This window comes from Macaca mulatta, chromosome 6 (assembly GCF_049350105.2).
Source record: "Macaca mulatta isolate MMU2019108-1 chromosome 6, T2T-MMU8v2.0, whole genome shotgun sequence".
Classification (NCBI taxonomy): Eukaryota; Metazoa; Chordata; class Mammalia; order Primates; family Cercopithecidae; genus Macaca; species Macaca mulatta.
Window position 1 is genome coordinate 189,964,227 of NC_133411.1, and position 126,245 is coordinate 190,090,471.

Below are 126,245 nucleotides of genomic sequence, written 5' to 3' on the forward strand. Positions count from 1 at the left end.
GATGCGCAGGAATGCCTGCTGTCCGGGTTTAGAGTGCTCCATGGGTTCAGATTTACTGTACATCTGGGTCCAGCTAATGCTCTGATGCTGCAGACTTCTGGGTGGATATGAGAGGATGCTCATGGGACCCCAGGGATGTGGAGATGCAGGGGCTATTAAGCCATGGTGCAGAATGTTGTCTTGTATCGGGTCTGTTCTCAAAATGATGTCATGCTGCAGTTGATTGGGTCCTGGGGATGTAACACTGCATGAACTCCTTCTGTGGAACAGTGCAGTAACATGGACCCAGCAAATCCCTATACTACTCAGGGCCTTTGAGGGCTGAGGGACTTTCCTGTAGCATGTACTACAGGACTCTGGCATGTGGACTGCTGAGGATCTCTTACTTGCCTTTTCCTCCAATGGGAGTCCCTCCTGGCTCTGAGCTAATCGGACTGGATGCCTCACTTCCCTCTCTGTGCTGCCATCTCAAGCTTTCATGCCTCAGAATGGTCCAGTTGCTTCCCTTCTGGATTCCAGCATTTTTTCTCTACATGCTATATTCAATGTGTGATTACCTGCTTGCTGTTTTGGTTCTTCCTTGTGGAGGAGGTGAGTGCTGGGTGCCTGTAGTCAGCCATCTTTGTCTTTCCTCAGCTTTTACTTGTTGCAATTTCTCCTTCATTTCTAAAAGATAATTTTCCTTGTACATTATTCTTGATAGGTAGTTTTTGTTGTTGTTTGCTTGTTTGCTTCAGCGCTTTGACTATATCATCCCACATTCTCTGTTGAGAAATCTGCTGATGGATCCAAGCCTCATTCAAACTACCATATATGCTATTTACTTATTTTATCTTAGTTTCAGGATTCTCTCTTTGTTCTTCACTTATTACAGTTGTGTTATAATGTCTTGCTATATTTCTGGTCTGGATTGAAACTTATTGAAGACCTTTGATATTCTTGTATCTGGATAGCTATAGCTTTTATCATATTTGGAAAGTTTTCTGCTGTTATTTCTTTACTCTTTCTATCCCTTTATCTTTCTCTGCTCCTCACAAACTCTTATAATTCGAATATTTGTTCTTTTGATACCATTCCATAGGTCTTATAAACTTTCTCCATTCTTTTTATACTGTTTTCCTCCTCTGATTGTATATTTTCAAATAACCTGTCTTAGAGTTCACATATTCTTTCTTCTGTTTGATCAATTCTGCTAGTGATCCCCTTTATTGCATTTTAAAATTTCATTAATTGTATTTTTCAGCTCCAGAACATCTGTTTGATTTTTTAAATAATTTAAATATCTGTTAAATTTCTAATTTTGGTCATTTATTATTTTTATGATTTCATTGAATTGTTTCTATTTTCTTGAAGTTTATTGAGCTTCCTTAAAACTATTATTTTAAGTATTTTGTCAGGCAGTTTGTATATCCTCATTTTTTTGACATTTGGCACTGGGAGTTTATTGTGTTCCTTTAGTGGTATTATACCTCTTTAGTTTTCCCTGTTTCTTTTTGCTTTATGTTGATGTCTGCACATTTGACAAAGTAAGGATTATTCCAGTCTTTGCAGACTGGATTTGTCTGGGAAGCATTTTCACCAGTCATCTCATCTAGAGATTCTAGCAAGGCTCTCTGTCTGAGGTCAGTGTTGCTACAAGAGTCCTTTGGCAGGCCAGCCTGCGTCAGCAGATGGGAAGAACTGACTTCTAGGTCTGTGGGTTTGGCCTGAAGCCTGGATCCCCTTGGGTAGACCTATTGATTGAGTCTATGGGGATGGGCCTAGAGGCTGTGTCTATGAGGGTGACCCTGTATCTGCTGAGGCTGCCTAAGTTCTAGATCCACAGGGATGACCTGGTGCTGGGGTGGGCCTTGAGCCTGAGTCTGCAGGGGCTAGATAGGCACAAGGATGGCTCTGGCACCTGGATCCACTGGAATGGGCCTGGAACCTGAGCCCAAAAGAACTGGCTTTGTTCTGGGGCTTACCTGGCAACTGAGACCAGTAAAATGTCCTTGGAGTTGGAATCCATGGTGGCTGGCCCAAAGCCTTTGTTTTCAGGGGTGGTCTTAGAACTTCAATTCACAGAATCCTTCCTGTCACTGGAGTCTAATGTTCCTGCACCTTGAGTCTGCTGGAGCAGGTTCTAGGTCATGGAGCAGCTGAGACTGGTCTAGAGCCTGAGAACATCTTAGTACTTAGGATGGCATGGAGCCTGACTCTGCAGGAATTGGACTGGGGCCTAGGATTGTCAGTGCTGGCCTTGTCACTGAAGCCACAGTGGCTGTCCTGGAGCCTGTATCCACTGGTGTTGGTCTTCAGGCTAAATGTATCCGTGCTAAGCTACTGGCTAGGTTTGAGATGGCTGGCTTGGGTCCTGGGGCTTCAGTGGTTAACCTGGGACTGGATACACAGGGTCAGGCCACTATTCCTGAAGAACAAATACGCAAAACTCCACAACAAAATACCAGCAACCTGAAATTAACAAAACTAAAAAGATCATTCACTGTAATCAAGTGAGATTTATCCTAGGCATGCAAGAAAGATTCAACATATGTAAATCAATAAATGTGACACATCACATTAACAAAACAAAGGACAAACACCATATGATCATCTCAATGGATGCAGAAAATGCACTTTACAAAATTCAACACTTTTTTCCACCATAAAAACTTTCAACAAATTAGGTATGGAAGAAATGTATCTTAACACAATAAAGGTCATACATAACAAGTCCACATCTAACAACATACTCAATGGGGAAAAGTTGAAAGCTTTTCCTCAATAATCAAGGACAAAACAAGAATACCCACTCTTCCCACTTTTTTTCAACATAGTACTAGATGTTCTAGCCAGAGGAATTAGGCAAGAATAAGAAATAAAGGACATCTTAATTGGAAAGGAAGGAATGCAATTGTCTGTTTGCTGACAACATGATATTTTATATAGAAATACCTAAACACTCCACCAAAACCTGTTATAACTGATAAACTAATTCAGTGAAGTTGTAGGAAACCAAATCGTATTGTAAAGATCAGTAGTGTTCCTGTACACTAACAAATTATCCAAAAAGGAAATTAATAAAGAATCCCATTTACAATAGCTACAAAAAATACTACTTAGGAGTAAATTTATTTAAGAAGATGAAAGATCTATATGCAGAAAACTACAAAACATTGATAAAGAAATTGGTAAAAACACAAACAGAAAGTTATTCCATGTTCATGAATCGGAAGATGTAATATTAAAATGTCCATACTATCCTTAAACAATCTACAGATTCAATAGAATCCCTATCAAAATTTTAATAATATTTTTCACATAATTAGAAAAAAAAATCTTAAAATTTACATGGAACCACAAAACACCCTAAACAGCCAAAGCAATCTTGACCAAAACCAACAAAGCTAGAGACATCACATTACCTGACTTAAATATATATTACAAAGCTATAGTAATCAAAACATCATGTTTCTGGCCTAAAAACAGACATGTCAACCAAAGAAGCAGGATACAGAGTCCAGTAAACATCCATGAATTTATAAATAATTGACGATTAGTCAAGATATATAGAACACACAATGGGGAGAGAACAGTCTCCTCAGTGAATGGTCTTGGAAAAACTGGATACCTGCATGCAGAAGAAAGAATTTAAAAACTTATCTCACACCATGTACAAAATTAAACTCAAAATAGACCAAAAACTTAAATATAAGACCTGAAACTGTAAAAGTACTAGAAAAAAAGAAGGTAAAAGCTCCACGACATAGACCTGAGTAATTATTTTTTGAGTATCACCCGCAAAGCACAGGCAATGAATGCAAAAATACAGATGGAATAGCATTAAACTAAAATGCTTTTCACAGTGAAGTAAACAATTAACAAAGTGAAGAGACAACCTGTAGAGTAAGAGTAATATTTGCAAACCATATATCTGATAAGAGGATAATATCCAAAATTTATAAGGAACTTAAAAACTCAATAGTTAGAAAAATAACACGGTTGTAAAATGGGCAAAGAACCTGAGGAGACATTTCTCAAAAAACACATAAATGCCCAATAGTTTCATTTAAAAATATTCAACATCACTAATCATCAGGGAAATAAGAAATAAAACCACAAGAAGATATTACCTCATAGCTAATAGAATGGCTATCATCAAAAAGACAAAAGTAACAAGTGTTGACAAAACTATGAATACTGCACACTAATGGTGGGAATGTAAATTAGTATAGCCATTATCTAAAACAGTATGGAAGTTCCTCAAAGACTAAAAATAGAAATGCCGTATTATCTAGTAATCCCCCTACTGGGTAAACATCAAAAGATTGAAATCAATGTGCTAAAGAGATATGTGCTGTCCCATGTTCACTGCAGAATTATTCACAAGAACTAAGAGATGGAGTCAACCTATGCATCCATCAGTGGATGAATGGAGGAAGAAAATGTGGTATATATACACAATGGAATACTGTTCAATTTTTTTCAAATACAAAGTTGTATTAATTTTCAATAAATAGCAAAAAACAGAGTCAGGCTGGGCGTGGTGGCTCACGCCTGTAATCCCAGCACTTTGGGAGGCCGAGGCGGGTGGATTACCTGAGGTCAGTAGGTTGAGACCAGCCTGGCCAACATGGTGAAACCCTGTCTGTACTAAAAATACAAAAATTACCTAGGCATGGCGGTGTGCACCTGTAATCCCAGGTAGTTGGGAAGGTGAGGCAGGAGGATCACTTGAAACTGGGAGGCGGAGGTTGCAGTGAACTGAGATCATGCCACTGCACTCCAGCCTGGGCGACAAGAGCAAAACTCCATCTCAAAAACGAAAAAACAAACAAACAAACAAAAAACGAAGTGGAGTCAATGCACTAATTTTTAAATCTAACACAATGCTTAGCACAAACTATGCTCAATAAATAAAAACACATTATTAATGGAGTAAGATTATTCTTGAGATTCTCTAGGGTTGTGTGTGTGTTTTAAACAAAACTGAGTGGTAGGTAAAGAAAGACACCCTACAAACGTGACTGAGAAGGGCTCAAAGAAAAGAACAGGCAAGGAGGAGTGTCCCCAAATACCAAGTTAGCAAAATGAATATGGGATTTTTCAAAGCAGTCTAGAAATCAGAGCTCACTGGGTTTGGAGATAATCCATGTTCAAGGCCTCATAATGAAATCTTCCCACATTTCCAGATTCTTGATATGGAATCTGTCACAATTTCAAGGAGCTTCTGCCAAAGAAAAGGAGATCACTTCTGTTGCCTAAAATGGCCTATGTCTCCTAAATTTCCTTTGACTCTGTCACTAATATAGCAAGGGTTCATTCCAGCAAAGGATTACTACTGAGGACCAACTCCTCTCTGGTTTAGATTTTCCTTTCATAAACACATTGACCCTTGCCAAGGAGAGCTCTAAGTTTATCCAATTTCCTTTCTTTTTATCCCCCCTATACAACTCTGCTTGGCTACAAAATCTAGGACTCTCACAGCAATGGCAGCATTGGTCAAAAGGTAAGTGCCAGTTCTAATGCAAGAACTCTCTAAAGTTCAATGGTCACAATTTCTTTTTTAAATCACTTCATCTGCTACGACTTTTTTTTTCTCTTTATCTTGCCAATTATTTCTTTTAAAACACAATCCTCCGAGCTACATTCTAAGCACCAAGTTTTTTGACCAATGTATCTCTGGTATCCTCATCTTTTTGCAGATCTATGTCATCTTGTCGGGACCAAATGGGGTATCTATCAGCTCTCTGAACAGATGCTAAGAAGGAAGAAGTAGCCTCCAACTCACCAATAGTTTTTAAGAAGGCCTGTGTAACTGTTGGTAGATCCAAGTTAAATTTTTCAATTAACTGCCGAATGATTGTAATGGCAGCTCCCACCCCCGGAAGTCCCCCGCCTTCTCTGTCTCTCCCCGCTCCTCCTCTTTCCCATTCTCACCTTTCTGCTCCTGCTGTGTTTCTGTCTTCCTCAGACATGGGCGAATTATCATCACACATTGTTGTATGTATTTCAAAATCAGGGCTCTTGACTCACTTGTTGGAAGTGCCTTTCCGGGAGTCCTGGACTGTTCTTTCAGCTCAGTTTTCCATCTCTCTGCGAGATGCTGACAAAAACATGCTTCTGATTCAATGCCTCCACTTAGTTGTAACAATACGTTTATCAGAACTGCCTGGCATCCTCCTGAAAAAGACTTTCAATAGGGCCCAGTATGTTTCACTTCATCCTGAAGTTTTCTCAAGCATCTTCTAAGATGTTTAAGTATTCTTTCGCAGTGGCACTAGGAGCCAGCAGAGGAACAGATACACATTCTCTCAAGATGTCTCTCCAGCAGTACTTTTCCCTCTTTGTTTCCAAGGCCTTGGCTTTTCTCATCATTTCCAGTGTATATGAGCAAGACACAATGCTATCACACATCCCCCTGCAGCTTTAAAAAGAAGCAGAAGCAAGCAGTATTTCCAGCCAGGCCACCAAGCACCATCATGTACCTGCCTGACAGTCCAAAGCCAGCATTATAGGTAACTCTGGCAGGACTAATCCCCTTCATTGCTCCACCACTGGTCCTGCTAATAACAAAGGCTTATATTCCCATATTAGCTTTTACTCAGATGGAGTCAGTTTCGTATCCTTCTTGTGGTGGTCAGATGGGGTTTTGCTCTACCAGAAGGCAGTCCAGCCAAACCCGACTTCCTTAATTTAGCTAATAGTACAGTTCCTGTTGTGTTTTCATGGTATGCCTTATTTCTGAAACACTCAGTGAAGCCACAGTCACAGTAATAGGTAACGGGGAGAGCATCACACATTGAACTTTTTCTCTTACCACATTATCCCAACTGGTTTAAAGCCCTGAGGAGAGTAGTCACTTTATTGGCCACTCTTTCATTTGTAATCGCTTTAGTGTTAAAAATATTTACTCAGACAGGACCTAAGAGACCTGGTCAAGTAGAAAAGGTATAAATCTACACCTTAGATAACACTGGTATACTGGCTACAACTTTTTCTACTTCTGTTTCTCTCTTCCCCCCACCCCGCTCCCCCCGCCTAACCCCCCCCCACCCCCGCCACCAATGGTAATTTATTCTTCGCACATTATTCTTCATTTCCAGAAGTTGTTATTTCATAATGAGAGGTGACAACATGCTAGCAGCCCTCGCTCTCGGTGCCTCCTCAGCCTTGGCGTCCACTCTGGCGGCGCTTGAGGAGCCCTTCAGCCCGCCACGGCACTGTGGGAGCCCCTCTCTGGGCTGGCTGAGGTCGGAGCCGGTTCCCTCTGCTTGCTGGGAGGTGAGGAGGGAGAGGCGCGGGCGGGAACCGGGGTTGCGCGCCGTGCTCGCGGGCCAGCGCGAGTTCCGGGTGGGCATGGGCGTGGGCTCGGCTGGCGCCGCCGGCCCCGGTCAATGAGTTCCGGGTGGGCGTGAGCGAGTTCCGGGCGGGGTGGGCGTGAGCTCGACTGGCGCCGCCGGCCCCGGGCAATGAGTTCCGGGTGGGCGTGAGCGAGTTCCGGGCGGGGTGGGCGTGGGCTCGCCTGGCGCCGCCGGCCCCGGTCAATGAGTTCCGGGTGGGCGTGAGCGAGTTCCGGGCGGGGTGGGCGTGAGCTCGACTGGCGCCGCCGGCCCCGGGCAATGAGGGGCTTAGGACCGAGGCCCGCAGCCGCAGGGGATGCACCGGGTCCCCCAGCACTGCCGGCCGCCAGCACCGTGCTCGAATTCTCGCCGGGCCTCAGCTGCCTCCCCGCGGGGCAGGGCTCGGGACCTGCAGCCCGCGACCGAACGGGGCGAGCGGGCATTTTCCTTCACGTAGGCCCGAAAGGCCACGTCGCCCGCGTCCGTGAAGGCAGCCCCGCGAGCGACTATGGCTCGGGCTCCGCGGCGCGCTCGGCCAGGGTCCTGCCCTGCGTCTGTGCCCGGGTGGGCCGCCTAGGCGGGGCTCAGCGATAGGCCGCCGGCCCCGGCCGCTGCAGCCTTCCACGCCGCCAGGACGCACTGCGCAGGCAAAGCCGCCCGAGGGCTCCCGCACCCCGCCCTCGGTGCAGCCGCCGCTTGGCGGGCCTGGGCCACACGTAGAAGGACGTGGAGCTGCCCTCCTCCCTCGCGAACAGAGTTGAGGAATGGTTGGGCCCGTTGGGGTTTTTGCCCAAATCCATCGCTTCCACCGTGTCTTACGCCGGGCACCAGAGGAGCCGCCCCCTCCCGAGCGCCTAGCACGCAGAGAGCGACTGATTGAGCCACTACTAATTTTTAGAAAGAAAATAACCCTCTTATTTGTGACAACATGGATGAATCTGGAGAATATTATGCTAAATGAAAGAAGCCAGGTACGGAAGGACAAATACTGCATGCTCTTAATTATATGTGGAATGCAAAAAAGCTTAACTCATAGAGGCAGAGTAGAATGGTGATTACCAGAGGCTGGGGGCAGGGGAGGCAATAGGGAGATGTTTGCCAAGGAGCACAAAAGTTCAGTTAGGAGGAATATGTTACCACGCAAATGGTAATCAAAAGGAAATGGGAGTGGCTATACATATATCAGACAAAGTAAACTTAAGTCAAAAGTTGTCGCTAGAGACAAAGAAGGTTATTACATAATGATAAAAGGGTGAATTTAACAGAAAGATAGAATAATTGTAAACGTATATGCATCCAAAAACTTTACAGCACCTAAAGTTAATATTGAGAGAGAAAAAAGGAGAAATTGACAGCAGTAGAACAATGATAAGAAACGTTAACACTCCACTTTGAATACTAAATTGAACATCCAGGCAGAAAATCAAGAAATAGTGAACTTGAACAACACTGTTAGCCAAATGGGCTTAACAGACTTGTACAGAACTTTTCACCCAACAGCAGAAGAATACACATTCATTTTAAGTGTACAAGGAACATTCTCCAAAATACATCATATGTTAAGCCACAAAACAAGTTTTAACCAGTTTAAGGAGATCAAAATTATATGAAGTATCTTTTCTGACCACAACGAAGTGGACCTAGAAATCAGTAACAAGAAAGGGGGACAATTCACAAATACATGGAAACTAACATACTCTTAAAAACTACTGGATCAAAAAGTGATTTTTAAATACATCTTGAACTGAAGAAACATACTAAAAGTTATGGGATGCAATAAAAGCAGTAATGCGAAGAAAGTTTGTAGTGATAAATGCCTAAATTTAAGAAGTGGAAAGATATCAAACAACTTAACTGTACACATCAAGGAATTACAAAAAGAAGCAGCAGCTAAGCCAAAGCTGGCAAAAGGAAAAAATAATAGGGATTAGAATAGAAACAAATCAAATGGAAAGTAGAAAAACTATAGAAAAATACCAAAAATAAACATTGTTTTTTAGAAAAGAATAAAATTGGCAAACTCTTAGCTATACTAAGAAAAAAAGAGTAAAGAAACAAAAGCAGAATTAGGAGTCATTACAACAGATCACTCAGAAATAAAAAGGATCATAAGAGACTATTATGAACAATTATATACCAACAAATTGGATAACACAGGAAATGGGTAAATTCCTAGAAACATACAACCTACTAAGGCTGAACCAAGAAGAAATGGAAAGCCTGAACATACCAATTACAAAGAGATTAAAGTAGTAATAAAATGCCTCCCAGCAAAGAAAAATCTAGGACCAATTGGCTTCACAACTGAATTCTACCAAACATTCAAAGAAGAAATAACACCAATCCTTCCTAAACCTTTCCAAAAAATAAAAATAGAGGAAATGCTTCCAACTTCTTTATGAGTCCAGCAGCACTCTAATACCAAAACCAAAGACACCACAAGAAAAGAAAACTATAGGCTAATATCTCTGATTAACATACATGCAAAATATCTTTGATAAATTGCTAGCAAACCAAATTCAACAACACATCAAAAAGTTTATACACCATGACCAAGTGAGATTTGTCATTGGGATACAAGATTGGTTTAATACATGCAAAACAATCAATATAATAAACCACATTAAGAGAATGAAAGATTAAAACCACATGATCATCTCTATAGATGCAATAAGCACATTTAATGAAGTTTAATATCCTTTCATGGTTAAAAAAATCCAAGGAAAATAGATATAGAAAATGCTGTGGTATGAATGTTTGTGTCTCTAAAGTTGAAACCTAAACCCCAATGCAATAGTATTAAGAGATGTGGGCTTTAGGAGATGATTAAGTCAGGAGGGTTTCTCCCTCAAAAATGGAATTAGTGCCTTTGTAAAAGAGGCCTAAAACAGCTTGTTCATCCTTCTACCATGTAAGAATAAGAAGATGCCATCTTGAAACAGAGAACAAGCTCTCACCAGACAATCAGCTAGTGCCTTGATCTTGGACTTGTCAGCCTCCAGAACTGCGAGCAATACATTTTTCGTGTTTATAACTTCTTATTGTAAGGTATTTTGTTATTGCAGCCCAAACAAATAAAGATGGCAGGAAATTTCCTCAACATAATAAAGGCTGTTTATGACAAGTCCACAATGAATACCATTATCAATGAGGGAAACTGAAATCTGCTAAGGTCTGGTAAAAGAAAAGGATGTTCCCTCTTGCCACTTCTATTTAACACAGTACTGAAAGTACTAGCAAGAGTAATCAGAGAAGAAAGAAAAGCCATACAAATCAGAAAGGAAGAAGTAAAAGTGTCTCTGTTTGCATATAATATGATCCTTTTCTTAGAAAACTGTAAATACTCCACCAAAAAAACTTTTTAGCAATAATAAATTCAGTAAAGTTACAAGATATGAAATCAACATAAAAATCAGCTGGTTCCATTCACTAACAAAGAAATATCTAAAAAGGAAGTCAAGAAAACAATACCATTTACAAGAGCTACAAAACAGAACATACTTAAGAATAAATCTAACAAGGGAAATAAAAGATCTGTACCACCTTTTCACAAAAAAATTTTTTTTAGAGATGGGGTCTTGCTATGTTGCCCAGACTGGTCTCAAGCTCCTGGCCCCAAGTGGCCTCCCAAATTGTTGGGATTACAGGTGTGAATCACCATGCCTGGTTCAGGTAAATGATCTGTATACTGAAAACTATAAAAATTGATGAAAGAAATTAAAGAGGGCATTAATATATGGAAAGAAGACCCCATCTCTACAAAAAAAATCCTAAAATATTAGTCAGGCATTGTGGCACAGGCCTGTAGTTCCAGCTACTGGGGAGGCTGAGGAGGGAGGATCACTTGAGCCCAGGAATTTGAGGGTTCCATGAACTATGATCACACCACTGCACTCCAGCGTGGGTGACAGAGTGAGACCTCTCAATAAATAAGTAAATAAATAGATATCCTGTGTTTTGTGTGGAAGAATTAATATTGTTAAAATTTCTATCTATCCTAAATGATCAATAGATTTAACACTATATAGAAATTTTAATGGCATTTTCCACAGAAAAAAAAATACTAAAATTTGTATAAACCCACAAAAAGTTTTAAATATCACAATAGTATTAAGAAAGAAAAATAAGGTTGGAGCATCATACTTCCTGACTTCAAAATTTATGGCAAAGCTATAGAAATCAAACAGAATGGTCCTGGCATAAAAGTCAACACATAGACGAATGGAACAAAATAAGGAGCTCATAAATAAACCATCTCCTGGAGTCTCAGATACGCCAGTCTCACCAGTGTTCCTTTCTGTGGATTGTCTCCTTTTTTATTGTGTTTTGTTGTTATTACTGTTTTTGCTCCACTGTGTTGCCTCACATTCTTTAATGTGCCTTTGAGTCCTCTTAGAGATATTTTCATTTGTGGATAGCTATTTATTTTCTTTGGTGGGGGATAAAGGCTAGTATCTCCAATTTTACCATCTTGATGACACTCCCCACCACAATTTGTTTCCATATCTTGACTATTGTAAACAATGCTTCAATGAATATGGAAGCACCTATATGTTTACAAGGTGGTGAGTATATACCCAGAAGAGGGATTGCTGGGTCATATATTAGTTCTATTTTTAAAAAATTTCTAGAGGAAACTCCACACTGTTTTCCAATATGACTGCACCAATCTACATTTCCATCAACAAATGGGTTTTCTTTACTATACACCCTCACCAACACCTGTTATATCTTGTCTCTTTGATAATGGCTATCCTAGCAGTTGTGAGATGGTATCTCATGGTTTTGATTGTCATTTCCCTGATGACTAATGATGTTGGACATTTTTATATTTCTGTTGGCCATTTGTATGTCTTCTTTTTAGATGTGTAACTGGTGACCACATTCCTACTCCACAGGATCTTCCTCAACGGAAACCATCTCCTGTTGCTAGCAAGCTGGCCAGCTGATTAAAAGAGCTGAACTGCATGAATCTGCTAATTCCCATGATTTCTCCTTAATATGTTACTTACCTACTTTTTATTTTCTTTCATTCACTAAGTCATTTGAGACTGACAGCTTTGCAGGTAGCAGTAGTGTGTGCTTCTATTGTGGAATATACTTGTGTAGAGTTTTTGATTCGTTTAACAGTGCACTGGTGAAGAGGATGTGTTAGAACAACATTAGTAAACTACTTGAAAATAAGTGTTTGATTATCTAACTCCAAGTGTAGTACTGGTTCAAACAAGTAACCAGCAAGTTTTAAAATTTTAATGTTTTGGCTTTCATTACTTCATCTTAATTACAGCTTTGTATGTTACTCTTATTTAATATAATCTCTATTGTATTGATTTCTTCTGTATTTACCTTAAACAGAAGTTTAAGACTACAAGTTAGAAGAAAGGTCACATATTTCAAATACAATTAGATAGGTCTCCACAAGATTTGTGTCTCTGCTTGAACTTGAATGGCCTTAAACCTGTTTCAGCTTTAACAGTAGAATTTTACTTGGGCAATATTTCCCCGTTCTGGTGTAACTTATGTGTCTCTAGTGCTTAGCAGCTGCCGTTGAAGCTAATATTCTTATTCAGTTCTGTAGAGTCAGAATACCTTTTGTTGTTGAAGATGTAAATGAAGTATGCATGTGCGTTGACTGTTGAATTCACTTTTGTGCCATTTTTGTAAATACAATAGTTTTGCACAGCCTCTCACAAATGTCTGTATTTATTTCACATATTTAAAAAGTAGATAATGTGCCAACCAGAAGCTCAAGAGTTCCTAAACAAAAGTCTGTAAGTCATTATAGCTTTTGTATCATAAGAGTAGTTTATAATCTCGGGCTTATAGAATACCAAACTGAAATCTTAGTTCAATCTGTCATAGACTTAAGCTTTTCATTTGTTACTAATATCCACGACATTCAGTGGCCTTGTGCAAATACGATGTGTTGCTTAGGAATAGCTTTTGTCCTATGCAGAACCTTTCATTTTGATTTTTATGAAAGTTACAATTCATATAATTTATATAAACTTTTTAAATGTAGAAACTTTTTACTTCCACACTCAACTTTGGAGACACTAGAGTAAAAGGCTTCAATACTCTGCATTCCATGCCCCCTGCCACCCGCTTGTTTTCCCCTTTGTTCTTCGACTCAAATGGTATTGGGTTGTTTGTTCTATACAGAAACATATCCTTACTCTTTTATATAACACAGTAATGATGTTTTCCTTCTAATTTCTCAGTTGTTAAACTCTCTCTCTTTTTTTTTTTTTTTTTTTTTTGAGATTAGGGTCTTGCTCTGTCACCTGAGCTCTAGTACAGTAGTGCAATCATGGCTTACTGCAACCTTACTCCTAGGCTCAAGTTAACTATTCTTAATCCTTTATTATTACTAATATTATACAATTGTTTAAATAAAAGGAACTTTATGATGAAACAGTACAGAATGCTGGCTCAAGAACCTATGTCAAGATGAGCTGAATTTTGGTAAATTATTTTAGGAATTATGACAAGCTAATAGAATTGGTCTTGTGACAATGAGAGGAATTTACATGACGGGTAAAACTTAGTCATATTAAAAATGTTTAGATATTTGCTTCTATAGGTGTCCACTTTAGTGAAATACCAATTTAGTTTTACTTGTGGCTTATCTAGTTAGTAAGAACTCTAACAGACTTTATTGGGACAAGTGTACTGCTCTTGTAGGAGGTCCTCTCACAAGCAGTTGTAATGCCATGCCATGATACTCAGGATCAGAAGCTTGAGATGTTACTATTTTTCTCTTCACCTTTGACTTGCAGAGAGCCTCTGCTTTTTGGATCCAGGCATCTTTTCTGAATCCTGTTCCCATTAGTATACCTGCTCTCCTATGATCCCAAATCATAGTCAATGGTGCCTCGAACACAGCACCTTCAGGTAAAGGCTGCCTAGTGCTCCAGGGAAAGCTGGCTGATTATCTCCCTGCTCTACTCACCCTAAAAGGCAGAAAAGCAACATAGTCACTCCTGTGCTCATTTGTAATTGTAAAGATCAGTTATATATAGATTTGTAATGAGAGCAAGTATATACTCATTATAGGATCAATTTAAGAAGTTTAAAATATCCCGAAGTAGAATTTCTATATCTAGTCTTCTGTTTTTGTTTTTGTTTTTTTTTTCATGAATATTTGCAAGTGATTACCCTTAACTTCACACATGACAGATTAATCTGGAAGATCAGAGAGACCACGTTATTCCTGATCGTGACAGAATTGCTCCTGTGGTTTGGGACAAGTAACAAAACATCTGCGTGAGTTTTGTTTGTAAAATATGCTATTAATATTTGACCTACCTCAAAACGTGTTGAGGATCTGTGAAATACTAAGTGCCCAAAATAAAATATTGCTGATTGGTTTTTTTACTAAAAGTAAATTTCCTCATTAAGCCAACCTGCCTTCTGTAAGTCACAGTGCTTAAATCTCAGGATTTTTCATTAGGAGAGACCTGTTGTTAAGGATTTGCAGGTACAATTGCTTAGCCTCCATTATTGGTGATTGGGATAGAGAGGTTTTACATTTTTCTGTTTTCCGTCCTGCCTCAAAGCTCAGTTTATTGGAGACATTTGTAAGCTATTGGATCATCACTTGAATCAAGATTTCAAGTAGTGAAATTAATTGTCCATTTCTTATTATTTCAAAGCTATAGTCTGAGAAACGGCTAATTTTAATAACTGTCCTATCATAAATTAATGTTGGGATAAACTGAAGTTGGAGATAAATACTTCATGAAAACTAACTAAAGTCTGACACAAATTACCTGTTTTATGTCCAATAGCTACTACATTTGATAGAACAGTTTTGAGAAACATTTCATTCTTGAAGGCAACATCTGACATGGTTCTCAGCAAGTTGGAATAGTAAGGATTGTTGGGTTGTTTTGATGAGTGGAAGCAACATGTTTGTAGCATACAAGTTATTTAATAATCTTGTGCTGTTGACCTAAAAATATGTCTTAACTCTTCATCAAGGCAAGCCTGGTGAAGCCTTTACTTGTTACTACTTCAACAGTTGGAATTAGTTGCTCTTTTTACTTGATGAAACAAAATTATACCTCTGAATATTTATGGATACTTTTTACAAAATCAGGCTTGTGTTCTTAATCCAAATTAGTAAAGTTTTATGGAAGCTGAAATATAATACAGTAGTCTCCCCTTATCTGCAAGAGATACATTCCAACACCCCTAGTGGATGCCTGAAACCTCAGATAGTACTCAACCCTTTATAGACGATGTTTTTTCAATCTGACAACCAAGGCGGCTACTAAGCGACTAAGGGGCAGGTTGTACACAACCTGTGTGGACAAGCAGGACAAAGGGATGATGCACACCCCGGGCAGGACAGAGCAGGAGGATCATGAGATTTCATCACTCCATGGCTTGTAATTTATTTTATTATTATTATTATTATTATTTTTTTTTTTTTTTTTGAGATGTAGTCTCACTCTATCACCCAGGCTGGAGTACAGTGGTGTGACCTTGGCTCACTGCAGCCTCCGCCCTCTGGGTTCAAGCAATTCTCCTGCCTTGGTCTCCGAGGTAGCTGGGAATGCAGGTGCCCACCACCATGCCCAGCTAATTTTTGTATTTTTAGTAGAGACAGGGTTTCACCATGTTGGCCAGGCTGATCTTGAGCTCGTGACCTCAGGTGATCCATCTTCCTTGGCCTCCCAAAGTGCTGAGATTACAGGCATGAGCCACCGTGCCCAGCCGGCTTGTGATTTAAAACATGAATTGTTTATTTCTGGAATTTTCCACATAATACGTTTGGACCAAGGTTGCCTCGGGTAACAAACTATGGAAAGTGAAATTGCAGATAAAGGGGGTTACTGCTCCTGTGCTCTAAAATTGGCGTTTGGGTGATTGGGAGCAGGTAGCCAATGGGAAGAGCACTTCTGAGTGATAACGAAAGCAGTTTCTTTGGTGGACTTTTTACATTCTCCAATGTTCAAGCATATTTTCCACTTTCCATTTTCTCTTTCACCTCATGTTGCCTCATCATCCCTCATCCCTGCTTATTTCTTAAGCCCATTGATGGCACTCATTAAATTGTGTTTAGGGCTAATGAATCATTGTTCCTTAATATCCTTTTCAACATGCCACAATTTAGAACCCATTTAAAATTTTCTAAAACAATATCCTAATCTGAGTATTAACTAATTTGAGCCACATTCCCAACACTATCTCAGCACACACTGCCAGTCTTCCCCAATATCTCCTCTCAATTCCCCACCACACTATAAAATTGGAATCAGAAATCTCACTCTCATTGTTCATCTAAGAATAAAAACATGCATTTTAACACTGTTTTACTAGTTTCAGCCTTCTAAGTATGTAGTCCTCTAGGTATTCTGCAGATCACCGGTGGTCTTGATAGTTATTAATATACTTTCATATTATGTTATTTTTCAACCAAATCGCAGTTGGAAAAAAACCTCTTTAATATTATGCCCTTGGATCTGTTACTTCATCGCTAATACTTGTGATGCAATAGGACACTTCACCTGTACTAAAAGGGCCAAGAACAAATGCCTTGTTTTGTTGTCGTTGTTGTTAAACATGTCTATAGAGTTGGCAGTTAATGCTGAATTTGTCAAATAGCCCTTCCAAAATTATACTTGTATTTAAAAAATAAATGGATCTACCTAATTTCTATTGATTTAATTTGCAGTTTTGTCTTATTATTATTATTCAAGTGGCATGTTTTTCAGTGTATTTTTTCTAACGTTGCTCTCTTTAAATTTCAGCTCTTACTGTATGCAGAAAGAAATTGACTTGTAATCTTTGATTTTTTTTGCATTTGTAAAGGCTTTGTACTTAAGGCAGGATTACATGTTTACAGATTGTGGGGAAAAAAAGAAAAAAAAGAAGAGTGAAGGGAGAGAAAAGATGGGGCGAGTGGCCCAAGAACTTCAGGATCCAAGAGTTAACTCAGATTAACTCAGATACTTTGTTCAGCCAATATTCAGACTTCTTTTTTCCTAATATAAGCACTTAAGGATAAGCCTTTCTGTAAGAACTGCCTTACATGCATCATACAGTGTTTTAAATGTAGTGTTTTCATTCTTCTTCTAGTCTAATTACCTTCAACTTCTATTATTAGTTCTCTTAGACCTATTAGTTATTTAAAATTGTGTTATTAGCAATTTCTGAGTTCACGGGGTTTCCTCTTTTTAAATTCCTCTTTACCTTCGTTGCCCTTCGTAGTGCTCTCCGTGGAAACTGCTTTCTGATCTAGTAAGTGCTTATTCTTCGTGCATTCTTCTTCCCCAGACTTGAAATCGCTGCGTAATCTCTAACCGTGTTTGTCCTGGCTTAGTACATCTAACGAATGACTGAATGAATGCATCTTTGCCTTACCCCCAGGCCTGAAGCCTCGTCTTGGTCTCTTTCTCAATACCTTGGATCCTTGGAGATCAAGGTCCTGGTTGTTCTGGCAAGTTCAACCCCATCTGGCCTCATGATCAGAGTCCTGTCCCTGAACTCAAGACAAGGGAGGGATGGGCAGAATTTCCTCATGCTGTGCCAGGAAATATGAGTCTCATGGAGCATTGCCTGTGTGCCTGGACAAATTCACTGCCTCACTGCCCTGTGCTGAGATGATTTCTATCTTTTTTTTTTTCTTTTTTGAGATAGAGTGTCACTCTGTCACCAGGCTGGAGGGAGTGATGTGATCTGGGCTCACTGCAAACTCCCCCTCCCCAGTTCAAGCGATTCTCCTGCCTCAGCCGCCCAAGTATGTGGGACTACAGGTGCGTGCCACCATGCTTGGCTAATTTTTGTATTTTTAGTAGAGACGGGGTTTCATCATGTTGGCCAGGATGGTCTTGAGCTCTTGACCTCATGATTCACCTGCCTTGGCTTCCCAAAGTGCTGGGATTACAGGCATGAGCCACCGCACCCGTCCAATCTCTCTTTCAGGGATAGATGCTCACTCTGTCTTGCAGCTCTGCCTGCCAGCCTAAGCCTGAAAATACCTCTGCGTCTGGCATTCCTATGCCACCTATGTGGGGCACTGTCTTGACTCAGAACAAAGTCCCTCCAAGTGTACCCTACTCTCTTTCCATGACCGTTTCTCTGGTCTGAGATAGATGTTTATGACCTGCCAATAAATGCAGTGATTCAAAGTCCAGGGCCCACACTCCTCATTCATACAGCCATGTTTAGGGAGGTTCCAGGAGAAAAGCACAGCTTGACATCAGTTCATGAAGAGCCTCTCCATGGCTCCTGCATCTGAGACAGCTGGCCTGCCCTCCAAATCATCCATCTACCCCTGCCGTCATCTGTTTTCACGGCGTGAGATCAACCCACAGGAATATCCATGGCTTTCGTGCTCATTTTGGTTCTCAGTTTCTACAAGCTGGTGTCAGGTAAGCCTTTCCGTTTAGATGTTGTTTGTCTCCTTGTTGAATAATATTTTGAGTTCATTCGTGACAATGAACTCAGCACAGCGAGATGCAGAAATCTTTGGTGCTTGCATTCTCCAGCTTCCCCTGGCCTCAGGCTGGCAACTACCAATGCCAGGAGCTGTGGGAAGCACAGGGCAGCAGGAATTCAGGAGCAGACCCTGTGGGCTGTTTCTCAAGGACATGGGCACTGTGTGCACTATTATAGCAGCCCAGAATAATGGGAGCAGCCCTGGGAGTGGGGAGGGAACACACCGAGAATGCTAAGGTAAATACATTGTTTTCCCCAGTGGGCTGTGGGGCTTAGGCAGGGGAGGTCTCTAATAAAATCCCCAGGTTTTTGACTTGGGTGTCTGGGTGGAAGGTGACACTGTTTAGGATGTTTGGAGAAAAAGACAATGTGTCCAGTTATGTACATGCTGAGTTAGAAACACCTGTGGATATGGGGTAAAGCACCAGACCTTTAAGTGAGGAATAAGTTGGAACCTGGCATATTCTAGGCAGAAATCCACTCTTCTTTCTCCTTCTAGTAACCATCAACATAAAGCCTGGTGTATAGGATTTTCAGTAATCCAATAAATTTTGCAGGGAGAGATGGGGACTGGAGTAGAACACTGGGCAGGGAGAGATAGGGACTGGAGTAGAACACTGGATTCTGGGTGGTCAGTGTCAAGCCATGAAAAGTTCATTTGACTGTGTTCACTCTCTGTCTGAAACAGTTCCATCCTGCTATTTGTCTACCTATGACTGTTTTGCTAAACAAAGCCAAGAAAACAGAAATAAGGGCATCAAAATCCATGTGTGTTGGCCGGGCACAGTGGCTCACACCTGTAATCCCAGCACTTTGGGAGGCTGAGGTGGGTGGATCGCCTGAGGTCAGGAGTTTGAGACTAGCCTGGCCAACATGGTGAAAATCTGTCTCTACTGAAAATACAAAAATTAGCTGGGCGCGGTGGTGGGCACCTGTAATCCTAGCTACTCGGGAGGCTAAGGCAGGAGAATTGCTTAAACCTGGGAGGTGGAGGCTGCAGTGAGCCGAGATCGTGCCGCTGCACTCTAGCCTGGGTGACAGAGTGAGACTTTGTCTCAAAGAAACAAAAACAAAAAACCACAATCCATGTGTGTTACTCACAAGAGAGCCTCCATTTAAGTACATTCTCACCCATTTTCTGATGAGCTTTTCTGTCTGCTTTCTGTTTCTGCATGAGGCAGCAGGGCATCCTGGAAATGACCTTGGAGGAAGTAAGACTATTTTTAAAACTTTCCTTTTCTCTGCCTATGAGCTTGTGGCTAATAACTTCTATTAGTGTCAGTTTTTGTTTGTGATGACATAGAGGTAATAATATCACATCCGTGACATCCTGTGGCTGAAGGGCTACTGTGTGGACTGCATGGACTTCTGCATGTAGAGCATGCAGCACAGAGCTCCACTGGTGCACAGTGTGTTGCAACCACAGACAGTGTTATTCCTTGCTTCTCCCCAGGGGAAGGAGTAAAGGGAGATGCTGTCAGCAAGAAAAATGACAGCAGCAAGGCCGGCCGGAGAAACAGACATGTACTAAAAACTGTTTGCCCAGCTTGAGAGTCTCACGCAGCCTTCAGGGCAGCACTCACAGCAGCCCAGCTGACAGGTTGGTTCCCAAAAACTGATCTAGAGCAAGGGCCTTTCTGCAGATGGTTTGTTTAACAGATCGTTCTCAGAAACAAAAGCGACAAGGTGCAAAGAGTGAAGCCAGTGGGAGGAAAGCCATAGAAGGTGCACGAATGAACAGCTTGCGGTGGTGGCAACTGGGACCCAGTCCCACTGTGTCCTTTGGAGGAACCATATAGATGATGGCTCAGGACCTTCCCAACATCCACCGCTTCCTGTTCCCCACTGGGTGAGATGTGTCCCCCGGGACTATTAAAATCGCAAACCTTCTTGGCTGCCCTGTGCCTGGGCTGAGTAAGTTCCAAAGGTTGCAAGAAGCCATCAGCAGAGAGGCAGAGGCCAGGCTCCAGGGGCGGAGCTGTCAGCAGGCAGGGAAATGCCCATCCCACTGCAGGGGGACTCAGGGTTGGGCGGTGAGGAGCAGGGCCTCAACATCTGCTACAATACGTCAGCAGCTAGTCAGACATCAGGTGGCAAAATCACACCTCATTTAATAATACTCTTAAAGATGCACAAGTGAAATACATTTCAGCAAGATTTATAAAATGTACTTCAACTTAGACATAATTAGTGCTAAAATTAAAAACATCCACTTATCTGGAAATTAACACATGGGATCCACTTTGCCTCTGATGCACATGCAGACAGCACACACAGGTATACCAATATACCATAAATGGATACATGTGAATGAATCAAGAGACACTGGCCAGTCAAAGCGTTGGGTACTTGGAAGGTGAAGGGAGTGGGCCTCCATCATTTGTGATCTCTCTAAGAAGAACTCTAATCATACAGAGTTGTAAGTGTGATTTACACCAGGAAAATTACTTAGTTGACCACAAAACCGAGAAGCAAATGCACAAAGAAAGTAGCACTCACCATTCACGAGCATAATCCCTGTCTGCGGAGCCCATTCTCTGTGCTGGGCATGGGGAATCCTGTGCTGAGGAAAACACACACACGCTGTCCTCATGAAGCTGAGAGTTGTGCAGGGAAGACTTGCAGAAAACAAACAATTATGTCACTTGCAGCAAGATGAAGACAGTTTCAAGTGAGGATCAAGACAAAGCTGTACCAAGAAAATACAAACAAACAAACAAACAAAAAAACAGGTAAGCCATGTTGATAAAGCACTAGAGTCGGGGTGTCCAATCTTTTGGCTTCCCTGGGCCATGTTGAAAGAACTAACACTAACAAAAACTAATGAATGAAAAAATATCACAAAAAGTCTTATAATGTTTTAAGAAAGTTTATGAATTTGTATTGGACCCTATTCAAAGCCGTCCTGAGCCTCATGCAGCCCACAGGCTGTGGCTTGGACAAGCTTTTGCTAGATGAAGTACTATTCAAGTACGAAATAATAAAGTGGAAAAACATAAAATTATTACCTGGAGTAAAAGGTAGGTGTCATGGAAAAGATATGTCACAACGTGAGTGCACTAAAGAGCAAATCTCTGAAACAAAAACTATAAAATCTCCTCACTGTGTCATACCATGTCCTTCAGAATGTGGCAGAAGTCTACTTAAAAAAAGAAGCACAAATAAATGTGCTTCAGCAGAGAATATGTATTTCTCTCTTGTATCCATAAAACATTTACAAGACGTAATCATCTATTCGAAGGAAATAAATTTCCCCAAATTGGATATTTTATGGCCACTTACTCCCCTCCTGAGTCATTTAAAAAGGTTTTTAGCATAGAAGATGCAAAGGCGGTGGTGTGAGTGTTCATTAAGCAGCTGGGTAGAGAGCACGAGGAGGTAGATTCTCCTCTACTCAGGGAGTCTGCATTTGGAAGGTGCCTCTCAGGCCTCTGAACAACTCAGCCCCAGAGACAGGGTTTCCTCATGTTGAATGTGGGAAATATTGATAGCACAGACCTCACCTCATCTCACATGAGATGTGTATGAGAACCGAGTGAAGTAACTGACACGGAAGGGTTCTCACAAGTGTAAGAAGATGCGCAAATCCAAGTCATCAGGTTTAGAAAGAAGACTGATGGATCCCCCACCCGACACCCCACACCCCACACATCTCTGCCCACCAGAGCCCTGAGAAGGACTCAAGTAGATTTTGCTCAGTTATCTGTTATGTTTCCTCCTATAGGACAGTGGCAAGTGACTGGACCGGGCAAGTTTGTCCAGGCCTCGGTGGGGGAGGACGCAGTGTTCTCCTGCTCCCTCTTTCCTGAGACCAGTGCAGAGGCCATGGAAGTGCGTTTCTTCAGGAATCAGCTCCATGCTGTGGTCCACCTCTACAGAGATGGGGAAGACTGGGAATTTATGCAGATGCCACAGTATCAAGGGAGAACTGAGCTTCTGAAGGTCTCCATTGCAAGGGGGCATGTCTCTCTAAGACTAAAAAACATCACTCCCTTGGACATGGGCCTGTATGGGTGCTGGTTCAGTTCCCAGATTTACGACAAGGAGGCCACCTGGGAGCTGCAGGTGTCAGGTCAGTTGTTTATTTATGACTGAGTTGTCTTGCAAAGTCATGCTACCGTTATCAGCTCTTGAGAGTATTTCAGATAATGAAATAAAACAGGCTTTCCAGATTCTGACATGATGTAAAAAGGCTTCGGTGGGCATCCCTGACCTGAGGTTTCTGGAGATGAGCCTGGCCCTGCCATCACACAGGTGGGGTCATGACACAGAGGACAGCCACCTGCACCTGCCACCACCTGACAGGATACGGAGGAAAACCACTGCCACCCTGTTGGTGAAATGAGAGTGACGATGCCTGTCCTGTTTCAATTTCTTTTGTTTTCTTCTTCTTTTTTCTTGACTTCTTGTGTGTTACTAAATTTTTTTTAGGATTCCATTACAACTTATTGTTAGTCTTTTTTTAGTATAATATTTTGTCATGTTTTCTTAGGTGCTATTCTAGTGTTATGATATTCATATATAATTTGTCACAATCTACTGTATCAACATTTTACCACTTTGAAGTGTGGAAACTTCATTTGCATTTAGATCCCTTTAATCTCCACAATTTAAAAATAATACTGCCTTGAGTATTTCTTCTATATACATAAGCACTTCATCAGATAGTGACTTAATTTCTGTTTAAACCATCATATGTAATTTTTATTTTTAGTTTTCTTTGAGACAGAGTCTTGCCCCGTCACCCAGGCTGGAGTGCAGTGGTATGATCTCAGCTCACTGCAACCACCACCTCCTGGGTTCAAGTGATTCCTGTACCTCAACCTTCTGAGTAGCTCAGATTACAGGCATGCACCACCACATCCAGCTAATTTTTTTTGTATTTTTAGTAGAGATGGGGTTCTGCCATGTTGGCTAGCTGGTCTCAAACTCCTCACCTCAAATGATCCCCAGCCTTCGCCTCCCAAAGTGCTGGGATGACAGGCGTGAGCCACAACACCCAGCCCATATGTGATTGTTAAACACTCATAAAATGGAAAATCTATTGTAGTTTTCCTTATTCTTCTTTTACTATTGCTTTTCTTCTTTCCTAATATTCCAAGATTCTTTCTTTTATCATTTCCTTTCTGTTTGAAGAATTTCCTCCAGCCATCCTTTTAGGATAGGTCTGCTAGTGACAAATTCTCTTAGTTTCTGTTTATCTGAGAATAAACATGCAAATGATTTCCTCTTTATTTGTGAATAATGGTTTTGCCAGATATAGAATTTGTGAAGTTTCCTGATGGTTATTTTCTTTCAGCAGTTGAAAAATGTGCTACTTCTTTTTGGCCTTGTAGATTCTTCATGAAAAATCTGCAGTCATTGGTTTATATACAATGCATCATTTATCTCTGATTGCTTTCAAGATAGTTTTATTTATTTTCAGAAATTTAATTATGATCTATCAAGGCATGAGTTTCTTTGCACTTCTATTTGGTTTGCTCTCAGCTTCTTGAAAGGACTTTCACCTCATTTGATTAGATCGGCCATCATTTCTTTAAATACTCTTTCAGCTCTCTCATTCACCTCTCCTTCTGGGACTATGATGATATAAATGCTGATATTTTGTTATTGTCTCATAGGTCCTGGAGGATCTGTTTTTCCTCTTTAGAAAAAATCTTTTCCTCTCTCTTCACGCTGGTTAAGTTTCATTGTTGTATCCTGGAGTTCAATAATTTTATTTTCTGTCATCTCCACTCTAGTATTGAAGCTACCCAGTTAGTTTTTGTTTTTGTATTTTTTTCTGTTATATAACTTCCAATTTGTTTTTTATAACATCTGTGTTTTTTGTGAATTTTAATTTTTTTGAGATAATTCATAATTGCTTTTTGAAACACTTTAATAATAGCTATTCATGTTGGTCTTGGCAATCACATGATTGTCTATTTTCATTCAAGTTAATATTTAATTGGTTCTTGGTGTGATGGGTAATTTTTAGTTGAAATCTAAGTGGTTTAGTTATTGTAAGACACTCTAGACCCTATGTAAAGCTTCTGTTTTGCAGGCAGTCACCATGTTTAGATTTATGACTCAGGTCCTAGTCTATTTTTGGTGGTTGTGGCTCCAAATACAATTTAATTTGCAGAGACTTTACTGTATTATTTTGGTCTGCTTTGCTTATCTGATGTCCCTGGAGATTCTGATCATCTTTTCTAGTACCGACTGTGGCAGTAAAAGGTGTTTCCCCATGTTGCTCCCCAGTGTTTCTTGTGAGAGAGGTGATCATCTGGCATAGTGGGACAAAGAACTCTTCCCCTGGCCTCCAGTCAATGGGGCTCATGGTCAATTCTTCTGCCAGCACCACTTTGCATATCATGTATTTTCAGCCATTTAGGGGTGGAAAGATTCCCGTTGGGCCACCTACTTCTGCTGGAGGTGGGAGTGGGGGAGTGGTCGTAGGATGCTCAGCTGCTGTGGTTTTTCTCTAGTCCTGGGGTCCCTAGTCAGTCCTCCTTAGTCTTTCCACTTTTCACAATGCACCTATGCTTGCCTCATTTCCAGGGTATACTTTTACTTAGAGGAAGGAGCAAGGAAGATAAGTCTACATCATCTTACTTGAGCCCCCTTCCTTGGTGCTTATACCGTTATCATTCTTTCATTAATTTATTGACTAACAAACATTTATTACGCTCCATGCATTGATCCAGACCCTGGGGAACGGCAGAGAACAGCACTCAGAAAGGAAGTTCTGTTTGGAGTGGTTAAAAGGCAATATTTAATCATCAAATTGAAGTCAACCACATAAGGGGTACTCTTCCACATTTCCCAAGTCACAAATCTGGATGTCACAATAAACCCTTCCTTGATGTTCAGTCCTATTGAATCAACCTCTCAAATAGATTCTGTATCTGCAGTTCCCCTTCTCAAAACCCTCCTCCTCCCCAGCCCTTCTTTTCTCTCACTGGAGTCACTTCAGTAGTTGCACAGCGGGTCACTCTCCTCTGGAGTGTTCTCTGTGGTCCCTCCTCCATGCTGCTGTCTGGAGACCTCTCTAAGATACAGGTCTTGCCATAACTCCCACCTGCTGGAGACTGGTAAGAGCCCTACTGGTCTACAGTTCTTAAAGTGGCTGTGGGCAAGTCCACATTGCTCAGGTCAGTGAATGTATGACCCCCATGGCTTGCCTTGTGCCTTTTTCAGACCTTGTCTCACACCCCTACTCTCTTATACATCATTATCTGGAATATAAATACTCATGAGTCCTTGAAATCACTGTGGCATGTTAACTTTTCACATTGTGGTTTGCACTTGCCTCTTTTTATCTAAAATGCTTCCCCTCTCCCTAACCTGACCACAATAAAACTCCTATTTTCTGACACAGAAGGGTGCAAATGTCATCTCCAGGAAGCTGTGACTTTCCCTGACAGTTAAGCACTCTTCTCTTTGCTAACCTGACTGTGCTTTCATAGTTGCGTTTCACTATGAAATGTATTTTATACAGTTTCCTCACTATTTGGTCAATGAGTTTCTCATTAGAAGGGGCTGTGTCTTATGCACTGCATCCTATTTCATACTTAGGAATATCCAGGCATACATAGTGGTTCCTAAATAAATGCTAAATGAACATAGACCATGGAAAGTCTTGCAGTAGTATTATGAGTGGATGTGTGTGTAAGACAGAGAGAGAGAGAAGGATGTGTGTGCTGTTATGGGTACAGGCTTGATGAACTAGACTCAAAATAGCTGTAAGCTTGAAATTTGGTCTTCACTTTCATCTTTCCCTGTTTTCTTCCCAGCACTGGGCTCACTTCCTCTTATTTCCATCGTGGGATATGTTGACGGAGGTATCCAGTTACTCTGCCTGTCCTCAGGCTGGTTCCCACAGCCCACAGTCAAGTGGAAAGGTCCACAAGGACAGCATTTGTCTTCAGACTCCAGAGCAAATGCAGATGGGCACAACATGTATGATGTGGAGACCTCCATTATAGTCCAGGAAAATGTTGGGAGCATATCGTGTTCCATCCACCTTGCTGAGCAGAGTCATGAGGTGGAATCCAAGGTATTGATAGGAGGTGAGGGGGGAGAAGGAGGAGCAAGGAATGGGTGTGTGCATAGGTAACCCAGGGTAGAGCAGCAGCTTGTGTCTGGGATTGCTGTGTAGTACCACCCAGCTTCAGTGATTTGTTTTGAGAGTCAAAGATTGATGAGGTATAAAAAAAAAAAAAAAAACCAAACATTTGATAAGGCAGAAGTAGAATTGTTTACAATTCCAAGGCAGTAGAATTAAGTATTTCCTTCACCACACAATAGCCCAATGGTGCAACACTCACAACTCAACACATACAAAACTTAAGGAAATTAACTCTAGGACTAAGAAAATAATTGTTTCTTCATTTTGAGAAAACGTCATTGCTCCTTCATGAAGCAGAATAAAAATGTAGAAAATTTCAGAAAGGATTTACAAATAGTAGGAAAATTTACATAAACTAAAATGTTTCCAGAATCACACTCAATGTAAAAGGATTTAATTTGCCAGTTAAAAGACAAAGAACCTCAGACTGGATTTAAAAATCTCATTACTTGAACCCAGGAGGCAGAGGTTGCAGAGAGTGAGTCGAGATGGCACCACTGTGCTCCAGCCTGGGCAGCAGAGCAAGACTCCATCTCAAAAACATAAAAATAAATAAATAATAAAAATCTCAATTGCAATTCATAAGAGGAAAAATGTAGCACATATGACCTATTCATTGAAAATAAAAAATACTAGAGAAATATTAATCAAGAAGAATCAAACAGATATATTAGTGTCAAGAAAAGGAAGACAAGGTTTTAACAAAAAGGACATTAGGAATAGAGTTATTTCAAAAACATAAGTTCACTCAGTATAAGAATATGAAAATTTTAAATATGTATGTACCTGATACATGTAAAATATAAAAAGAAAATATCAACAGAAATATAAGAAAAAAGATCATACTTCAAGTTCTAAAATTGATTAAATAAGTAGATAAAATGAGTAAGAATATATAATATTTGAAGTAAAAATTAATAAGCCTGAAATAACATATTTTGGAGAAGGATTCCAGGTTTGTAGAATACACATGAATTTTTACCACACTTGGAACTTCTATAAAATTTTGTCAGATATAAACACATAAAATGGTTTTCAGAAAATTTTCAAACATTGATATCATGCACACAAAATTCTCTAATCATAATTTAATAAAGTTAAATGACCATAGCAAATGATAGTTTAAATTCTTATGTGTTTGAAAAATTTTTAAACATAAAAATAACTGAGAAATTGAAGAAAGCATAGTGATAGGTAGAAAATTCTTAAAACTGATAATAAAATTACAATCTATCATAATGTGTAAAATGGAACTAATATGGTTTTCTGAGTCAAAATTTTATCTGGCCAGGCGCGGTGGCTCACGCCTGTAATCCCAGCACTTTGGGAGGCCAAGGCGGGTGGATCACCTGAGGTCAAGAGTTCAAGACCAGCCTGGCCAAAATGGTGAAAGCCTGTCTCTACTAAAACTTCAAAAACTAGCCGGGTGTGGTGGGCGGGCACCTGTGATCCCAGCTACCCGGGAAGCTGAGGCAGGAGAATCTCTTGAACCTGGGAAGTGGAGGTTGCAGTAAGTCGAGATCGTGCCACTGCACTCCAATCTGGGGGACAGAGCAAGACTCCATCTCAAAAAAAAAAAAAAAAAAAAAAAAAAATTATATCCTTAAATCCTTAAATGTTCTTATTAGCATGGAATCGCTGAATATTGATATTAGGCGTCAATATATATTTCAGAAAACAGCAAAAGAAAGTGGAAGAAATCCTAAAGATATAGAAATATGGAAATATTAAGACAAATAGTGCAGATTAATACATCTAAACTTAGATGGTTCAAAGTGTTATTAAAATAGATAAACTGGCAGCATCAGTTAAGAATAAAAGAGAAACAGCACAATTTAAGAATGCAGGAAATAACAAGAAGGCACAACTAAAGATTGAGTAGAGATTTACAAGATAAACTGCTTTGAATAACTTTTTCCTTTTCTACTGAATATGATGAAGTGAAAGTTTTCATAGAAAAATGTAAAATACAGACCAGGTGCAGTGGCTCACGCCTGTAGTCCCAGCACTTTGGAAGGCTGAAGCGGGCAGATCGCTTGAGGTCAGGAGTTTGAGACCAGCCTGCCCAACATGGCAAAACCCCATCTCTACTAAAAATACAAAAATTAGGTGGGCGTGGTGGTGTGTGTCTGTAATCCCAGCTACTCGGGAGGCTGAGGCATGAGAATCACTTGAATCCAGGAGGCAGAGATTGCAGTGAGCTGAGATCACCCCACTGCACTCCAGCCTGGGAGACAGAGTGAGACTCTGTCTCAAAAATTTTTTAAACAGAAGACAAACGTAAAATACAAAATCCGAAGGAAAGATAGACTACCTGACTAATTTGTAACCGTGAAAGATGTGGAGTCAGCATTTAAAAGTCTTCCCACAAGGAAGAGACAAGAGCCACATTGTTTTATATGCAAAGTCAACCAAATATTCAAGAAAAGAGAAAATGTATCTTTCACAAAGTCATCCAGAAAACAGAAAAACAGGAAATATTAAGCTAATTTTATTGAGTCAACATAATTTTGGCACCACAACAGAAATGGGCAACTCGAAAAAGGAAAAATTTTTACCAACATTATTCATAATTGAAAATGTAAAAATCTTACCAAAAATTTTGCAAGTAGAAAAGTCCACAAAAACATATCTCATGACCAAGCTTATCCTGGAAAAAAATGTTAGGTCAACATGGGAACATATATTAATGTAATTATTACCATAATTAGTTAAAAGAGATAAACTATAATTTTCTTAGGAGATATAAATAAAACATAGATAACTTTCAACATCTATTCATCATGATTTCAACACTTGCAAATCTAGAAATAGAAGAAAACTTTTTATCAATCTAGAAATAGGAGAGACCCTGCTTAAGCGGATAAAAAGATATCTAAAGGTACTTGCAGCAAACATCATACAAAATAGTAAGCCACTTAATTTTTTAAATACACACAGAAAACATACCTAATGTGTCATTTAAAATCATAACATAAGGAGATTGCATTAGACACTTCTGTTCCATATTATATTAGAGTACTGTTACTATTAGCAGTCACTTCAATAAGGGAAGAAAATGTAAAAGTTATAACTTTTAGAAAGAAAAAAATAAAATGGCCATTGTTCACAGTCTATATGATTATATAAATGGAAAATTTAGGAAAATTTACAGACAAATTCTTTCAACTCATAAAAGAACCCATCGTGTTCATGAAAAATGAGATAAATAAACAAAATCAATTGCATTAGTAAACATCAGCAAAGGAAGAAAAACACATGCCATGTACAATAACAATAAAAAAATGTTAACCAGGAATAAGTGTAATAAAACATTTACAAAATCTTATTGAAGGGTATTACAAAACTGCAGTAACAGACACTAATGAAAACTAAAATAAGAGAACAAATATAACACCTTTCAGATAAGATGCATATTTTTAAAGATATCAGTTCTCCTACAATTGCTATACAGATTCAATACAATTCCATAGAAAAATTTCAGCACATTTTTTTGTTTCTTGAGACGAGCTGTCACTCTGTCGCCCATGCTTGAGTAGAGTGTTGCAATCATGGCTCACTGCAACCTCAACTTCCCATGCTCAAGCAATCCTCCCACCTCAGCCTCCCAAGTAGCTGGGACCACAGGTGTGCACCACCTTGCCTGGCTAATTTTTTTTAATTTTAAATATTTTTAGAGATGGGGATCTCACTTTGTTGCCTAGACCGGTCTCGAACTCCTGTCCTTAAGAAATCCTCCCACCTCGGCCTCCCAAACTGTTGGGATTACAGGCATGAGCCACCACACTTGACCCAGAGTTTTCTTAAAGCCTAACAAGTCAATTCCAAAATTTATGTGGCAAAACAAATAGCCAAGAAGTGCTAAGACACAGTGGAAGAAGAGCAAGCTAAGAAGCTTAGTCTTATCTCAGAGACATATCCCAAAGCTTTGAAGATTAAGCCAATTAAAATTATTGGCACAGAGATAACCCTATGGATCAATGAGAAAGAACAGAAAGCCCAGAAACAAATCCAAGCTGGAACAGAAACTTGAGGTACACAGAGGTGACCTTGCATGTGTGGCAGTGTGTGAAGCAAGGTCCACTCAATAAACATTGCCAGCACAGTCAATACCTGCTTAGAAGAAGATGACATTGAACTTCCGCCTCATTACATACACACACACACACACACACACACGTGAATAAATATATAAAATCCAGATGGATCAAGACTTATACAGAAACGCAAAGCTTTAAATCTATAGAAGAAATTGGAGAAAAATGTTTTCATCTTGGGGTACTGGGGGATTCCTTAAATGGGCGTAAAATGGTCTTACCTGCTTAGTAATCACTGAGGGGTCTGTGGGACTGTTTTTCAGAGACGTTTTTCCAGCCCTCACCTTGGCTCCTGGCCTCTATTTTACTCGGATTACTCTGTGGTGGCCTATGTGTTGTTGTCATGGGGATGACAGTTGTTTTCTTCAAATCCAAAGGTAAGTGAGAGAGAGAAGTATGGGCCCACACCTTCTTCGTGGTTCCTGTGGAGCTGGTATCAGGCTGCCCTCACACACCTCCGGGCTCTGTTGTTCCAGCCCTAGGCCCCCAGGGTCCGCCACCTGAGGCACAGGGAAGCCAGTCCTCAGCCTCCTCTGTGCTGGCCTGAAACGGCTCCTTCAGGAAATGCCAGCCTCTGCCAATCCCTTTCTACTTTACATGGAGCACAGGATAAGCAGATCATTGATTTTCAGTACAAAAAGAGTTCCCATAAATTCCTACAAACAGGCTGAGTGTGTTGGCTCGTGTCTGTAATCCCAGCACTTTGGGAGGCCAATGTGGGAGCATCACTTGAGCCCAGGAGTGTAAGACCATCCTGGGCCACATGGCGAGAACTCCTCTCTACAAAAAAATTTTTAAAAATAAAATAAAATAATTAGCCAGGTGTGGTGGTTCATGATGGCGGTCCCAGCTTCTCAGGAGGTTGGGATGGGAGGCTGGCAAGGCTTTAGTGAGCCATGTTCGCACCACTGCACGCCAGCCTGGGCAACAGAGTGAGACCCTGACTCAAAAAATAAATATATAAAAATGAATAAATTTCCACTAGCTACAACAGGAGTCTTACAAGAAAATTTCAGGGTAGTTGCAAAGACTTCATAAAAGAGGAAATAAAACTCAGTGACTGAGATAAAATGATAATCTCAGTAAGAGTCTTCACCCCAGAACAAATTTCCTCCTTGGGAGTGACACTTCCCCTTGGGGATGAGGCCGCCCCCGCCTCCCCTCCCAGCCGCCTTCTCCCACCTCCATCCCCCCGCCTCCCCTCCCAGCCGCCTTCTCCCACCTCCATCCCCACCTCCCCTCCCAGCCGCCTTCTCCCACCTCTATCCCCCCGCCTCCCCTCCCAGCCGCCTTCTCCCACCTCCATTCCCCCGCCTCCCCTCCCAGCCGCCTTCTCCCACCTCCATCCCCCCCTCCCCTCCCAGCCGCCTTCTCCCACCTCCATCCCCACCTCCCCTCCCAGCCGCCTTCTCCCACCTCCATCCCCCCGCCTCCCCTCCCAGCCGCCTTCTCCCACCTCCATCCCCCCGCCTCCCCTCCCAGCCGCCTTCTCCCACCTCCATCCCCCCGCCTCCCCTCCCAGCCGCCTTCTCCCACCTCCATCCCCACCTCCCCTCCCAGCCGCCTTCTCCCACCTCCATCCCCCCGCCTCCCCTCCCAGCCGCCTTCTCCCACCTCCATCCCCCCGCCTCCCCTCCCAGCCGCCTTCTCCCACCTCCATCCCCCCGCCTCCCCTCCTAGCCGCCTTCTCCGACCTCCATCTCCCCGCCTCCCATCCCAGCCACCTTCTGCCATCTCCATCCCCCGCTCCCCTCCCAGCCGCCTTCTCCCACCTCCATCCCCCCCTCCCCTCCCAGCCGCCTTCTCCCACCTCCATCCCCACCTCCCCTCCCAGCCGCCTTCTCCCACCTCCGTCCCCACCTCCACAGCATCCCAGCTGTTGTCCTTCTCATTAGCATGAACCTTCCTGATCTCTTGCTCCCCCCAGACAGCTACGCTCCGTGCGGGGGGCTGCGGAGACGAGCACATGTTAAGTGTTCTAGGAGAGGCCCTGCCCTTCACACCCGCAGCTTGTCCCACCTGTGCAAGCAGCCAGGGTCATGTTTGTACCTTGCACACTCCTGTGTCCACCACTGAATACACTGTTTCTGTTTCAGGGAAAATCCAGGCAGAATTGGGTAAGTGTGTGTCACGTCCTGAGCCTCCCACACATGGTTCTCCCGGGTCCCTCCCTGATCCACAGCGTGAGCCTCTGGAGACCCCGGCTCCAGGCTGGACAGGAAGTACCGGCAGGGGGAGGAGAGCAGCTGCCTCGCTCTCTCCATCCACGGCTAATGAGTTGCCCCTCAGATATCTGGAGGGCTTAGGATAGGCCTCAGGGCCTGGAAGTCCCATCTGTGCCTGTTGCCCGTTGGTCCGCTCTGTGTGTGGTGGGGGGAGGTGTTGATCACGAGCTCTGAGGGTGTGGACCACAGGGAGGAACCTGAGAAAAATTGGTGGGTGATCCTCAACCTCCCTGGCCTGATGCTTTGAGACTTTACCCAGTCCTGTATCAACCACTAAATCGTCTGCTTTTTGTTTCGTGCGAACTGCAGGATAAACTGGGTGAGAGTGTTATCACATGCAGGGCTTTCCTCCCACGCTCTCCTTGGGCCCTGCTCTGTGATGCCAGCCTCTTATGTGTGTTTTGTTTTTGTTTTTCAGACTGGAGAAGAAAGCACAGACAGGCAGGTAAAAGAAAATATTCCTCTTCCCATACTTATGACTCCTTTCCAAGTCTCTCGTTTATGGATTTTTATATCCGGAGGCCCATGGGTCCCTGCAGAGCCAAGCTTGTGATGGGAACTCTGAAACTGCAGATTCTGGGGGAGGTACATTTTGTAGAGAAGCCCCACAGCCTTCCTCAGATCTCTGGAGGGCCCACGACACTCAAAAAAGGTCCTAATCCTTGGTCTCTCCCTTCTCCCTGAGGCCTGTTTCCCACCTGAGCACTGAACTGCCTGTTCTGTCTGCTTGCTTTCAGAATTGAGAGATGCCCGGAAACACGCAGGTACCGACGCCTGAGAGGGTGACAGTGGGCATGGAGTAGGAAGATGACTAGTGACAAATATGGAGCCCACCCGGCTTGCAGACAGCAAATCTGTGATGCCCCAATCCACCCCAGGTTGCCGCTGCCTCTAAATGCACTTCTTGGCCCAGGACTTGGAAGGAAAAGCATAGGGACTGGGTCAGCTCGGAGGGGTCACAGGCAAGACGCCAGGGAACTGAGGGCACCAGTAGCTGGCTTCTAGGGGTCTGTGCTAAGGGGAAAGAAGTGAAGTCAGCAGGAACGGGTGGGTGGAAGGAAGGTGAATCCTGGAGTCACTCAAGGTCTCACAAAGTCAAATATGGGCTTACCTGGGAGGGCAGTGGTCGGGCTGGGTGATACAGAGGAGTTGAACCTCTGGTGGTTGAGCATCTCCAAGCATCAGTGAGGCACAGGGGCTGCCCTGGAGAAGAGACATGGCTGAGGGGATAGTAGGACTGGCCGGATCCTACCCGGAGCCAGTCTGCAGTGGGAGGGTCGACCTCTTATTCTAGCCCAGATTTCCTCTTCAGTAACTCACGCTTCCTCTCTCCCCCACCGCACCCCAGTGGAGGTGACTCTGGACCCGGAGACGGCTCACCCACAGCTCTGCGTTTCTGATCTGAAAACTGTAACCCATAGAAAAGCTCCCCAGAAGCTGCCTAACTCTACGAAGAGATTCACAACGCAGAGTGTGGTGGCTTCTCAGGGTTTCCAGGCAGGGAAACATTACTGGGAGGTGGACGTGGGACAACATGTAGGGTGGTGTGTGGGAGTGTGCCAGGATGACACAGACAGGAGGAAGGACGCTGTGACTTTTTCTCCCAACGATGGGTACTGGGTCTTCGGACTGACGACAGAATATTTGTATTTCACATTCAATCCCCATTTCATCAAACTCTCCCCTGAGATCCCTCCTACACGAGTAGGGGTCTTCCTGGACTATGAGGGTGGGAACATCTCCTTCTTCAACACAAATGACCAGTCCAGAATTTGTATCCTGACATGTCAGTTTCAAGGCCTCTTGAGACCCTATATCCGGCATGTGATCTATGAAGAGAAAAATAGGACTCCCATATTCATATGTCCAGTGTCCTGGGATCAGAGAGAGAAGACCCTGCTTAAAGGGCCCCACACCGCAGACCCAGACACAGCCAAGGGAGAGTGCTCCCCACAGGCGGCCCCAGCTTCCTCTCCGAAGCCTGCGCACAGGAAGTCACGCCTCCCACCCTCCTTTAGGGTGCTGAGGTTCTTCTCTCCTAAGCCCGGCAGCAGCAGCAGCTTCCAGATGAGGGAGGATTGGCCTGGCCCTGTGGGAGTCAGAAGCCATGGCTGCCCTGAAGTGGGGATGGAATAGACTCACATAAGATTTACTTTGTGAAAACTCCATCCAGCTAAGTGATCTTGAACAAGTCACAACCTCCCAGGCTCCTCACTTGTTAGTCAGGAATAGTGATTCCCACCTCGCAGGTAAAGATTAAAGAGATGATGAATGTGAATCCTGCTTGCAGGTTTGATGGCACAGTGTTTGCTAATGATGTGTTTTTATATTATACATTTTCCCATCATAAACTCTGTTTGCTTATTCCACATTAATTTACTTTTCTCTATACCAAATCGCCCACGGGATAGTTATTGAACACCTGCTATGTGAGGCTCAAAGAATAAAGAGGAGGGAGGATTTTTCACTGATTCTTTAAGCCCAGCATTACCTGATACCAAAACCAGGCAAAGAAAACAGAAGAAGAGGAAGGAAAACTACAGGTCCATATCCCTCATTAACATAGACACAAAAATTCTAAATAAAATTTTAGCAAATGAAACTAAACAATTTATTTAAAGATGACATATAACTACTCAGTGTGGTTTGTCCCACAAATGCAGGGTTGGTTTAATATTTAAATATCAGTCAGTGTAATTCAGCACATTAATAAAGTAAAAAAGAAAACCATATGATCATTTCAATAGATACAGAGGAAAAGTTTTATAAAGCCACCATCATTACTGATAAAACCTGTCAACAAAGAAGATACACAGATGAAAAATAAGCACATGAAGAGATAGTCAATGTCATTAAATATTAAGGAAATGCAAACTAAAACCACAACAACATACCATTACCATCTATTAGAGTGGCTAAAATTACAAAGACTGACCATAGCAAGCGCTGGTGAGGATGTGGAAGGAGGGAAACTGTCATGCACTGCTCATGGGAATGTCAAATAACGTAGTCACTTTGGAAAACAGTTCAGTAGTTTCCTTAAAAGTTAAACAGTCACTAACCACATGATCCAGCATGGCCTTCTAATTATTTTTCCAAGAGAAAAGGAAATATGTGAATGTTCATAGCAGCTTTATTTGTAACAGCCAAAATTTGAAAACAACACAAAGCTCACCAGTTGATGAACAAATTATGACATATCCATGCAAATAAAGTGCCACTCAGAAACAAAAAAGAATAAGCTATTTTATACACACAAAATCATGAAATCTCACAGCAATTATTCCCAGTAGTGCTTGCTTCGGCAGCACGTTTACTAAAATTGGAATGATACAGAGATTAGCGTGGCCCCTGCACAAGGAGGACGTGCACATCCATGAAGTGTTCCATAGTTAAATTTAATTTTACGATAAAGAAAAACACTGGAAGGATCTGGCAAGATGTCTGAATAGGAACAGCTCCGGCTTGTAGCTCCCAGCGAGACCAATGCAGAAGGCAGGTGATTTCTGCATTTCCAACTGAGGTACCCTGTTCATGTCATGAGGACTGGTTAGGCGGTGAGTGCAGCCCATGGAGTGCAAGCAGAAGCAAGGTGGGGCGCTGCCTCACCCAGGAAGTGCAAGGAGTGGGGGACCTCCCTCCGGGCCTCCCTCCGCCAGCCAAGGGAAGCTGTGAGGGGCTGTGCTGTCTGGCCCAGACACTATGCTTTTCCCACAATTTTTGCAATCCACAGAACAGGAGAGTCCCTCATGTGCCTACACCACCAGGGCCCTGGGGTTCAAGCACAAAACTGGGTAGTTGTTTGGGCAGACACCGAGCTAGCTGCAGGCTTTTTTTTCCGTACCCCAGTGGCGCCTGGAACCACAGTGAGACAGAACTGTTCACCCCCTGGAAGGGGGGCTGAAGCCAGGGAGCCAAGTGGGCACACACAACAGGTCCCACTCCCACAGATCCCAGCAAGCTAAGAACCACTGGCTTGAAATTCTCGCTGCCAGCACAGCAGTCTGGAGCTGACCTGGGACGATGGAGCTTGGTGCGGGGAGGGGCATCTGTCATCACTGAGGCTTGAGTAGGCGGTGTTCCCCTGACAGTGCTAAGGAGGCCTGGAAGTTTGGACTGGGCGGAACTCAACATAGCACGGCAAAGAGGCTGTGGCCAGACTGTGTCTCTCGATTCCTCCTCACTGGGCAGGGCATCTCTGAAAGAAAGGCAGCGGTCCCAGTCAGGGGCTTAGACAAAACCCCCATCTCCCTTGGACAGAGCACCTGGGGGAAGGGGTGGCTGTGGGCGCAGTTTCAGTGGACGTAAACGTTCCTGCCTGCTGGCTCTGCAGACAGCAGCAGATGCTGACAGGGAGGGTTCTTCCAGCACAGTGCTTGAGCTCTGCTAAGGGACAGACTGCCTCCTCAAGTGGGTCCCTGACCCCTGTGCCACCTGACGGGGAGAGACCTCCCAACGGGGGTTGACGGACATCTCATACAGGGGAGCTCTGGTTGGCCTCAGGCCAGTGGCCCTCTAAGATGAAGCTTCCAGAGGAAGGAGCAGGCAGCAGTCTTTGCTGTTCTGCAGCCTCCACTGGTGATACCCAGGCAAATAGGTTCTGGAGTGAACCTCCAGCAAACTGCAGCACACGCAGAAAAGAGGCCTGACTGTTAGAAGAAAATCTAACAAACAGAAAGCAGTAACATCAACATCAACAAAAGGTCCCCCCCCACAAAAACCCCATCCAAAGGTCATCAGCCTCAAAGATCAAAGGTAGGTAAATCCACAAAGCTGAGGAAAAACCAGCTCAAAATTGCTGGAAATTTCAAAAACTAGAATGTTTCTTCCCCAAATGACCGTAACTCCTCTCTAGCAAGGGCACAAAATTGGACAGAAAATGAGTTTGACAGAATTGACGAATTGACAGAAGTAGGCGTCAGAACATGGGTAATAACAAATTCCTCTGAGGTAAAGGAGCATGTTTTAACTCAATGCAATGAAGCTAAGAACATTGACAAAAGCTTATAGGACCTGCTAACTAGAATAATCGGTTTAAAGAAGAACATAAATGACCTGATGGAGCTGAAAATCACAGCACGAGAACTTCGTGAAGCATACGCAAGCATCAATAGCCAAATAGATCAAGAGGAAGAAAGGATATCAGAGACTGAAGAACAACTTACTGAAATAAGGCATTAAAACAAGATTAGAGAAAAAGAATGAAAAGGAACAAACAACGCCTCCAAGAAATAGGGGACTATGTGAAAAGACCAAACCTATGCTTGATCAGGGTCCCTGAAAGTGACAGGGAAAATGGAACCAAGTTGGAAAACACACTTCAGAATATTATTCAGGAGAACCTCCCCAACCTTGCAAGACAGGCCAACATTCAAATTCAGGAAATACAGAGAAAATCACTAAGATACTCCTCAAGAAGAACAACCCCAAGACACATAATTGTCAGATTCACCAAGGTTGAAATGAAGGAAAAAATATTAAGGGCAGCCAGAGAGAAGGGTCAGGTTACCTACAAAGGGAAGCCCATCAGACTAACCGTGGATCTCTCTGCAGAAACCCTACAAGCCAGAAGAGAGTGGGGGCCAATATTCACCATTCTTAAAAAAATTTTCAACCCAGAATTTCATATCCAGCCAAACTAACCTTCATAAGTGAAGAAGAAATATAGTCCTTTACAGACAAGTAAATGCTGAGGGATTTTGTCACCACCAATCCTGCCCTACAAGAGCTCCTGAAGGAAGCACTAAATATGGAAAGGAAAAACTGGTACCAGCCATTGCAAAAACACACCAGAATATAAAGACCAACAACACTGTGAAGAAACTGCATCAAGGAATGTGCAAAATAACCAGCTAGCGTCATGATGACAGGATCAAATTTACACATAACAATATTAACCTTAAATGGAAATGGGCTAACTGCCCCAATTAAAAGACACAGACTGGCAAACTGGATAGAGTCAAGATCCATCAGTGTGCTATATTCAGGAGACCCAGCTCACATGCAAAGACACACATAGGCTCAAAATAGAGGGATAGAGGAATATTTACCAAGCAAATGGAAAGCAAAAAGAGCAGGGGTTGCAATCCTAGTCTCTGATAAAACAGAGTTTAAAGCAACGAAGACAAGTGAGGGCATTACATAACGGTAAAGGAATCAATGCAATAAGAAGAGCTAACTATCCTAAATATACATGCACCAAATACAGGAGCACTCAGATTCATAAAAGAAGTTCTTAGAGACCTACAAAGAGACTTAGACTCCCACATAATAATAGTGGGAGACTTTAACACCCCACCGTCAATATTAGATAGATCAACGAGACAGAAAATTAACACGGATATTCAGGACTTGAACTCAGCTCTGGACCAAACAGACCTAATAGACATCTACAGAACTCTTCACCCAAAATCAACAGAATACACATTCTTCCTAGCACCACATAGTACTTATTCTAAAATTGGCCACGTAATTGGAAGTAAAACACTCCTCCACAAATGCAAAAGAATGGAAATCATAACAGTCTCTCAGACCATACTGCAGTCAAATTAGAACTCAGGATTAAGAAACTCACTCAAAACCACACAATTACATGGAAACTGAACAGGCTACTCATGAATGACTACTGGGTAAATAACAAAATCAAGGCAGAAATAACAAAGTTATTTGAAACCAATGAGAACAGAGACACAACATACCAGAATCTCGGGGACACAGCCAAAGCAGCGTTAAGAGAAAAATTTATAGCACTAAATGCCCACATCAGAAAGTGGAAGAGATGTAAAATTGACACTCTAACTCACAATTAAAAGAACTAGAGAAGCAAGAGCAAACAAATTCAAAAGCTAGCAGCAGATAAGAAATAATTAATATCAGAGCAGAACTGAAGGAGATAGAGACATGAAAAGCCCTTCAAAAAAATCAATGAATCCAGGGGTTAATCTTTTGTGAAAAGACTAACAAAATAGATAGACCACTAGCTAGACTAATATAGAAGAAAAGAGAGAAAAATCAAATAGACACAATAAAAAATAATAAAGGGGATATCACCACTGACCCCACAGAAATACAAACTACCATCCGAGAATACTATAAACACCTCTATGCAAATAAACTAGAAAATCTAGAAGAAATGGACAAATTTCTGGACACACACACCCTCCCAACACTAAACCAGGAAGAAATCGAATCCCTCAATAGACCAATAACAAGTTCTGAAGTTGAGGCAGTAATTAATAGCCTACCAACAACAACAAAAAAGCCCAGGACCAGACAGATTCACAGACCAATTCTACCAGAGGTACAAAGAGGAGCTGGTACCATTCCTTCTGAAACTAGTCCAAACAATAGAAAAAGAAGGAATGAGGCCAGCATCATCCTGATTCCAAAACAAGGCAGAGACACAATAAAAAAGGAAAATTTCAGGTCAATATGCCTGATGAACATCTATGCAAAAATCCTCCACAAAAACTGGCAAACAGAATCCAGCAGCATGTCAAAAAGCTTATCCACCATGATCAGGTGGGCTTCATCTCTGGAATGCAAGCCTGGTTCAATATATGCAAATCAATAAACGCAATCAACACATAAAGAGAACAAATGACAAAAACCACATGATAATCTAAATAGATGCAGAAAAGGCCTTCAATAAAATTCAACGCCCCTTCATGCTAAAAACTCTCAATAAACTAGGTATTGATGGAACATATCTCAAAATAATAAGAGCTATTTATGACAAACCCACAGCCAATATCATACTGAATGGGCAAAAGCTGGAAGTATTCCTTTTGAAAACCGGCACAAGACAAGGATGCCCTCTCTCACCAATCCAATTCACCATAGTATTGGAAGTTCTGGCCAGGGCAATCAGGCAAGAGAAAGAAATAATGGGTATTCAGATAGGAAGAGAGGAAATCAAATTGTCTCTGTTTGCAAATGACATTATTGTATATTTAGAAAACCCCATCGTCTCAGCCCAAAAATCTCCTTAAGCTGATAAGCAACTTCAGCGAAGTCTCAGGATACAAAATCAATATGGAAGAATCACCAGCATTCCAAATCAACAAACGTAATCCATCACATAAACAGAACCAATGACAAATCCACATGATTATCTCAATAGATGCAGAAAAGGCCTTTGACAAAATTCAACACCCCTTCATGCTAAAAACTCTCAATAAACTGGGTATCAATGGAACATATCTCAAAATAATAACAGGTATTTATGACAAACCCACAGCCAATATCATATTGAATGGGCAAAAACTGAAAGCATTCCCTTTGAAAACCGGCACAAGACAAGGATGCCCTCTCTCACCACTCCTATTCAACATAGTATTGGAAGTTCTGGCCAGGGCAATCAGGCAAGAGAAAGAAAGAAAGGGTATTCAGATAGGAAAAGAGGAAGCCAAATTGTCTCTGTTTGCAGATGACATCATTGTATATTTAGAAAACCCCATCGTCTCAGCCCAAAATTTCCTTAAGCTGATAAGCAACTTCAGCAAAGTCTCAGGATACAAAATCAATGTGCAAAAATCACAAGCATTCCTATACACCAATAATAGACAAACAGCCAAATCATGAGTGAACTCCTATTCACAACTGCTACTAAGAGAATAAAATACCCAGGAATCCAAGTTACAAGGGATGTGAAGGACCTCTTCAAGGACAACTACAAACCACTGTTCAAGGAAATAAGACAGGAAACAAATGGAAAAACATTCCATGCTCATGGATAGCAAGAATCAATATCGTGAAAATGGCCACACTGTCCAAACTAATTTATCGATTCAATGCTATCCCCATCAAGCTACCACTGACTTTCTTCACAGAATTGGAAAGAACTACTTTAAACTTCATATGGAACCAAAAAAGAGCCTACATAGCCAAGACAATCCTGGGCAAGAAGAACAAAGCTGGAGGCATCATGCTACCTGACTTCAAACTATACTACAAGGCTACAGTAACAAAAGCAGCATGGTACTGTTACCAAAGCAGATACTTAGGCCAATGGAACAGAGAACAGAGAGGCCTGGGAGATAACATCACACATATAAAACCAACTGATCTTTGACAAACCCGACAAACAAGCAATGGAAAAAATATTCCCTGTTTAATAAATGGTCTTGGGAAAACTGGCTAGCCATACGCAGAAGACTGAAACTGGACCCCTTCCTTACACCTTATACAAAAATTAACTCAAGATGGACCAAAGACTTAAACATAAGACCTAGGACCATAAAAATCCCAGAAGAAAACCTGGGCAATACCATTCAGGATGTAGGCAAGGGCAAAGACTTTATCTCTAAAACACCAAAAGCAATGGCAACAAAAAACAAAATTTGCATTTCTCTGATGATCAGTTATGATGAGCATTTTTTTTCATGTGTCTGTTGGCTGCATAAATGTCTTCTTTTCAGAAGTGTCCGTTCATATCCTTTGCCCACTTTTTGATGGGGTTGCTTGTTTTCTTCTTGTAAATTTGTTTAAGTTCTTTGTAGATTCTGGATATTAGTCCTTTGTCTGATGACTAAATTGCAAAAATTTTCTACCATTCTGTAGGTCGCCTGTTCACTCTGATGGTGGTTTCTTTTGCTGTGCAGAAGCTCTTTTGTTTAATTAGATCCCATTTCTCAATTTTGGCTTTTGTTGCCATTGCTTTTGTTGTTTTAGTCATCAAGTCTTTGCCCATGCTTATGTCCTGAATGATATTGCCTAGGTTTTCTTCTAGGATTTTTATGGTTTTAGGTCTAAAATTTAAGTCTTTAATCCATCTTGAATTAATTTTTGTATAAAGTGTAAGGAAGGGACCCAGTTTCAGATTTCTACATATGGCTAGCCAGTTTTTCCAGCACCATTTATTAAATAGGGAATCCTTTCCCCATTGCTTGTTTGGGTCAGGTTTGTCAAAAGTCAAGTGGTTGTAGATGTGTAGTGTTATTTCTGAGGCCTCTGTTCTGTTCCATTGGTCTATATATCTGCGTTGGTACCAGTACCATGCTGTTTTTGTTACTGTAGCCTTGTAGTATAGTTTGAAGTCAGGTAGCGTGATGCCACCAGCTTTGTTCATTTTGCTTACGATTGTCTTGGCTATGCAGGCTTTTTTGTGGTTCCATATTAACTTTAAAGTAGTTTTTTCCAACTCTGTGAAGAAAGTCATTGGATACTATCTCAGGCTGGTTAGAATTGTGATCATTATAAAGTCAGGAAACAACAGATGCTAAAGAGGATGTGGAGAAATAGGAGCACTTTTACACTGTTGGGAGTGTAAATCTGTTCAACCATTGTGGAAGACGGTGTGGCGATTCCTCAAGGAGCTAGAACTAGAAATACCATTTGATTCAGCGATCCCATTACTGGGTATATACCCAAAGAATTGCAAGTCATGCTACTATAAAGATACATGCATACACTTTATGTTTATTGTGGCACTATTCACAATAGCAAAGACTTGGAACCCACCCAAATGTCCATCAATGATAGACTGGATAAAGAAAATGTGCACATACACACCATGGAATACTATGCAGCCATAAAAAAGGATGAGTTCATGTCCTTTGCAGGGACATGGATGAAGCTGGAAACCACCATTCTCAGCAAACTATCACAAGGACGGAAAATCAAACACCACATATTCTCACTCATAGGTGGGAATTGAACAATGAGAACACTTGGACACAGGGCAGAGAACATCACACACTGGGGCCTGTCGGGGGATAGGGAGCTGGGAGATGGATAGCATTAGGAGAAATACCTATGTAAATGACGAGTTGTTGGGTGTAGCAAACCACCATGGCACATGTATACCTATGTAACAAACCTACATGTTGTGCACATGTACCCTAGAATTTAAAATATAGTTAAAAAAACAAAACAAAACAAACCCCAAAATTGACTAATGGGATCTAATTAAACTAAAGAGCTTCTGCACAGCAAAAGAAACTATCATCAGAGTGAACAGGCAACCTACAGAATGGGAGAAAAATTTTGCAATCTATCCATCTGACACAGGGCTAATATCCAGAATCTACAAAGAACTTAAACAAATTTACAAGAAGAAAACAAACAACCTCATCAAAAAGTGGGCAAATAATAGGAACAGACGCATCTGGAAAGAAGACTTTTATGCAGCCAACAGACATATGAAAAACTGCTCATCACTGGTCATTAGAGAAATGCATATCAAAACCACAATGAGATACTGTCTCATGCCAGTTAGAATGGCGATCATTAAAAAGTCAGGAAACAACAGATGCTGGAGAGGATGTGGAGAAATAGAAACACTTTTACATTGTTGGTGAGAGTGTTAATTAGTTCAACCATTGTGGAAGACAGTATGGTGATTCCTCAAGGATCTAGAACTAGAAATACCCCCTTTGACCCAGCAATCCCATTATTGGGTATATACCCAAAGATTATAAATCATTCTACTATAAAGACACATGCACATGTATGTTTATTGCAGCACTATTCACAATAGCAAAGACTTGGAACCAACCCAAACATCCATCAATAATAGACTGGATAAAGAAAATGTGACACATATACACCATGGAATACTATGCAGCCATAAAAAAGGATGAGTTCATGTCCTTTGCAGGGACATGGATGAAGCTGGAAACCATCATTCTCAGCACACTATCAGGAGAACAGAAAACCAAACACTGCATGTTCTCACTCATAAGTGGGAGTTGAACAATGAGAACACATGGACATAGGGAGGGGAACATCACACACCGGGACCTGTTGGGGGGTGGGGGGCTAGGGGAGGGATGACATTAGGAGTAATACTTAATGTAGGTGACGGGTTGATAGGTGCAGCAAACCACCATGGCATGTGTATACCCATGTAATGAAACTGCACGTTCTGTACATGTAGCCCAGAACTTAAAGTATAATTTAAAAAAAAAATCACCAGCATTCCTATACACCAAAAATAAGCAGAGAGCCAAATCATGAGTGAACTATCATTCAAAACTGCTACAAAGAAAATAAAATACCTAGGAATACAACTTATCAGGGACATGAAGGACCTCTTCAAGGAGAACTACAAACCACTGCTCAAGGAAATAAGAGAGGACAAAAACAAATGGAAAAAACATTCCATGCTCATGGACAGGAAGAATCAATATCGTGAAATGGCCATACTGCCCAAAGTAATTTATAGATTCAGTGCTACTCCCATCAAGCTACCATTGACTTTCCTCACAGAACTAGAAACAACTACTTTAAATTTCATATGGAACCTAATAAGAGCCTGTATGGCCAAGGCAATCCTAAGCAAAAAGAACAAAGTTGGAAGCATTGCATTACCTGACTTCAAACTATACTACAAGGTTACAATAACAAAAACAGCATGGTACTGGTACCAAAACAGATATATAGACCAACGGAACAGAACAGATGCCCCAGAAAAAAACACACATCTACAAACATCTGATCTTTGACAACTCGGACAAAAACAAGCAATAGGGAAAGGATTCCCTATTTAATAAATGGTTCTGGGAAAACTGGCTATCCATATGCGAAAACAAAAACTGGACCCCTTGCTTACATCTTATACAAAAATTAACTCAAGACGGATTAAAGGCTTAAACTTAAAACCTAAAACCTTAAAAACCCTAGAAGAAAACCTAGGCAATATCATTCAGGACAGAGGCCTGGGCAAAGACTTTATGGCTAAAACACCAAAAGCAATTACACCAAAAGCAGTTACAACAAAAGCCAGAATTGACAAATGAGATCTAATTAAACTAAAGAGCTTCTGCATAGCAAAAGAACCTATCATCAGAGTGAACAGGCAACCTACAGAATGGGAGAGAATTTTTGCAATCTATCCTTCTGACAAAGAGCTAATATGCAGAATCTACAAGGAACTTAAACAAATTTACAAGAAAAAAAAAAAACAACCCCATCAAAAAGTGGGCACAAAGAAGACATTTATGCAGCCAACGCATATATGAAAAAGAGTTCATCATCACCGGTCATTAGAAAAATGCAAATCAACACCACAATGAGATGCCATCTCATGCCAGTTAGAATGGCGATCATTAAAAAGTCAGGAAACAACAGATGATAAAGAGGATCTGGAGAAATAGGAATGCTTTTACACTGTTGGTGGGAGTGTAAATTAATTCAACCATTGTGTAAGATAGTGTGGTGATTCCTCAAGGATCTAGAACCAGAAATACCTTTTGACCTAGCAATCCCATTACTGAGTATATACCCAAAGGATTATAAATTATTCTACTATAAAGACACATGAACATGTATGTTTACTGCAGCACTATTTACAATAACAAAGACTTGGAACCAACCAAAATGTCCATCAATGATAGACTAAATAAAGAAAATGTGGCAGCCATAAAAAGGAATGAATTCATGTCCTTTGCAGGGATATGGATGAAGCTGGAAAACATCATCTTCAGCAAACTAACACAGGAACCAAACACTGCATGTTCTCACTTATAAGTGGGAGTTGAACAATGAGAACACATGGACACAGGGAGGGGAATATCACACACCGGGGTCTTTCGGGGGATGGAGGGGGAAAGGGGAGGGAGAGCATTAGGGCAAATATCTAATGCATGCGGGGCTTAAAACCTAGATGATGGGTTGATAGGTGCAGCAAACCACCATGGCACATGTATACCTATGTAACAAACCTGCATGTTCAGCACATGTATCCCAGAACTTAAAGTAAAATTCTTTTAAAAAAACAGTTTTTTAAATTACTCCAAGTAAAGAGAGACAGACTCCCTCTCAAGATATTGTCTGACTCAATTTACAATAAAACTCTAGAAAATGCAAACTAGTTTCACTTAAAAAGCAGCTTTAAGTGTACAATTATGTCAAAATGAAAAGTTTAATGAAAAACATGATTCATCTGAGTCTCAGTTCATTATATTGGCAGTTGAAATCAGGAAATGTGAAACAGTTTCAGAGATTCAACTAGTGTTAGCACACATCAAATAGTAATGAAACAAGGCTTTTAAAAAATCCCTCATTTCCAATATTAGAACAATTATCTTTAATCATAACTGAAGGATGTCATTCACTATACCTCCCAAAGTAAATAAGGACAAATATTATGAACAAGAAACAGTAAGTGAAAAAGTTAATACTACATAATAATGGTAGTCAAAATGGAATCAATGAGTGCCAATATAATGAACCTCTCCCCTCAAAAATTCCAACCACCATGTTGCTTTTCATTACAAAAAGGTGAATAAAACAAATCAAAGCAGCTATAGACAGGAACACAGGTCCTGGTGTCTGTTACTGAGACCCAGGATAGTGCCAGGGTCAAATCTCTGTAGAAACGAGCTATTGGAGGCTCTAAGGACCCTGCCTCCTGGGGCCTTCCTCTGAGTTTTCCCCTTAGGGTAGTGGGTAGGGAGCTGTGTCATAGGTCCCAAATCAGAAGTTAGGCCAGAGGGCGGTATCAGCAAGACGGCAGAACAGGAAGTCCCATGTTTCACTTCCTCCCCAACAGAAAGTTCAACTAGAAACCATCCACAGACAAGAACACCTCTGTGAAACTCCAAAACTTGGGAGCGAGCCTGAGACACCCATGTGGACCATAGGGCCAAATAAAAACCACATTAGAAGGGTAAGAGGTATGGTCTTGCTTTGACCACTTTGCTCCTTCCCCTCCCCCAAGTCCACACAGCACCACACAGAGAAGATTCATTTTGATGCGTAATTTCTACAGTGAGAAGAAGGCCAGAGGTGGACATCCAGCTTCCCTAGCATTCTAAAATGCTTCCCAGGAAGCCTACCACTGTGGCCCTTCCTCATGGGGAACATTGAAAGTATAGGCAAGACTAGACTGTCTTGGGTCAGGTAGAAACAAAGAAGTGAAGCAGAGGTCACAGTGATGATAACATGGATTGTTGGGATAGCTCTGTGTTCCTGCCAGTGGTGGTGCCCAGTCAGAAGTGCCAGCCAATGGCAGGATCCACCCACAAACCTCAGCTAGTTTCTCCCAGAAGTTGTTCAAACTGGCTTGAGTACCTAGATGGCCAGCCTCCACGACCAGCCTCACAGCCCATGCCAAGGCCATACTTGGGCATGAAAATTCCCACCACAGTGCTTTTAGGCAAAGCACAAGGGCCACAGGTACTTGACATGAGAGACCAAACAGACACTTGACCCAGCTACAAAGCCCACCCAAGGCTCTGCCCAAGCAGGGAGATACCTGCCACCACACGTTTTTGCAGAGCACAGGGGCTGGACCTGCCCAACACAGGAGACCACACAGCAGTCTGAACCAACCGCAGAGTTCACCCCAAAGCTGGAGAGCAAGCCCGTATCATCCATTTTTACTGAGCACAGCCTCTAGTCTAGTTCATCCTGAGCAACATTCTGCCTCGCTTTTGGGTCCATCCTGCAGTCCTGTCCAACTGCAGAGCTCAAATAGCAAAACTGCTTGGCCAGGGAATATATGCTGTGACCTGGCCTCATTAGTGGTAACTGCAGTGTCCAGTCAGCAGTTCCACATAATTGCAGGGCCCAGCCAGTGGTCTCGCTGGACAGTAGAGCCCAGCCAGCAGCCCCACTCGACCTCAGAGAAAAAGCGTCAGCCCACCCAGACAGAGAACTCAACAGCAAGCTCTGCCTGCCTGTGGTCACTACCAGTTGGCCCATCCAGAATCACAGGCTAAACTAAATAGTGAAGGTTAATTCCTGTGAATGAATAGAAACAATTTTTAAGAAACCAAATATAAATCCTAGAGATTAAGAATACAATGATTGAACTAAAAAAAAGTCAACAGAAAACTTCAACAGCAGGCTCAATCAGGGCAAATAAAGAATTAATGAGCTCAAACACAGAAATTTTTTAAATTATCCAGTCAGAAGAGCAAAAGGAAAAAGCATAAAAATGAAGAAAGACTACAAGAGTTACGGAACACCATCAAGAGAACTAATTTTTGCATAATAGGAGTGTACCACCAGCACACTCACCAGCCAGGTGTTGCTTCCAAGGGGTTCCAATCACAGGCAGCTTGGCCCCTGCACTTACTGGTGAGGCACACAACTCCCAGGTGATCCCCATTCAGATCTGGCAGGCCAGCTGCACAAACTTCTGCAGCCTAGACCACTACAGCTGAAAAACTGCAGAGAGACTACTGTGTCCATTCAAAACCAAAGCCCATGAACCCTACCCAAATGACACTCTAAGACATATCTGCAGGCAAAACTTTCCCTGCAAAAGCCACTCTATAATATCAGAGGGGGCGACCATTGCACCAGATCCACAGGTATTAATGCAGCGACACAAGAAACATGAAAAAGGAAACATGAAGTCAATGAAAGAGGACAATAATTCTCCAGTAATTGACTCCAAAGAAATGGAAAGTTATGAATTGCCTGAAAAGGAATTCAAAATAATGATCTTAAGAAATGCAGTGAGAAGCAACAGAATACAGATAGACAACAAAATGAAAAAATAAGCTATGACCTGAATAGTAAATTCAACAGAGATAGAAATCATAAAGAACCAAATAGAAATCTTGGAACTGAAGAATTCAATGACCAAAAAAATGCAACTGAGAGCTTCACAACAGGCTATATCAAACAGAAGGAAGAATTTATAAACTCAAAGACAGGTGTTTTGAAGTAACCTAGTCAGAAGAATGAAAGAGGAAAAAAACGAAAAAGAACAAAGAAAGCCTACAGGACTTAAATGACTATTAAGCAAAGAAACTTTTGCATTATGAGAGTTCTAGAGGAAGAAGAGATGGTGAAAGGCACAGAAAGCTTATTTAACAAAATAATAGCTGAAATCTGCCCAAGCCTTGGAACAGATATGAACGACTAGATCCATAAATCTTAAAGGACCCTTTATAGATTCAATCTAAATGATCATCTTTGAAGTATATTATATTCAAACTGTCAAAAATCAACAACAAAGAGAGAGTTCTAAAATCAGCAAGAGAAAAGTAACAAATTACACATAAGGAAAGCTACAATAGACTGTCAGAGCATTTCTTAGCAGAAATATTGCAGAATAGGAGGGAAAGGGATGATTTATTCCAAGTGCTAAAAGAAAAATGTTAGCTAGGAATAACAGACCCAGCAGAGATATACCTCAGAAATAAAGTATTTCCCAGACAAGCAAAAGCAGAGAGAATTCATCACCACAAGACTGGCCTTACAAGAAACATTTAAGAAAGTGCTTCATCGGCCTGGTGTGGTGGCTCACGCCTGTAATCCCAGCACTTTGGGAGGGCAAGGCGGGCGGATCACGAGGTGGAGACCATCCTGACCAACACGGTGAAACCCCATCACTACTAAAAATACAAAAAATTAGCCGGGCGAAGTGGTGGACACCTGTAGTCCCAGCTACTCGGGAGGCTGAGGCAGGAGAATGGCGTCAACCCGGGAGGTGGAGCTTGCAGTGAGCTGAGATCCGCCACTGCACTCCAGCCTGGACAACAGAGGGAGACTCCGTCTCAAAAATAAAAAATAAAAATAAAGTGCTTCACCTGGAAGTGAAAGGACAACAACTACTGACATGAAAACATATGAAGGTATAATCCTCACTGGTAGACATAAATTAATAATCAAATTCACAATACTATATTACTGAAATGGAGGTATATAATCTTTCAGATCTCCAGTATAAAACGTCAAAACGATCAGTGATAACTATAAGTTGTTAAGGGACACACAGTATAGAAAGATCTAAATTGAAGCAACAAGATTATCAATTATGAGACAGGAAAAGTCCAGAGTATTCGTTTGCCACAAAAGTTAAGGTGGTATCAGTTTAAAAGTTTAAGATTTTTATATAAATCCCAGAGTAACCACAAAGAAAAAATTGCAAAAGATACACAAATGAAAAGTAAAAGGAATCAAAGCTTATCACTAGAGAAAACCAACAAATCACAAATGGAACTAATAAAAAGAAACAAAGGATCTATAAAACAACCAGAAATTAACAAAATGACTGGGGTAAGTTCTTACCTTTCAGTAATAACCTTGAATATAAATGGATTAAATGCTTCAATTAAAAGACACAGAGTGGCTGAAGGGATTTTTTTTTTTTGAAGATCCAACTATATGCTGCCCACAAAAAACTCACATCACCTGTAAGGACACATATAAATGAAAAATGAAGGAATGGAAAATAATATTCCACCTAAGTGGGACACAAGAATTGGAGTAGCTAAGTTCAGGTAAGATAAGTTAGACTTTTGTAAAAAGAGACAAAGTCATTATATAATAATAAAGAGGTCAATTCAACAAGATATAACAACAGTAAATACACGTATACCCAACATTGAAGCAAATATATAAACAATTATCATTAGATTTAAAAAGAGATGGCAATAAAATAATAGGGCACCACAATACAATAATAGTGAAACGGGAAAAGTTCCCTTGTCCCCAAAGCAGGGCTTGCAGCTCACTCCTTCGGTGCCCCGCTACTCACACCTCTGGGGGCGCACACAGACGGGCAGGCCGTGGGGCTCCGAGCCCAGGCAGTGTCTAGGGGTCAGTGTTCACAGCTCTGGACGCCGCAGCGGACGTGTGTTACAGGGTGTTCTTGTAGTTTTGCAGTCTATATAGGCGGCTTGTGTTAACCAGCTCAACGTGGAGTGGGAAGGTTTTCCCCTGGAGTCAGGCCGCTCAGCATCCTGGGCTCGTCTCCAGCTGCCCCGCGAAACTGCATCGTGGTGCTTCGGCTGGTGGTCGGCCTCCACCGCCAGCTTCTCTAGACGTCCAGCCGCCTGTGTGTCTGCCCGCCAGGCCTGGGAGGTTTTTATAGGCACAGGATGGGGGCGTGGCAGGCCAGGGTGGTCTTGGGAAATGCAGCATTTGGGCGGGAAAGGCCTGTCCACACCTCGATCCTGGGGGTGGAGCCCTAGCCACGCCCTCCTCTTCCGGGGCTTCCCTTCCTCTTCCGTATCATTTAAAGGGACCACGCTCTTCCCTTCCCAGCGCTTCCCTTCAGTCTCAATAGCGGGAGACTTCAGCCTCACGCCCTTAGCAACGACCAGATCATCAGACAGGATATAAACAAAGAAAACAGATCTAAACCACACACTAGACTAAATGAACCTATCAGACATTTACAGCACATGCTGCTCAAGGCCGGGCGCGGTGGTGCACGCCTGTAATCCCAGCACTTTGGGAGGCTGAGGCAGGTGGATCACAGAGCCCAGAAGTTAGAGACCATCCTGGCCAACATGACGAAACCCCGTCTCTACTAAAAATACAAAAATCTGCTGGGCATGGTGGTGACTCCTGTAATCCCAGTTACTCGGGTGGCTGAGGCACGAGAATCGCTTGAACTTGAAAGGTGGAGGTTGCAGCGAGCCGAGATCGCACCACTGCACTCCACCCTGGACGACAAAGCAAGATTCTGTCTCAAAAACAAGCAAACAAACATGACAAAATCTGCAGAATACACATCTGTCTCAATAGCACATGGAACAGTCTCCTGAACAGATCATGTTAGGTCACAAAACAAAGCTTTAACAAATTTAAGATCTAAATCATTTCAAGTATATTTTCTAACCATAATGGTATAAAACTAGAAATCAACATCAGGAGGAAATTTGTAAACTTTATAAATACATGGAAATTAAACAGCATGCTCCTCAACAACCAGTGGATCAATTAAAAAATTAAAAGAGCAAATTTAAACTGTCTTAAAACAGGTAAAATTGAAAACACAACATACCAAAACCTCTGAGATGCAGTTCTAAGCAGTTCTAAGAGGGAAGTTTATAGCAGCAAACGTGTATATTAGCCATGTGTGGTGGCTCACGCCTATAATTGTAGCAGTTTGGGAGACAGAGGCAGATGGATCACCTGGGGCCAGGAGTCTGAGACCAGCCCAGCCAACATGGCAAAACCCTATCTCTACTAAAAGTACAAAAATTAGCTGGGCATGGTGGCACACGCCTGTAATCCCAGCTACTTGGAAGGCTGAGACACGAGAATCCTGGAAGGCAGAGGTTGCAGTGAGCCGAGATCCCACCACTGCACTCCAGCCTGGACAACAGAGGGAGACTGACTCAAACAAACAAACAAACAAACAAAAAACCTACATTAAAAAAAGAAGAAAGACCACAAACAAACAACCTAATATGCACCCCAAGGAACTAGAAAAATACGAAAAACTAAATCCGAAATTAGCAGCAGAAAAGAAATAAATGCTATTAGAGCAGAAATAAGTAAAATAGAGACTAAAAATACAAAAGGCCAATGAAACAAAGGCTTAGTTTTTTGAAGACATAAACAAAATCAACATACCTTTAGCAAGACAAACTACAAAAAAAAGAGAGAAGACTAAAATAAATAAAATCAGGGATGAAAAAGGAGACATTACAATTGATACCACAGAAATACAAAGAATCATGAGAGACTGTTATAAAAAATTATATGCTAAAAATTGAATAACCTAGAAGAAATGGATAAATTCCTGAACACACAACCATCCAAGACAGAATAATGAAAAAATAGAAAATCCGAGTAGGCCAGTAATGAATGAGTGAGGAAATTGAATCAGTAATAAAAAAAAAAAACTTCCATCCAAAAAAAAAAAAAAAAAAAGGCCCAAGACTAATGGCTTCATGGGTGAAATGTCTTTTTTTAACAGAAATAGAAAAAATACCCTAAAATGTATATGGAATCACAAAAGACAAAACCCAAGGCAATCTTGAGCAAATAGAACCAAGCTGAAGGCATCCCAATAATTGATTTCAAACTGTATTACAAAATGATGGTAATTCACCATGGTCCTGGCATAAAAATAGACACGTAGACCAATGGAACAGAATAGAGAGCCCAGAAATAAACCCACAATTTTATGGTCAATTTATTTTGGACAAAGGTGCCAAGAATACATAATTAAAAAAAAAAAACTAGTCCCTTTAATAAAGGCTATTAGGATATCTGAATATCCACATGCAAAAAAAAAAAAAAAAATTAGACCCCTGTCTCACATCATATATCAAAATTAACTCCAAATGGGTTAAAGACTTAATTACAAGATCTGAACCTATAAAACTATTAGAAGAAAACATAGGGGAAAACTCCACATTAGTCTGGGAAATGATATTTTGGATATGACCTCAAAAGTACAGGATAACCCAATTTAAAAGTGGAAAAAGGACTTGAATCAATGTTTCTCAAAAGAAGACATACAAAAGGCCAAGAACGTGAAAAAATGCTAAACCTCGCTAATCATCAGATAAATGCAAATTAAGACAACAATGAGATATTACTTTATAGCTGTTCGAATGGTTATTTTCAAAGAGATGAAAGATAACAAGTGTTGGAGAAGATATAAAGTAAATGGAATTTTTCTACACTGTTGGTGGGGATATAAATTACTATAGCTATTATTAAAAACAGTATAGAAATTCCTCAAAAAACTAAAAATAGGATTATCATATGATCCAGCAATCAAAGAAATCGGTATGTTGAGGAGATATCTGTATCTGTGTTTATTGCAGTGTTATTCACAATAACCAAAATATGGAATCAACCCAAGTGTCTATCAACAGATAAATTGATCAAGAAAATATGGCATATATATTATATATATAACATATATAATATATATTATATATAACATTATATATATTACATATTATATATAATATGTAACATATATAATATATAATATATATTATATATATAATATATATAATATATAATATATATTATATATATATAATGGAATATTATTCAGCCATAGGAAGAAGGAAATTCTATCATTTGAAACAATTGGATGAACCTGGAATAAAATTGTGCTACATGAAATAAGCCAGGCACAAGGAGGACAAACATTGCATGGCCTCATTCAAATGTGGAATCTAAAACAGTTTAACTCATAGAAGCAGACAGTAGAAAATAGCAGTTACTAGGGACTGGGTGGGGGATGATGGGGGAGATGTGGGTCTAATAATACAAAATTTCAGTTAGATAGAAGGAATATGTTCAAGGGGTCTGTTTACATAATGGTATTTGTAGTTAATAACAATATATTGTATATTTGAAAATTGCTAAAAGAGGAGTTTTTAAGTGTTCCCATCATTAAAAAATTTGAGATGATGGATATATTAATTCGCTTGATTTAATCATCCCATATTGTCTATGTGTATACCTATGCAATATATATACAATGATTATATGCATATGATATATATCACTTCACTTTGTACTCCATAAATATATAAAATTATAATGCCAATCTACAATAAAAATAAACTGAAAAAATAAATTAAAATAGGATAACACAGAGTGTGGAATAATAGACGTTGGAGACTCAGAAGGGTGCGCAGATGGGAGGGGGACGACGGATGAGAAATTCCTTCATGGATACGGCGTACACTATCTGGGTGATGGCTACACTGAAAGCCTACACTTCACTGTGCAATACATCCATGTATCAAAACTGCACTTGCACCCCTAAGTTTATATAAATACATTTTTTTAGTTGTAACAATTTTTTCAAAAGGAGTTAGGCCCACTTATTGTCCCTGGGGAAGGATGGAGGGCCCTGGGGAGCCTCAAGGAGAGGAAGCAGAGTGGGTTGTAGAGGCTGGGCTGAGTCCAGGGACCAGAGGGAGCAGAGAGTCTAGGAGCATGCGGTGAGTGGCAGAGGCGATGGCCGGCTCCCTGTGTGCCCTGCAGGGAGCAGTAAATATGAGTCCAAGAACTGGCAGGTGATACTCATGAAGGACATGAGTGTAGGCTGGGCCAGGCAGGGGCATTGTGTGGGAACAAAATGGTCAGCTCAGGGAATGCTGCTGAAGGAGCATTCTGCTATGCTGCTGAAGCTTAGCTCCTGAGAGGAAAGGAGAAAAAAGTCAGAGAGGGTCCTGACCAGGGAAAGGGCTGGCTACACACACACACGCACACACACACACACACACACAGAAACACACATACAGAGGTATTTGTGTGTTTGTGAGACAGAGAGAGAGAGAGATTTTGTGGGCTCTTCTGTGGTTTAATCTCTCTTAATACAGCCAACAAAAAGCCAGCTGAGTTACTCACACCTAAAACCTGACTTGACATCCTAGATTGGCCAGGACTAAGAAGTCCCTTTGAGTTACTGGAAACTTATTCTTATGAAAATAATGCAGGCTCACGTTTCAAGAGTAAAATTTGACAAAAAGCACTGTAATAAAAAGCAACAATCTCCTAACCGTGTCCCTTCTGCATCTTTTCCCCTATCCTTCCAGGTCTTGTTTCCCAGAGGAATAATTGTACGGCTTCTGTTTGGGGTTTTTCAGGTTCTTAACTTCTTAAGTTACCTGTTTATATCACCACTACCTGTCGACTGGCTTTCTGCTGTGAGGGGTCAGGGCTGTGAGTCATCAACAGTGCTCTCTACCTCCTTACCCGGTCCTTACTTCCTCACTATTTACACTTCCTCACTATTTACACTTCCTCCAGGGTTACAGCTACATTTTTGAACAAATACCTTTCAACTAAGAAAGTTTTACAGAACTTCAGAGATAAACGGAAAAAAATATACTGCTCATTAACAATAGTGGAAATAAAATACTTGAGACGTTTCAAACAAAATGAGCCCGTAACAAAATAAAGTGATGAGACATGTAACACAAGAAACGGTGGTGAACAAAACCACCAAAAGGAGTGATTATTGCTGTAGCAGCTGCAAGTGCATCTGTGATGCTTAATGCAATTTCTAGGACACAATTCCTAAAATAGAAGGTGAAAAGATTCTATGTTAGAGCATCCGAAATTTAACTTCCACATGACTTCAACAAAACCTGGAAGTTTGGGTGGGGAAGAGTAGAAAGGAATGGAAGAGGAGTAAAAGCATGATCAATATTTTGTCTCATTCAGGAATGACCAGCACTTCTAGACACTAAAGAAAAAATATAAAAGTGTAGATGTAGTTTACAGTCTGGGTGAGGTGCTCACACCTGTAATCCCAACACTTTGGGAGGCCAAGGAGGGAGCACTGCTTGAGACCAAATGTTCAAGACCATCCTGGGCAACATAGTAAGATCCTGGCTCTACAGAAAAATTAAAAAATTAGCCTGGCATGGTGTGTGCCCGTAGTCTCAGCTGCTTGGGAGGCTGAGGTGGGGGGATCACTTGAGCCCAGCTTGAGCCCAGGAAGTCGAGGCTGCAGTGAGTCATGATTTGCCACTGCACTCCAGCCTGGGTGACAGAGCTAGATCCTCTCTCAAAGTTTATATATATATATATGGTTTATAAACGTTTAAGCATATATAGAAATAGGTCATAGAATGTTCAAACCACTAGAGGGGACACAAAGAAAGAAAACTGCATCACCCAGTCGGAGAAGCAAATATAAAACAGAAAGCATATTTAATAGGAACATAAAACAAGAGAACAAAACTAAGTCAAAGCAAATTATTAACTGCTATATATGTGACAAATTTAATTTCCCTTAAAAATGGAGATTTTATCTGGAGGCAGAAAAGGTGACACTTCTTGTAATAGTTCTTAATAACGACGAAAGCAGCAAACACTTACTACTTATAATCCAGATGCTGTTTTAAATGCTTCTATATAGCAAGTTTTTTTATTGTTTTTTTTGTTTTTTTAGACAGGGTCTGGCTTTGTTGCCCAGGATGGAGTGCAGTGGCACGATCTTAGCTCACTGCAACCTCCACCTCCCAGACTCAAGCCATCTTCCCACCTCAGCCTCCAAAGTAGCTGGGACTATAGGTATGCACCACCATGCCTGGCTAATTTTTTTAAAATTTTTTGTAGAGACAGGGTTTCGCCATGTTGCCCAGGCTGGTCTCAATCTCCTGGTCTCCTGCCTTGGCCTCCCACAGTGCTGGGATTACGGGTGTGAGCCACCACACCTGGCCTAGCAACTTATTTTTAGTAACTTATTTAGAGATAAAATAAAACAAGACCACAGAAAAAGTTTGTAAACAAAGGAATGGGCAAAGACAGTCTAGCAGGAAAGCAAAAAGGAAAGTTGAAATTACAATAGTAATATCACCTAAAAAATAATAGAAGAAAAAAATTTAAACATAGCACAGATGTTTGACACTGGTAAAAGATACAGTCCACTTAGAAAGTGAAATACCCAGGCCGGGTGTGGTGGCTCACACCTGTAGTCCCAGCACCTTGGGAGGCTGAGGTGGGCGGATCACTTGAGGTCAGAGTTCAAGACCAGCCTGGCCAACATAGTGAAACCCCCATCGCTACTAAAATTACAAAAATTAGCTGGGCGTGGTGGTGCACGTCTGTAGTCGCATCTACTCAGGAGGCTGAGGCAGGAGAATCGCTTGAACCCAGGAGAGGGAGGTTGCAGTGAGCTGAGATCACACCACTGCACTCCAGCCTGGGTGATGGAGCGAGACTCCATCTCAAAAAAAAAGACAGTGAAATACCCACCTAATACATTGCAGCAAAGAACAAATATCAAAGCTTAGGGGTCAGAGGGCCAGGACCTTGGGGAGGCCAGGCTGTTTGGGAGTAGAGGGTGTGTGTGGCTCCTGCAGCTCTCACATTCTCAGGAGCCAAAGATGAGCACCTGCGGCCCGGAGGGAGCCAGTGGGCTGCTCCTCTTCTAGTGGCTCTGCATGTCTCCATCTGTGTGACAAAGCACAATGGTGGGCACTGTGCCCACTGACAGGCACCAGAAAGCCAGTGTGAGCTCCCTGGAGAACCGCCAAGGAGAACATGCGCTAAGGAAGCTCAAGGGCCGCGTGTGGGCTGCTGGGGGAGGTGGATGGGGAATAGTCAGAAAAGGAGGAATTCACTCCTTGTGAGGCTGGCATGACTTTGCATTCTGTCTCCTCTGGTAGCCCACGCCAGGCGTGAGAACAGCCTTTGCCCTGGGGATGAGGGTTCTCCCACCAGCCCTCCAGAATTCCCTCAGACGACCTCATGGCGAGGCTATGCAATGGGGCGTGTTCTCCACTGTCCGAGTGATGGCTCCATACTGGCCTGGCTAGCCCCTGGCCTTTTCCTACCCCACGCGTGCTAATTACCCCCCTCCACGTGGTGGCCGCTGCCTTCACACCAGCTGCAGCAGGGAGGCCTGGCTGGGGCCACACACTTCCGAGCGGGGCGGGCGTTCCCCGGGTGCCACTGTAGCCACCCAGACTGTGACCGCAGACCCAGGCCGCCTGCTCTGCAGATCAGGCAGGATCCCCACCCTCCTGTGTGGGCTACAGCCGCCCAAACTGCAGCTGTGGGTCTGAGCCTCCCTGAGCTCTTGGGTGGGAGCCGAGGACAGGCGGGATCTGCCCTTCCGCGTGCAGCTGCAGCCGCCCGACCCACAGCTGCAGACCTCGGCCTCCTGCTCCACGGAGGAGGCAGGAGCCAGGACAAGCAGGAGCCCTGCCCCTTCCAAACTGACGGGGCAGGAGCTCCCCGGGTGTGGCTTTGGCCACGCTCCCAGGAGCAGGACCCCAGCATCTGTGCAGCCTGCACCGCCGGGGCCTGGGAAGACCCAGCCCCCCAACCCCCATCCCTGCAGGCTCAGGGGTTCTGGTCCTCACTGCCTGGCCTCTCTCTGCTCCCAATCTCGGAGCGGGGTTGGGGCCTGGCCAGGGACTATGAATGGCAGTGGGAGGCAGACAGAGTCCCTGGAGGGAGAAGGCAGGTCCCCAGCAAGGCCAGGGAGGGTCTGAAGGTCGGGCCCCCAGTCCCTGGGACCGGAGTGGGGACTTGTGATGTCTCCCTCTGGCTGCCCATGGACCAATCCGCATGCACTTCCTCCCCTCAGAGGTGCATAAAAGCGCCAGGCTCAGCCAGAGCAGGGCAGAGGATGGAGAAACAACAGGATGAGCAGCTGCAGAGAGAAACTACCCTCTCTGCTAGAGCTTCAGAGACCTGCAGAGGCATTCCGGACAACCTGCCTGTGGAGAGGAGCCGCTGTCTCCAGGGGCTTCTGTCTGCTGAGAGCAGCAGGTGGCAGGAGGACCAGCGGGCAGAGAGGAGCTGCCCTCTCCAGGGCCTTCTCTGCTGAGAGCTGAACACTCAGTGGGACGGGAGGACTTACCTACAGAGAGGAGCTCGCTGCAGGTCACCTCTGAGCTGTTCCAACGTTCAGTAAAGCTCCTCTGCATCTTCTTCACCCTTACTTCTCCGTGTACCTCATGACCTCATTCTTCCTGGAGGCAGGACAAGAACTCAGGTGCCACAGAGGTTTCCAGGAAGAAAATCGACACCCCAAAGATCGCACACAAGGACAGATGAGGGTCCGTTCTTTCCAGTGGCACCTGTAGCCTGCCGGGGGCTCAGCACCTACCTTCCTTTTGGATCTGAGCCTTTATGCATTTACTGGGTCTTGGAATGGGAGGTGCGGCTGGCAGGGCGCAGCTGCTGTCTACAAGTTTCCTGCTGCATGAGGCACCTGATATGCAGGCGGTGGTGGCAGGTGGTGTCCCCCTTCCGCATCCCACCAGGGCTGTGTCTAGGAGTCACAGAAGTGGACTCTGCCCATTTCTCTCTCTCTTTGCATTTCTGATGTGACAATCTCACCTTTCCCCAGGCAGCATGGAGGAACCCAACCTAAGGGCAATGAAAAGCTTAGGCCATGTTCTCGTTTTTGAGCAGCCCCTCTCTACAAGTGCAATTTCCCTTCTCTTTCACTCCCCTGTGTGGCATGCAAGGGCCTCTGCAATGTGGTCCCATCCATTTCTGTTCAGCCTTCCCTTCCACTAGTGAGCCACACACTGGCCTGGCCAGCCCCGAGCCTTTTCCTACCTCCCACGTGCTAATCACCTCCCTCCACGAAGAATGTCTGTCCTCCCGGGCTGCCCCATTGCTTCCCTGATCCTACTGTTTATGCAGCATCCATTTTCAGTATACCTTGTCCCTGAGCCCTCCTCTGTCTCCCCAGGCCCGGGGAACTGCACCCACTGTTTGAGCTCACTGTTCAGCCCCTTTGCTGTCCTAGGGACATCTTTCCACATTAATAAGCCTGGGTGCCCAGTCTCGCCAGCCTGTCTGAGCACGGACAGTCACCTCCAGGTCCATGCCTGTAGCTCGTTGGCTCCTGTCTCCCTCCCATATAGAGCCCTGCCACCCGCACAGGCCCCTCTCCAAACATAGGCCCTTCTGGGAGTCCCTGCGGTGTCCTGCTGGGGCAGAAAAATTTAAAATACATATGCATTCATTTACTCCAAGAAAAGTAACAGGCAAGGCAAGGGTTAAAAAGAAAACAAGTTTTCCTCTGCCTAGCAAGCTCACTTCAAGGACAGATAAGATAATGCTGTCCAGAAAACCAAGGCCAAAGGAATGGGCTCCAGACACCCCCCGCCCCACTTCCAGAGCAAGGGTAAAGGAAAAAGAAAGAAAGGCAAATTCTTTTACTGTTACTCTTTCCTCAGGCTTCTTCAGCGTGATCGTGTTTTACGAATGTCTGTATTTAGTCAGTTCTTGTTTTTCTTTCAATGCAGCTACAAGGCCACCGGCTATGCAAGGCCACAAGTTATGCTGTGCTATAGATTATGTGACCTATCATATGATTAACTGCTTTTGTTTTGTTTATCGTAAGTCCACTTACAAACACCCCACCCTGTCTTTGTTTAGGGCTCAGCTTTTTGGACGTGAGTCCACCGAGCCGGTGTGTACCTAAAATAAACAATCCTCCTGATTTTCACATCCGTCTCTCTGGTCCTCAGTTTACCACAATATTGCATGTGTTTGAGCGGCTCGTGCCTCAGCTCTGGCCCGTTCCCTGGAGGGGATGTCAATGTGGGCTGCAGCTGGGTGGCTAGTGCCTCAGTCCACTTATGCCCAAGTCGCACCATGGCCTACAGTAAGATGGGGTGGGCTGGGGTGGGGTAGTGCTTGCTGCTTCTTTCTTGAGCTCTGCTCCACTAGAGAAATCCCAGTCCAGCACCCCCTGCATTTCCAAGCTGCACGCGAACAGGTTTTGCAGGCTGCACTAACAGCAATGCCCCCAGGAGTTACTCCTTACTGACCTCGCCCTGAGGAGAAGGTTATGGTGGGTTAAAAACTGGGCGTCAGCCCCTTCCTCATGCTTAGTTAGTGGAGATTGCAGTCGACTCTCTTTCACGTTCGGAGACTGCCCCCCTGCCTCCCAGGAGTCCCAGCTTCACCAGCACAAAGACGCTGCACCCAGCTGGGGCCTTTTCTCCCCACTTTGAGCCTCTGCAGCCGTCACTCTCTACAAAGCTCTCAGATACCTTTCCCCTCCTTCTGTGACCCTGGAGAGATATTACATGAGAATTCAAGATTTTTCTCAGAGACAGGATGTGACGACTTCCTTGTTTTGTTCTATCCACCTTGGTTTTCATAGCAAAGGGCAGAGCAAACAGCATATATCTCTGGGAGGAAGATGGATAAATAATTCTCACACATGTCCTGGCCTCTGGAGCTCAGCTGCCAGTCCACGTCTACGGAATCTTAGCATCTAGGACCAAGACACTTCACAGCGATCATCACCCTTTGCAGAGGAGGTGAGATCACCGGGACTCATCTGCCATTGCAGACCTTTTGCTGCTACCTGACAGGTAAGTGGCTCATTCTCAACAGCTGCCTACACCTCCACTTTTCAGAAACGGCAATCAGAAAATGAAGGTGGGAGGCTTTGGGAGGACGTACAATTAGTGGCAGCATTTTATTATACGAGCTTGGCTGCAGCATGGGATGTTCCGAGTGTGGCCAAGAGGAGATGTTGGCGCCCGTTTAGGTAGGCCCCATCTCAGGAGGCAGGATCCTGATACATCCCATTGCCCCTCACCAGATGAAAAGGATTTCAAGCCTCATGGCAGTTCCCTTCTTGGGGCAGTCCATCTTCCGTAGAGACTAAGAGGGTGGAAATCCTCCTGTGGACCTGTTGAAATCGAACCAGTGCAGGCAGTGGGCACTGGCTGGGGTCTGCCGGGGGCAAGGGCATTGCAGGGGTGCCAGGGAGGCCAGTGGGAGAGGACCAAGGCCCCACTGACACCTGGGGACTTGCAGCTGGGGGAGTGGAGGATAGGAGACAGGCAAAATTCACCAGTTCCACAGCTTACAGAAGTAGCAAAGCAAAGACTATACTTTCAGGGATAATTTCTATACTTTATTACTAGAGAAGTTTTCCGCTCTGGGACCCCATAGTCGCCTCACACACATGCAGGGCAAAAAATGCCTCCTGTGTTTGGGAGAGCAAGTGACATGGCATTTATTAACAAAAATGGATTTTCCTGCTGGGTTTCATAATGTGGTCACGTAAGTGTTAAACGTAGTCTTAAAATTATGTTAGGGAAATCCCCAAGGTTTTGCTCCGCCCCATGGAGACCCTGGGACCGCTCAGGGCAACACCAACAGTTGCACAGCAGGCAAGGCAGTTCTGTGGGAGGACGTGGCCTTTGGACACTGCCAGGTTCGGAGATGTCCTTGGGAGATTTACCTTTTTGTCAGGAAGACAGTGTTAAGTTCAGGCAAATAATTATATGTGTGGACAGAATCTGAAATACACCAGTATAGTAAGAGTGAGAGATTGTGAATGTGTAATGCAAACGGAAAAGCAGGTTTTATTTTGTTAAGTTGTTCACTAGGGAATCAGCTGAGGTTCCTTCTAATGCTCTTTTTCTCCAATCTTGCTTTGCTGAAAGTTGCAGAAAAGGATGTGTGTAGAGAAAAATGGGACACTTCAGGGTGGATCGGAGGACATCAATCCATAGTGATTCGCAGGGGTTTGTCAGGTGGAAGCAGTGATTTTTAAGAGTCACTGGTTAAAAACAAACATTCCTAAGTGTATTAGGGAGATGCCGCTTATTTGTGAATCAAAAAGCTTTTTTCTCAGTCTCTTAAATTATGGTTTTCATGTAATAAGAATGATTTATATTTTTAGTGAAAAGCTGTTTTCCTTTCAAACACAGACCTTTTAAAAAGACTTAGCTTGAGTAAGTACCTTTCATTCGACGCTTTTCTTGTGCCTAATCTTAGGAAATCCAGAATAGTACTCGACAGAAATTATGTTTTCAACTTGCCTTTGACATCTGTCCCACTGCATTTTGCTTTAAAATTCTTCATTTAACAATAAATTATCTAAAAAAATAACAGTAGCAAAGCAAAAACTACTCATCTTTAAAGACAGACTCAAGACTGAGGGACTGGAAATCAAAATAACGTCGGAGTTGTTTAGGAATTGCAGGTGCAGGAGGAGAGAACAGGAATGGGGTGGGCTGGGGGCAGTGAGAGAGCAAGAAGAAAAAAATAAAAAGAGAAGGAGAAGAAAGAAATGGGCTTTTGCTGGGTGCAGGCGGTGACATTTCCCAGGACACTTATTTCTCCCTGTGCCTTCCGGAGGGAGCAGCCCGAGGCTCCTGGGAGGAGGAGGAGCAGGTGCGCGCCAGCAGAGCTCAGCTGCAGCTGGAGGATCCCTTGGCGGTCCTCACGCACACCGAGTTTCAATCTTCCCCAAATATCCGATGTGTCCAGTCGCTTACTCCTTCCCCAGGCAAAACCTCACCAGGAACAGAACCTGAAATCAATTTACACTGTAATCAAAATAGCAGAGAGTGGAAAGTGTTTCCTTCAAGGAGGGGACTTGAACTTCAACTACGGATTGAACACCCTCGATCCTTAACTGGAGAGTGAGGTCAGAAAGGGCGGACTCGCGGCCGCAGACGGGGAGGAGGGTGCTGTTCAGTAGTCGCTGATTTTTTCCTTCAGGAACTTGCCAGACCATCTGTCTCTGACTAAAGGCTTTCAAGATGATACCCTTGAGTGTTGGGAGCCAAGGGACCAGGTACATGTCCCTCCTGGCTGAGAAGATGCTCTTGACAAAGTCTTAGGGAGACCCTAGTTTTAAGTTGTTTTATCTGGCAGTGGGATTTTAAAGTTTTTATTCATTAGTTGGTTGGTTGGTTGGTGGCTGGTTTTGTGGCTGGCACCCTGGGAGCCGGTCGCTGCTTCAGTGCCTCTGTGTGATGGCAGGTTAGGGTGAGTGTTTGGTCTGTGGCCAGCTGGTTCCTCAGACGTCATGTTTTGGGTCACAGGAGTGACTGAAGGGTGTACCCAGACACACGACACAGCTGGTGAGGAATCTGAATTCGAGAGGCGCAGAGCGAGGCTCTGGAACTGGACAGGGGGGGTGGAACCCCCTCCACCACTCACCCACTGTGGGCCGGAGCAAGTCACTCAGCTTCCGGGCCTCCGTTTCCTCAGCTATAATTTGGACCTATTAGTAATAATAATAATACAAATACTAATAATACTTGAGGTATAGATAAGTGCCTGATAGGAAGTACCCAGTGCATGTTTGTTTTTATTACTGTGAGCCCGTGTGTGTGTGTGTGTGTGTGTGTGTGTGTGTGTGTGTGTGTGTGTCTACAATCCTCCTCCTCTGAGGCATCCATGATGGAAATCACACGGGTGTCTCACAACAGAGAACGGAGGTCCCTCTAGCACTCCCACGGTTCTGGAACATCCTGCCCCAATCCCCTGTCCCCGGGAGGTGGCAGCCTGCCCCCAGCCCAGGCAATTAGAACGAGTGTTCCTTCTGCGAGGAGGCCAGCTGTGGGACCTGTCTCGCGCCCCATTACCACCTTATGAGGGGACCTGTGTCACAACCTAACACAACCTCGACTAATTCCCCAGAACCCAGCCCACCCAGATGGATGCACAAACACACTCTGAGCCCCGCTTGGTTTTGGAAGGCACTAGTTGGACACTGACATGCCCCTCCTGGCTTTGCTGTCATGGGGCTCTAACCTGTGTCTAGAATCCAGAAGAAAAGACTGAAGCATACAGGAAAAGAGAAGGCAACAGAAGAGAGGGTGAGAAGGTGCACAACCAGTGTAGACCCCTTTGCTAGAACCCTTCCTTGCAGCTTCCCCACCTCTCACAGAGACGCTTCCACCAGTAGCCGCAGAGGGTGAGAGTCCGGACTGTCCAGCCAGAGCCTGGACCCTGCCCAAGGCCTCTCCCATGTCATTGTGTGAATCGGATTCCAATAACTGAGAGCTGTCAACATGGCCCCGATCCAGGGGACCTCCTGTCCTTGAGACCTTCTTGAAACACACCTGGAGCTGTCCCAAACTGTCCTCTGTTTGTCCCCTCAATTTCAGCTCTAGGAGACAGGGCCATCAGCCCATGAGCCTCACGGGCCACCCCTCTTCCCTTGTATTCCTGCCTACCCGGGTCCCTCTCAGCCTAAGGGTCCCTGGGAAGCCTCCACCACCTCATTAACTCACCCTGCACACCCCTCTGATCCTTCGGCCACTGCACGGCCAGCAGCTTTGAGAGTCCATCCTTCACACCTGCTGGTGGCGTTGCTGACAGCGTGGCCCGTGTCCTGCGGCCACAGGACACCAGAAACACCTGCCATGCCAAGGTCTCAGAAGAAAAGCCAAGCCGTGGGGGCAGACGGGGAGACAGAGAGGGCTGGACAGAGGAGCCCACCGCAGCCTTCCCCAGCAAGGGCACTGTGATGCAGTGAAAGACAAGGGGTGCAGTCCCAGGACGAAGACAGTGTGGACGTTTGCAAGGCAGAGGGGAAGGGGGGTGCTGACTTTGATTTCAAGAGCTCCCAGCAACCCGTGGGAGTGGGCACTGGTCTCTTCCATGGTTCAGGCAGAGATTTAGGTCCAGCCAATTAAAAATCTGCCTAAAATCTTGCACAACTAAATGCAAGAGAAATATGGAGAGTTTTGTGTGTCTCCAGACTCACTGACTGCAACACACTCGCTGGGCTTGAGTCATTAGTGGCGCCCAAGGGAGCAGAGCATCAGGAGTGAGGGGGCAGCCCTTGTCTGGGCTGGGTCTGGGCCTCCTGGGTCACAGATGAGGAAGGGGTGGCTAGATGGGATGACTCCATCACTGTGGCCCCGAAGATGCTCTCGACAGAGACAGTTACCAGCTGGCCTCCTGAAGGCACAACTCAAGGTCCCAGGCCTGGAGGAAAGTGTCCCAGGATGTCGTTGGGGCTGGCAGGCAGCCACCCGCATGCACTCCACTTCCGAGAGAGCAGAACTCTGGGTTTGTTCCTGTGTTTTGTGGACCCAATGTTCCGGACCAAAGGGAAGTGGGTCGAAGGTTGGGTTGGTGGCGGTGAGGCAGGGAGAACGAAAATGCATCTGAGATCTTCAGAGACTGCCCTTTGTTCGAGCAAAGTCACTAAGCCCAGAAAAGTGGGGGGGCACTGAGCCCCTACACATTGTGTGACTCTGTTCCTGGCTCTAAACAATAAGCAGCACAGAAGCTGCTTCCTCTGGGACCCTTCAGCCTTGTCCCCTTGCAGCTCTGTGAACCTGAGCAAGGCCGGGGATGCCATTAACAGTGTCCCCTGGAAAAATTAGAAGCAGCTCTCACATCCAGCTAAAGAAGTCAAGCACTGAGGCTTGTCAGGAATTTGAGAGCAAGACAAAAATAACTGAGGTCACAACTGACTTCGGGTCTGATGGAGTGAGTTCCAGCTCCCCCCACCTCTGCACGTCGCTCCAGCATCCCTTTGTCCCTCTCCAGGTGGCCCCCACTGCTGAAGAGAGATGGTGGATTTCCCAGTCTCCCTGGACTCCTTGAAGCAGGCATCTCTGACCAGAAGTCTAGTCTTCCTCATGCACCTCCTCCTCCTTCAGCCCGGGGAGCTGAACTCAGGTATTGTGTGTGATCTGTAGCCCAGCCAGCCAGGACATGAACGCCACCCCTCCTGCCAGGTGCTCCCCAGGGATAAGATCTTAGAACAGTACCAGGGCATGCCAGATGCTAAAATACAAAAAGGACTTCAATCCTGGTTGTTAAAGAAACACCACCCCTGGGCATTATCCAGCCTGCAGTGCTCCTCCACTATCTCTCCAGCTCCCACCGCCCTTGCACACTTCCCAGCACTCCGAAATCCACGGGCACAGCAGGGAGCCGAGCAAGAGGGTGCCAGGAAACTCATCGGCCTGTGTTTGTGCTGAGCCCATTGATACACGTTTTTAACTTTACCCCTTGCAAAGCTTCTCTCATGAACGATGTAGCCAACAGAGGGTGTCAACTAATAATTCAAAGGTGATTTCCTAATTTCCTGGGCTGGAAACCAGGAATACTGGGGTGACCGCGGCATAGCCCAGGTCTTCAGCAGTCTGTAGTCAAGGGAGGGGTGTGGATGTGGCATAAATGGCTGTCCATTTATGTGACCATGGCTGAGAGAAAGAGAGAGAGAGAGAGAGAGAGAGAGAGAGAGAGAGACTTTGGGAGCACAGCTAACAGTAATGATTTGTTCCCGGAAAGCTGAGGAGAGCCATAGAGAGGGAATATAGTTTGAGCAGAGGCTTGCAGGATGCACATTCTCCAGGAAGATGACAGGTAGGGGATAAGCTGAGGCAGGGTGTGCCCAGGGAAACAGCCAGACATCGGTGTGTGGAGGGACAGCCGGAGAGAACCTGGAGAGGGAAACTTGTCGGAAGGGTATTGGATATTCACCCAGCCGCCAAATGAGGAGCCTCAAATAGTGTGAACAAAGCAAGGTCCCTCCATTTCCTGTGGGCCAAGTGCAGGACAGGGGGGTCCATGACGGGAGAGCTTCGGGATGCTTTCAGCTGAACTTGGAAAGAAAGGAGAGGAGAGGTACAGAGGCCAGAGAGAAGAGTGAGTGCCTGTGGGGCGGCAGGGATCCGTGCATGCGGAAGACCAGCGCAGGAGCAGCAACTCTCATGGGAACTGCAGACAACAGACCAGACCAGAGGGAGCAGAGAGGCCCCATGAAGAAGCCTTCAAAGAGGAGGGTGATCAAATGAAAGAGCCCAACAAATAAGTCTCAACAGAAGGATTTGGTTGACCTTTTGATAAGAAAACCTGTGGAGCAGGGAACCCTCGTAGATGATTTTTGATACCCTTTGTAGAACCTGTACATGTGAATTATTTTTTAAACTCAGAAAATCAGGCAAGCAAAAATAAGAAAATATATATTCTCATCATGCAGAAATTACCATCATCAGCAATTTGGTGTCTCCTTTCAGATATTTTTCTCTGCACATTTATGCAAATATATATGTTTTTTACTTAAGATAATGTTGTACAGATTATTTTGAAACTTGCTTTTTTGATCAAAGATTCCATTTCACTTCATGCTTTGGTCATATTTACATAATTGTCCCCAAAATAACATTTGTACCTGGTTGGATGAAACCAGTTACCAGCTCAGCACCACAAATCTGGTTGTGATGTCACCTGTGTGTTTAATTGTGCACTCACGTTTTTTCGTAAAAATTACTTGTTCAAGGATCGGGGCCAGTTGTCCTGCAGAGGATCTTACCTTTCTTGTTTGCATGGCTTGCTGTAGATTCCTCAGTTATAAAGGGGTGTGATAACTTTTTTTTAATTGGATGAGGGTTGCTTTTGCCTGTTCTGACTTGTCATCCTAGAGGTCAAGGTGCTAGGCCCCGAGTATCCCGTCCTGGCCCTCGTCGGGGAGGAGGTGGAGTTCCCGTGCCACCTATGGCCACAGCTGGATGCCCAGCACATGGAGATCCGCTGGTTCCGGAGCCACACCTCAGACGTGGTGCACCTGTACCAGGAGCAGCAGGAGCTCCCTGGCAGACAGATGGAGGCGTTCCGGAACAGGACCAAGTTGGTCAAGGACTACATCGCCTACGGCAGTGTGATCCTGCAGCTTCACAGCATCGTCCCCTCCGACGAGGGCACATATGGCTGCCGCTTCCTCTCCAACAACTTCTCTGGCGAAGCTCTCTGGGAACTGGAGGTAGCAGGTGCGTGGACTGACCTAACGCCCTGCAGGGGAGAGGGAGATGCAAGTGCTTTGCCCGAGTAGAGGTAGAGTCACAGAGAATGGAAGAATGTTGGTAATGTTTACAAAACATAAAAGCTGATGGATAGGTCCATTCTCAAATGAACAAACAAAACAAACAGTTCACCAAAACATACACAAACAGCCCTTAAACATATGAAAAGGCTGGGCACAGTGGCTCAAGCCTTAAGCTCAGGCTTAATCCCAACACTTTGGGAGACCGAGGCAAGCAGGTCACTCGAGCCCCAGAGTTCGAGACCAGCCCGGGCAACAAAGGGAGACCCCATCTCTTAGCCAGGTGTGGTGGTGCATGCCTGTAGTCCCAGCTACTCAGGGGGGTGAGGTGGAAGGATCTGGGGGCAGTGAGCTTCACTTGCCACTGCACTCCAGCCTGGGCGACAACTGTGTCTCAAAAAATATATATATATAATATATCATGTATTTATTTATATATAATATATCATATTATATATTATATATTTATAAATTATAAAATTTATAAATATATAAAATATTAAAATGTTATATGTTATATATAATACATTATGAGTAACAAAGTTACTCATAGGGAGAGAAAGGCAAATCAAAGCTACGTCAAAATGCAATTTATTTTTAACTGTCAGACTAACAAAATTTCAAAAGCTCTTCCACGTGCTGTTGATGGAGCTATGGAGAAGCAAGCTCTCTTGTACCATGTTAGTGGAATTCAAGGTTGGAAAGCTCCAGGACAGGGGAATTTGGTAATACTTAAGAGGACTAGCTGTGTGTCTACCCTCTGACACAGCAATCCCACCTCCAGGAACTTACGCCACCTCCGACACCTCCAATATGAAAAAGCGTATGTATGAGTTTAATCTTTGTAAAGCTTTTTAAAAACAATTGCAAAATAGTGGAAACCACCTAAATGTCCAAGTATGAAAGCTGAGTATGCTCTATCCACCCAATGGAGTAATCTACATTATGTATTATGCATCTGAAACAATGATAAGGTGGTCTCTGAATGGATGCAGAGTGATTTCTAGTATTGTTAAGAGAGAAAACTAAAATGCAAGGTTCAATAATACATACTTGCATGCGTAAGAAAGGAGGAGAAACATTGCCAAAAGGAACATAGGAAGGATAAACAAGAAATTAATGAAATTGGTTACCTAGGGTGAGGTGTGATGACACGGAAAGGATGGAGTTTTTTTCCTGATATACATTTCTATACAGCATTGGCATTTAAACCACATTAATGTTTTGCATACTCAAAATATAATGCTAGTTCCACAAGGATGGAGAGATAAAGGAGTGTGTATGACGCAGGCACTGGAGCTCTGGAGGGATTCAAGAAAAAGAGAAGAGTCACAACTCGAATGTATTAGAATTTAGGGTGGTGCTATTCTTCATTCTAGGAAACGGGCCCTTACCTGATATGATTAAATGCCAGGAGCCCTTCCCCACCCAATGACCCCCTTCACATTTCCAAATGTCCCTGAGGGGTATTATTGTCCCCACATGCTACCACTGATTTAGAGTCATTTCCAGCATTTCCAAATGTCCCTCAGGGGTATCACTGTCCCCACATGCTACCACTAATTTAGACTGTCATTTCCAGTCCATGGGTGGGGAGCTGCAAGCCCACACATGTCTTAATAGCAGCCACACTTCATGATGCTTTATGGTGACTACAAATGGTGAACAGTGGCATGAACTTTATACGTGATTTCTCGGAAGGACCCTGATCTTTCCCACTCTTCCTGCCTCCACCAGGGCTGGGCTCAGACCCTCACCTCTCCCTTGAGGGCTTCAAGGAAGGAGGCATTCAACTGAGGCTGAGATCCAGTGGCTGGTACCCCAAGCCTAAGGCTCAGTGGAGAGACCACCAGGGACAGTGCCTGTCTCCAGAGTTTGAAGCCATCGTCTGGGATGCCCAGGGCCTGTTCAGTCTGGAAACATCTGTGGTTGTCCGAGAGGGAGCCTTCAGCAATGTGTCCCTCTCCATCCAGAATCTCCTCTTGAACCAGAAGAAAGAGTTCGTGGTCCAGATAGCAGGTCAGTGGTTGTCAGCTCACACCCGTCTTCCTAGTCCTCACGTCTACATACACATTGGCCCAAAGGCAGTCTATAAAGACACAATGGTATTGCGCCTGTCTGCGTATAGGGTGTGTTGGCCTTGACACCTGAAAAGTCAGTAACCTGGATATTAGGAACACACTAAGAACACTGCTGAGACCCCAGACAGTCAATGAGGGAGGCCCCAGAGAGCCCACCTTTCTGTGCCTAAGGCCATACACTAAAACCCAAAACTCTACTCATCAGAGGCCATCATGGGAGCCAATAGATTCGTCATGCTATCTCCCAAACAGTATTTATTGAGTTTCCGCAATGTGACCCCAGTCCCTGCCCTCAGGTCCCCATGCCAGTGGGAAATACAGACAATAAGCAAAAGAAGTGCATCCTGTCACATCACGTTAGAAGGTGGTAGGTGCAGCCGAGCGCAGTGGCTCACACCTATAATCCCAGCACTTTGGGAGGTCAAGGTGGGTGGATCACGAGGTCAGGAGTTCAAGACCAGCCTGGCCAAGATGGTGAAACCCCATCTCTACTGAAAATACAAAAATTAGCCGGGCGTGGTGGCAGGCGCCTGTAATCCCAGCTACTTGGGAGGCTGAAGCAGGAAAATCGCTTGAACCTGAGGGGCAGAGGTTGCAGTGAGCCGAGATCTGGGCGACAGAGTGAGACTCTGTCTCAAAAAAAAAAAAAAAAAAAAAAAGAAGGTGGTAGGTGCTGTAGAGAAAAATGAAGCAGGCCAAAAGTAGTGGGGACTTACACTTAGTGAGAGAAAGGCAAATCAAAGCTATGTTAAATGCAATTTTTTTAACTGTCAGATGCAAAATTTCAATAGCTCTTCCACGGGCTGTTGATGGAGCTACGGAGAAGCAAGCTCTCTTGTACCATGTTACTGGAATTCAAAGTTGGAAAGCCCCAGAACAGGGGAATTTGGTAATACTTAAGAGGACTAGCTGTGTGTCTACCCTCTTACAGATAAGGCACATCCGAGAAGTGGGTGTTTAGGCAGCGAGCTGAAGGCAGGGTCATGGTTAAAGTCTTATTACGAGGCAGCCACCAAAAGGTTTCAAGTTCATGGTTCTAATTGTTTTACATTTTCAGGACAAACCCAATCTATGGGCCATTTTTCACAGAGTCCAAATCAATAGCTATTTTATTATAACAGAAAAGAAATCTCACCCTTTGATATAGTCGGTCAGATACAAGCCAATGCATACATGTTCTCTAGATAAATGATAACTTGTCTGCAAGTAGGAGGACTTGGCAAACCACTTATCACACACGGTTCTAAATCTCCTGGGAACTGGGATGGCCATCTGTGTGAGCCAACTGTCTTTAACCAAAGGAAAAACAAAGCATGTGATATGTCTACGGCAAGCCTGTAGTTACGAGTTGGAGCCATGCAGCTAAGCTAAACTCCCATGAGACAGGGATCTCCATGGCAGTGCTCTCCCTTTTATGTTTGCATTTCAAATACGCCGCCCTTAGGAAAAATATTCTTGGGTTGTAAAGAAAGAATTGATACATTTTCTAAGGAAAATGAACTAAGAGAGGGGAAGAGGAAAGTGTCTCTCTTTTTGCACCAGGAAAAACCCAATATTTTCTTTGTAGCCTTTAATATAAATCTTAATTTATATTATTTATATTTATTATGAAACTTAAGTTTATATACAAATTTTTAGATGGGTAAATGTTTGCATGCACGGACCCCTTTACAGAGGGCATGATTCACATGGATACCTTTGGGAAGGTGGTGGGAAGGGCAAAGCCAGGGGCCTGAGAGGGAAACAGCCAGGAAGCCAGAGGGTCGAGGCGGAGGGTCACAGGTCAGAGAGACAGTCGGCCCTGAGCCCGTGCTCTTGACCCCAGGCGATTGCTTCACACACCGTCTGTTGTGAGGACCAATCCATTGTGACCCAGTGTTCTTGTACCATACAATAAAAATGCACTGCTAGAAAAACAAAATTAAAAGCCAAAGCCCATTAATGTCACTTATAAGCCAGACACAAAAGAACAAATGCTGTCTGATTCCGCTGATGTGGGATTACCTGGAGAAGTCAAGTCCACAGGGGTGGAGAGAGTATATGGAGGGCGCCAGGGGCTGGGGGGTGGAAGAGGAACTACTGTTTAATAAGTACAGAGGTTCAGTTTTGAAAGATGAAGAAACTTCCGGAGATGGGCGGTGGGGATGGTTGCACGACACGGTGAATACAATTACGCCCCTGAACTGTACACTTAAAAACGGTTAAGACGGGAAATGTTCCGTATATTTTACTACAATAAAAAATATATATTTTTTAAAGATCTGAGATCAAAGCACCATTTTCTAATAATTAGACGACACAGAAAGTTACTCTGTTAAACTGCCACAGCGTTTGTGAAAGGCCAATGTGTTCTGCGCTGGCTGGTGCTGTGGGCGCTGCCCCCGGCCTGGTCCGGCCTCGGGGCGGGTCCCGCCTGGGGAGCCAGGAGGGAGGTGGGAGCTGCCAGGCCACGCGCGCGTGGTTTCGTTCTCACTGCTTCCAAAAGCGCGGTAGGAACCGAGGTAGAAGCCGAATGTCTGCAAACAAGCAGGAGACGAGCTGTGGACTAGACAGCGCGGGCGCAGAGCGGGAGCTCCTTGGACGTCCAGCGCCTGCCAAGCCCCGGGACCCTCCCGCGTGGGGCAAGAGTGGGAAGAAGCGGAGCGAGGGCAGCGCGTGGCCGCAGAAGCCGCGAGCGGGGCTGGGGCGCCGGTTCCCTCCCGCACACGCTGCAGCTCGCCCCGGCCCGTCCGCGGATCGCGCTCGGCTCCCACCTCCACGCGCGTTTCACCCGCGGCTGCCCCACGCGCGTTTCACCCGCGGCTGCCGGCCGAAGGTCCCTCGGGAGGTTTTCCGGCGCGCAGCGGGCAGGCCGGGCTTGCGTCTGGGTGTTCAGTGGCGCCTGAATCGAGACCGCCCCGGGGGGTGTTTTCCAGGCGTGTTTTCTCCCGGAGCCCCTCCGTGGAAGGGCGCTTTGGTCGGGGCCCTGGCGGCGCTGCTGGCGGTCCTCGCGGCGCTGGCGCTGGGCTTCCTCCGGCTGCGGCGGCGATGCCAAGGTACCGGCGCGGGGCCGCCCGCCCAGCGGGCTGTGCTGGGGGCAGTGGGGCTGGGAGGGGCGTCCGGTCCCAGACCCCGGGCCACGGGGGCGCCTCCTCCCAGGACGCGGCGCGGGAACGGGGCCTGGAAAGAGCCGGGAACGCACACTCAGCCTCACCCCTCCCGTTTTCCCTTCAGAAAAGCTGAAGAAGGAGGCGGAGAAGAGAGAAGGTGAGCGGGGACCGGGCGCTCTGCACCCACCTCCCGAAGTGCCCGCCCGCAGTGCAGTAAATCAAAGGCTCTGGACCCCATGACGAGGGTTTGTTCCAGCGCAAGGTGTCAGGGCGGCCCCCGGGAACGGCGATCAGCGCCCTCAGTGGGGAAAGGGAAGATTGTTCATACGGGCAAAAGCGGAGATGCTGAACGGTTGCATCTTCCACGCAGAGGTTAGCGTACGGTGCCAGGGTTGATTGGCTGCTGTTGATTACACCCTCGGAGCTCGCTTAACATTCTACCGTACGGAGGTGCCAGCGTCATTGCGTCCAGGTTTTCATGAAGCTCAGGGAGTCGGGCTGATGGGTGACACCTCAGCACGAGGTCAGGAAGCAGCGGTCAGGCACCAGAGCAAACAAATAGCCGTGGTATGTGAGGCAGTGTCCAGGGCTTAACGCTTCCCCTGGGCATAGTAAATTTGGAAGGCTCCGACCTCTATTTTCACACTAGCACCTTCCTATGGAGAAGGGGAGCCAAGCATGGGCACTTCCCCATCCCCTGCCTGGAGCCTCACTGTCCAGCCCAGCCTGGGCCCCCAGACCACCGGGGGTGGAAGTGCCACATCGGAGGTGTGGCCTCAGTGTTCATCCACCTGTTCTGTCTGCTTCATTCCCCAACCTGAGAGTCTTTCTTCTTTTTTTTTTTTTTTTCTCTCTCTCTCTCTAGGGAAACTCACTGCAGAGCTGGGTAAGTTCTGGGTGCGGGGCCACAGTGCTGCCTGTCAGCCAGTGGGGTGGACCCCTGTGCCTCTGCAGTGGGAGGAGAGGCTCCCTTTGGACAGAGTCGGCTGGCAACTGTCTAATTCTAGACCATCCCTGTGAGCCTCCACCTCTTCTCTTGCTAAGGGGCTGAAAGGGTGGCTGCCTGCCACTGTCCAGCTGCCTGAGACCCTCCGGACAGACCCTGCCAGCTCCTCCCCTGCAAATTAGACAATTCAGTTAAAATTCCGTCATAAAACGTTTACTGTCTCTGGTTCATCTTCCTAAAATATCCTTCTTTTTTTAATGCAAATGGCACTAGGAAGGGTGACACCTTTAATTTGCACAAAATGGGAATAATTTCTCAGATTCACTTTTCTCCCCAGAGGGACTCAGAAACGTAAAACTGTGGAATGTGTCTCTGCAGAGAGGAAGACAGAGTGAACCCAAGGGAGGGGGAATGGAGGAAAAGGCCATCGTGGTTTTGGGGTTGGGGTGCGATTCAGATGAAACTGTAAGGTTGGGGAAGCTTGTCTTGACGTCTACCTAGTCCTTCAAGGGGAATGAAAAAAAAATAGCCCTAATAAGTCGTTAACACTATAGTATGAATTGTAAGTCATAACACTATAGTACGAATGCCTCTACCAGAAGCATTTACCTTTGAAAGAGCTTGACACTGGGTGGACAGATCAAAGGAATGCATTTTTAGTAGCAAAATGTTGGCGTCCTTGGTATTTGGTCAGGGGAAATAATTGGGTGTGATGTCCTTCCAGTCCTTTAAATAATGTACCCAGTAAGTGACCCTGAGGCTCACATAGGCTGCGCTCATTGCCTGGACTTACGTAGGAGCTCTGCCCCCAGGAAGCTTGTGATTTCAGACAGAATGAACAACCTGAACCCTGGGAAGAGGCATGTCAGTACTAAGATCTGGTTCCCCTTCTAGGCCCTGTGCAGATTTCTACCTTTGAGCTAAGATAGGATGAGGCATAAGAGTCCTGCAGGTGGGACTCCTTTTTGAGGGCAATGAAGGGGCAAAGATGAAGCTGCAGGAAAAAAAAAAAAAAAAAATGAGGCTATGATTAGCAATGGCTTAAGACTGAGGAAGCTCTTCCCAGTGGCCTCTTGGGAAGATGGTTCCACCATCTGCAGGCTGATGTTTTCTTTGTGTGTTCTGCCTGCAGAGAAGCTTCAGAAAGAGCTTGGTAAGTGACCCCTCTTAGAACTATTTCTCTTTATTCATCATTTTGCATCTGGCTCCCGATATATCTTCTCATCTCCCAACCAGGTATGATGCCCAGGCAGGACCCCTGCTGGTGGTGTGGGTGGCGGGAGAGAGGGGAGGGGAGGAGACGCGGTGGGTGCAAGATGTGATGTGTGAGCGGGGAAGCTTGGGGTCCTGATGTGCTAATTTCCTGCTTTTCCTTGGTTGCTTCAGACTGGAGACGGGCTGAAGGCCAGGCTGGTGAGTGGAATCCGTCTCTCTCTGACTCTTCCTCATTTATGTCTGAGCACCCCGGTCCAACTCACCCTGATGAACCTATCGGGCTTCATTCTGGTTGCATTCCGCGGCCTCACACAGCATGTGTTAATCTATGTCACTGGGTAGAGGTTATACTCCGTCCTGAGGACTAAGTGTGCTGCAAACCACTAGTTGCAATCCTGGTTACATATCAGAGTTACCTTGACTCCTGGTGCCCATCCTCCAAGACAGACTCATGGTTCTGGCATGAGTGTGTTGCTGTGCATGTAAATACTTCTCTGTATACCTTCCTCTATCCACCCATAATACAGATAGTCTGATGTATATAGTTTGTATATATTCTTGCAAAATGTGAATATCGATTTATGCATATGCATCTTAGTTCATGTAAGTGACATTTATGGTTCCGTGCTGTTCCTTGCTTTTCTCATGCTCACCATGCTTTAATATCCATCGCTGCCACTCATGTGTATTCAGTCTGTTTTTCCTCCTTACCACAGAGTGTCATTTTAGCCAGCCACCCTCCTGGGGAAGGTATCCAGGCTGCCTCTAACTCCACAACAACACTGAATGCGTAGTCTCAAACGCGTTGCCTTACGGCCCTGTGTGGAGATCTCTCTGGGGGTCTATAACTAGGAGGGGGATTGCTGGCCCATGGTGGGTGTGTCCCATGGGGTAAGGGGATACTGGGATACCCTGAAGGCAGCGTCATCATCCTGCCACCAGCTATGCAGGGACATTCCATGTGCCCACATCTCATGTGAGCCAGCTTTCTAAGTTTGCCAGTCAATGGGGATAAGTGATGGCTCATGGTTCTTTAGGTTTGCACACCTGTGAATGCTGAGAATATTGAGCATCTCCATATATGCTAGTTAGTTCGGGAGCTTCCTCTACTGAAAACTGCCAGTTGGTATCATTGACCCATTTTTCTTTTGGGATTGCTGTCTTTTATTATTAACAGGAATATTATATGTCTCTGTGTGTGTGTGTGTGTGTGTGTGTGTGTGTGTGTGTGAGAGAGAGAGAGAGATTAATCCTTTGTGGGTAAACATTGTGAATTCCTTCTTCTGTTGTGCCATCTGCCATTAGCTGTGTCCATAGTTCCCCTTACTGAAAAGGAATTATTAATTTTGATAAAATGTAATCCATCACCTTTTTACCTACCTTATGGTTTGTGTTTTTGAAGTTTCATTGAAGAAAACCTTCCTCACATTTAGGTCACAAAGATATTCTCTTACACTTTCTTCTAGTTCTTTTTCTTTCTGTAACTACAAAAACCTTTCTACTATCTTTATATTTGCATCTTTAATCCATCTAAAATTTGCCATTTTATGAGGTGTTGGGTGAGAATCCTGTGATTTTTTTCCATATAGTGGGTTGGGCTTACCAACGCCATTTACTCCACCATTCCAGGGTTGCCACTGATGTGGAGATCCACCTTTGATGCACATTGGATTCCTGTCTCTATATGAGTTTGTCCAGTGGCCACCTATTACATCATTGTTTTTACTGCTATGGCTTTTGTAGTATCTGGAAGTACAAGTTTTCCTTCTCCATTTCCAATTCCTTTTTTAAAGTGAATGAACTTTTTTAAAATATAAACTTTAGGATAAATTCATAAATCTCCCCAAAAAATCCAAAAAGGAGTTTTACATAGGATTGCTTTGAACTTACAGATAAACTTAGGGAAAATCAACATCTTTGTAGAATTGAGATATTCCACACAAGAGCTATTGTGTTTAAGGCTTCACCAGTTATCCTGACACAAAACTGGGGCAACAAAGCCTTGCTGTAAATATCTGGAACTCTGAGAATGTCTTGTGTTGCTTTTGCTTTTGTGACTTGGGGATATCTTTGTTGCAAAACAAAACAAGATAAAACACAACAGAAATCCACTCAGATTGATTCACATTAAGAATGGAGGCATGTCACGAAAAGACAGAACATCTGGAGGGCATCTTCGGGATCTGTCAGGCTCAGCTGGTCCCCCTGGGCACAGCCTGGCCAGTCAGAGTCTGAGGCTCCACGTCTGTGTCTCAGGGCATCCAGGCTGCCTATAGAGTCTCTTCACTTACATGCTCCATTCTCCTGCTTTTTTTAGCAGAATTTCAGCCTGCATGTAGCTCTGGTATCAATGACACAGGCCTCTACTGGATCTAAAATTTCTCAGGAAAATACATGGTGAACCCCAAGACCAGTCTGAATTCAAGCCCATTGTCATGGTGGGAATGGGTTCATTCTCGCTGCATGCATCCCTCATGCATCTGGAGCCTTTGCTAAGGTTCCAGAGTTACTGACTGAGATTTCTGACCTTTTTTTCTCCTTCTCTGTTTGGTTTCAGAGTGGAGAGCAGCCCAAAAATATGCAGGTAACTGAAGCCAGGAAACTGATTTGTGTTTTGGGTTGGCTGGATCTTAAACAGAAGGGAGGTGGAGAGATCTGAGATTAGAGGTTGGGGCTTTCTGGGAGCCGAGTATGGGGCCTGCACACACAGACACACACACACTTGCAAACATGCCACATGACACATATGCCTGCATGTGTAGGCACACACGCGTGGTTGCATGCACACGCACGTGCACACACACACGCACACGTGAGCTCCCAAACACGTCGCTCCTCGGGGTTACACTACGTTTGTTTCCATCTGGCTCGGGGCTATTTGCAGGCGAGAGTGCAGAGTTTATAAGGAACCTCCCGGATCCTCTGACAGAAGGGGTCCCCTAGGTTCCCATCTGTCAGATGGGATGGGGTGTTGAAATGTGGGGCACTGCACTAGATGAGCTCAAAGGTCCTTTTAAAATCCTTTTTAAAACTTTCTGAAGGACTGGATGTAAAAAAAAAAAAAAAAAATCCAAAAACTTCTGTAAAATGACGCTCAGTGCTCTCCTGATTATGTCAAGGTCACACGGGGTGGTGCCACCAGCAGGAACTAGAACCCACCCATAGGTCCTTCCCCTTGACCGGGACGTGGCTCCCTTCCCGCCAGCCTGCTTCCTTGTTATCTCTGGTATGGAGTTCAAGCAAGGGCAGGATTCCTTGTCACTATCAAACACGCAGGAGGGACTTACAACATGTCACTTCAGTCCCGGGGAGGGGGTTTGCAGGGGCGAGGGTCGGAGTAAGGGGTTCATTTCACTGATTATTGCACCAAGAGAAACTAGAGGTTTGTCCGTCTCGGGGAGGAGACGGACCGGCCCAGACCGTCCTGGGCGCGCACTAACGCTGCGGCTCTGCGCAGTGGACGTGACTCTGGATGCGGCCTCCGCGCACCCCAGCCTGGAAGTGTCCGAGGATGGCAAGAGCGTGTCTTCCCGCCGGGCGCCGCCAGGCCCCGCGCCGAGCGACCCGCAGCGGTTCTCGGAGCAGACGTGCGCGCTGAGCCTGGAGCGGTTCTCCGCGGGCCGCCACTACTGGGAGGTGCACGTGGGCCGCCGCAGCCGCTGGTTCCTGGGCGCCTGCCTGGCCGCGGTGCCGCGCGCGGGGCCCGTGCGCCTGAGCCCGGCGACCGGCTACTGGGTGCTGGGGCTGTGGAACGGCTGCGAGTACTTCGTCCTGGCCCCGCACCGCGTGGCGCTCCCCCTGCGCGTGCCTCCGCGGCGCCTGGGCGTCTTCCTGGACTGCGAGGCGGGACAGCTGTCCTTCTTCAACGTGTCCGACGGCTCCCACATCTTCACCTTCCACGACACCTTCTCGGGCGCGCTGTGTGCCTACTTCAGGCCCCGGGCCCACGACGGCGGCGAACGTCCGGATCCCCTGACCATCTGCCCGCTGCGGGTGAGAGGGACGCGCGTCCCCGAAGAGAACGACAGTGACACGTGGCTGCAGCCCTACGAGCCCACGGACCCCGCGCCGGACTGGTGGTGAGGCGCCCTCGTGGCCGCAGGACTGGCCCGGGAGGCTCCCCGGATCCCAGGCCCGCGCTTTGCTCTCCTGCTCCGGCTGAAGTGAGCAGGTGCACCAGCCAAAATGTCAGCCAGGGGGACAAAGAGGGGGACCTTTGCCTACGTAGATGCGTATGTGTAATGCGATTTTCTTCAAGGAAAGGAGACACGTCCAAAACTCATATGCGGATTGTGGGGCTGAGCGAATGAGTACAAAGACATCCACGTCGCTGAGAGCCGGGGTTGCCTGCGGTGGGCGGTGGGAAAGAAGCCAGCGTGGAAGAAAGACGGGAGAAAGCTTTGGTGACTGCATTAGAGCGATCAGTTAATTTGTATCGTTTTATATTTTTTTGTATACGTTTGCTAGCTCTAAAAAAGTCCAGACGCAATGACACTTCGTAAGCAACGAGTTCACCTAAGTAAGGCTCAGATCCTAGTTTTAAATAGCATTTCCCATTAAAATGAAGTTGAAGAAACAGCTGCTTCTGGGGCTGGGGCAAAAATTTCAAGGTGAGCCTGGAGCATTGTGTGTGGTAAAGTAAAATAAGCGCTCAAAACGTGACGGCAACATGGCAAAAGGGTAGAGGAGCCAGGCTGAAGGGACCTCACTGACCAATTGTGGGACAATTTGAACATCAGGATGAATAATGACAGGAGAGATGATAACACACTGAATAAAAACATAATCCTTGAGTTCATGCTGATACTCAAATTTCTTTTTAAAAAGAAGAAACAGGAAGGTTTCTTTTAGAGGTGAAGTCTAATTATTGGTGAGAGTCTTTTGGAGAACAGGGTATTTTCAGTCTCAAAGCAGTGACCTTATACACTACTTATAAATTTGAAAGGGGAAATTTACAAATGGAAATTTACTTTACAATGGAGACGTCTACCAGATCATCCAAGTGATTAAATTTAACACCATCAATGATGGCACCGAGGACATCATTTGTTTGACAATTGGGGAAAATGAAACACAAACAGGATATCACTGGAGAAGTGTTCTACACCCCCTACCCCCAAGAGAGTCTCTCTGTCGGCCAGGCCGGGGTGCAGCCTCAACCTCCTGGGCCCAAGTGATCCTCCCACCTCCGCACAAAACACCATGCCCAGCTAATTTTAAATTTGTTATGGAGACGGGGTCTCACTTTGTTACCCAGGCTGGTCTCAAACTCCTCACTCAAGCAATCCTCCCACCTGGGCCTCCCCAAATGCTGGGTGTACAGGCATGGGCCACTGTGCCCAGCTTCATTTTCAGAGTGAGGCATTTGTATTATGGCTATGTAGGAGAATATTCTTGTTCTCAGCAAACATACTGAAGTTTTTTAGATATAAATTACCACAGTGTCTGCCACTGAATTTCCAGTGACTAAGTGGAAAAATATAAAACATATTAATATAAAGAAAGAGACAAGTCAAATGTAGCAAAATGACAACACTTGGTGAATCTAGGTGACTAGTCGACAGATATTCATTGTACTATCAATGCAGCTTTGCTGTGGGTTTGAAATTTTGCAAACTGAAAGAGCTGGGTGGCGGGGAGAAGGATACACCAAAAAGCTTATTGATTACCTTTGGATGGGAAAATGGTTGGTAATTGTATTTTCTAAATGTCTTCTTTGTATTTTTTAACTTTCAATAATGTATATGTATCAGTTCTGTAATAAAGGGGAAGAAGCTGTTTTTTTTTTAAATATTCATCTTCAAAATCATTCATTTGAAAGGAACTATAATGAAACTGCTGGACGATCTCCTAGGGCATTGTTTCAGGGTACAATTCAGAGGAGTAATGTTCTCCTCCCCTTCCCCTTATTCCAGGCAGAGCTTTCCTTGCCCATCTTGCTTGAGAAGGAGAATGAGGAAGGGAGACTAGTCGCAGCCAAGCTTTCTAACTGGTCTTTCCTCCTTCTTCCCTCTTTCCCTCTCCTTTTCTTTTCCTCTTCATGGGGACTGAGATTTCTACCAGGGCCTTCAGCACCAGGATGGGAATGGATGGGGCAGGGACACCTCTGGGGATGAGCTTTCACCCCACAGGCCCAGGAGTTTGGTTACACACCAGAGGAGGGTGTACAAATAAAAAAATTCACGAAGTGTGCTGAGAGTCAGGTTTCTGTATCAGTGAAGGGAAATACGGAAATACAGAAAGGGGAAAGCAGAGGGTGAGAGTAAGTCTAAGGTGGACTGGGATGAGAGGTATCAATGTGAACGCGTGGTCTTTACTGTATGTAGAGAGATGGAATGCACGCACATACGTGGACAGATACATAGATGTGTGTGCATGCAGCTCGTTCCCAGCTCTGTCTTGTTTGAAGGCTTAGCAACAACAACACCCCAGTACCAATGGGCACACCAAGTCCCAGAACTTAGTTTTTAGTACTATTTTCAGCAAAAGGAATGAAGTCTCCTTGGAGAAATGGTTGAGTCCAAGGCTAGGGCAGGGAAAATACAAGAAGAGCCTACAATATCCTACAACAGAAAATAATAAAGTAGATTGGACAGAAGAGCCAAGTCAAATGGATTTCGACGTCAGTATGGATTTTGAACCCCTGAATAAAATAGGAATCCATAAGTATTTCCCCACTGATACACATACATACACAAACAAATTCATGGAGAGAAGAGAAAGCTCTGCCCTACAATAGGAGTCTCAAAATATTACTTCTTAACTCGTAAGTACAAAACACGTACCAATTAACTTCACAGTGGAGGAGGCCGGCAGACGCCACCTTAGCCAAATGACAGAAGTTAACATCGCCAGATGGGAAAACAGTTTACATCACATTCTTCCTGATACAATGCAGTGGAGAATACAAACGGCATCACTTTTGAGGTATTCCTGCACCGAAAAACGCATAAATCAGGAGGAAACATTAGACAAACTGACGGGTACTCTTCAAAAATGTCAAGGTCCTGAAAGACAGGACAACACTGAGGAACTGCTTCACACTAAAGGAAACAGGAGAACTAAATGCAATCGGTGACCCAGGATGGGATCCTGGATCTATAAAAAACATCACTGGGCCAGACAAGTTGGCTCAGGCCTGTAATCCCAGCACTTTCGGAGGCTGAGGTGGAATGATTGCTTGATTCTAGAGAGAAAGAGAGGGAGATTATTGGGGAGAAAAAGGGCATTTTGAAAGAGGTATGTGGATTAAATAATATTGGATAAATGTTAATTTCCTGACTTTGATGTAGAAGAATGCTCTTATGAAAATGCACACTTACGTATTAAGGGGTAAAGGATTATGATGTTTGTACCTTATTTTCAAATGGCTCATTAAAACATATAGTAATATAAACAGAGAGAGAGAATGATAAAGAAATGCAGTTTTGTCTGATAAGTGTTTAATAACTGGCTTTCTGAAAAAAAAAATATATTGAGCCGATTTCCCTGGTGCAAGCACTCCCACTATGATTGACTTCAAGCTGAAGATGTGACACCACTGAGGGCAGACTTGGGAAGTGCCTTAGTCAGCTCTGGCTGCTGTAACAAAATGCCATACACTGAGTGGCTTGTAAACAACAGAAATGTATTTCTCACAGTTTTGGAGGCTGGAAGTCCAGGATCAGGGTGCCAGCACGGTCAGGCTTGGCGAGGGTTCTTTTCGTGGTTGCAAACTGCTGACTTTGCTTTGTATCCTCACATGGCAGACAGCAAGAGAGTTCTTCAGGGTTCGTTTATATTTTTGATTTTAAATTGAGACAAGGTCTTGCTATGTTCCCCAGGCTGGTCTTGAACTCCTGGCCTCAAGTGATCCACCTACCTCAGCGTCCCAAAGTACTGAGATTACAGGCATGAGCCACCTCACCCCGCCCCCACCAGGGTCTGTTTCTTTTTTGGTTTTTGTTTTGTTTTGTTTTTGAGACAGAGTCTCACTCTATCGCCAGGCTGGAGTGCAGTGGCATGATCTCAGCTCACAGCAACCTCCACCTTCTGGGTTCAAGCAATTCTCCTGCCTCAGCCTCCAGAGTAGCTGGGACTACAGGCGCCCACCACCACACCCAGCTAATTTTTGTATTTTTAGTAGAGACAGGGTTTCACCATGTTGGCCAGGGTGGTCTCGATCTCTTGACCTCATGATCTGCCTGCCTCGGCCTCCCAAAGGACTGGGATTACAGGTGTGAGCCACCCAGCCCCTGACAGATCTGTTTTGATAAGTGTATTAATCCCATCGTAAGGGCTCCACCCTCATGACCTAATCCCCTCCCACAAGTCCCACCTCCTACTCCATTGCACTGGGTGTTGGGATTTCAACATGTGTGTGGGGCGTGGTGGAGAGGGACACATTCACCACAGCAGGAAGAGACACCCATGACCAGCTCTCATGAGATGCCAGGTCCAGACACCGCTGTCTGTGAAATTCTAGAAGGAGATTGTAATTTGTTTCTCCATCAAGTCAGATAAGTGCATTTTAAGCTTATGAAAATATTCTTGGTCACCTGTTGGGAGAAAGCTATTCCCCTTATTAACACATGATATTCAGAAAATGCAAGTTTTATTTTCTACAGTCATTTGCATTAGTGTGTAAATATTTGGGGTTCTTACTCATGAATGTTTTTGTGATAACAAGGTTATTATTGGATAAATGTTAATTTCCTGATTTTGATGTAGAAGAATGCTCTTAAGAAAATGCACACTTACATATTAAGGGGTAAAGGATTATGATGTGATAATTAAAGATATGTTATAACATTAAAAATATGTTTCCTCTCCATCTGTAGTTATCATTCCTTGAAGACTGTATTTATGTGATAAATAAGAAAAGTAAACATATAGCTAATATAAAAAACAACATTAAACTGTGTTTAAATAATCAGTGGCTCTGATCCGCCCACTTTCAATGATGGGAAGGCTGCTTTCCTGTGCAGAGGGCTGTGGGCAGCCAGAGGCCCCAGCTGGAATGGCATGAAGTTCAAACCCCTCTCTCACAAGGGCTGGCAGCGGCACACAGCCACGTGGTTCAGCCAGCCAACCAGAGATCCCATCACCCCGACCCCCGCGCCTGGGCCCACCCCGCCCACAGTAAGGTGCCTCATGCTAAGGCATCACACCAAAGTAGGCAGGGTCTGAAGCCTGGAGGAGCTAAGGGTAGCCGGCATTCACAGAAGCTGGGCCAAACCGTTGACATCTCTGTGGATCCAACACGACACAACAAGTCCACTGAGTCCCACAGGCCAATGTACAGCAGCTAAAGGGGCACGGGACCAAACGCGTCCTCTCCCCAGGAAGGTGCGCCAGACCAAACGCGTCCTCTCCCCAGGAAGGTGCGCGGGACCAAACGCATCCTCTCCCCAGGAAGGTGCGCGGGACCAAACGCATCCTCTCCCCAGGAAGGTGCGCGGGACCAAACGCGTCCTCTCCCCAGGAAGCCTTGGCCCCCAGAAAGGGAGACGGTTCAGCAGAAGAACTGAAATTGGCCACCAGCTTGACAGGACCAGTTATGCCCATCAGGAACGGCTACGGGAAGGAGAAAGCCTAAATCATCACCGAGGAGGAGAACTTCAAAGCCTTTGCTAGTCTCCGTATGGCCTGTGCCACGACCTGGCTCTTCAGCATATGGAGAGCTGAGACAAGCTGCAGGATGTTTAAAAGAGAAAACAAATACCTGCTGGGGACTTTAAAAAAAGGGGGGGAGGCATACCCAGCCTTAAACTGAGAGAGACCCGAGACATTCAGGTATACATTTTGTGAACCAGGAAGGCCCCAGGGGAGGCCGCCCAGAAGGCTGGAGCATGCAGAGTAAAAACCCACGTTTCCCTCCTGCAAGTGGCCCCAGGCCAGTGCATACAAATAGCACATGGTGGATGTCCTCCCTACCGTTCACATTTTCCATGCAGCTAACCCTCAAAGTAGGAAAAGGGTGAACACAACACTTTTGTGTGTATCCCTGTCCAGTCTACGGAATACACCAGTGCTGACCCTGCCTGGGAGGCTCCCGCTGCTTGAGCGTGCCTGAGGATGGGAAGCTCATTGGTGGCAGTGTTACAGGGTCTCTGTGGTGCTGATTTTGCTGGCTGGTCCTGAGGATGGGAAGCTCATTGGTGGCAGTGTTACGGGGTCTCTGCGGTGCTGATTTTGCTGGCTGGTCCTGAGGATGGGAAGCTCATTGGTGGCAGTGTTATGGGATCTCTGCAGTGTTCATTTTGCTGGCTGGTCCCGGGACTTTTATAGACCTTAGAGGGGAGGAAGCGCATGCCGACTGATTCCATGGGTGGCATGGGTGGGTCCAGAAGAGGTACCACGAGTCCCCACTCAGGTCCGCAGGACTGGCAGCCCAGCCATCAAGGCCCTCCCTGGCCTGAAAGTGGGACCTTTCCACAAAAAGGTATGTAACATTTTCAATTTTCTATGTCATCTGTAAATTGTTACAACAAATCCAGGTAGACTGCGGTATATGGAGACTGCATAGTGTGAATTCTAAAGTTAAGAAAAAAACAACAAAAGAAAATAGCAAAAACCAAAGATTTATACTGAAAAAATCAATAGAGGTGATAAAATAAAATACCAAACAATTTTGATTAGTCCAATAGGATGCAAATAGGAGGAACTGTGTTTTTTGAAAAGGGTACAGATATGTGGGAAACAAAAAGCAAATGTTAGATTTAAATCTTACCAGAGAGATAGCTATAACAAATAAAAATGAACTAAATACTTCAATTAAAAAGAAGAGATTGACAAACAACTCACTTTAAAAATAAAGAATTGATAAGACAGTAAAGTAATAGAAAAAGATACACCTTGCAAAAAGATATTCCGTGTGCGTGGATACACAAAGATAGCAGGGTTAGCTATACTTACATCAGACAAAATAGTTTTTAGGTCAAAAACTGTAAAAAGAGATGAAGAAAGTCATTATATAATAATATTTCAATACATTAAGAGGATATAACAATTGTAAATATATATGCACCCAAAATTAGAGCACTAAATATATAAAGCAAATTTAAAATAATTTAAAGGGAGAGATAAACTAAAAAGCATTGTAGGAGATGACTTTAATACATTTTTTTAAAATTTTTGTCTAGAAACAGGGTTTTGCTCTGCTGCCTGGGCTGGAGTACAGTGACATAATCATAGTTCACTGTAACCTTGAACTCCTGAGCTCAAGCAATCCTCCTGCCTCCAGCCTCTGAAGTAGCTAGGACTACAGGCATGTGCCACCACCATGCCTGGCAATTTTTTTTTTTTTTTTTGTCTAGTAGAGATGGGGTCTAGATACGTTGTGCAGGCTGGTCAACTTGAACTCCTGGCCTCAAGGGGTCCTCCCTCCTAGGCTTCCCAAAGTGTTGAAATTACAGGTGTGAGCCACCAGCATGAGCCTGGCCAATACTTCACTTTCAACAAGGAATAGAACATCCAGACAGAAAATCAAAAAGGAAACATTGGCCTTTAAACCAAATGGACCTAATGGACATATACAGAACATTTCGTCCAATAGCAACAGAATATACTCTTTTCTGGAGCACATGGAACATTGTGCAGGAGTCTATGTTACAGCACAACATAAGAAGACTGAAGTTATATCAAGTGTCTGTTGTAATCACAATGCTATGAAACTAGAAAATAATAACAGGAGAAATCTTGGAAAATGCACAAACATGTGGAAATTAAATGACCTGCTCCTGAATAACAATGAGACAAAGACGAAATCACAGAGGAAACAAAAAATATCTTGGGACAAATAAAAATGAAAATACAACACAATATGAAAATGGAAAAATCTCAAGAAGCAACCTAACTTTACAGCTCAAGCAACCAGGGAAAGAACAAACGAAACCCCAAGTTAGCAGAATAAAAGAAACAATAAAGATCAGTGCAGAAATAAGTGACATTGAGACTTGAAAAACAGCAGAAAAAAATCAATACAATTGAGAATTGGATTTTTTGAAAAGATAAGCAAAATTCACAAACCTTTCCCTAAGCAATAAAAAAGACAGAAGACTTGAATAAAATCAGAAATGAAACAGGAAACATTACAACTGAGACCACAGAGTAAAAAAGATCATAAAAAACTACTGTGTACAGCAACCAATCAGATAGTCTAGAAGAAATGGGTAAATTCCTAGAAACATATACCAAGTATGAATCATTAAGAAATAGAAAATACAGACTGGGCGTGGTGGCTCACGCCTGTAATTCCAGCACTTTGGGAAGCCAAGGTGAGTGGATCCCTTGAGACCAGGAGTTCAAGACCAGCCTGACCAACATGGAGAAACCTCATCTCTACTAAAAATACAAAAAAATAGCAGGGTGTCAGGGCACATGCCTTAATCCCAGCTTCTTGGGAGGCCGAGGCATGAGAATTGCTTGAACCCAGGAGGCAGAGGTTGCATAGCCAAGATTGTGCCACTGCACTCCAGCTTGGGCAACAGAGCAAGACTCTGTCTCAAAAAACAAAAAAAGAAAAGAAAAGAAAAACAAAGAAGATAAAAACAAGTATAAATGAGTAAGGAGATTGAATTAGTAATAAAAAGTCTCCCACCAAAGACAAGCTCAAAAACTGATGGCTTCACTGATGAATTCTACAAAACATTTAAAGGACAACTAATACCAGTATCTCTGAGGCTGTTCCAAAAAATTGAAGTGGAGCTAGGATTTCCAAACTGACTTGATGAGGCCAGCATTACTCTGATACCAAAGCCACACAAAGACACTATTTAAAAAACTACAGGCCAATATCTCCAATGAACATAGATGCAACAATTCTCAATAAATACTAGCAAACAAAATCCAACAACACATCAAAAACATTATATGAACAAGTGGAAATTATCCCTGGGATGGGAAAATAATCCATATGATACCCCACATTAACAGAATGAAAGATAAAAACCACATGGTTATCTCCATTGATTCATAAAAATAATTCGACAAAATTTAACATTCATGATTTTTTCCAAAAAAGCTCTCAGCAAAATTGGTATAGACGAAAACTTCCTAAACATAGAAAGGCCATTCATGAAAAGCCTACAGCTAATATCATAATGGGAAAAACTGAAATCTTTTATTCTGAAATTTTCTGTGCAAGGGAAGGATGCCCCTCTCACCACTTCAACACAGAACTGAAAGTACTAGCAAGAGCAATCAGGAAAGAAAAAGAAATTAAAACACTTAAGTTAGAAGGGAAAAATTAAATTATCCCTATTTGCAGAGAGCATGATTCTCTATGTAGAAAACCTTAAAGATTCCAATAACAATTGTTAAAACCAATAAATTTAATAAAGTTGCAGGATAAAAAACCAACACACAAAAAGCGGCAGCATTTCCATACATTAACAACAAACTATCTGAAAAAGAAACCAAGGAAACAACTCCACTTGCAATATCATTAAAAAAAATTAAATACTTAAAAATAAATGTAACCAAGAAAGTATCTGTGCACTGACAACTCTAAAACAATGAAATAAAGCCAAGACACAAATAAGTAAAAGGATATCCCACGGAGAGCATGACCTGCCAAGGATGAAGAAGAGTTTTATTGAGTATTACAGCAACTCAGAGGAACGCAGCTCCTCCCTGCAGGCTGGCTGCCCATGGAGTGCTCAGCTCCAAGCAGACAGGAGGCCCTGGAGAGATTAACTCCTCTCCACAGGCAAGTAATTCGGTGTCTCCGCAGGTCTCCGAGGCTCTCAGCAGAGAAAGCAGCTCCCCCCGGCCTGCAGCTCCCCCCGGCCTGCAGCTCCTCCCTGCCTGCAGGTCTCTACAGCCTGGTCCCGGGACTTTCATGACCTCAGAGCGGAGGAAGCACAGGCCGACTGGCCCACGCGTGGCCACGGGCGGGCCTGGAGGAGGCACCGCGAGTCCCCACTCAGGGCCGCAGGACTGGCCGCCCAGCCTTCAAGGCCCGGCCTGACCTGAAAGTGGGACCTTTACTGGGGGGACCTTCCCCCTCCCGCCGAGGACTCCGTCTGCCTCCCGTGGTCCTTCAAGGCACCCAGGGCTCGGCCCTAAACCCGCCCCGAGATCGGAGCAGAGAGAGGCCGGGTAACCGGAGCAGACGCCCCAGAGCCCGCGGGGACAGAGCGGGGAAGGGAGGGGTCCTTCGGGGCCCCCGAGGGTGCAGGCTGCGGAGATGCCCGGGTCCTGCAGGTGAGAGGGCAGCTGTGGCCCCCGGGAAGGCCGAGGCCGACCCTCCCTACGCCCGGCCGTCCCGCTGGAGCCCAGGAGCGCTCGGAGCAGGTGCGGTTCGGGCTGCTCCAGCCCCGTCCTCTGGGTGCGCCTCCTGCCGGCTCCGTAGAGCGCGAGGCCGGGTCGGCAGCGGCGGTTTGGGCGCGGGGGGCTCCGGCCCCAGCTCAGAAGGGGCGGGGCTCCCGCCAGCTCCGTGGACTGTGCAGCCCCAGCCGTGCTGCGAGTTGGCAACAGCTGCTGCCATCAGCAGAGCGGGGGAAAGACCTCAGCCAAGCGGGCGGCAAGGGATCCCCAGCCCCACAGGGAATCTGAATGGGACGACAACGATTCCAGGAACTGGGCATTCCTGCACATTTTTGGTGGGCTTATAAGTTGGTACAGCTACTTCGAGGTCAATTTTTGTAACATCTACCAGTTTATAAATGTGAACATCCTTTGATCCAACAATTCCGCTCCCAGGAATCTGTTCTGCAGAAATGTTTGCGTTAGCACCTGAAGACGCAGGACACTCAGTTCGTCAGTACGTGCGCAGAGGTCGAAAACCATCCACCTGCTACCAGGGGAACAGACATGGTTTATTCGTACTATGGGGTACTACGGCGCTGTACATTTTTATGGTACACAGAAATTTTTACAGGAAGCATGTATCGCTTTGCAATTAAAAAGGAAATGAGGCGGCCACACCTTCCCCAAGTCCTCCTTTTTCCTCAGTTCCTTCAGCTGTGCTTTGGCTGAACCCCTAGCCTCTGCTCCACGCCATTTGTGCCAGGACACGCCCATGCACTCCCCACCCCGCAGACGGCCTGGGAAGGAGGCAGCCAGATGGCTTAACATGCCTTGCTTCCCAGGTGACCTGACCCATGGGAAACACAAGCTGGCACTGGGGAGGGTTGGGCGGGCTCTCTCCAAGGGCTTCATCTCCCAGTTTTCTCTTCCTCTGGGCAGGTCGTCTAGCCCATCAGAACAAGATACCAAGCTCCTCTTCTTGCAGGCATCCCCCAAAGTTCCATGTGATTCTTTTAGGGGCAGCTTGGAGAGTGGCAAGTACTCCTAACTCCATCCCCATGGAGGGCAGGGAATCAGCTCTTCCCATGAGCACCATGCCCAGGGCCATGGTGACTCCCTCTCCAGCCTATGTCCCAGCCCCAGCCCCTCCCAAAGAAATGAGCTCCTCTTTGGACCACTTTTTTATTTCACACATTTCTTTTATTTTTATTTTTATTTTATTTTATTTTTATTTTTATTTTTATTTTATGATCAGTGCAAACAATTCCATAACATAAAAACTTATGAAGAATCAAAGCATGATTATTTAAATTCAAAATAGACCGTCAATGCAAAATAATACAAGTATAAAAGTGGGTTCATTTGCACACACAGCAGCATGCGTTTCAACACATACGTCCAAGGATGGTGAATGGTTGTCTTCTTCTCTTGAAGACTGTGACAACATCAGATACTACAGTGAATCTGTGTTCACATAAGCCAAAATTTGTTTCTAAAAATACATGTTCACATTTAAACTACTGTCAAGATATGCTTTCCAGAATTAAGCCTCTAGTTTCTAACATCTAAAAACTGATACAAAGCTGGGTTTAGTGGCTCATGCCATAATCCCAACACTTTGGGAGGCTGAGGTGGGAGGATCACTGGAGGCCAGGAGTTCAAGACCAACCTAGGCAACAAAGCAAGACCCCATCTCTATAAAAATAAATAATGTTTTTAAATAAATAAAAGCAGATAAAGTGTTCCAAATGTAACTCTTCTTGTTACTAAAGGTTAAAAAGTAAGTATTTTCAAAAGTAATTTAAAATAATTGTTGCAAGTTTAATAGTGCTGGTCTCTTCCACCTTAACTGCAGGATGGAAGCCTCTGGTTTGGAATCTGTATGCCAGGGCCAGGGCTCCCAACAACTCCACTTCCTGTCTTCTTCCTTCCCAGGATCTTTGTCTACCCTCGCTCCAGGCAGGGCAGTGTCCGGGAATTGTGCTGCTTCCAAAGCCCAGAATTCAGTCCGTCAGGGGCCAAGGCTCAGGGGGTCCTCCACACTGATGAGACTTAGGGGACTCCTCCTCTAGCCAGCGGACCCCTGAGTACCGGCTGCCACAGTCCACATCGGGCCGAGGACCTCTCACCTCCTTTCCCAGTAACAATTCAAAGATTTTGTAGAAAAAGGTCCAAAACCATGTCATTGCTGGGACTCCACGCAGTGGCTGCTGTGGCTGCCTCCCTGAGATGTTCTCCAGTCCTCCTGTGGAGTGTGGCCTTGGAAAAGAGCTGGTCAGCAGGGGCCCTGGGGGAGCCCTGGAACTGGGAAACAGGGAAGCAGCAGGTGGGTTGGGCAGCACTGGCATTGGCTGGGTCTTTCTTGGGCCCGAGGCTGTTTTTGGAAGGGTGAGCCCTGCATAAGCTGGAGCCCAACAGTCATCTATTACTAACCTGAGCGCTCACTGTAGAGCCAGAGACTTAGTGCATCTGACTGCAACTTTTTTTTTTTTTTTTTTTTTTGTTAAAGACAGAGTCTCGCTGTGTCGCCCAGGCTGGAGTGCAGTGGCACGATCTCCGCTCACTGCAAGCCCCGCCTCCCAGGTTCACGCCATTCTCCTGCCTCAGCCTCCCGAGTAGCTGGGACTACAGGCGCCCGCCACTACTCCCGGCTAATTTTTGTATTTTTAGTAGTGACGGGGTTTCACTGTGTTAGCCAGGATGGTCTCGATCTCCTGACCTCATGATCTGCCCACCTTGGCCTCCCAAAGTGCTGGGATTACAGGCGTCAGCCACCGCCATCTGACCACAGCTTTTAACTGTCACCTTCTTGCTGAACAAGTTGCTCTCAGTGGGTCGGAGAAGCAGGATAATGGACAGAGATGGTGAGACTAAGCAAGGTCAGTGCAGAGGAAATGCTGAAGTGTAATTAGGTTTCTCTGTTGACCGTCATGGGGAGGGAACCTCTGGCACAGTAAAAAGGCATCCTAGACTTCTGATTTTTGCTCTGCCATATGAAGAGCTCAGCGGCATCATTCCCACACTTACAGGGAAACAACTGAACAAACTAAAACACAATAGCTCCTCGTAGATCACAGGGCAAACTGCTGCCCTGAAAACTGGAGAGAGAGAGGCTGATACAAAAAATCACAACTCACCACGAGCAGAAGCCCAAGAGATGAAGCCTGCCTGGAGCCAGAACAAGTAGGAACAACTAGACTGAAATAAACCAGCTGCTGGAGGCAGAGGCTGGACCAGTCAGAGTTCAAAACCCTAGCCTTGAGGGCTCCCACACCTTCTTGAGTTTTATCTCCACGAGCCCCACCAGGTCCCCACTGTGAAGACTGGAGGGAAATCTCATGCCTCCAGCAGGGGCAGAGGAAAAGCAACCATCTGCAAATGTAGCAGAGCATTCTTTTCTCCTCCAGTTTCCCTGCAACAAAGTCCAGCACACATGGGAGTCTAGATGAAAGCCTGACCTGACCCAGGGAGGGTCAACGACCCAGCCTCTCTAGCCACCCTGTCACATCTAAGTGGGAGGGGAGGTGAGCAGCACGTGTGGAGGTCATACAGCAAATGCAGAGACCACAGAACCACTGAGACCTAATCACAAGATGAGGGAATATTCCCCTCCCCACCTCCATGGCAGCAGGACTCCTGTACAGCAACAGCGGATCACAGTGAGAGACCTGCAAGGCTCAGACTATTTCAGAAGGGCCTTCCAGAGGAGGCAAATGCAACACTAGAGGAAACTGCAGCCTCAGACATCTACGGCTACAGCAAATAGTAAACACAGCATAATTCTCCTAGCGAGATAAACACCAACCATCTCCCTAAAGCCAATATATCTAAGTTCCTATTACCCAATACATCATGTCTGGTTTTCAACAAAACTTTACAAGGCATGCTCGAGGGCAACAGAAAACCATCTAAAGAGGAAAAGAAAGCAGGAGAACCAGATTCAGATATGGCAATAATTTCGAAATTATCAGACTAGGCACTTAAAATAAGTATGATCAATGTGCTAAGGATGCTAATGAAAAAAGCGAACAATATAAAGAACAATGGATAATATAAGTAGAAAGATTGAAACTCTGAGAAAGAATAAAATAAAAAGAGGCTGGCTGCAGTGGCGCACACCTGTAATCACAACACTTTGGGAAGCTTGAGCCCAGGAGTTCGAGACCAGCCTGGGCCACAAAGTGAGACCTTGTGGTTTCTATTAAAAAAGAAAAAAATGGCCAGGCATAGTGGCTCACGCCTGTAATCCCAGCACTTTGGGAGGCCGAGGTGGGTGGACCACCTGAGGTCAGGAGTTCAAGACCAGCCTGGCCAACCTGGTGAAACCCCATCTCTACTAAAAATACAAAAATTAACTGGGCATGGTGGCGGGTTCCTGTAATCCCAGCTACTTGGGAGGATGAGGCAGGAGAATCACTTGAACCTGGAAGGCAGAGGTTGCAGTGAGCTGAGATCGCACCATTACACTCCAGCCTGGGCAACAGAGCAAGACTCCATCCCATAAAAGGGAAAAAAAATTAATTTACAAAAACTATTTTTTTTAATTTTTAAAAAGAAACACTGTAAATGAAAACCCCATAACAGAAATGCTGGATGCCTCTAATGGACTTAGTTGTAGCCTGGGTATGGCTGAGGAAAGAATCTCTGAACTTAAGAACATCTCAGAAGAGAATTTGCTACAGAGAATATCTCAATAGAAACTTCCCAAACTGAAATACAAGAAAAGAGAAGGAAAAACGCCAGAACAGGGCCAGGTGTTGTTGCTCACGCCTGTAATCCCAATGTTTTGGGAGGTGGAGGCAGGAGGATTGCTTGAATTTGAGACCAACCTGGGAAACACACTGAGACCATGTCTCCACAAAAAGTAAAAGTAAAAAAATAGCCAGTCATGATGGCACGTGCCTGTGGTCCCAGCTACTTGGGAGGCTGAGCTGGGAGAGTCAGTTGAGCCAGGAGGTCCAGGCTGCAGTGAGCCATGTTTGTACCACTGCACTCCAATCTGGGCAATAGAGAAAGACCAAGAAAGAAAAAAAAAAAAAAAAAGAGAAAAGAAAAACAGAGAAAGGAAATATTTAAAGTAATAGCTACAAATTTCCCACAATTAGTGTCAGACACTAAACTACAGATCCAGGAAGATCAGAGAATACTAAGTAGAATAAAAAACAAAAACACTTTACCTAGATACATCATAATCAAATTGTAGGAAACCAAAGACAAAAAGGGAAACCGTGAAAGAAGCTGAAGAGGTGCAGGAAGGTTGTCGGGGTGGGGGGTGGGGGACACCCTACTGGTAGAGGAACAAAGATAAGTATTATATCATAATTCTTGTCATAAACCATGCAAACAACAAATGAGTAGTGAAATATTTAAAGTGTTAAAAGAAAAAAAAATGCCACCCTAGAAATCTATATTCAGTGAAATTATTCTTCAAAAGTGAAGGAGAAAGTAGGATTTATCCTTGTAATACAAGGTTAGTCTAACATATGCAAATCAATCAATGTGATACATCACATCAACAGAATAAAAGGGAAATAAATACCAAATCATCTCCATAGATGCAGAAAAAGATTTGACTCCATACAAGGCAAGGATCCACACTTGCCACTTCTAGTTAACATAGTACTGAAAGAACTAGCAAGAATAGACAAGCACAAGAAATAAAAGGCATCCAAATTGGAAAGGAATGCTGATGCAATGGCTCACACCGGCAATCTCAGCACTTTGGGAGGCTGAGGTGGGCAGATCACTAGAGCCCAGGAGTTTGAGACCAGCCTAGGCAACATGGTGAAACCCTGTCTCTGCAAAAAAAATTCAAAAACTAGCTGGGCATAGTGGCACATGCCTGTAGTTCCAGCTACTCAGGAGGCTGAAGTGGGAGGATCACTTGAGCCTGGGAGGCAGAGGTTGCAGTGAGCCAACCTTATGCTACTGTACTCCATCCTGGGCAACAGAGCAAGACCTTTTCTCAAAAAACAGACAAACAAAACAAACAAATAGGCAAGGAAGAATTAAGTTATACCTGTATGTAGATGACATATTCTATATGTAGAAAACCCTAGGGACATCACTAAAAAATGGTTAGAACTAATAAATAAATTCAGTAGACTTGCAGGCTACCACATAAAAAAAAAATCAACAGCATTTCTTTTTCTTTTCTTTTCTTTTTTTTTTTAAGATAGAGTCTCGTTCTGTTGCCCAGGCTGGAGTGCAGTGGTGTGATCTTGGCTCACTGCAACCTCCGCCTTCTGGGTTCAAGCGATTCTCCTGCCTCAGCCTCCTGAGTAGGTGGGATTACAGGTGTGCACCACCATGCCCAGTTAATTTTTGTATTTTCAGTAGAGACAGGGTTTCACCATGTTGGTCAGGCTGATCTCGAACTCCCGACCTCATGATCCACCCGCCTTGGCCTCCCAAAGTGCTGGGATTACAGGCGTGAGCCACTGCACCCGGCAGAAATCAACAGCATTTCTATATATTGACAATAAACTGTCAAAAAAGGAAATCAAGCCATTTACAATAGCTGTCCCCCAAAATACATAAAAATAAATTTTTCCAAGGAAGTGAAAGATCTGTACATAAACTATATAACATTGATGAAATAAATTAAAGACCACAGAAATAAAAAGATATCCCAGGTTCATGAATTAGAAGAATATCGTGAAAATTATTATGCTACCCAAAGCGATCTACAGATTCAATATAATTCCTATATGAATTCCAATAACATTCTTCACAGAAATAGAAAAAAATCCTAAAATTCATATGGAACCACAAAAGACCCCAAATAACCAAAGGAATCTTAAGCAAAAAGAACAAAGCTAGAGGCATCACACTACCTGACTTCAAAACATATTACAAAGCTGTAGTAATCAAAACAGAATGGTACTAACATAAAACCAGACATATTGAACTGACTAAAAAGCCTTGAAATAAATATATATATTTACAATCAATTGATTCTCAACAAAGATGCCAAGAACTCACAATGGGGAAAGGACAATCTCTTCAATAAATGATGTTGAAACAACTGTATGTGTGAAAGAATGAGATTAGACTTTATCTCTCACCATATACAAAAATCAACTCAAAATGAATTAAAGATGTAAATGTAAGAACTGACACTGTAAAACCCCTAGAAGAAAACAAAGGTGAAAAGCTCTTTGATATTGATTGGCCTTGGCAGTGAATTTTTGGATATCTCACCAAAAGCTTAGGCAAGAAAAGCAAAAACAAAACAAGTAGGACCACATCAAAATAAGAAATTCTGCATAGCAAAGGAAATAAGCAACAAAATGAAAAGGCAGCATATGGATTGGAAGAGGATATTTGCAAACCATGTATCAGATAAGGGCTTAATATCCAAAATATACAAGGACCTCACACAACTTAATAGCAAAAAAAATAAAAAAATAAAAAACAGGCAAAGGACCTGAATAATTTTCCCAAAGACGACATACAAATGGCTAACAGGTATATGAAAAGGTGTTCAACATCACTAATCACCAGAGAAATGCAAATCAAACCACAATGAAGTATCACTTCATACCTGTCAGAATGGCTGTTATCAAAAAGACAAGATGACCAGGCATGGTGGCTCACACTTGTAATCCCAACACTTTGGGATGTCAAGGCTGGAGGATTACTTGAGGGCAGGAGATCAAAACCAGTCTGAGTGACATAGTGGGACCCCATCTCTACAAAAAATAAAAAATAATAATTAGCCAGATGTGGTGATACCTGTAGTCATAGCTACTCAGGAAGCTGAGGCCAGAGGATCACCTAAGCCCAGAAATTCAAGGTTGGAGTGAACTATGATCACACCATTGCACTCCGGCCCTGGTGACAGAGTGAAACTGTCTCTAAAACTAAAGAAAAGAATAAATAAGTCAGAAGGTAAGTGCTGGTGAGGGTGTGGAGGAAAAGGAACCTACCTATATGCTGTTGGTGGGAATGTAAATTGGTATAGACATTATGGGAAATAGCATACAGGTTCTTCGTAAAAATCAAATATAGAACCACGCTATGACCCAGTGATCCCTCTGGTGCATGTATACCCACAGGAAATGAAGCCAGTATCTTGTAGCCAGATCTGTGTTCCCATATTCACTGCAGCATTACTCACCACAGCCAAGATATAGAAACAACCTAAGGGCTCATCAGTGGGTGAGTGGATAAAGAAATTGTGAGAAATACATACATATGAATATTATGTAGCCTTAAAAGAGAAGGATATATGCCATTTGCCACAACATGGATGAACCTGAAGGACGTTATGCTACGTGAAATAAGTAAGACACAGAAATAAAAATACTAAATGATCTTATTTATAGGTGGAATCTTAAAAGAAGTCAAATACATAGAAACGAAAAGCAGAACAGTGGTTACCAGAGGCTGAGAGGTGGGAGAAAATTGGGAGACGTTGGTCAAAGGGTACAAACTTGCAGTTATATAAAACAAGTCTAAGTATCTAACAGACTATATGAGGACTACATTTAATAACATTGTATGCTGAAAATTTGCTAAGAGTAGATTTTAGGTGCTCTTATACAAAATGTAACTATGTAAAGTGATGGTGTGTTCATTTGCTTGACTACAGTAAATCATTTCACTGTGTTTGTATATATGAAAACATTGTGTTGTATGCCTGAAATATATACAATAGAAAATAAATAGAAATTTTTATAAAATGAAGGAGAATTAAGGGCTTTCTTGGACAAACAAAAACCACACAAAGAAAAACTGAGGGAATTTGTTGCCAGTAGACCCATATTGTACGAAGTGTTAAAGTTCTTCAGAGAGAAGGCAAGTGTTATATTTCTGAAACTTGGAGCTACATAAAGAAGGGAAGTATGTTAGATAAAGAATAAATGAAGGTAAAATAAAACCTTAATTTTTCTTATTGCTAATTGACCTAATAGATAGCTTCAAAATAATAATAGCAAAAATGTACTGGGTAAATACAGCTTATGGATAAGTTAAATGAATGACAGCAATGTGACTGCTTCTGTTACAAGGTACTCACGCTACCCATGAAGTGGATTTGAGAATGGATTTAAATTACTTATAAACTAGCCAGGTGCAGTGGCTCGTGCCTGGAATCTCAGCAATTTGGGAGGCCAAAGCAGGAAAACTGCATGAGCCCAGGAGTTTGAGACCATCCTGGGCAACATAATGAGACCCCATCTGTACAAACATTGTTTTAAAAAAAATTAGCTGGGCGTGGTGGTGCATACCTTAGTCTCAGCTACTTGAAGGGCTGAGGTGAAAGGGCTGCTTGAGTCCAGGAGTTCAAGGCTGCAGTGAGCTATTATCGCACCACTGCACTCAAGGCTAGGTGACAGAGCAAGACCTTATCTCAAAAATAAACAACAAAAATTACCTATAAATTAGTTGCAAAAGTATCCTGAAAACCCTAAGGAAGTCTTAATTTTTTTAAATAGATAGGGTCTCGCTGTATTGCCCAGGCTGGTCTTGAACTCCTGGGTTAAAGCCAGCTTCCTCCCTTAATCTTCCAAAGTGTTGGAATTCTAGGCATGAGCCACCAAACCCAGCCTAAATTATTTTTAAAAGAAGTTTAATTGCTATACTAAGAGATGAGAGAAAATAAAATAATACAAAATGCTCAGTTAAAACCGGAAGACACAGCACTTTGGGAGGCCAAGACGGGCAGATCACGAGGTCAGGAGATCGAGACCATCCTGGCTAATATGGTGAAACCCCGTCTCTACTAAAAACACAAAAAACTAGCCGGGCGAGGTGGTGGGCGCCTGTAGTCCCAGCTACTCGAGAGGCTGAGGCAGGAGAATGGCATAAACCCGGGAGGTGAAGCTTGCAGTGAGCTGAGATCGCGCCACTGCACTCCAGCCTGGGCGACAAAGCGAGACTCCGTCTCAAAAAAAAAACAAAACAAAACAAAACCAAAAAAAAAAAAAAAAAACAAAAAACCGGAAGACAGAAGGAAAGAAAGCTTTTTTAAAAAAAGAAGGAACAAGTAAATGAACAAAAAAGTTACAAATGTGGTAGATATTAATCCAACTATATCAATAACCACTTTAAATATAAATGGTTTAAATACGCCAGTTAAAAGGCAGAGACTCACGGAGTAGATGAGACTCAACTACATGTTGTCTACAAGAAATCCACTTTAAATATAAAGACACAGATAAAGAATAAAGGGATGGATGAAAATATATAATGCTAACACCAAGAAAATCCTGGAATAGCCATATTAATTTCAAACAAGGCAGACTTCAGAACAAAAATTATCAGGGATAAATAGAAGCATGATATTGCAAAGAGGTCAATTTCCATGAAAACACAACAATTCTTAATATGTGTTCCCCTAACAAGAGATTGTCCAAATACATGAGGCAGAAGCTAATATCTCAAACAACTCAACCATAGTTGAACTCAACCATCAAACAACTGAACTTGACAATTACAGAATATTCATCCACTGAGAGCAGAATACACATTCTTTTCAAGTTTACACAGAATATTCAGAAGATAAATCACATTTTGGGCCATAAAAGACACCTCAAAACATTTAAAAGAAAAATATCATACAAAGTATGCTCTTGCACCACAATGGATAAAAACTAGAAATCAGTAACAGATAGCTGAAAGTTTCTCAAATATTTGAAGATTAAAATAAGACACTTCTAAATAATACACAGGTCAAAGTCTCAGGATAAATTAAAAATGTTTTAACCTGAATGAAATATGAAAATAGAACTTGCTAAAATTTATAGGACGTAGTGAAAGCAGTGCTACAAGGAAAATTTATAGCATTAAATGCCTATATTGGAAAGGAACAAAGATCTAAAATCAATAATCTAAGCTTCCATCTTAGAAAACTAGAGAGGAAAGCATACTGTAAGCCTAGAAAAAGCAGAAAAAAATAAATAATAAAAATTAGAGCAAAAATCAATGAAATTGAAAACAAAAACAAATAGCAAAAAAATCAATAAAATCAAAAGCTGGTTCTTTGAAAAGATCAATAAAATTGGTAACTTACAGCGAGGCTAACAAAAAAAAAGAGAAAGGACATAAATTGCTAATATCAGAAATGAAAAATGGGACATTACTACTGATCTCAAGGACATTAAAAGTATAATAAAATATGTTCAACAACTATGCTCACAAATTTGATAACTTAGATGAAATAGAGTAATTCCTTAAAAGATAAAATCTACTGAAATTCACACTAAGAAAAGAGACAATATGAAAAGACTCATATGTATTAAATCACATCAAGGCCGGGCACGATGGTTCACACCTATAATCTCAGCACTTTGGGAGGCTGAGGCAACCAGATCACTGAGTTCAGGAGTTCAAGACCAGCCTGGCCAATATGGCGAACTCCCATCTCTACTAAAAATGCACAAAATTGGCCAGACATGGTGACATATCCCTGTAGTCCCAGCTACTCAGCGGGCTGAGACAGGAGGATGTCTTGAGCCTGGAAGGCCGAGGCTGCAGTGAGTCCTGATCGTGCCACTGCATTCCAGCCTGGAAGACAGAGTGAGACCCCGTCTGAAAACAAACAAACAAACAAAAAACGATGTAATTCATGCCCTCACCAGACTAAGCAAGAAAAATCATATGATCACATAAATAGATGCAGAAAAGCATTGGACAAAATTCAACACCTAGTTATGATACAAACTCTCAGCAAACTAGGATAGAGGGAATTCCTCAATCTGATAAAGAACATCTATAGGCTGAGCATGCTGGCTCATGCCTACAATGCCAGCACTGTGGGAGGCCAAGGCAGAAGGATTGCTTGAGGCCAGGAGTTTGAGATCAGCCTGGGCAACATAGAGAGATTCCATCTCTAAAAAGACACACACACACACACACACACACACACACACACACACACACACACACAAACATCTACAGAAAAAAACTAGCTAACATCATACTTAACGGTTAGTGAGAAACTAGGTGTTTTCTCCCTGGGATCAGCAGCAAGATGTCCCATACTGTCATTCTTACTCAACATTGTACTCAAGTCTTAACTAATGCAAGAAGATTTTAAAAAGGAAATTAAAGCTATACAGATCGGGGTGAAAAAAAAGAAACTGTCTTTCTTCATAGATGACATGATTGTCTATGTAGAAAATATGAAAATATTGACCAAAAACTCCTGAACGAATAGATGATTATAGCAAGATTTTTTCTTTTCTTTTTGTTTTTTCTTTTCTTTTTTTTTTGAGATGGAGTCTCACTTCACTGCCCAGGCTGGAGTGCAGTGGCTCGATCTCGGCTCACCGCAACCTCTGCCTCCTGCGTTCAAGTGATTCTCCTGCCTCAGCCTCCAGAGTAGCTGGTATTACAGGCATGAGCCACCACGCCCAGCTAATTTTTCTAATTTTAGCAGGGACCAGGTTTCACCATGTTGGCAAGGCTGGTCATGAATTCCTGACTTCAAGTGAGCCACCCGCCTTGGCCTCCCAAAGTGCTGGGATTACAGGCATCAGCCACTGCACCAGCCAGATTATAGCAAGATTGCAATGTAGTGAATTATCGTAATGTTATGTTGCCTCAGCACCCATTTTTAAGGGAAGTTTAACTTTCCTGTGCCAGAAGGAGAGCTCAGTCACCCTTGACAGTTTTCAGGTTCTCCATCTCCTCCCAGTTCCTCAAGGTGGTCAGTCCAGATATCTGCTTTGCACAACTGCCTCCCGGTGCCCACCTCCACATGGGACAGCTACATACAGCCCACTCGACTAGCCCTGCATACTCTATGTAGTGGGACGGATGGCTGCACATGAGATTTCAAGTCATAGTGGGTACCTTCGGACTGCTTGTTTGTTTAACTATGCTCATCAGATGCCTTACTAGGTGGCTGACTCAGGTTTCTCCAGGAGCCTTTAGTGTCTCTGCTACTCAGATAGCACCCATGATAAGGCACAAGGTCTAACGCCCAGACATTACAGGGTCAATTTCAATGGTATTGACGCAGCAGAGGTTGCTGCCTATGTATTAGAAGTAGGACACCACACCCAAATGGCCCAAAAGCCAGTGGCCAAGGATGAAAACCTTGGAGGAATCTCTTTTGCCTATGTGACAGTCCCCACTTGTCCACCGCTTCCTTTAAATGGACCATTCAGGTATTTGCCCTTGAACTTAAAGTCACCCACACGGTATTCTCCAATATATACTGCTAATTTCTGCTCTCTTTCTCCCTGCCTATACTCCCTGACCTAACCTCTGTGTGGGGGGCCTTCAAGCATGTCATCTACTACCAGAACCTGTAAGTAATAAAATCTTTATTTCTATTTTGTGTCTCTCTTAATCATTGAAGGGTTGCTCTCCATCTTACTTAAGGATCATAAGTTTTAAATACAGGATGCAAAGTTAATAAACAAGTCAATTGCTTTTCTATATGCCAGCAATAATTGGGATTTAAAAATTAAAAATACAATAACACTTAACATTAGCACTTAAAAAGTACTTAGTAATAAATTAAAAAAAAAAATGGGTACAAGGTCCGTATAAGGAAATCTAATGAAATCAGAAAAAGTTCTAAGTAAATGGAAAGATATTCCATGTTTATGGATAGGAAGGCTCAATCTTTTAAAGACGCCAATTCTTCCTAATTTCATCTATAGATTCAATGTAATCCAATCAAAATCCCAGCAGGTTATTTTGTAAATACTGACAAACTGATTCTAAACATTATATGAAAAGGCAAAAGACCGAAGATAGCCAACACAATATTGAAGAAGGTACAAGTTGGAAGACTAATACTACCTAAAGGCTTACTATAAAGCTACAATAATCAATAAAGTATAGTGTTGCCAAAAGAACAGACAACTAGATCAGTGAAGAAGAACAGAGAACAAACAGATGCACACAAATATAGTTAACTGATATTCTGACAGGAATTAAAAGCAATTCAACAGATAATGTATGGTCTTTTCCAGAAATGATACTGGAATGTTTAGGCATGCACATGCCAAAAAAAACCAAAAAAACAAAAAGAAAAAAGGAAAAAAACATGAATCTAGACACTGATCTTACACCTCTCACAAAAATTAACTCAAAATGGATTAGAGACCTAAATTTAACATGCAAAACTACAAAACTTTTAGAAGACAACCCCGGGGAAAATCTGGGGAAGTTTTTCAAAGCGTGATCCATTATCTCTGAAGAAAAGCCGGTATGTTGGACTCCACTGAATGTAAAAGCTTCTGCTCTGCAAAGACACTGTTAGGAAAACGGAATGACAGAGCACAGACGAGGAGAGAATATTTGCTGAATGCATATCTAATAAGGCACTTGTCTTAACCAGCAATACCAGCACTCTGGGAGGCTGAGATGGAAAGTTCACTTGAGCCCACGAGTTCGAGATCAGCCTGAGCAACATAGGGAGAAATTTTTTTTTTTCAAATGTGCTGTGTGTGGTGACACTTGCCTATAGTCCTAGCTACTCAGGAGGCTGAGGCAGGAGGAACACTTGAGCCAGGGAGTTGGAAGCTGTGGCAAGCCATGATCATGCCACTGTACTTCAAGCTGGGTGAAAGAGCAAGATTCTGTCTCAAAAAATAAAACAAACAAACAAAAACTGAACAATAAGAAAACAAACAATTCAATTAAAAAATATGCAGGCTGGTGTGGTGGTTCACACCTGTAATCCCAGCACTTTGGGAGGCTGAGGCGGGAGGATTGCTCGAAGCCAGGAGTTTGAGACCGGCCTGCAAAACACAGCAAGACCCCAGGTCTACAAAAAAAAAAAAAAAATTAACTGGGCATGGTGGCACATGGCTGTGGTCCCAGATTACTCAGGAGGCTGAGTAGGGAGGATCGCCTGAGCCCCAGTATTGGAGGCTACAGTGAGCTATGATTACACCACTGCTCTCCAGTCTGGGCAACAAAGCAAGACTCTCTCTCAAAGAATAAAAATAAATGATCAAAAGATCTGAAGAGACATCTCACCAAAGAAAATGTACAGATGGCAAATAAACATATGAAAAGATGCTTGATATCATTCATTATTAGAGAACTGCAAATTAAAACAATGAGATTGTTCTACATGTTAAAAATGGCTAAAATCTAAAACAATGACAAACACCAAATGCTGACAAGGACACGGGGCAAGTGATAGTCACCTGAAAAGACAGTTTGACAGCTTCTTACACAGCCAAACATAACCTTACCATATGATCCAGCAGTTATGCTCCTAGGTATTTGCTCAAAGGAGTTGAAACGTTTGCCGACATATGCATCTGAACATGAATGCTTACTGTAACTTTATTCATAATTGCCAAAAACTGGAGGTAACCAGATACCCTTCAAAAGGTGAATGAATCAACACGTTGGGCTCTATCCTCGTAACGGAATATTATTCAGCAATAAAATTAATGATCCACAAAGCTACGAAAAGACATGGAGGAACCATAAATACATGTTACTAAGGGAAAGAAGCCAGTCTAAAAACCGCACACTGTATAGTTTCAATCACATGAAATACTGGAAAACACAAAACTATGGAAATAGTGGAAGATCCGTGGTTGCCTGGGTTCAGGGAAAATGGAGGGACAAGAGGCACAGTGCAAGAGACGTTCTGAGCATTGAAACTATTCTGCATGATACTATAACGGTGGATACATGGCATTTTGCACTTAGCAAAAGACTTTGTAAGAAAAAGAATAAACCCTAATGGAAACCACAGAGTTTAGTTAATACTACTTTAGTTCACACTAGCCTATCAACGCAGGTTCATCAGTTGTCACGAAAGTGCCATACTAAATCAAGATGTTAATCATGGAAAACTGGGAGTTGGGGGGAAAAAGCGTAAATAGGAACTTTCTGTACTGTCAGCTCAATTTTCTGTAAACCCAAAAGTTATCTAGAAAATGAAGTCTATTAATAAGACAAATGGTAGCCAACTTTGGGGAAAGCAGGTTTCCAAAACCTTAGAGGAAGGAGGGCTAGAATCCCATGGCCCCATACTGACAACCACTCATAAATAGTTCCAGAACTATGGGGAGAGGGGGTCACTACAGAATTCTGAGAGAAACATGGCAGTGATTCTGATTGCAAAGGGAGAGGAACTGCAGGGAGCCATGTGGCAGCTCAAACAGCTCTGAAGAATCTGGCAGGGTAGACACAGTGCCGCCGGCCTCACCAGACCTCAGACACAGCAGACGCCCTGGTGGACCACTTGGATCCTACCTTCAGAGAAGAGGCTTCACCTAGCAGTGGGTAGCCAGCAAATCCATCTGTTTGAGAACTTGTGTTCCCAAAGCCTAGAAAGCATCCGGCCCTGTGCCTGGGGGCCAAGGATCCAGTGTGAACACAGACCAGACACCAACTGCTGAAATAGCAGAAGCCTGCGGGCTTGAAACTGGGGGGTGAAGGGTGCACAATGCGACAGGATCCCTACCTGAGCGGGGGACCGAGTGGGGACAGGGAGGGTCCCGGGAGGACGAGAGGCCTGAAGAACAAGGAGTTAGCTCAATGTGGAGAAAGCGCCAGGGACAGGGAGATGCAATCAGTGCCGGAGAGGAAGGAAATGCAGAAAGAAGCTGAAGGCACAGCAAGGCTGGACTAAGGAGGTCTGTGAACCACAAGAAGGAAGCCAGGCATTCCCTCAAGGGCAACAAGAGACCATGGAAGATTGGCCACACCCGCAATTCGAATCAGACTTTGACTTTTGAGCACTCTTTCAGAATACAGAAGTTAGAACATGAACTGGCTGGATGTAAAAAAGTGAGTGTGGGGAGAGGGGTTAGGTCATTTCTCAGGCATAGGCAGCAGGGGATAGTGGCTTGGAGAGGGCGGCAAGAGTAGCTAGGATGTCTAAGTGGCATTACAAGCCTAACCTGCATACAAGTAGGACCTGCTGCTGCCTCCCCAACCAGCCTGCTCCTCACCCTTGTGGGTAACGGTAACTCACGTCATTCTTCCCATTGCTCAGGACACACACGGCCTTGGCGTCATCCTTCATGTCTTTGTCACACCCCAATCTAGACTGTCGGCAAATTCTGCCAGCTTTACCTTCCAAGTAAGTTCAGGAGGTCACTTCTTATCACCTGGTCCAAGATACCATCATTTGCACCTGGATTGCAGCACTAGCTCCCAGCTGGTCTCCCAGCCCACCCCAGGCTAAATCCACTTGGATGCGCCATCCCTCAGAGCTTGTGGGATCCCTGACACCTTAAGCCTCTGTAGAATAAAGCGGAATGGTCATCACGTCATCCCAAAACCATTCAGGATGCATGCTGGTCAGTGCTGCCCAGATTTACACTGGGGAGTTTGATAATTCTGTTTGAGGCACAGCAAAAGGCCTGTCCCTTGGCTCGAGTGGAACGTGTACTCAAATCCTACTCTGGGCACCGTTCTACTGCCTTCCTGCCATCCTGAGGATGTTCAGCTGGTTTTACAGCCACGTGGAATCCTACACGGAACCCAGCACATTCTTCTCCAATTTAAACCACTTTCGCCAGGAACTCTGTTTCTGCTTTCAAATGGGGCCCTGTCCCGCCCCAAGGGCTGGCACTGACGTGTTTTGTTTGCAGGCTCAGCATCTCCTCCAGACTGTGGAGTGGAATGGATCGCCTCCAGCAGGGCCCTGAGCCACTGTGTGAGTTGACCAGTCACAAAAATACAGCTCCCTGTGCTCCCCCACCAGCCCACTCCCCCACCTCCCCCACACACAGGCAGGAAAGGCAAACACTGACTCAGGGCCCACTGAGTGCCAGGCACTGGGCACCAAAATGAAGCTGCTGTCAAGGACTTCCAGCCACAGAGCGACAGCAAGAAATTCGGTAGGCGAGGCTCCAGGACAGGTGGCGGGTGGGAACAGCCAGGGCGGGCAGAGCTTGGCAAACACCGGCAGCAGGCGGCACTCAAGCCTGGTCTTCACACTGAGGGCACATCCATATCACGTGAGATCTTGTCATAAACACGGATCCTGGCTGCACCCCAGATACTTATTTAGGCGGTCTGGGGTGGAGTCCTGGAACCCGCAGGTGTAACAGGGTCTGGGCGTGTCTGACTCAGGTGGACTCTGTTAGAAGCTGCAGGGAAAAGAGTGAGGGGCTGAGAGTCATCACCACTGCACATTTCCTCACAGTTCTGGGGAGCTGGGGGCAGTGGGGGGACATGCGGGAGTGTAGATAGGGAAGAAAGAGCAAGGCCAAAGGGCAGCCCTGCTAGACAGAGGTCTGGATGTGGCACCACAGTCTCTGGCACTATGTGCGAGTGAGGATATTGCGTGCCTCCCAGTGAAGACTCAGTGAGTGGCACCTGATCCTCCCATCACTTTTCTGGAGCAGATTATTGCTTCTTTCAGCCCGCTCAGTTCTCCATTTGCACCTGTTTTCCAGCTGCAATGCAACGCGAGGCTCCCTGACTTCCCAATCCAGTCTTCCCCTCCAAAATGGCCTTACTCAGCCCTGCCAGCTGCTGCTCTTTGAGCTACAAGGACTCCCGCCCGTGTCGGTCCTGGGGGATAAGTGCTAAGGGCTAGTATTTACTTATCTATTGTTAAACCTGCTGTATGGAGTTGCAGAACAAGAATCAGAAAATCTCGGGAGCTGCCAGGGCCAGACGATGGGCTTGAGGTCAGAGAATTGTTGGGTGTCAACTCCACGGAAAGGGCTCTCCCTTCCCCTTTTCTTCCGTCCCCTCCATTGGAGATTTTTCTGCCCCAAGAAAAAGAGCTGAGGAAGATGCCCACTGCCCCTCCTAGTCAGCAGTGGTAATAGGGCTCTGCGTCCAGTAAGTGGAAGGTGAGATACAGGCAAGGGAAACTAGGTCCCTGCAGCATGTGCCCAGAATGCAGGATGAGGTCTGTGCTGTTGGAGAAAGGTGGACCGATTACAAGGAGAGCAGGAGCAGAGAAAGGAGGAGGGTGGGATGGATATCACCAAGTAGAAGCCTTGGGGAGATGTGAGGGCTGAAGGCCAAAGACAAGAAACCGGCCACGGGTCCTGGGAAGAGGTCACAAGACAGAAGAACTTGGTTTTGTACTTTCCTTAGCTCTTACTTGACATAATGTGTGATGATTGGGCTTCTCTCTCCGTTTGTTTTATGCCTGGATATTTTGATAAACAGATATGATATTCAAGTACCAATCTTTGTGATTTATTTGTTAATTTAGAAATGACCTTTTAGATCATTCATTTAGAATGATCTTTACCTATCAACTGAAGTTGAACATATGCCTCAGCTTACTTGCTTACTATAAATTCTTTATTCTTTATAAGAGGTCTGTTTCTGGCTGGGTGCATTGGCTCACATTTGAAATCTCAGCACTTTGGGAGGCCAAGACAGAAGGATTGCTGGAGGCAGGGTTCAAGACTAGCCTGGGCAACATAGGGAGACAGCCCCCACCCCATCCCTGTGTCTACAAAACATAAAAAAAAAAAAAAAAAAAAAAAAAGCTGCACTTGGTAGCACACTAGAAATCCCCCAGAGTCCCAGCTACTGGGGAGGCCGAGGCAGGAGAATCACTTAAGGCCAGGAGTTTAAGACCAGTGGGCAATATAGTGAGACCTTGTCTCTAAAAAATAAAAATAAAGAGGTCTGCTTCTTCTCTAAGTAGTAAGCACATTCTTTTAATATTAACCATGTTGAAAAATACTGGAAAAGGGAAAAGCACCCCTGACAATTCAAACGCTGAGGGAGCCAGGCTTTCAGCTAGGCTTTGGTGCGCTCCTGTGGAACATAAAACGTTCCACGGGACGCCAACACCAGACAACGCCGCTCTGTAATTGTGATGAAATGAGGTAAAAAACAAGATAATCTGTCATCTTTTCTGAGCACCGACAGAAACAAGGTCACTGTGCAAGTCACAAAAATGTAAATACCACAAATCCCTCCCCTGGCTAATGTGAGTGGCTCTGGTCTGCCCCCTGCTGGACAGGATTTATCACCACACCATTGTAGAATCAGCCCTGCTTTTCAAGAGCAGGTAACCTCAGCAAAGCCCGGCGTCCTTCAATGCTCCGGAAGATCACTGACAAGAGTCCTAATCCCAAACTAGGTCTCCTCTAACGCTCTCTTACTGAGATGCCCCACAGTTCCCATGGGGCGAGTTCCTCCTCACCGCAACAAGGAATAGACCCAACTTGTATCATTTATTATTATATAATGAATGACAATGATATTCATTTATATATATATGATATTATATAATAATGAATGATAATGACATCATTCATTCTTAGAGAATTGCAAATTAAAACAATGAGATTTCACTCCATGTTAAAACTTGCAGAGTTACAGGTGTGTTGCAGGCAGCCTCTGGCAAGAATCCAACAATGCTTTATCCTTATTATTTTTGAGACGGAGTCTCACTCTGTCACCCAGGTTGGAGTGCAGTGGTACGATCACAGCTCACTGCAGCTTCTGCCTTCTGGGCTCACATGAGCCTCCCACCTCAGCACCCCCAAGTAGCTGGGACTACAGGCATGTGCCACCACACCTGGCCAATTTTTGTAGTTTTTGTAAAGACAAGGTTTTGCCATATTGCCCGGGTTGGTCTTGAATTCCTGGACTCAAACGACCCACCCACTTCAGCCTCCCAAAGTGTTGGAATTACAAGCATGAGCCACCGTGCCCACGCCATGCTTTCTTATTCTAGGATCCTGCGTGTTCTTGTTTCCATTTCTAGTTTTTCAAAATATTTTTTGGTTATGTATTCCAGCATTGGCATCATACCTGACCTGACATCTATTTCCTCCTCCATATCAGGCACGGGGCTGGGGCTTGGGATACAAGTGTAAAAGGGAAGACAAGAATCCTTCCCTCATAACAAACTCCTCCAGGGTTGTGGCATGGAGAAGGAAATAGACAAGGGCATGTGAGGCCTACTTGTAAAAACTTGCCAAAAAATATGAAAAACCCTCTTGCGTACCCCTCCCCACACATTTGTGCCAACAAAACCTGTTAAAGCTCTGGCATGAGGGAGGTAGGTCCACCCAATGCTCCCATCATCTCAGGGCCCTGCTCACCCCACCCCTGGCCCTCCTGAGCTCTGTCCCTTGGTGCTGAGGCCTTGCCCCAACTCAGGAGAGTGCGTGTGGTCAGACTTCCAGTTTCTGGCCCACCACAGAAGGAGCTTGGAAGTCATCACTTGGCCCTAACAACAAGTAAAACGCTGAATGCACAAAAAAACCAACAACTCTTCTTAGATCCAGAGAAATGAGGTCACACGGCAAACCACTGCCTCCAAAGTATGAGACAGACAAGCAGACACAAAGAATCACCGCTTGCCAGAGCAGAAATTCATGGGCGCCAAAGCCACAGCCGGAAGACAGAACAGTAACTGAAGAATTGCTGGAGGCTCCTGCAGACGAGTCTGTGAGTTGAAATCTCTAGAGGGCCTCAGTCATAGGGTCCCTACACTGTGATGCATTTCAGCTCCAGCTCTACCGAGTTCTCAGTGAAGATCGCAGAATAATCCCCTCCTCATTACAGTAGCAGGAGGGGAAACGTAGCCATTTTGAAACACACCAGAACATTCTGCTTTTCACCCAGCCTGTCCTCAAGAGAAACTACTTACCAGAGCCTAACTGACCTGGGGGAAGAGAAATACCCAATTCCAGCCCCCTCTAGCCCTCCTGTCCCACCTAAGAGTGGGAAGAAACTGAAAACCAGTGGTAAAGTTCATAGCCCAAGGGCACAGGCTCACTAAAAGTCTGAGACCTGGGCTGGTCCCAGTGGCTCACAACTGTAATCGGAGCAATTTGGGAGGCCAAGGCAGGTGGATCACCTGAGGGCAGGAGTTCGACACCAGCCTGGCCAACATGGCAAAACCCTGTCTCCACTAAAAATATAAAAATTAGCTAGGCATGGTTGCACACGCCTGTAGTCCAGATACTCAGAAGGCTGAGGCAGGAGAATCACTTGAGCCCAGGAGGTGGAGGTTGCAGTGAGCTAAGATCGCACCACTGCACTCCAGAACAAGACTCCATCTCAAAAAAAAGAAAGAAAGAAAGAAAGAAAGAAAGAAAGAAAGAAAGAAAGAAAGAAAGAAAGAAAGAAAGAAAGAAAGAAAGAAAGAAAGAAAGAAAGAAAGAAAGAAAGAAAGAAAGAAAGAAAGAAAGAAAGAAAGAAAGAAAGAAAGAAAGAAAGAAAGAAAGAAAGAAAGAAGACTGAGACCCAACCACAAAGCTTTAGAACACTCCTCGTCCCCCACACTTTAATGCCACATCACTAAAAGCCTATTTACCAGAGTTCCTTTTACCCAGTAGTACATCATTTTGTTATTCAACAATAACGAAAATTACAAGGCACATTAAAAAGCAAAAAGCACAGTTTAGAGACAGAGCAAAGCGTTAGAACCAAATTCAGATATGTCAGGGATGGTACAATTAACAGACCATGAATTTAAAACAATTGTGAATGATATGCCAAGGCTCTCATGGAAAATGTGGACAGCATGCAAGAACAGAAGGTGATGTACACAGACATGAAAATTCTATGACAAAATCAGAAAGAAATTCTAGAGTTCAAACACTAACTGAAATGAAGAATGCCTTTGGTCTCATTAGTAAACTGGACACAGCTGAGGAATCACTGAACTTGAGGACATGTCAATAGAAACTCCTAAAACTGGCCGGGTGCAGTGGCTCACGCCTGTCTGTATTCCCAGCACTTTGGGAGGCCGAGGTGGATGGATCACAAGGTCAGGAGTTCGAGACCAGCCTGGGCAATATGGTGAAAACCATCTGTACCAAAAATAAAAATTAGCCGGGCATGGGGATGTACCCCTGTAGTCCCAGTTACTCAGGAGGCTGAGGTGGGAGAATGGCTTGAGCTGGGAAGGGAAGGCAAAGGTTGCAGTGAGCTGAGATCACACCACTGTACTCCAGCCTGGGCAACAGAGCAAGATGCTGCCAAAAAAAAAGAGAGGGAGAGAGAGAGAAAGAAAGAAAAAGAAAGAAAGGAGAGGAGGGAGGGAAGGGAGGGAGGGAGGGAAGGAAGGAAGGAAGGAAGGAAGGAAGGAAGGAAGGAAGGAAGGAAGGAAGGAAGGAAGGAAGGAAAAGCAGAGAACCGGAATCTTACCATGCCCGCTGTCCTGATCAGAAATCTCATCAGCCAAGGTAGGGATGACATCAGACAAGGAATGTTCGGAGTTTCCCAGGATACCTGGTGCCTGGAAGCCACTCGATCTATAGTTTCCACTTAATCTCTTATTTTAAATAAACCCCTCAACTCCCCGGACCACTGCCCTTGGCAAGGCTGCAGCCTCAGCGGCAGTTTTCTCTGGGCCTGCACAATATTGTTGCTAAAAGAGCTGGGTTGATCTTACAACACTGGCAAAGGTCTAGTTAAAAGGCCATACCCTTGCGCAAAAGGATATAAGTCACTTTTTCTTCAAAGTTTCAAGGTCAAAGGGGTCCCAGTGCTTCAAAATACACTCCAGGGGAGTGCATGTTATCTGTTACCCATTAGAAAGAGAAGTGAGGGTACAAGTGTCCTTCTAGTCTTCTTCCTTTTGGTATGTGATCCAGGATGGAGATGAAAACAGTAGAGGGCATCCCCCAACTACTTTTTATCCGTGGTTCCTGGATTCCCGGCACACGTTTAAATGTGCCACCCATGACTGCAGGCATGACCCTCCAAGCCACGGCACCAGAGGAACTTAACTTGTGGGCCTTAGTCGTGCTGTCCCTAAGCAGTCAGTCCTCTGCCTTTTATTTCCCTTTGACCTCCTAGAGTTGTGTGGCCTGGGTGCCTTCCAAAAAACGGATTCCAAGAAAAACCACGTAATTGGGCACGGCCCGTTTAATGGAGGGGGCATGCTAGATTGAACTCTATATCCTGCTATTATGGCCCATACTAGAGCATCTACCTGTAGAAAAATGGTCCTGGTTAACTTCTGGACTTAAAATCCCCTTATCAATTAAGCCTTAAAGGAACGTAGGAACTGAATGGCTGTTTTCCTGCCAGTGGGACAATATTGAGACTGAAATTTGGCTGCGGAAGACGTCTTACTTCTAACTGCTAAAAGCAGAAACTTCCTGTTCCCGGAAAAGGCCCAGAGCCTGATTTCTACTAGGTGGCTTGGAAATCCCGTGTGCTTACCAGGGAAACTGTAGAGAGAGAGACCATTTATTGAGTTACTGCCTGCTGCAATTCCCAATCCTTTCTAACAGACCTGTTTCCCTGAACTGTAAAGATCCCTGCACATTAGACACACACAGAGAAGGTAAGAGACTGTGGATAGAAAGAGAAAGAAAATTTGGTGACAGGGTAGCTGGAAGAGAGCCTGGAGATGAAAGGACAGATTTACAGTTGAGGTCCGCTCCATATTCACCAGTCTGTTGAATGAAATTTCCTTTCCTGGCCCATGCACCAAAATGATCTGGCTCCAATGACTGGAGGAACCCCAGGCCTCTTGTCTCGAGTAGAATTAGATACAGTGACACGGAAACATGCGGAGTGGTTTTAAGGAGCGGAGAGTTTAATAGGCAAGAAAGAAGGAAGAAGGCAGAAGGAAGAAGCTCCCCATACAGAGACGGAGGGAGGGGGCTCCAAAGCTGAAAGAGGAGACCCCAGTTGGGTAGAAACCAGCCAGGTATATGTAGAGACTGAGGAGGTGGCGTCTGATTTGCATAGGGCTCAAGGGCTTGGTTTGACCAGGCGTGACATTCAGGTAACCCATGAAAAAACTGGCCGTCCCACCCTAGCTTTTTTTTTTTTTTTTTTTTTTGAGACGGAGTCTCGCTCTGTTCCCCGGGCTGGAGTGCAGTGGCCGGATCTCAGCTCACTGCAAGCTCCGACTCCCAGGTTCACGCCATTCTCCTGCCTCAGCCTCCCGAGTAGCTGGGACTACAGGCGCTGCCACCTCGCCCGGCTAGTTTTTTGTATTTTTTTAGTAGAGACGGGGTTTCACCGTGTTAGCCGGGATGGTCTCGATCTCCTGACCTCCTGATCCACCCGTCTCGGCCTCCCAAAGTGCTGGGATTACAGGCTTGAGCCACCGCGCCCGGCCCCCACCGTACCTTTTTAATATGCAAATACAGGGAGCCTTGATATTCTACCCCTGTGGGGATATGTGGGCGTGGCCATGTTGCCAGGCACTGTTGGGGCAAAGGCAAGAGGGACACGGGAATCACCATGTTTGGGTGGACCCAGTTCCTAATGGCATTTGCATATCAAAGTTGCCAGCCCAGCTCTAAAAGCCACAGCTTTTTAGCTAGGCAAGAAACGTTTCTGGAGCTGAGTTAAAAACAAAAACTTTCCAAGGGGCTCTTTTCCTCGCTATCTGCCTAAAATAATTTCTTAATTAACTTCTCTCACATCATCACCTCCCATAATTGTCTCCAAGACAGCCCCACACTCCTCTTCCCTTCTGTAGCTCAGGATGTGTACGCTTCAGTCATCTGACCCGTCTTTGAGTCTCATGTTTCATGACTCTCCCGTGTGTATACAACGAAATATATTTTTCCTCCTGTTAATCTGTCGTATGTCAATTTGACTTGAAGGCCAGACAAAGAACCTAGGAAGGTGGAGGGAAGCCACTTTTTTCTGCCCTGTACCCCTCACCTTGCTCGTGGAGGCTGTGAGGGAACAGGACCCTGCTGAGTGTCACGTGAGAATCTGCCTCCACTTGGAGTTTTGTTAATGCATGACTGACAGGAAGGGCAGCGCAGTCAGTTACTCCGTGGACCTCATCCCCAGTTGATGGCCTGTACTTTGAGGCACTCAGTCATTGGTTATTCACTGTTCATTCGACAAATACTTACTGAACGCTCTGGAAATAAATGAAGACCAACCAAATAAGAAAATCAAAGGCTATTTACCCAGAGTTCCCTATAGTAAAGGAGTCAGCCACTGCCACTTGTACTTCGTCAGAGAAGAGGAAAAGCTTTCAAGTGGGAAAAGAAGCCTCAGGTGTGCTCTGAGGGGAGGCTGTGGCTGTGGGGGTGCTGGAGGTGGGCTAACTAGGAGCAGGTGTCCCATCATGTTACGGTAAGGGAGGAGACCAACCCTCATATCGTCTTATGCCCAATTTCTGCCTCCAAAGAAAGAAGAAGTAAAAACTAAAAGGCAGAAATGAAATCCACAGGCACACAGCCCGGTGCCGCTAAAACTACCTTTAACCACTAAAGATCAACCCCTGACCTAATCAGTTATGTTTTCTATGGATTACAGACATTGTATAGAAATGCACTGTGAAAATCCCTATCCTGTTTTGTTCCGATCTAATTACCGGTGCATGCAGCCCCCAGTCACGTACCCCCTGTGTTAGGCAGGAATCTAGACCTAACGTGGCGGCGTTACCCGGCATAGCAGGCCTTTTGTTAAAGACTCCCTTCACCCTTGTACACACCCGCAGACTTACATACGTCAGAGTTCCGGCTGGGCAGCCACTCCCCCATGACCTGCAGCTCACCTGCATTCCACAAGTTAGTAAACAGCAGTTTCGGTTGACAGTTTCCAAAGACCCCTTCCTCATGACCCTTACTCAACTCCTGCCCTAGTAGTTTCAAGACCCCCCAGGCCCCATTTGCACAACCAGCTTCCCTACCTCTCAGGCTATCAGAAGCCCCTACCCTCCTCCCTCAGCACGACTTCCTCGGCCCGAACCTTTGGACTGAGGAACCTCACCCGCGAGTCCTAATAAAGGCTATTCTCATTGCCATTTGCCTTGTGTCTTCGTTCCCGGTTTGGCTCCAGCCTCAGTTTACGTTTATACCCTGCTTGCTCAATCAATCACGACCCCCTCACATGCATCCACTTAGAGTTGTGAGCCCTTAAAAGGGACAGGAATTGCCCACTCGGGGGGCTCAGCTCTTGAGACAGGAGTCTTGCTGATGCCCCCGGCGGAATAAACCCCTTCCTTCTTTAACTCAGTGTCCGAGGAGTTTTGTCTGCGGCTCGTCCTGCTACAGTGGGATCTCCGGGGTGTCAATGAGCGATGGGAGCTTTCGCAGCAGTTGTCCTGCATCCAGGAAGAATGAGGTACACAGACAAGTGAAGACGGAAGAAGAGTTGTATTTGGTATTAAAACACCTCAAGAGGAGTGGGTAGCTCCTCTCTGGAGGCAGGTCATCCAGCCTTGTGTTCAGCTCTTAGCAGAGCGGAGGCCCTGGATAAGGTGGCTCGGAGGAGGCCCTGGATAAAGTGGCTCGGAGGAGGCCCTGGATAAGGTGGCTCGGAGGAGGCCCTGGATAAGGTGGCTCGGAGGATGCCCCGGAGCGGGTGGCTCCTCTGCTCTCCACAGGCGTGGTGTCTCTGCATGTCTCCAAAGCTCTCAGCAGAGAGGGTGCTCCTCGCTGCAACCAGTCCTCATTGTCAGTCCCATCGTGGGTCTGTCTGCCCTTTTCCTCCTCTGGCCGTCCTCTACCCAGCTCTGGATGAGCCCAGGGCTTTTAGAGATCTCAAAGGGGAGGAAGTGTGTGCTGATTGGCCCATGGGCAGCCATGCTGGGCCCAGAAGAGGCACCAGGAGTCCCTACTCCGGTCTGCTGGACTGGCAGCCTGGGCTCCCAGCCTTTGGGTGCTCCCTGGCCTGGAGGTGGGGCCTTACTGGGGACATGCCGCCTTCCACCCAGGATTCTGTCTGCCTCCTGCTGCCATGCACGGCCCCAGTGCTCGGCCCCAACCCGCGCTGAGATCAGAGCAGGCACCAGGAGTGGAGAGAGGCCAGGCAGACACTCCTGAGCCTGCAGGATGGGGGATCCTTCCTGGGGCCCCCGAGGGTACAGGCTGCAGAGACACCCGGCTCCTGCACCTAGGAGGGCGGCTAGAGCCACACCCGACCCGGAAGGCAGATCCTGACTGCTCCCGGCCCTTCCCAAAGCGCTCAGGGAGGCTTGGATCCATAGCTGCAGTGTGGGCGTCTGTAGCCCGCACAGGAGGGTGGGGATCCTGCCTGCTCCATAGAGCATTTTGCAAATATATCCATTTGCAAAAATATCCATATTTGCATATACGCAAAAATCCTCAATAAAATACTAGCAAACCAGGCCAGGTGCAGTGGTTCACGCCTGTATTCTAAGCACTTTGGGAGGCATAGGGAGGAGGATTGCTTGAGGCCAACCTGGGCAACATAGTGAGATCCTGTCTCTACAAAAACATTTAAAAATATAAGCCATATACAGTAGCATATGCCTGTAGTCCCAGCTAGTTGGGAGGCTGAGATGGGAAGATTGCTTGAGCCCAGGAGGTCAAGGCTGCCATGAGACACCTTTGTACCACTGCACTTCAGCCTGAACAACAGAGCAAGATGCTGTCTCAAAAGAAAAAAAAAACCTGGCAAACCAAATTCAGAAACATATCAAAGATTATACACCACAACCAAGTTAGATCTATCCCTGGAATGCAAGATTAGTTTAACATGTGCAAAATAATCCATGTGATACACCACAGTATAACCACATGATTAATTTAACTGATGCAGAAAAAGCACTGGACAAAATTCAACATCCATTAATGGGTTTTTTTTGTTTGTTTTGTTTTGTTTTTTTTTTAGATGGAATTTTGCTCTTGTTGCCCAGGCTGGAGTGCAATGGCACCACCTTGGCTTACTGCGACCTCCACCTCCCAGGTTCAAGTGATTCTCCTGCCTCAGCCTCCCGAGTAGCTGGGATTACAGGCATGCACCACCACACCCGGCTAATTTTGTATTTTTGTAGAGACAGGGTTTCTCCATGTTGGTCAGGCTGGTCTCGAACTCCCAACCTCAGGTGATCTGCCCACCTCGGCCCCCTAAAGTGCTGGGATTACAGGCGTGAGCTACCGTGCCTGGCCTATTCGTGATTTTTTTTAAAAGGCTCTAAACAAAATAGGTACAGAAGGGAATTTCCTAAACATAAAAAAGTCATTCATGAAAAGCCCACAGCAAATATCATAATCAATGAAAGAAAACTGAAATCTTTTCCTCTAAGATCTGGTACAAGGCAAGGATGCCCATTATTGCCATTCTATTTAACACAGTACTGAAAGTACTAGCAAAAGCAATCAGAAAAGAAAAAGAAGTAAAAGTCATCCAAATTGGAAAAGAATAATTAAATTATTCCTATTTGCAGAGGACATAATCCTATATGTAGAAAACCTTCAACATGCTACTAAAAAACTGTTAGAACAAATAAACGAATTCAGTAGGGTTGCAAGATACAAAATCAACATACAAAAATTGGTAGCATTTCTTTACACTAACAACAATCTGAGAAAGAAATCAAGAAAAGAATCCCATTTGCAAAACCATCAAAAATAATAAAATACTTAGGAATACATTTAACCAAGGAAGCAAAAGAACTGTACACTGAAAATTCTCAAACACTGATGAAATAAATTGAAGAAGACACAAATAAATCGAAAGATATTCCACGCTCATGGATTGGAAGAATTAATATTGTAAAAAATGTTTTGTTTTGTTGTATACATTTTTTCTTTTTTTACCATCATCTACCCAACTAGATGAGGTAAAAATGTTTATACTACCAAAAGCAATCTACAGATTCAATGCAATTCCTATCAAAATTCCAATGGTGTTTTTCACAGAGATAGAAAAAACAATTCTAAAATTTGTATGGAACAACAAAAGACCCTGAGTAGCCAAAACAGTCACGAGAAGGAAAAACCAAGTTGGAGGCATCACATTTCCTGATTTTCAATTAATCACAAAACAATAGTGATCAATACAGTATGGTACTGGCATTAAAAAAAAAAAAAAAAAAAAAAAAAAAGACACATAAACTAATGGAACAGGATAGAGATCCCAGAAATTAACTTAAGCATACATGGTCAACTAATTTTTGACCAGGCCACCAAGAAGACACAGAGAAAAAAGGATAGTCTCTTCAATAAATGATGCTGGGAAAACCTAGTATCCACATTCAAAACCATGAAATTGGACCCTTATCTTACACCATACACAAAGTCAACACAAGATGAATTAAACACCTAAACATAAGACTTGAAACCATCAAAATTCTGGAAGAAAATATAGGGGGAGAGCTCTTGGTTATTGCCCTTGTCAAGAACTTTTTGATATCTCACCAAAAGCATAGATGACAAAAACTAACATAAACAAGTTGGACTACACAAAATTACAAAGCTTCTGTACAGCAAAAGAAACCATCAACAACATGAAAAGGCAGTCAGCAGATGGAAATGAAATGCTTAAAAGTCATACATTACATAAGGAGTTGATACGCAAAATATATAAGAAGCTTAAACAACTCAATAGGAAGTAAACAAATAGCTTGATTAAAAATGGGCAGGGACCCATATCGACGTTTCTCTAAAGAAGAAATAAAAATGGCTAAACAGTATATGAAAAGATGCTCAACATTACAAACCATCAGAGAAATGCAGATTAAAACCACAAAGAGACATCACTTGGCCTTTTACGAAAAAGTCAAACAAGGGTTGGTAAGGGCGTGGAGAAAAACGGACCTTTGTAGACTGTTGGTGGGGATGTAAATTGGTACAATCGCTGTGAAGAACAGTTTGAAGGCTTTGTCTTTAAAAGATAAAAACAATAATAATAGGATGAGCATTAAAAATCATTTCTAACAAAGAAACATCAATGTTGACATCTCATAGACATTTCTATGACTGTTACTGCTTTTATTATACTGCTAAAATTAAAATGCCATTAGCCAATCAAAAAATTAATTAGACTTACACATTAAAATAAAAGAGAATGACTCTATTATGCAAGGTAGTCTCCAAAATAAAAAGAAGGCATCGGTTCAGACTTCCTGGTAATTTATTTGTGAAAAGTTGACATTCCAAAAACACCTCCCCTGTCTTTAAAATCTTAAAGGATAAACAATGTAATTGTTATTAATAGACTATTCTTTTCCTACTGTGGGTCTCCAAAGTCCAAGCGGTGTTGATTTAGGCTGAGTCAAGGGGAAAAACATTGAATAGAATGTGAAATCCAAGTTTTGATTTTCAATGACCTGGTCTTTAGAATGCACAAATAAGCCTTCATCTTACCCCTCAAAGTGACCAAAAAACTCTTAAATCTCCATGAGATACCATGAAAAGATGGAGAAAGAAGAAGTGGGATATCATATTTAAAAACAGTGTGGTATGGGTTGTTTCCTTGTTCACACATGATCAAGTTCATCCTCTAAAATACAATGATGTCAGTAGAGGAGCTGTCACAAGGCCATCATGTCTCCAAAGGTACAGATGATAGGTCTGCAGGGGTTCATGGGAGGCTGAGGTCACCATGGATTGAGTTTTGGGAGAAATTTTGAATGAAAAGATGACTTTAGTCATCTAAAAGACTTGAAGCTTAAAAAATAAAAAAGATGGACTGGACTGGGTGCAGCGGTTCACGCCTGTAATCCCATCACTTTGGGAGGCTGAGGTGGACAGATCACCCACGCCCAGGAGTTCGAGACCAGCCTGGGCAAAATCGTGAAACCCTGTCTCTACCAAAAATACAAAAATTAACCAGATGCGGTGGTGCACGCCTGTGATCTCAGCTACATGGAAGGATGAGGTGGGAGGACAGCTGGGGCCCAGGAGGTCCCGGTGACAGTGAAGCGTGATTGTGCCACTGCACTCCCACCTGGGCGGCAGAGCAAGACCCTGTCTCAAATACAAAAACAAAAACAGGCCGGGCGGCGTGGATCATGCCTGTAATCCCAGCACGTTGGGAGGAGAAGGCGGCCCAATTGCCTGAGCAGGTGGCAGAGTTCCAGGGAACTTTCAAGGCATTTGTGTATCCCTGTGCCTGAGGTCGCTGTGGCCCCCTCCCTTCCTGTATTTCCTCACACGACTCCCAGTGGCCCTAGTACTAGTCCTGTTCCTAAGCTCTGTTTCTTTGAGGTTGAAGTCTGTGGGGTCCCCTGAGAGCTGAGGTCTGAAGTCAACTCCTCCTTCTCACCCCATGTCTGTGTTAAGTACCTGTGTGGACATCGGGAGGAGGTTCTGCCAGCACAAGCTCCTTCCCTGAGCCTGTTTCTCCCTCCGAGAGGAGGCTGTGGTCTGTGTGAACCACACTCTCTGAGCCTGAGGGGCCACTGGAGGCCAAGGTTGCGGTGAGCTCCACAGCCTGGCAAGGAGTCGGCAGGGGCTGAGGAAGGAGGTCGGGGCTGCGGCTCCTCCTAACCCCCTGACCCAGTGGGAGCAAACACAGGAGGATGAGTGCATGATTCCGACGCTAGGATCTCCTCCGCAGGCGTCCCTGCTGAGTTTGTTTCCCTGCAGGGAACCCACCCACAGGTGAGTGAGGGTCTTGTCCTGTTGCCTCCTCTCTGTCCCCTGCAGCTCCTGCTTCTGTTGCTGGTTCACGTCCCCATTTCTCTTGTTCATCAGCACTTGCTCTTCCTCCTACTGTCTGCCTCCATCAGGGTGTAATTGTTTTGTCTGGGTTTTTGGAGGGGCATCTCTCTGCTGGTGTGGGTCTCTCCTCACTCTTTCTTCTCATCCTCTTCCTTTGACCCACGTCTCTCTCTCTCTCCTTGGTGTCTTACTCCCCTTGTCCTGTCCCCCTCCCTCTGTCTGGGTTGGAGACTGGACTCTGGGTCCCCGGGGTGGAGAGTGGTCCACAATAGGAAGACAAGGACAGATGTGTGGGGAGTGCGAAGGTGAAGGGGTAGGAAGGAGGGGGCTGACATGGGATGGGGTCCTCCTGTCCCAGGGAGAATATTGCAGAGACATGGTGGCTTCTTCTGTGTTGTGGTTTCTAGGAAGAAAAGTGAAGCCATTAACTAAACACCCAACGGAAAGGTCTGAAGTTAGAGAGCACGAAGATAAGACAGTGAGATGCAGGAATAAATTCTGTTGTATTTCATAGTACATTTTTATTTTTCTGAGATAGGGTCTTGCCGTCTGTGTCCTGAGAGGTGCAAGTGGCTGGTGCCTCTGGACATGGTGGTAGGGCGGGGAGTCCGTTCTTCTCCTGGGGGATCTGGTGTATTTTGCTGGTTGGTGGAGCCTGTGGCTGATATGGCTGAGAGGGTGCTTGGTCGCTGTGGGAACAGATTTGCTCCTATAGAAATCCCCTCCACATCACACAATGTCATAGCTCTGTCACTCAGCTGGAGGGCAGTGGTATGACCGTAGCTCACTGCAAGCTCCGCCCCCGAGTTCAAGCAATTCTTCTGCCTCAGTCTTCCAAGTAGCTGGAACTACAGGTGCACACCACCATGCCCAGCTAATGTATCATTTTATTTTTATTTTGGAGACAAAGTCTTCCTCTGTCACCCAGGCTGGAGTGCAGTGGCGTGAACACAGATCACTGCCAGCTTGAACTTTCAGGCTCAAACCATCCTTTCACCTCAGCCACCTGAGTAGCTGGGCCTACAGATGTGTGCACGATAGCCTGGCTAATTTTCTCTGTTTTTCAAATACAGATGAGGTCTCGTTTATGTTGCCCAGGCTGGTCTCAAATTCCTACCTCGAGCTATCTTTCTGCCTCAGCCTTTCGAAGTTTTGGGGTTACACGTGTGAGCCAGGGTACCTGGCCAAAATAATTTTTATTCATTCAACAAATATTGACTAGCGCATAACAGATGTGGCAGGCACTGTTCTAGGAGCCAGGGATCCCGCCACAAGCACCCGTGGCACTGGGGAACATGGGTTCTAGTTGGGAAAGCAGAGAACAGACACCCGCATGAGCAACCTGGGGCCCGCCTTGCCCATTGACCTGCTGTGGGAACCAAGGTGGGGAAGGGAAGCAGAGGAAGAAGGTTTCAACTCTGAACGGGTGCTGAGGGAAGGCCTTGCTGAGAAGGTGAGGAGGAGGAGGTGAGGGAGCAAGGCAGGGCCGGTCTGGGAAGAGCCTTCTGCACGGAGGTGAGAGAAAGTGTCCAGGCCCCGGGGCTGGCCTTGTCCTGCAGCGTGGGAGCAGCTCCAGGAGGCTGGGGAGATGGGCAGGGAGGGAATCCCGGGAGAGTGGAAGGAAAGGCGTGGGTGGTGGTGGAGGGCTGCTGAGGAGTCTTGCATTTCCTTTGGAAGTACTTTGGCTTTGTTCTTGTAGAGATGGGTCCACCCCAGGGCTATGTGACAGATAGACCGGGACAGGCTGGGGCGTGCCAGGGTAGACTGGAAGGCAAATGCAGTCGGGATCATTGCCACCCTCCAGGGATGCTCTAGAGGAGGTGGGGCCAGGCGGGAGCTGGCAGGGGTGCGTGCGGGCCGGGGGGGAGCTGGCAGGGGTGCGTGCGGGCCGGGGGGAGCTGGCAGGGGTGCGTGCGGGCCGGGGGGAGCTGGCAGGGGTGCATGCTGGCCGGGGGGGAGCTGGCAGGGGTGCGTGCGGGCCGGGGAGGAGCTGGCAGGGGTGCATGCGGGCGGGGGGGAGCTGGCAGGGGTGCGTGCGGGCCGGGGGGAGCTGGCAGGGGTGCATGCTGGCCGGGGGGGAGCTGGCAGGGGTGCGTGCGGGCCGGGGAGGAGCTGGCAGGGGTGCGTGCCGGCGGGGGGGAGCTGGCAGGGGTGCGTGCTGGCTGAGGGGGGGGAGCTGGCAGGGGTGCGTGCGGGCCGGGGGTGGTATGTTTTGCAAGAGGAGCCAGCGGGGGTTTCCGATGTCTGGGACGTGTGTGCAGAGGGAAGGACGGGAGTCCTGGATGACGCGAGTCTTGTGACCTGTGAACCTGGACAGATCTGCCACTCACTGAGCTGAGAGGGGAGAACAGGTGCTTCTCTGGGGGAGAAGCCACTTCGGGTGGAACAAGCCCGTGAGGCAGCCGAGGGGAGATGCTGAGTGCACAGCGGGTGTGAGTCTGAGAGCAGGGGAACCACGCAGGAGGGAGGGAGAAATGGCATCAGTCAGCCACGCAGTGCTGTAGTTTAAGAGATTTGGGGAGGGGGAGTGGGGAGTGCACGTCCTGGGAGGTGCCTAT

At 44.5% G+C, this 126,245-nt stretch overlaps 3 protein-coding genes, 3 long non-coding RNA genes, 1 other non-coding gene and 1 pseudogene across 13 annotated transcripts; 4 read left to right on the forward strand and 4 right to left on the reverse strand.

Annotated features, from left to right (window-relative positions):
* Positions 1-3,092: 3,092 nt before the first annotated feature.
* Positions 3,093-11,443, reverse strand: LOC144329618 (uncharacterized). Of its 2 annotated transcripts, XM_077937548.1 has the most exons (3): positions 7,068-11,443; positions 5,920-6,406; positions 5,122-5,209 (listed from the first exon to the last, which is right to left on the reverse strand). In XM_077937548.1, the coding sequence occupies exon 1, from the start codon at positions 7,763-7,765 to the stop codon at positions 7,187-7,189; it is 579 nt and encodes a 192-aa protein (XP_077793674.1). In that variant the 5' UTR covers positions 7,766-11,443; the 3' UTR covers positions 5,122-5,209; positions 5,920-6,406; positions 7,068-7,186. The 2 variants fall into 2 exon arrangements, with proteins under 2 accessions (XP_077793673.1, XP_077793674.1); XM_077937547.1 differs by having other exon boundaries at positions 3,093-5,209; positions 5,920-11,443.
* Positions 6,082-6,936, forward strand: LOC106999067 (transmembrane protein 69 pseudogene; annotated as a pseudogene). Its single transcript, XR_013395077.1, has one exon. The product of XR_013395077.1 is annotated as a transmembrane protein 69 pseudogene (transcript).
* A 5,698-nt stretch (positions 11,444-17,141) lies between the features above and the next one.
* On the forward strand, positions 17,142-35,553 carry BTNL3 (butyrophilin like 3). 5 transcript variants are annotated; one of them, XM_028842649.2, is made up of 9 exons: positions 17,142-18,703; positions 20,224-20,370; positions 22,495-22,842; positions 26,546-26,821; positions 31,241-31,354; positions 33,074-33,094; positions 33,621-33,647; positions 33,940-33,966; positions 34,551-35,553. In XM_028842649.2, the coding sequence occupies exons 3-9, from the start codon at positions 22,596-22,598 to the stop codon at positions 35,336-35,338; spliced, it is 1,500 nt and encodes a 499-aa protein (XP_028698482.2). In that variant the 5' UTR covers positions 17,142-18,703; positions 20,224-20,370; positions 22,495-22,595; the 3' UTR covers positions 35,339-35,553. The 5 variants fall into 5 exon arrangements, with proteins under 5 accessions (XP_028698482.2, XP_077793671.1, XP_028698476.2 ...); XM_077937544.1 differs by lacking the exon at positions 20,224-20,370 and adding an exon at positions 21,422-21,502 and having other exon boundaries at positions 17,700-18,703; XM_077937543.1 differs by having other exon boundaries at positions 18,339-18,703; positions 20,224-21,502.
* A 236-nt stretch (positions 35,554-35,789) lies between these two features.
* LOC144329619 (uncharacterized) lies at positions 35,790-52,554 on the reverse strand. Its single transcript, XR_013395078.1, has 2 exons — positions 51,173-52,554; positions 35,790-37,400 (listed from the first exon to the last, which is right to left on the reverse strand). It is a non-coding gene; the product is annotated as an uncharacterized LOC144329619 (long non-coding RNA).
* On the forward strand, positions 36,495-36,598 carry LOC114679091 (U6 spliceosomal RNA). The gene has a single exon (XR_003730775.1). It is a non-coding gene; the product is annotated as a U6 spliceosomal RNA (small nuclear RNA).
* Positions 52,555-62,016: 9,462 nt separating the features above from the next.
* On the forward strand, positions 62,017-83,024 carry BTNL9 (butyrophilin like 9). The gene is made up of 11 exons (XM_028850025.2): positions 62,017-62,679; positions 67,622-67,753; positions 69,505-69,849; positions 71,640-71,921; positions 74,899-75,018; positions 75,197-75,229; positions 75,938-75,958; positions 77,151-77,171; positions 77,405-77,431; positions 79,791-79,817; positions 80,691-83,024. The coding sequence occupies exons 2-11, from the start codon at positions 67,645-67,647 to the stop codon at positions 81,314-81,316; spliced, it is 1,611 nt and encodes a 536-aa protein (XP_028705858.2). The 5' UTR covers positions 62,017-62,679; positions 67,622-67,644; the 3' UTR covers positions 81,317-83,024.
* On the reverse strand, positions 63,209-84,166 carry LOC114679002 (uncharacterized). The gene is made up of 3 exons (XR_013395080.1): positions 84,019-84,166; positions 69,396-69,871; positions 63,209-64,637 (listed from the first exon to the last, which is right to left on the reverse strand). It is a non-coding gene; the product is annotated as an uncharacterized LOC114679002 (long non-coding RNA).
* A 1,643-nt stretch (positions 84,167-85,809) lies between these two features.
* Positions 85,810-88,161, reverse strand: LOC144329620 (uncharacterized). The gene is made up of 2 exons (XR_013395079.1): positions 88,101-88,161; positions 85,810-87,732 (listed from the first exon to the last, which is right to left on the reverse strand). It is a non-coding gene; the product is annotated as an uncharacterized LOC144329620 (long non-coding RNA).
* Between the last annotated feature and the right edge of the window lie 38,084 nt (positions 88,162-126,245).

Coding starts and splice junctions, on each gene's coding strand:
- LOC144329618 (XM_077937547.1), bottom strand. CDS start 7,765: ATGCCCGCTCGCCCCGTTCGGTCGCGGGCTGCAGGTCCCGAGCCCTGC.
- BTNL3 (XM_028842643.2), top strand. CDS start 18,655: ATGGCTTTCGTGCTCATTTTGGTTCTCAGTTTCTACAAGCTGGTGTCA. Junction 26,822..31,240: donor ATCCAAGGTATTGATAGGAG/GTGAGGGGGGAG, acceptor ACTGTTTTTCAG/AGACGTTTTTCCAGCCCTCA. Junction 33,967..34,550: donor AGATGCCCGGAAACACGCAG/GTACCGACGCCT, acceptor ACCGCACCCCAG/TGGAGGTGACTCTGGACCCG.
- BTNL9 (XM_028850025.2), top strand. CDS start 67,645: ATGGTGGATTTCCCAGTCTCCCTGGACTCCTTGAAGCAGGCATCTCTG. Junction 67,754..69,504: donor GCCCGGGGAGCTGAACTCAG/GTATTGTGTGTG, acceptor TTGTCATCCTAG/AGGTCAAGGTGCTAGGCCCC. Junction 77,432..79,790: donor ACGGGCTGAAGGCCAGGCTG/GTGAGTGGAATC, acceptor GTTTGGTTTCAG/AGTGGAGAGCAGCCCAAAAA.